The sequence below is a fragment of the Scyliorhinus canicula genome, chromosome 3 (assembly GCF_902713615.1).
Source record: "Scyliorhinus canicula chromosome 3, sScyCan1.1, whole genome shotgun sequence".
Taxonomy (NCBI): Eukaryota; Metazoa; Chordata; class Chondrichthyes; order Carcharhiniformes; family Scyliorhinidae; genus Scyliorhinus; species Scyliorhinus canicula.
Genome location: NC_052148.1, coordinates 66,444,218 through 66,588,396, shown reverse-complemented (window position 1 = coordinate 66,588,396; position 144,179 = coordinate 66,444,218).

The window sequence follows — 144,179 nt, the reverse complement described above, 5'->3', positions numbered from 1 at the left end:
CATGAATGAGAAACACAGGACGTTGATGCAATGCCCTTCAGAGTCACACTTGACTTGTAACGGCAATCTTGACAAAGCATCAACATTTGCATGTTTCTCTGTGTTACGATATTGGATATCAAATATCAAAGGCCATCTTAATAACCTGCTAGCTGCTAAAGGAGGAATATCTTTATACGGCCCAAAGATTGCTGTCAAGGATCAGTGGTCTGTCAATAGAGTAAAATGATGTCAAGAAAGATATTGGTGGAACTTTCTTTCCCTAAAAATAATAATAATCTTTATAATAATCTTCATTAGTGTCACAAGCAGGCTTTTACTGCAATGTGAAATCCCTTAGGCACCATACTCCGGAGCCTGTTCGAGTACACTGAGAGAATTCAGAATGTCCAATTCACCTAACAGCACGTCTTTTGGGACTTGTGGGAGGAAACCCACGCAGACACAGGGAGAACATACAGACTCCGCACAGGCAGTGACCCAAGTTAGGAATCGAACCCGGGCCCATAGCGCTGTGAAGCAATGGTGCTAACCACTGTGCAAATGATGCTCAAAGCTTCTTTTTCTAGCTCAACATAATTTGTTTCAGCAATAGTAACAGTGCGTGAACCAAATGCTATCGGTCGTCCTCTCCTGAAAGCCTTATGTGCGAGACAGCTGCACCAACCTGTTGGGTGACGCATCGCAAGCAAGTTGTAACTTCAGCTTGTGATTGTAGTGAACTAGTAAGTCGTCTTGAGTGGTCTTGAACTTCATCTACGAATTTATAGACACAACTAATCTGTCTGAATATGTTTTCCCTTTTGCACATCCTTGGTGTCAGTAATGGTTTCTAAGTCCAACATGTCTTGGCCCTTTTTGTTACAGTTCTTAGACTTATTTTCACTGTCCAGCATTCCCCAGCTGAGTGTCCAACCTTTCTGCATCAGTGGCAAGTTTGTCCCTTTGCAGCCTTGTTTCTTTTGTTACCCATTTTGTGGATCTTCACTCCAGCCCCTATCTTTGAAGCCTTTTTCGGTGCTCGCTCCATAGATTTAGCAACTGCCTCAGTAGTTTTGAGAGTTATGTTGCTTACAGTCGGCAGCTTCCTCTGAATAGCTTCACTGTGATGTCTGCATACCAGCCTGTCATGAAGCGTGTCATCAGATGTTGCACCAAACATGCAGTACTTTGCTAACTTTCTTAAAGTCGCTACGAATTGTAAAATGCCCTCACCTTCTTCCTGACTACAGCAGTGGAACCAAAACCTTTCTGCAATTAATAATGGTCTTGGAGCGAAATGCCCTTCTCAAATCTTCATTAGATCAATGTAGGACTTATCTCCCTGTTTTGCTGGATGCACTAAGTTTTGCAGCAGATTAAAGTTTTACACCCTATTGAACTGAGAAACGTTGTGACTTTTAGGTCCTTCAGTGTTTGATTCACTGTGAGATGCAATTGGAATCTTTCATCACGAGTTCCAAATCTCACAGTTTCATTAAAAGTATCCATGGCATTTGTTTTTCCCACCAATTCAGATCCCAAATCCTAGGGTCTATACTTCAACCAACTTCCTCCCTTCTAATTATTTTGCACGTATGGCATGAGTGATCCTCTTATCCATATTGTAGGCTGGAAATATTTTCCTTTATGTCTTACTGTGGTTTGACCTTTTCCTGATTAGTGGCCTGTATAGAGTTAGATGAGTTCTGAATCCCCCTTCCTGCAGCCCATTCAGCTTTGTCACATACACGGTCTCTGCAACCTAGATTCTGCTCCTTCAACAGCAAGCAAGTTTTTAAACCATCGTTCTCCTGCACTCATGGTTGGCAGCTGGCTTTGGCCAATGCGTGTGTGAGCGTCTTGTCATTTTTTTCTCCACTCTTGATGCTATCTCCACCGGTTTTGTCTACTTTCTTTTGTTGTTTAGCAATTCTATTTTCTTGCCTTAATCCTCATTACAAGTCTTCTCTTTTGTTATATCTTGATTTCACAGCAGAGAGTAAATGTATGGAGGTGCCCTCACTCTGGATGCTTACAAACATGAGGAGACGTTTTATTAGGAATGTTGCTCATTTAATCAAAGATGGAAAACTGAAGCCCGTGCAAACACTCTGCTGAAATCACTTCAAATTACGTGTCACTTCACCAGCAGGGATATAGTCTCTGAAACATAACAATCAGCAGAAGGTTCTTGACACTGGGCTGGAGCTGACATGTACTTACAATGATTTGATGTTGTGGGCGGAGGAACTAGAAAGACCCAAAATAGCAAGGAGAGTAATATGGACTCGAAACATTAACTCTGTTTCTCTCTCCACAGATGCTGCCAGTCATGTTGAGTTTTTACAGCATTTTCTGCTTTTAAACCAATTAGTAACCTTTTCTCATGCATTATAAATGTGATATTCTTGTGTCTGTCCAGATGAGTGCAAGATGAAAAACTTCAACAGCATGGCTCATTGTTCATCAACGCTCAAGATCTGTACCACCAAGCAAACATTTCTGTAAATATTGGTATTGGGTAGAAAACTGCTTCTTTGCCTGTTTAATAAACAGAGTACTTGCACTATAAATAAAGCAATTTGGAATCATTAATTTGGCATAAGAGATTGAATGCTCACTTTAAGAGGTTTGTCTTCTTATCTCTGAAAACCTGCTATAATGCTAAAGTAGGCACCAACCTCTCTGATGGGTTTACATCCCAGTCCTCTAGACCAAGAAAAAACGTATTGGTTGTTTCTATTGCCATGGAGGAGATGTATGATATTGTACAAGTATGCAAAATGTCTCACATTGAAACACAGGAGCAAGAGTAGGCCAGTTAGCATCCCCAGTCTGTTCCACCGATCAATCAGATACTGGCTGATCAGTGACCTAACTACGTAACCCAACCTTTCATCATGGTTTGGATTCTCCAATGCCCCAGCCGCGTGTTTCTTGGCTGCCCGCCATTCACTAGCGGCGGGATCTATCCTACCATTGAAGCTATCCAACGGCAGGAAACCCACGGGCGGGGGTGAGCTGCCAACTGTAAAAGTGAATTCCGATGATCAGAGAATTCCGGCCCATAGTCTTTAATTACTTTAGCTGGCAAAAATGTGTCAATCTCAAATTTAAACTGAACAATTGACCTCGTATCAATTGCTGTTTGCAGAAGAGACTTCGAAACTCCGACAACCTTTTGCACAAATAATTCTTCCCCAATTTCGCTTTTGGAATGTCTGGCTTTAATGTTTTGATATTGTCTCCTCTGCTAGCTTCTCCCATTAGTGGAAAACGTCTTTCCCAATCCACCTTAGCTGCTCTTTTTAGTATTTTGAAAACTTTAATCAATTCACTCTTTAACCTTCTAAATTCCAAGGAATACAATACTAAATTGTTTCATCGCTCTCGTAGCTTGACCCCTGGGGTCCAGGTATGATTTCAGTAAATCTATGCTGCCCTTCCTCCCTCCAAGGCCAATATATTCTTCCAAAGGTGTGGTATCCAGAACTGCTCACAGTACTCGAGGCATGTTTTAACCAGGCCTAGACTTTCTTTCCCTTTTGTATTCTATTTCTCTATCCTATTCCTAACCCTTCCTAGGTTATAGGAAGATATTGATGGAATGATGAAATGGGCAGATAAGTGGTAGATGGAATTTAACCCTGAAAGGTGTGAGGTGATACACTTTGGAAGGAGCAATTTGACAAGGAAGTATTCAATGAATGGCATGACACTGGGCAGTTCCGAGGAACAAAGGGACCTTGGCATGTTTGTCCTAGATCACTGAAGGTGGGAGGGCAGGTTTATAGGGTGGTGAAAATGGCATATGTGCCTTTATCATTCGAGGCATAGATTACAAAAGCAGAGAGGTCATGTTGGAGTTGTATAGCACTTTAGTGAGGCCACAGCTGGAGAACTGTATGAAATTCTGGTTGCCACATTAGAAGGAAAGATTCGATTGCACTGGAGTGGGTGCAGAGGAGATTCACCAGGATGGATCATTTAAGTTATGAAGAAAGTTTGTGTACTGATATCATGGTTGTGTTGTAATACACCGACTGACCACAAGGAGTCTCATTAGTATATAAGTGAATGTTTGAGTCAGGTAACCGTACACTGACTGGGGAGCTGGGAGGGAGGTTGCTTGTGCACGTTCATACTGTTATTTATTTGCTGTTTTGTATGTATTTGATCCACAGTTAATGTTACCAAATCGTTTATAGCTTTAGCTGCAAGTGTTCTTGTAATATAAATCAGGCCATCAGACAAGAACATTACAGTTTGGATAGGATTGGGTTGTTTTCATTGGAGCATAGAAGACTGAGGGGCGATCTGATTGAGGTGTGCAAGATTATGAGGGGCATGGGCAGGGTAGATAGGGAGCAGCTGATCGCCTTAGTTCAAGGGTCTCCACGAGGGTACACAAATTCTAGGTGAGGGGCAGGAGGTTTACAAGGCATGTGAGGAAGAATCTAATTACCCAGAGGGTGGTGACGGTCTAAAACACACTGCCTGGGAGGGTGGTAGAGGCAGGTTGCCTCACATCCCTTAAAAAGTAACTGGATGAGCACTTGGCAAGTCATAACATTGAAGGCTCGGGCCAAGTGCTGGAAAATGGGATTAGATAGGTCGGTCAAGTGTTTTTCATGTGTTGGTGCAGACTTGATGGGCCGAAGGGCCCCTTATGCATTGTGTGATTCTGCGATTCAATGATATAAAAGACAGAATTTCATTAACGCTTCTGGATATTTACTATGTCTGTTGAGAACTTTTCAATGACCTCTATAATTGGACCCATTTGGCCTCCACTGTTTCCAACTTTTCAACATTTAATTCTATCCTTCTCATGTCCTATGATGTTCCGCTGATCCCATAGCCCCCAGATTGTGGATAGCCATATTTGCGGCAGCTACATCTGTTGCTCATATCCCACTGAACAACTCAAGGACAGATCTCTGTCTGTGGTAATATGGTGCAGATCACTTTAACTCCCTCTGACTGTGAGCAGCCTCTGGCTGCATAGCTGAAGGCTATTGTCAATAGGGAATTAGCATTGTTAGTTATGTGAGCATTTCTGCAACTAAGTTCTGGAATGATAACACATTCTCAAATTATCCTCCTTTTCTGTTGAGGAACCTGCAAGGGGTGATACCGTGTGTTTTTTGTGAAAACAAGTGGATATAGCATTACATTGGTTCCAAAATAGAACGGTGATATTTCCTTGTTGTTTAATGGTCAGTATGATATGTGGAATGTTTCATAGTTTCATAGGATATCCCCTCAACCAGAGGATGAGTGCGTGGACCAGGAGAGGGTACCTGAACATGGTCCCCCGAATGTTTCTGGCAGGGGTCCATGGGTTAGGAGTCCGGGGTCGAGGGACCCCTGCATTTCCTGGGGGTGCGTGTGCAGGGTGGAGTCTCCCAGGTCAACCGGCTGGTTATATGGCACTCTGAGAAAAGGCAGGACACGTGAGAGTGTGCGAGGCTTGGGGGCTCCAAGGGTCCCGGGGTGGAAGCCATAACTTATTATCGATCTCTCATCATCTCCAATTCCTTACAGATATCACTATATAGATGGTATTGTAGACTCCACTGACAACCCCTCCTAAAAGTCATGGCACTGGGAGAACCTTGTTCAGAGGCTCGGCATCTGAGTGGGACTCCACCCAATGTGCATCAGCAACTGTGTGGCGCTCAACAGATTATGCCCCAGAAGCCTGTTGACTAATGTCGCCTACCGAGGTGTGTGTCGCTGCGCTGGTGTAAAGTGGGGTGACAGCCATGACGTGTCGATGATGGCATCCTTGGAGCTCTCCTTCGAGGTGTTCCCCTGAAAGGCGGTGGTGGGGAGGGGAGGAAGGTGGGGTGGAACCCCTGCATGGCCTGCCTGACCCCCATAGAGGGTGAGAACTCTGATGTCCCACTACCTGCCGCCTGTTTGGGCCCTTTTCCACCTATTACGTGCCAACATTTCATGCTGAGACAAAGAGAGGGCATTGTGAGCCACATACCTTATTCATCGGTGGGGCATTTTGGAAGGTCTAATAAAGGTAGGGAATATACAGTGACTGGTAGAACCCTCAAGAGTATTGACAGTCAGAGAGATCGAAGTGTGCAGGTCCACAGGTCACTAAAAGTGGCAAGACAGGTGGAGAAGGTAGTCAAGAAGGCATACAGCATGCTTGCCTTCATTGGCCGGGGCATTGAATATAAAACTTGGCAAGTCATGTTGCAGCTGTATAGATTCTTAGTTAGGCCACACTTGGAGTGTAGTGTTCAATTCTGGTCGCCACACTACCAGAAGGATGTGGAGGCTTTGGAGAGACTGCCGAAGAGCCTTACCAGGATGTTGCCTGGTAACATTAGCTTGGATGTAGAGGGCATTAGCTATGAGGAGCGGTTGAATAAACTCGGTTTGTTCTCACAGGAACGACGAAGGTTGAGGGGTGACCTGATAGACGTCTACAAAATTATGAGGGGCATAGACAGAGTGGATAGTCAGAGGCTTTTTCCCAGGGTAGAGGGGTCAATTACTAGGGGGCATAGGTTTAAGGTGCGAGGGGCAAGGTTTAGGGGAGATGTTCGGGACATGTTTTTTATACAGAGGGGAGTGGGTGCCTGGAATACGCTGCTGGAGGTGATGGTGGAAACAGGAACGATAGTGACATTTAAGGGGCATCTTGACAAATACATGAATAGGATGGGAATAGAGGGATACAGACCCCGGACGTGTAGAGGATTTTAGTTTAGGCGGGCAGCATGGTCGGCCAGGCTTGGAGGGCCGAAGGGCCTGTTCCTGTGCTGTACTTTTCTTTGTTCTTTGTCCCTGCAGTGGACTGAGGTCCTCCTGGTCGCACTGCCTGAAATGACATCAGCTGCTACTGTCTCCCAGGCGACACGGGCAGCCCTTTATCTGGTCCTCTGACCAAACGGGGGAACAGGGTGTCCCATCTTGCCTCCATGGGCCTGGCCAGGTCTGCATCCCTGAGGCGTAGAGCAGGTCTCAGTGGTGGCATGGCTGCTATTGTCCGGAGTGTGTTCCCAGGGAGCGGTTTATGTGTGGCTGCCCTTGTTAGCAGGGAGCTGCCGGGCGGAGTCCAAGCGAATCAGCTGATGAGATAGCCATTTCCACCGTGCAGCCCATGGAGGATCATTTCCAGCCTCAATTGACATCGGCTGTCGGGAAGCACCCAGGAATTTGCGCATGCTACCGCACTTAATGCTTCTCCCGTTGGATCGCTCCATTTGTTTACTTAAGGGTCGACAGCCTCTGAGAAGAAGAATTGCGTTTCCTTGAGTTCCTAGTGTTTCCATGAGGAGCACAAGGGGGAATCATTTCATCTATTTTTGTCATATTGTTTGCTAAAATTGAAAATGGAGACTCTTATAAGCAAGTAAAGACCACCAAGCTAGCAGAAATGAGTAGAGGCGCTGCCCTCAGGCAGTTGACTGCTGTTACTCTGCTTGCAACATTGGCTTTCCTTGTGTTATTGGCAACATTTATATCCCATCACCTATGGTGTGAAACAACGCTCTTTATTGTTGTGATCAATACACATATCCTTGTGGGACACCACTAGTCGTAACCTGCCATTCTGTGAACTTAACCATTGTTGTATTTTTATATTATAATGATATAAAGGCACCAATCACCCATTAGGGATTGGGTTTTGGGTTCATTTATTTAGGCTCAGCACATGAGAACATACGTACTCACGGATAGAAAGATTGAAGATGAGCGGAAGAGATATGTTAGCTGTGTTCTGCTCACAGGCCAAGTGAAACTGAGGCTGAATCACGTAGCCTCGTGATGGAATGCTGCTATCCCCTCAAGGCATATTACAACATCCTCTATCCCTGTTACCTCTCTCCTGCTGTTCAGCCAATTTCCCAATGAGGTCAATAATTTGTCTTGAATTCCTGGAGCTTCAACTTTATTTAATGGTGCTTTGTGAGAAACTTTGCCAAATACCTTCAAGGCCTTTGTATAAATAACAACTATACACATTCCCCCGTTCATTATTTCAGTCAAATTTTCAAAAACATTTGGGCAGATTTCACAAGCATGGCCTACCCTTTACAAATCCATGTTGGCTCTCTCAGATCAGATGAAAATCTGCAACGTATTCAGTCACCCTATCCTTAATTATAGACCGTAGCAACTTCCTGACAACAGAGGTAATCCTTATTTAACATTGAAATAAAATGTGACCGCAACTCTTGAAATATCTCAGCTAGAAAGGAAGAACTAGCGTGTGCATGGCACCTTCCACCTCACAATGTCCCAAAGTGCTGGAGAACCTATTAAGTACATTTGAAGTACATTTTTGTAATGTAGGGAAACACATTAGAAGTCCCTTAAGGCCTTCTGTTCTCTGCTGTCATTTCATTTCTTTAATATAGAAAGACAGCTCGGCCAAAATGATAGAGCTATTTTGACTGTTAAGCATTAACTAAAAATAACACACACATTTCTCCAAGTGTGCTGACATTACATATGAAGATTGGCCAGATAGATTTTGGTCACCAGCAATAAACTTTTAAGATAACATAAAACATTTCAATCTTGGGTGCGTTTTCATGATTATTTCATCACAGACTTTGATGTATTTTTTGAATTATGAGTCATAGATTAACTATAACAGAAGTTTGTGAATGCTTTGTATTTAAAATGCTTTAATTGGCAATGTGCAAGAGTCTTCAAATCAATATTCCTTTGCATATCTCCACTCGTTTTTGAAATTTTGCTTCTACAGTGAATATTAAAACATCCCACAGTAAATTGATTTGCCAAATGAGTTGAACTTAGGAGCATGGTAAGCTGAATAAAGGTATGCAGGTGAAATGACAGGTTCATTATAGGTTAATGACTTTATCTATTCATCTTAATTCAACCTTCTAGCCATGATAAGACTTCGCACCTCCTCACAACCTCTTTGCCATCAGCACTTACTGTTTCAGAATCTATGCAACAGAATTAAAAAGGTGGAAAAAGTGTTAAAGTTCATTTGAATCTTTTTGCACTTTTAAGATTTAAAACACACTGATAGTAAAAATCGTCAATGTTCCTTTTCCACCTTCACAAAATACTCATGGATTTCATGATGTTAGGGGTGGCACGGTGGAGCAGTTGTAAGCACTGCTGCCCCATGGCATTGAGGACCCAGGTTCGATCCCAGCCCTAGGTCACTGCCCCTGTGGAGTTTGTACATTCTCGCTCTGTTTGCGTGAGTCTCACCCCCACAAAACAAAGATGTGCAGGGTAGGTGGATTGGCCATGCTAAACTGCCCCTTAATTGGGAAAAAAAATTGGATACTCTCAAGTTATTTTAAAAAATAGATTTCATAATTTTGTTCACAGTGGTGGATTTTGACTTCATGCGATCGCGTAATGTGGATGATAGACAATCAAAAGCCCATGTTACAGCACGAACAGCATAATTGTTTAGATCAATGCCATGTGCATATAGGTATAATTACACATATAGATAACAATGACTGTTTTCTATTCTGTGTGAAGCACTTTGGGATTAGATATGAGAGAAAAAGACAAAAGGGTAGCAACTCCTCACGAGCGGTAGCAGAAAATGGAAGATATCTTCCATCAAATATACCTAACTTGTGATACTTAGCTGCATCACAAGTGGGCAGCACGATAGCACAGTGGTTAGCACTGTTGCTTCACTGCGCCAGGGTCCCAGATTCGACTCCTGGCTGGGTCACTGTCCATAGGGGATGCTTTCTAGTCAAGGAACACTTCAGCAGTCAAGGGCTTTCAGCCTCTGATCTTCGGGTAAGGGTTCTCCAAGGCGGCCTCCAGGACGTGCGACAACGCAGAATCGCTGAGCAGAAACTTATAGCCAAGATCCGCACACATGAGTACGGCCTCAACCGGGACCTTGGATTCATGTCGCATTACATTCACCCCCCACCATCTGGCCTGGGCTTGCAAAATCCTACCAATTGTCGTGGCTTAAGACAATTAATACCTCTTTAACCTGTGATTATCCCTCTCTCCAGTTGCTCCATCTGGACCGGTAATGGCTTAATTACCTGCAAAGACTTGCATTCAAAGTATCGTATTGCATCTTTGACTTTGTCTATATATATGTTTCTGGAACCCACTTTTTCATTCACCTGAGGAAGGGAGCAGTGCTCCGAAAGCTAGTGATTCGAAACAAACCTGTTGGACATTAATCTGGTGTTGTAAGACTTTTTACTGTGCTCACCCCAGTCCAACGCTAGCATCTCCACATCATGCCTGGTTAATGACAGCTCGTTTGCTTTCAATAATCAAGGACATACCATGGCAATGCATTGGGGAAAGTTTAACTTCTCTTAGTCCTATGGCATCTTTCGTAAATTGTTTCCTTGGGGAACACAGTGTTCCCAAAGACTGAAGCTGATGGGATATCAGATGCACAAGAAAGGCTCATAGGGAACACATGGAAAATGACAAAACTCTGTGATGCCAGTCCAGAGCATTCCATCAGACATAATTGCCATTGAGATACAGACATGACTAATGCGTTCAGTCATTATGAAGGTACACCATCAATATGTGCACAAGGCTGAAAAAAGCACAGGGAGGAAGCCCTGGACAGATCACCCTGTTTTTATCTTGTACAAGAATCACCCTTTCACTTCAGAATGACGGGAATACTCCTCATCACAACAACTAAGAAGATGAAATTAGTGGGAGTTTATTTACAGAAGTGAATGTTTCATACAAGTGATTAACACACGTGCCCATGCTGTGCAACTATAACTTTTAACCTTCCTTCCCCTACCGCTACATCTTGCGGTATCCCCAACATCCATAGCGGAGGTGAAGGCAGCCTGCTGACTGCTATACTTTATTGTCTCGGATAACCTTGGAGGACATCCCAGGAGGGCCCGGCCTGCTTTCAGAGTCCTGGTGTGTGGCAGTATCATCCTCCTCAGCCTGTGAAAATAGAGCAGATGCAGTCACAGGAGGAGAGGATTCGGATGGAGGAGACACTCCTGGAGTCTCCTGATGGATGGCCCCGGGGCATTTACTCACTGATCCTTCTCCCCATGGATGCCGAAGGGCTCCTGTCTATCTCCTTTAGAGAGAAGGGTAGCTGGAGTGAGCTCGAGCAGCCCTGTCTCCCAGCAAGTTCCCTGCAATGGAGGGCATGTCCTGCAGCAGTGCATGACAGAAGTCTTGCACCCAAGTCGCTTCTGCAGTCGCCAACCTACCAGTGTTGACCTCAGTGCCCGTCAGTGCAGACTTCTCCATGCAGCCTTTCAATGCGAGGCGTGCATCAAACATTCTTTCCTGATTTTACCAACTTCGTCTTTAAATCTCCAGCAAATGAGACACGACTGAGTCCAGAAGCTTGTAATCTGACTGGGACTCAGCAGATTCTTGGCCTCCAGCAATCTCCTGAATTCTGGCATTTGGGAACCTCCCTGCCTCCACTTGCTATGGATCTGAAAGTGTAATGTGTTCACCAGATTGTGACCCCGAGGCTACTGTAAAAGTAGGTCAGACCGAGGTGTGTGTCTCTGCACTGGTGGAGGGTATGTGATCGCTGTGACAGGTCTTCATTGGCAGGGTCTGTGAATTCATGGTCTGTGCTGTTCTCATGGTTGGAATTGATGACCTGGCTCATGGACCCCCTTGGATGCTTTCCAGTTGTGCATTCAAAAGAAAGAGAAGGTCATCAGAGTATGTCAGAGGCCTGACAAATAGGAGACGTTGCTCACAGCATGCTGGCCTAATAGATGCTGCAGTGCTGGTTCCTCACTTGCTTGAACGCCACCGACACCACTATCAGCACAAGAAAAGTTCATGTCCTCTCTAGCCAGCTGAAGCATTTTGGCCTCAAAGTGTGTCAGAACATTGAGTTCAGCCATTCCTGCACCAGTCTGGGATCTCTCCCAATTGTTGTGAGCCAGCCGGCCTGGCAGGATGACAGGTGGACAGAGTGTAAGCAGGTCACCTGCAGGCCAGGTGAAAAGGGTGGGTGGTGAGTGGGGCCTGGACAGGATGAGGACATGAAGGACAGGATGAGGACATGAACCACAGGGGAGATGAAGGCTTGTGTGATGTCCCTTGAGTTGCCAGTGAGTGAAATCCCTCTAGGTGTGTGAGTATGCGAGTTGAGAGTGATGAGTAGAGTTAATGACCCTGTTGGAAGGAGGAGATCATTCATTCTCTTTTGGCACTGGATGGCTGTCCTCTTCTGCAGGGCATTGGCACTGGCCATCATGCTGCATTGGTCACCTTGGATGCAGATCTTTGCCTGTAATGTGGGTATAGGCCATTGTGGCGGGCCTCCACTGCGTCCAGCAGAAGCTCGACGTAGGTGTCGGTGAAATTCAGGACAGTATGTTTCTCCGCATTGTCAGCCATGATTTACCAACAGCTTCCTTGCACTTGAAGTGTAGTTGCTGTGTGCAGGGGTAGCCTTTAAATATGGCGCCTGCATGATTGATTTATGAAAGTGATGGCTGGGTGGGAGAGTGGAGTGGGGGGGGGGATGAGTCAGATACTGCCGAACAGCAATATGGTGTGGGAGCCGTGGCTGAAAATTTTCTTGATCAAGTGCCACTCAATGTAAAGGAAAAAGCTGCAGTTTCCATTGGTGAGTTAAATGCTGCTTTCCCCATCCAAAATCAGACTTTGCCAATTTCCGGATTCCGGATGATTCACTGAGACTGAGTGTGAGGTCTCAGTCCCCTTACAGTTTACTATGTGCAGACAGGAGTTTTATTCAATGCTTTGAAATGTCTGTTCCACAAGCTCAAAGCTTATTTCAGTTTCCCATTCTCTCCAACCACACCCACAGGCTTAACTAATGGCACATAGCATAAACACTCAACCAATACACATAATCAAACATCCAACAAGTGAACACAACATGTTTTCCCCATTTTAGATCAAAGGGCTTTATTTTAAATTAAACAATCATAAAGTACAAACATATGTGCATTGCCATTTCTTAAAGGTCAGATTGCCCGCTTTTTCTAAATACAGAAATAATCTTTGAGATATGAATGTTGCTGACGAGGGCACTGATATCTGTGAATTTGTGGTTGTGATGATCAACATCACAGTGACTCATTGGAAAGGAAATGTATTCTCTCAATCATGCCCCTCAAAATATCCTGGTCTGCTCACTATCAAACATCTCGGACAGGATTTTCTGCCCGTCGCACCTGTTATCTGCTGCAGCCCCCCCCCCCCAGCTGGCAGCGGCATCCTCCATCCCGGCAGTGAATCAATGGGGTTTCCCATTATGGACAACCCCACGCCATCAGGAAATTCGCGGGCGTGTGTGTGCTGCCAGAGAAATGGAGAATTCTGCCGACACAGAATCCAGCCCCTCATGTTCCACTTTGTGTTGCTACCCAATAGTCGATGCTGAACAGTCATTTTGTCTGTTTTAGTCTGGATAGAGATGGTGGGAGCTTGTGGTCACAATTTGGCACTTTGATAAAAATCCAATCTCCAATTTCAACTCATGGCTTCCATGGCTTCCGGTTCGCTCATCAAAGTACATTGTGCTATCTAATGCGGTGAATGGTAGTAATAGGTTGAAGCAGGTCAGCTTGTAAGTTGTGTGAACATGATAATGATAATAATCATGTCAGAAGTGTCACAAGTTGGCTTACATTAACACTGCAATGAAGTTACTGTGAAAGCCCCTAGTCGCCACACTCCGGCACCTGATCGGGTAAACGGAGAGAGAATTCAGAATGTCCAAATTACCCAACAGCATGTCTTTCGGGACTAGTGGGAGGAAACCGGAGCACCCGTAGGAAACCCACACAGACATGAGGAGAACGTGCAGACTCAGCACAGACAGTGACCCAAACAGGAATCGAACCTGGGACCCTGGAGCTGTGAAGCAACAGTGCTAACGACTGTGCTACCAAGCGACCCCTGTGCTACCATGCGACCACTGTGTTATTGTGCTCAAACACTCAGTATCTCAGCTATATTGATGAAGATGATCTGTATGCATAGAGATCAATGTCCAAATCATGTTGACAGCGTATTCAGCGTTTAGGCATCAATGCATTAGTGAACCTTTTACCATAGAGATACATGTGAAAATGCTCACAAGCATAGATGTAGGCTAGTGCTTCCCACTCTTCAATTGAGTATCTACATTCAATTTCCGACAACAGGCTTGACATGTACGGAACTTGGATTGGATTTGTTTATTGTCACGTGTACTGAGGTACAGTGAAAAATATTTTTCTGCATGCAGCTAAAACAGATCACTTAGCACATGAAAAGAAAATAATAGGGCAACACCAGGTCCACAATGTAAATACCTAGACACGGGTACCGGGTGGAGCATACAGGAGTGTAGTATCAATCAGATCAGTACATAAGAGGGTCGTTTATGAGTCTGGTAACAGCGGGGAAGAAGCTGTTTTTGAATCTGTTCGTATGTATTCCCAGACTTCTGTATCTCCTGCCCGATGGAAGAAGTTGGAAGAATAAGCTGGGTGGGAGGGAACTTTGATTAGGCTGCCTACTTTCCCAAAGCAGCAGGAGGCGAAGATAGAGTCAATGGATAGGCGGAGGGTTTGTGTGATGGACTGGGCGGTATTCATGACTCTCTGAAGTTTTTTGCGGTCATGGGCTGAACAGTTGCCGTACCAGGCTGTGATGCAGCCAGATAGGATGCTTTCTGTGGTGCACGTGTAAAAGTTGGTAAGAGTCTGTGTGGACATGCCGAATTTACTTTGGGTCTGTTGTGCTTTCTTGGTGGTAGCGCCGACATTGGTGGACCAGGACAGATTTTTGATGATGTGCAATGACCAGCTATTTAGGTTTGCTGGCATTGAGGGAGAGATTGTTGTCATTACAGCACTCCACTACGTTCTCTATCTCCCTTCTGTATTCTGATTCATCGTTGTTCAAGATCTGAACCACTATGATTGTGTCATCAGCAAACTTGTAGATGGAGTTGGAACCAAATTTTTCCACACAGCTGTGTGTATATAGGGAGTACAGTAGGGGGCTGAGTACGCAGCCTTGCCTGGCCCCGGTATTGCGGACTATCATGGAGGAGGTGTTGTTTATTCTTACTGATTGTGTTGTATGGGTCAAGAAAGTCGAGGATCCTGTCGACTGGTTTTTAGTTTCCTTCAATGGACTGCGGGGGTACAGATCTAATCGTATTTCCAGTCACATCTGTTGGGACATATGTTTTCGTCTGGAAGTTGAAATGCACATGCTGACGGAGATACTATTCTCCTGTCACTTGTCAAATGGTATTTGCTGTGCTTGAAATTTGCATGCCATGCATTTCTTATCAGAACAACAACAACACCCATTTAGTGTCAGTTTTCACTCTTTCACCAATATCATCCCTTAACAGTCTTGGCCCCTGGTGCTTTCTGAATTACTTCCACTTGAATGTACACATTAGATTTCATTGATTGGAACTTACTGACTGTGAAATATAACTGGAGTGTTGAGTTCTTGATTGATTACTTATCTGAAATCAGATAAGATTCCAGTACAGGAAGGCGGCTGATAAAGTTAAGGTGTGGATGCTATTAAAGGGAATGTGTCAGCTGGGGTAGAGAGTAATTGTAAGTCAAGGTTTTTCAGACTGGAGGTCATGGCCTAATTCTCTGCTGTAACATTTTCTGGCTTAGAACTAAGTTTACATTTTGCACCAAAGAATCCAATATCCGGGTGGCATAGAAGATCTCACACTGTGCTGGAAGTGCGTCATCCACCATAATGAATCACGTTTCTTGGTTTGTAACTAGAGGCCACACTGAGTGTTAACACGTCTCATTAAAATGCTTCAGGTACTTCCAGAAATACCTGTCCTGCCTTCATGGTGCTGAAGATGTGTCACATATTTTTGCTTGATCACGGGCTCGTCTCTGAGCTTTTCTGATTTTCTGCAGCTATATCTCAAAACTCAAATCAGAATATGGCCAGCACCGCCTGCAACTACAGGGGAGGCAGTGACTGAATGGTATGGTCACTGGACTAGTAATGCAGAAACCACGAGTGATGCTGTGGGGACCTGGGTTCGAATCCCACCAGGGCAGTTGGTGTAATTTGTTTTGTTTGTTGTGAGAGCACCTCACACTCCTAAACTCTCAAATACTTCCTCGAGAGCATACCTGCCATGTCTCAGGGTGATTACTGCATAGCATGTCAAGCAAATGTGATGCCTGAACAGTGTGCCTGTATTCTAGGAGCACCACCAGCATAAAGGCAGCTTCCAACTGTGATGATATGCATCAATAATCATGTGTATAATGATGTACATGATCTCTGACCAGCAGATGGCAGTGTAAATCTCCCATATGACGCGAGGATTTGGGAGTTAGTTGCGTTAGTGGACCGTCATACATTATCCTAGAGCAAGTATCAGTATTAGTAGTTTGTATTATATTTCTTCTCATTATCTTTACCATGCATTTGTTTTATAATAAAATACTTGAACTAGTCAAGAACTAGACGTTCTCTTGTGCATCGTTCTGACCGGCCATAGCACAAGTACATGACATGGTACCAGGATTGATGATCGCCTAAGAAAACATTATTTGAATATCCGAACAATTAAAGATGGCTCTGAAGAAGAAGAAGAAGGTACAAAAAGAAACTAAAATTTTCTATTAACCTCATGAACTGCTGGCAACTAATACTCAACATGCTGTCAGAGTTCGAAGTCCAGGATGAAAGGTCTGAAGGCATCTCACCAGCTTTGTGTCCGGTAATGTAGATGAGAATTGGCATGCATTTAAACAGCAATTTAAACTCTATGTTGCAGCCCTTGGTCTGCAGGCACACCCTGACGAGAGGCATATCCTGTAGCTGCTCAGTGTAACAGGTCCACAAGCAATAGAAATATTTAACACGTTAGTTTTCGATAGTGAGGTGGATAGCAAGAACTTTGAGGAAGTTGTAAGGCAATTTGATCGACATTGCTCTCCAAAAAAACATGCGCAAATTGAAAATTAATGGTCCTACTAAATCCCATGAGTAGGTTTATGGTCCTCCAACATTTGTAGTGAAAACTGACCACAGACCACTGGTCGCAATTGTTTAAAGAAATCTGAACAAGATGTCCCCTAGGATACAGTGCATAATGATGAAGCAAGAAACATATGACGTCAAGCTGATCTACACACCAGGCAAGCATGTCATTGTTGCTGATACATTACCTTGAGCCACGGGCATAGAAGAGATACACCAGGTGCATGCAGATGCGCAAGTCCATATGAATCTTGTCACTGAGTCTCTTCCTGTTTCTGATAACAAATAAAAATTAATAAAGGAAGGAACAACCAAAGACACAGTATTACAAAAGGTGATAACACATCTCCTCAAGGGATGGCCTAAAGGTTCCTGCTCCAGCTATTATAATGTTAAGGCAGAGTGAAGTGATGCCAATGGGTTTTTGCTTTCACAACAAAGGATTGTAATTCCACAATCATTAAGGTCAATGATTCTTAAAAAACTCCATGAAGGGCCCTTGGGAATAGAAAAGTTCAGGCTTAGGGCCAGGGATAGAGTTTATTGGCCAGGTATAAACCACGATATTGAAGTAATGGTCGATAACTGTGAAACCTGTCAAAAGTTTCAATGCAAACAAAGTAACGAACCGATGCAGATGGATGAGATTGTCACAATTCCGTGACAGAAGGTTGGCATGGATCTCTTTTACCTGAATGGAATGGAATACCTTTTTAAAAAAAATTTAGAGTATCCAATTATTTTTTTCCAATTAAAGGGCAATTTAGTGTGGCCAATCCACCTAACCTGCACATCTTTGGGTTGTGGGGGTGAAACTCACACAGACACGGGGAGAATGTGCAAACTCCACACGGACAGTGACCCAGGGCCGAGATCGAATCCGGGTCCTCAGTGCCGTAGGCAGCAATGCTAACCATTGTGCCACCGTGCTGCCCGGAAAGGAATACCTTTTAGTCATTGGCTACTTTTCCAATTATTCAGAAATCCCACAACTAGCGAACTCCACTGCTAGATGTGTAATAAAGCATGTAAAAGAGGTTTCCGCGTGCCATGGGATATCGAACATCATCATGAGTGACAATGGTTTCTGTTTCAACAATTACGAGTGGACAAAATTTGCACGTCAGTACAATTTCAAACATGTGACCTCGAGTCCTCTGTATCCTCAGTCTAACGGAAAGGCGGAGAAGGGTGTTCATACAGTGAAACAGTTGCTAAGAAAAGACAAAGATAGCCAAGAAGATACTGATCCCGCGCTCCTGAGTTATTGTGCAGCACCATTAATCAATGGGCTTTCACCAGCTCATGCTGATGAATAGGCAACTAAGGACGACCTTGCCCTATATTCAAAAGAACCAGCTAATCGAAGATTAGAGAAGAAACTGATCTCTCAAAAAAGGAGACAAAAGAGGTTTTACGACAAGCTACAAGAAGACTCCAGCCATTGCAACCAGATTACACAGTCAGACTGGAATATCCAAATGGGAACGAATGGTTAAAGTATGCAAAGGTACTATAACAAACAGGCCTACATTTGCATCTAATCATCATTGATGATGGAACAGTTTTAAGGAGAAACTGAAAGTTCAGCAAACTTTTGTAATGCGACCACAAGAAGAAATTGTGAGCAATTCTTAGACAGTTGAAAAAGATACAGTTCAGCATACGTAGCCGGAACAAAGTAAAAATGCACAAATGCGATAAGAACAACAGGAAACATCTGCAACAACAAATGAAGATGAAACATGGTCGCAAATTCAACCACTGCTCAGAAGATCAACAAGGCAAAGACACAAACCTGATAGACTGAATTTGTGCTGGACTGTAAATAGTTAAATATTCTGAAGAATTATGCATATCATATTGTATTGTAAACAAAGTCATGAATGTAAATAATTACATTTCCAAAGTAAAGGAGATGTGATGATATGCATAAGCAATCATGTATGTAATGATGTACATGACCTCCAACCAACAGGTGACAGTATAAATCTACCATGTGACTCTGTACCTCGAGGAGTTGGGAGTTAGTCGTGTTAATGGACAGTCATAGTTGCAGTAGCTCTAGGTTAATTTATCAGTATTAGTAGTTTGTAATATATTTATTCTAGTTATCTTTACCACCCATTTGTTTGATAATAAAATACCTTAACAAGTCAAGAACTAGATATTCTGTTGTGCATTGTTCCTACCGGCCATAGCTCAGGAACATGACACCAACAATCAAACACTGAAGAGTAGGTCTTCTCAGGAAGAAAGGATAGTGTGTGGATCAGGGGAGGGCATCTGAGCATAGCCTCTCTAATGTTCCCGGCAGAGGTCTGGGGTCGAGGGGCTACTGATGTGGCTCGGGGTGAATGTGTAGAGCATTGTTTGCCAACACAAATGGCTCATTGGATGGCACTCAGAGCATGTGGGATACGTAAGTGTGGAGAAGCTTGTGGGATTTGAGGGTTCCCGGGATGGAAGCCCGAAGTGATTGTTGGACACTCTCCATCTCCAATTCCTTCCAGATCAAAAAATGTTTGCTGGTGTTGATCCCTCAGAGGCTGCCCTCACGTTGCTGGTGGCAGGTGATGTAGGCAGACGCCTGAGAAGGCAGCAGCAGCGATGCAGGCTGGAGACGGCACCGCATGTGCAGGGGTCTGCCGCACATCCTGATGGTCTGGCTGCCCATCAGGCTGAGGAGGGACCTAGAAGGGGAGGCCAGAGACAGCCCAAGGTGTACAAGTGTTGTTGGTCTTTCAATGAGCTAACGGGTACCATGTGCCGTACAAGATTGCATCTCAGCAGAAAGACAGTGCGGCACCTGTGCCACATTCTCACAGCCTTGGCACCCCATGGAGGAGGAGGACACCCGCTCCTGGTGCCCATGAAGGTCACCGCAGCCCTCAACATTTATGCCACTGATTCATTCCAGGACTCAAATGGGGACCTGTGTGACATTTCACAATCGACAGCCCACAGGTGCGTCTGGGAGGTGATGGATGCCCTGTATGCCCAGAAATCCAACTATATCACCTTCCAGCTGGACTAGGCCCACCAAGTGTACCTGGCTGCAGGATTTGCTGCCAGTGCCGGGATGCCTCAGGTCCAGGGGACGATCGATGGCACACGTTGCCCTGGGAGCACTGGAGCATCAGCAAGTGCCTTATATTAACCGGAAGGTTGTTTCACTCCCTGAATGTACAGCTTCTGTGCGACCGCCACCTCCGTATCATGCACCTGTGTGCCTGCTACCCAGGGAGTGTGCATGACAGCTACATCCTGGGACACTCGGAGATCCGGAGTCTTCAAGGACCACCCCAGGATGACGGGTTAGCTTGTGAGACAAAGGATACCCGCTGAGTTCATGAATGATTACACCGGTGTGGAAGTATGAGACTGAGGCAGAGACTCGAAATAATGAGGCCCATGTTGTCCCCCATGCTGTCATTGAGTAGTTCATCAGGCTGCTGAAAATGCAGTTCTGATGCCTCGACCATTCTGGCGGTGCACTGGAGTATACCCCCAGAGGGTCTCCCGCTCTATGGTGCCTTCCAAAACCTGGCACAGCAGCGAGCAACATGCTGGAGGAGGAGAACGTGGAACAGGAGGGGCTGGACAATGAGCCTGAGGAGGACCCAGAGGATGTAGGACAGGCAGAGGCAAGGGTCCGATATGCCACGAGGACCAGGGAGGCCCTCGTCATCTCAAGATTCCTACAGGACGAGGCTGCATCCATCAGCTCAACACCCCCAATCCCCTACCCCCACCCCCAATCCTCCCCTCCCCAATTTCATCTTCCCCCCAGAATCCTCCTTCTGCCTCATGCCCCCACCCCCATTTACCCCCTCCTCCCAATCCCCCTTTCCTTACCCCCAATCCCCCCTCCCCCATCAATCCACCCCCTCCCTGACCACCATGTTCCACCCTGCAAGGGTGTTTGTAACATCACTCCAGAGTGATGGGCCTGTGTCAGTGGGTCACTCTGCAAGGCAGGAGAGTGATGATAACTCACTGTGAGGAAAGGTCTGGTGCTCCTTAGTCTCTGCTAAAGTCCGACTCCTGTCTTTTTGCTGACAATGTGTTCACTCCCATCCTCAGAATGGGGCCTGCATCAGGGGCTTTTGGTCTTGGACCATTGCGCCCGGGGGAGGGGGGTGGGGGGGGGGGTTGCGGGAGCAGGGGTTGGGGAGTGGAGGGTGACAGGGGATGCGGGTGCGGACAGGCCCATTGTGAAGATTAACATGACGGAGGCTTCACCTGTATCTGACATTATATGTTTTAATAGTGAACATTTTACATTTTCATTCCTCCTGGCTACGGATAGTAAATCCTCCAGTGCCCACTCAGTGCTCCTCACACTTCATGAGCTTTTGTGGTCCACTGTGATGTTTAGGTGTGTCCCCAGGATGCATATTGGAGGTGGAGACAGCCTGCTGCTTTAAGCGTCCTATGGCCTTTGATGTCTTTGATGGACATCCTCTGGAGGGCCTGGAGTCAGAGGGTCCCGGCCGACTTACCGGTGCTAGGGTCACAGATCTGCCCGCTGCCCTTGAGAAGCACTGGTGTCACGATTGGGAAATTCAAAATAACTCAAAACTGCAATTTCTCCTTGGTGGCAGGCCCTGGGTTGGTCTGAAGCAATCCTGCTCCCTAACGATGTCCGTAGGACCCTGGGGGACTGCATAGAATGGAGGGGCAGCAAGAGTGACATCCAGGGGCTTCTGACTCATCTGGCACTGCCAGTCCTGGTGGCTCCCCATTGTCTGCACCATGGTATCGATGCCCTCAGCGATGATTCTCAGTGACTGGACTATATTCTGGAGTGCTTTGACAATGTCCACCTGCATCTGGGACATATCCCTCATCAACTGTGACATGACGTTGAGGCCTTCAGCCATGGTCGTCATGGACTGATACCTTGGGCATCAGCACTCAAAGCACACACGCTGTGCTCCAAGTTTTCCACTGCGGATGCCACACTTACAGTGTTGGCCTCGGTGCCATGCATTGTCGGCAACATCTCTGGTGCCTGAACCCTTTGGGACTCCTTCAATCGACTTTCTAGTTGTGACGCTTTTACTGTGGTCCCCTCAGAGCTCTCCTCCACGGTGGTCTCTTGTGTGGCGGGGGGGGGGGGGGGGGGGGGGGGGGGGGGGGGTGGCGGGGTGGTGGGCGGGGTGGGGATGGACAGATCCTGATAGCCTGGCCCCATCAGATGGAGATCCTGTGTGACGATGACCATGTGGTCAGTGAGAGGGAAGGATCATTTTATCTGACATGAATAACTCACTTGAGACAGGTCATCTGGTTAAAGGGCAGAGGATCCTCACTCCTCTGGTACAGGTCAACCTCGCTGTCGGTGACTGCTCTCTCAGTGGACAACCCCACAATCTCCACGGTGCTTCTTCATCGTGGGTGAGGACTCAAATCTCTGGTACTCCGTCACCCCCCTCTTGGCCCTTTCTTGCTTATTATGGGCTATCTTCTTCTGTGGAGACAAAGAGAGAGCAATGTGAGGTGCATGCATGATGTGTCGGGAGGGTCTCTAGCAGGTGACATGTGTGGGCAGTACATCTGGACAGGAAGGGGTTCTGCTGGTGGGCGCCAGGGGCTACTATGTAACAAGCATGAAGATCAATATGCGCTGGGTGTGAGGTGTCAACCATTGATTTGGGGTAAAAAGAGGGGTTGCAAACTTGAAGGATGGCAGGCAGAGCTGATGCCTGGAGAGGTGGTAACCTACCCTTGAAAAATGGTGGACATGGTTGGTCTTCTTCTGACATAGGACGTCGGTCCTCCTTCTCATGTTGCCCATATTGACAGCTGATACCACCACCTCCCAGGTGACATTGCTGACCCTGTTGATGGTCCTCTGACCCTCTCGGGGGAACAAGATGGCCCAGCAGGTCCATGCCTCCCAGTTTCTATCACTAAGCTAGTCCCACTTGACCGCATTTCACCCTATCCATCTGTACCCACCATGCCCATGTAACTGTCTAACTGTTTTTTAAGGAAAAAAATTGTACCCGTCTCCACCACTGCCTCTGGCAGCTCATTTCAGATGTTCGCCACCCTCTGTGAAAAAATTCCCCTCTGGTCTCTTTTGTATCTCTCCCCTCTCACCTTAAAACTATGCCCCCTAGTTCTAGAATCCTGTACCTTTGGGAAAGGATGTTGATTATCGACGTTATCTATACTCCTCATTATTTTATAGACCTCAATAACTTCACCCCAAAGTCTCCTATGCTCCAGAGAAAAATATCCCAGTCTATCCCGCCTCTCCTTATAACTCAGACCATCAAGTCCTCGTAAATCTCATCTGCAGTCTTTCTAGTTTAACAATAGCCTTCCTACAATAGGGTGACCAGAACTGAACACAGTATTCCATGTGTGGTCTTACCTAGGTCTTGTACAACTTCAACAAGACGTCCCAACTCCTGTATTCAATATTCTGACCAATAAAACCTAGCATGCTGAATGCCTTCTTCACCACCCTGTCCACCTGCAACTCCACCTTCAAGGTGCTATGAAACTGTACCCCTAGATCTCTTTGTTCTGTAACTCTCCCCAACTCTTACCATTAACTGAGTAGGTCCTGCCTTGATTTGATCTACTAAAATGCATCACTTCACATTTATCCAAATTAAGCTCCATCGGCCATTCATCGTCCCACTGGCCCAATTGGTCAAGATTCTGTTGCAATCTTGTACAACCCTTCTTCATTATCCACTATGCCACCAATTTTGGTGTCATCTGCAAACTTACTAACCATGGCAGTCTCATCCATATCATTAATATATATAACAAGTAACAGTGGACCCAGCACCGATCCCTGAGGCACACCGCTGGTCACAGGTCTCCAGTTTGAAGAACAACCCTCTTCAACTATACTTTGTCTTCTATTGCCAAGCCAATTTTGTATCTAATTGGCTACCTCACCATGGATTTCGTGAAATATAACCTTTTGCAGCAACCGACCATGCATGCTGCCATGCATTTATATGGACATGGGTGAGTGGTGAGGAAACATTTAACGGCAGCTCCCTCTTGTTCGCTGTGAGAAGCTGAGGCGCAATTCAAACGAATCAGATGGCAAGGTAGCCATTACTGGCAAGAGTATTGTGGGGGGGCTCATTTTTGGCACTAAGTGCCGTTGAATGTGGGTCGTGATCTTGCCAATGCAGCCGCCGATAAACACCTCTCAAATGTACCCAAAATGACACTTGAAATTTTTCTGTTAAATTGCGCCCAATATAACCGTTCCTTCACTGTCACTGGATCAAAATCCTGGAATGGCCAGCCTAACAGCACTGTGTAGGTGTATTGACAACACATGCACTGCAGCGCTTCATAAAAAGTGACACTGAGCACCACTTTCTCAAAGGCAGTTAGGGATAGGCAAATAATGCTCGTCTCGCCAGTGATGGCGGCCTGCTGTGAAAGAATCAAAAAAAAGGAAATATTAGTGACCAAACGCTTGCTCAGATGTGCCAATTTTAATGAGTATTTTAAAGTAATAGGCAGGAATTGGGAGCGGCACAGTGGTACAGTGTTTGGCACTGCTGCCTGATAGTGCCAGGGACCCGGGTTCGAATCCAACCTCAGGTGACTGTATGGAATTTTTACTGTCTCCCTGTGTCTGCATGGGTATCCTCCGGGTGCTCCAGTTTCTTTTACTTTGTCACATCTGTTCTCAGAATGCGAACTTCTGGACTAGAAGTTCTGAATTCCTTTCTTATCATGGTTGATAATACCCTCGACTGTGTTCATCCCACTTGTTGCACTTTTACTCTCACTCCGTGGTCTCCCTCCAAGAACCATGATAGAATCCCCTTGTCATTACCTGTCATCACCTTCTATAATCAACAGTCTATCCTCTGTCATTTCTTTCACCTCTGTCTTGACACCATGGCCAAGGACATCTTCCCAACTCTCTCCTTTCAGCATTCCAAAGCGGTTATTCCCTCCATCACACCCCTGGTCCACACCTCAACAACTCCCATCATCCACTCCGCCTCCCATTACAACTTTCCAAGCAAACCCAGAAGATGTAACACCAACTCTTTAACCTATATAATATAGAAACAGATAGTAAAGGTTTTGACAAATATGTAAAACAAAAAAAAAGTAGCAAAGGTAAATATTGGTCCTTTAGAGGATGAGAAGGGGAATTTAATAATGGGAGATGCGGAAATGGCTGAGGAACTGAACAGGTTTTTTGGGTCGGTCTTCACAGAGGAAGACACAAATAACATGCCAGTAACTGATAGAAATGAGGCTATGACAGGTTAGGACCTTAAGATGATTGTTATTACTAAGGAGGTAGTGATGGGCAAGCTAATGAGGCTAAAGGTAGACAAGTCTCCTGGCCCTGATGGAATGCATCCAGGTGTACGAAAAAAGATGGCTAGGGAAATTGCAGATGCACCAGTGATAATTTACCGAAATTCACTAGACTCTGGGGTGGTCCCGGTGGATTGGAAATTAGCAAACATGACACCACTGTTTAAAAAAGGAGGTAGGCAGAAAGTTGGTAATTGTAGGCCAGTGAGCTTAACTTTGTTAGTCGGGAAGATGCTGGAATCTATTATCAAGGAAGAAATAGCGAGGCACCTGGATGGAACTTTTCCCATTGGACAGATGCAGCATGGGTTCATAAAGGGCAGGTCATGCCTAACTAATGTAATGGAATTTTTTGAAGACATTACCAGTGCGGTAGACATCAGGGAGCCAATGGATGTGGTAAATCTGAATTTCCAGAAAGATTTTGACAAGCTGCCAACACAAAAGATTGCTGCTTAAGATAATGATGTTAAGGGTAAAGTAGTAGCATGGAGAGAGGATTAGCTAATTAATAGAAAGGAAATATGGGGATTAATGGGTGTTTCTCTGGTTGGCAATCAGTAGCTAGTGGTGTCCCTCAGGGATCCGTGTTGGGCCCACAATTGTTCACAATTTACAGAGATGATTTAGAGTTGGGGACCAAGTGCAATGTGTCCAAGTTTGCAGACAACACTAAGACGAGTGGTAAAGCAAAAAGTGCAGAGGATACTGGAAGTCTACAGTGGGATTTGGATAGTTTAAGTGAATGGGCTAGGGTCTGGCAGATGGAATACAATATTGGCAAATGTGAGGTTATCCATTTGGTATGAATAACAGCAAAAGGGATTATTATTTAACTGATAAAATATTAAAACATGCTGCAGTGCAGAGGGACCTGGGTGTACCTGTGAGTCACAAACGTTGGTTTACAGGTGCAACAAGTGATTAAAAAGGCAAATGGAATTTTATCCTTCATTGCTAGAGGGATGGAGTTTAAGACTAGGGAGGTTAGGCTGCAACTGTATAAGGTGTTAGTGAGGCCACACCTGGAGTATTGTGTTCAGCTTTGGCCTCCTCTCCTGAGAAAGGACATACAGGCGCTGGAGGGTGTGCAGAGGAGATTCACGAGGTTAATTCCAGAGCTGAAGGGGTTGGATTATGTAGCCACCTAAGATGGACACTGGGCTACCAAAATGGAGAACTGCTAAGGCTGTAGGGAAAAAACAGTTTTAGCCAGGACAAGCAGTTTGCAAAATGCTAATTAGCATTCTGCACGTATCGAAACCAGTTTATGGCCAGGTGCAAGATCTCAACCAAAGGTGTAAATAGCAAAACGCTTTGCATAGTAATGAGGCGATCCAGATCTGGGCCCACACAATAGAAACATTTGAGTTTGAATGGATACTTTGAGTGGACGCCCAGACGAAACGGCACCAGAAGTATCCATCACAAAAGACCCTAGAGACCGCCCCACCCATCGAGAAGAGACCCTCAGATTGGGGGATTTGTAAGATATCGATTGGGAAATGGCCCAATCGATACATGGCAGGTAAAGGCCCGCCCCGAAGAGGCACGGACATTGGGGGACCTATAAAGGTGTTCTGTCTGTTTTTGTGCTCCGGCTTGGACTGCTGTTCTGACTCCGACTCCAGCCTCCAGATCCTGTCTTTCATCACCGGCCGTTGAGCACAAGCCATCGTTCAGTAAGTGCCAAACGACGCTCGCTACGTGACTCCGGCATTACCTATACTCTAGCCGACTATTAGAGAACAGAAGGTGCAGTCCGGAAAGGAACAAAGGCCTTGTCCCCTGACCTTGCTGGTTCCTACTTAGATAAGTATTTAGTCGTTTAAATAGTAGAAATAAGTATTAGTCTTTAGCGTATGCATGCGTATTTATTATATTTGTATAATAAATATCAATCGTTTGAACTTACTAATCGGTGTATAGTTTTATTACTTTGAACCTGACCTTGAAATACTTGTGAGGTGTCTAAATACGGCACCTGGCGACTCCGAGCTGAAAATACATACACAGAGCTGTAGTAGTGTTAAGCACATGGCCTTTAAATGGAGGCGTGTTAATACATTCCAATAAACGCGTAATACACTCAAGTAAAACGTGCAACAATTACGAGGAGAGGTTGAGTAGACTGGGACTGTACTCGTTGGAATTTAGAAGGATGAGGGGGGATCTTATAGAAACATATAAAATTATGAAGGGAATAGATAGGATAGATGTGGGAAGGTTGTTTCCACTGGTGGGTGAAAGCAGAACTAGGGGGCATAGCCTCAAAATAAGGGGAAGTAGATTTAGGACTGAATTTAGGAGGAACTTGTTCACCAAAGGGTTGTGAATCCATGGAATTCCCTGCCCAGTGAAGCAGTTGAGGCTCTTTCATTAAATGTTTTTAAGATAAAGATAGATCATTTTTTAAAGAATAAAGGAATAAAGGGTTATGGTGTTTGGGCGGGAAAGTGGAGCTGAGTCCACAAAGGATCAGCCAGAATCTCATTGAATAACGGAGCAGGCTCGAAGGGTCAGATGACTCCTCCTGCTCCTAGTTCTTATGTTCTTATGTCCTATTTCTCACCATACAAGACCCCAAACACTCCTTACAGGTAAAATGGCGACTTATATGTACTTCTTTCAATTTAGTACACCGTATTTGCTGCTGACCATGTAGTCTCGATGTTGGGGAGGCCAAATGAGATTGGGAGCCACCTTGCAGCGCACCTAATTTTAGTCTGCATGGCTGACCTTGGTTTCCAATCACCTGTATTTTTAATTTGCCCCCTTGCTCCCACTCTGAGAATTCTACAGTATTGTTCGAATAAAAGTCAGTGTAAGCTCCAGAAACAGTTCCTCATCTATCAACTGAGCATTTTGCAGTTTTCTGCACTCAACATTGAGTTCAAAAATTTCAAATTATCTCTCCACCCATTTTGTTTTTCTTATGCTGGTTTTGCTCTTCTCGCTTGTTTCTCTCTTTTATTTCCTTTATTTTGCTTTCAACTGGCAGATATTCATCATTCTCCCATTCACGCCTCCTTTGAACTCAATGTTTTTCATCTCTGTTTGTCCTACCATCACTTCCTTTGGTTTTTCACCATGAACCCATTTAATCTCTCATACCATCCACCAAATCAGAGATTTTATTGTTATTTTTTTCCTTCCTTCCCCTTTGTATTTGCTTAAAGCTCATTATGTTTGTAACTTTTGCTCATTCTCAAGAAAGGTAATCAAGCGGAAATGTTGGGCTGGATTTAATGGACCCCATCAGAGCTGGCATGGTCACAGGATTGGCCAGGAGAAGTTGGTGGGAGTACCCTCAACAGATTCCCGATGTTGGGAAAACTATTCCAAATTTAAATGGTAATGGGAATGGTCCAGCGCGAGTAGTGGGATGTCAATTAGTCTCATTAATTAGCCGCTGAAAGTCCTTGAGCCCACCAGAATTTAGCAGTGGCTCTCGGATGTGACTTGTACAGGTTTCCCGTGCCTCCCCAAGGCAACCCAGTAGGTTTGCCTGCAGCCTCATGGAGGGCACAGATAGTGGTCCTTCATTGACAGGTACTCCTGACCGAGGACGCTGGCATCAGGAAGGGAGGGGTGGCACTGAAAGCCACCACCTACACTTATCTCTAACTTCCCTCTCCCAGCAACCCCCAGCCCACTCTCACTGATGACCTGGTGCCCTGGTGCCCAACATCGATCCTGGTCTATCACTGGCAGCAGCCACCACTCTTGGTGGGCACTGCCAGCAAAGGCAATGAACAGCTGCCGGACTCTGATTGACCATGCCGCCCTCCAGAGTCATAAATTGCGTGGCAGGCCTAGCACTAGCCAGTTGAGTGTCTAATCGCGTCCAGCCTTCCCACGGAAGCGACGCAACATTCCTGTCCGTCTCGAACTGGTGGCCGAAACCTCCATTGCTGGAACAAAAACACAACGGTTAACTGCGTTTCTCGCTCCACAAATGCTGCCGAGTATTCCAGCATTTGTAGCTTATTGCAGATTTCCAGGAACAGCGTTTTGCTTTTTTGAACAGTTTTAATCTACTGCTTTTATTAAAATAACCATGTTGACTTTCCACTGGATTTCACCCGTCTGTTGCCATAAGTCATAAGGATGATTGATAGGAAGCCCTGCGAAATTGTGGAGACAGGCACTTTCAAAATCTTCATGGGGTTCTCACCAATCTACCGTCACTATTACAGGAGGAGATAGGGAAAGTTGCCTTTCACAGAAATAGACTCCAAAATGGAAATAAACAGCAAATTGAATATCAAATCATGGAGAGAGAAAGCGATTGGGAGTGACATCTCAAAGCCTGCTGATAAAAATGATTAGAAGGATTTTAAAGGAGAAAAGAGAAATGAAGGACAACATTATAACAGCTAACATGAGAAGGAAGACCCTGAAGCAAGTTACACTCAATTATAGAAAACAATTCCAGGCATAATATCCTTGCATATGATTTAATCTATACATGTAACAAATCAAATGAAGATATTTTTTAGAGGTGTTGAACATAACTCACAACTCACACATGAAGACTCAAATGTGCAGAAACAAAGACAGGATCAATGTATTTATAAAATCCTCAGATTAACATGTCATCCTGGGAGGCCATGACGTTCAAGGAACATATTTTAAAATTTAAGCAATGATTTGAATGGAAATTAACCCTGTGCAAGCAGAGGAAAAACAGTATTAGTAGTTTTTAAGAGAAAATGGTAATGAATTTATAGCATTAATAAATAATGTGAATTGTTGCATTAACAGAATACATCTTTAAGGCAAAATAAAATGCAGTCCAGGATCGTAAATTAACATTACCTGACATTGCAGAATTGTGAGGGGATTGAAGCAGACTTAACAGCTGTGAAGGCTACAAGCTGCAATAGCGCACTTGCAAATAAGAGTTTTAACTAGGGCAAAAAGTGCATAATACTCAGTGACAAAGAGTTATGCATAACTCAAATTCAAGGATTCAGGACACATTAGAACAACTGATTGAAATAACACTGAATACATGAAAAATTGACTTAAGAATAATGCACAGTAGTGTAGCTTTATTAGATAATTTAGGTAACTATGACTGCAGTTTTAAATATTTTAAACCCCTATTGGTGTGTTACAGTTAATTGCAGGTGTGCTTGGAATGAGGTTGAGGGAGCTGCACATACAGGATTCTGTGATGTCCGAGATCATGAAAAGCGATATATAAATGCACGTCCTTTCATTAAGTTTCATGCTAAAATAATTGTCATGCTTGGGAAATCTTTCCTCCCAGCAAGGCAATGGAAAGAGCAGACACTATTGGATTGATGAACAGCTGCACAGCAGCGCAGCATTATTGTCTGGTTGCCACTTTTCTGTAGGTTCTGCAAAGTTTGGCTGAAAAATCTATTGTTCAGATCCTTTACTGAATATAAAATGGCAATCTTTGAATCTGCGAGGATCTGGTAAAATATGCCAGAAATTCTAATAGTACTGCTAACTCCGTAATGAAGAGCTAATTACTGCACCTCAGCCATGATACATCGCAGCCAAGGAATCCTCCACAGACACATTATTTGATATTGAGATTTTGCTTAATACTTTCAAATATCGGTCCCTGTTCACCACTGTGACATTAATTTGCCATTGCCTGCAGTAGCTCAGTGGTAAAATAAACAAGTCGAACCTGATTCCTTTTTGAGGAGTAAAGGGATTTGGAATAATATTAGTAGCCACAGCTGTGAGCTGATTAGGCCAAGCAGCAATATAACAAAATATGAAATCTGGATTAAATCCAAATGCTCTCAGGGTGAAAACTTTAGATGGTTCCGAATCTACTCCAGAGAGGATTTTCTCAGGAATTTGAGCAAATATGTCACAATGTTGGTCTCCTAACAGCTTTTTAAGTCTGTGAAAGATGCAAAAAATTATTCTGTCCTTAATATGCTACTAACAGTTTATGAATTGCTGATTCAGTTTCAGCTGTCTTGATAAATATCTGATAGTAATGGTTATTGACCCTTCTGAATTATCTTCCATTTAACAGAAATAAATTAGTCACTTGCATCAATTTAGACGAACTGCATCCGTTTTGTGACTACATTGGTACGTTGTAGCTATAGTCTGAAAATATGAAAAAATGTGGCGTTTGGAAAATATTTATCCATAAAGTATTTGCATTTGCAACACATGTTAAAAAAATAAAATTGTGCAAACGATATGAGAAGGTCTTCAAAGAAATAACCAGATAAACAGTTAAAAGCATATAAGTATCCCATCCAAAACATCTGATGTTAAGTGTCCTGTATACTGTGGAAATGAGACTGATATGCCAATATTCTATGTTAATATAGCTGTGCTTTCAGTTTTGGTACCAGCCAGTTCTCTAACTGGCTTCAAAACATACATGTGACTGCGAGTGAGGGCCAGGCCCAGCTGGAATTCCACTGCAAAATCAAATAGTCTGACAACAATCATCTTACAGATTCGCAAAAGAAAATCAAATCGGGTGAGGCAGTAGAGGGTGCAAATATTTCTTGATATTCATTTGCAATAGCATTAGGGGAGGTGGTGGTGTAATGGTGTTGTCGTGGTATTGTCACTGGACTAGTAATCCAAACCCAGGGTAATGATCTGGGAAACTGAGTTCGAATCCCACTATTGCAGGTGGTGGAATTTAAAAATTCAATAAAATATCTGGAATTAAAAACAAGTCTATTGTTAAAAACAAGTCTATTGTTCACCATGAAACCATTGTTGAGTGTTGTAAAAACACATCTGGTTCACTAATGTCCTTCAGGGCAGGAAATCTGCCATCCTTACCTGGTCTGGCTTACATGTGACTCCAGACCCACAGCAATGTAGTTGACTCTTAAGTGCCTTCTGAAATGCCTAGTAAGCCACACGGTTGTTCTCAACCACTACAAAAACAGGAAAAAGGAATGAAACCAGACGGACCACGCGGTATTGACCCAGGAACTGGGAATGACAATGGCAAACCCAGCCCTGTAGACCCTGCAACGTCCTCCTCACTAACATCTGGGGGCTTGTGCCAAAGTTGGGAGAGCTGTCTCACAGACCAGTTAAGAAACAACCTGACATAGTCATATTCACAGAATCATACCTTACAGACAATGTCCCAGACACCACTATCACCGTTCTTGGGGATGCCTGTCTCACTGGCAAGACAGACCCAGCAGAGGTGGCAGCACATGGTATACACTCGGAAGGAAGTTGACCTGGGAGTCCTCAACATCGACTCTGGATCCCATGAAGTCTCATGGCTTTAGGTCAAACATGGGCAAGGAAACCTCCTGCTAATTACAATATACCGGCCAACATCAGCTGAAGAATCAGTACCTCTCTATGTCGAACACCATTTGCAGGAACCACCGAGGATGGCAATGGCGCAGAATATGCTCTGGGTGGGGGACTTCAATGTCCATCACCAAGAGTGCCTTGGTAGTACCATCACATCCGAGTTGGCCGGGTCCTCAAGGACATAGCTGCCAGACTGGAACTGCTGCAGCTGGTGAGGGAACCAACAAGAGGGAAGACATCCTTGACCTCATCCTCACCAATCTGCCTGCTGCAGATGCATCTGTCCATATATCGATAGAAGTGACCACTGCACAGTCAATATGGAGACAAAGTCCCATCTTCGCATTGACGATACCCTCCATCATGTTGTGTGACACTACAACCGTGCTAAATGGGATAGACTTCGAACAGATCTTGCAACTTGAGACTGGGTATCCTTGATGTGCACAAACACAATCTGTAAACTCATGGCCCAGTGTATTTCCCACTTGACCATAGCCACCAAGCCAGAGGATCAACCCTGATTCAATGAAGGGTGCAGTAGAGCATGCCAGGAGCAACACCAAGCGTACCTAAAAATGAACTGCTGAAACTACAACACAGTACTGCCTGAGTGCTAAACAGCATAAGCAGCAAGTAATAGAGCTAAGCGATTCCACAATGAATGCACCAAATCTAAGATCTGCAGTCCTGCCACATCCAGCCATGAAGGGTGGACAATTTAACAACTCACTGCAGGAGGAAGCTCGACAAATATCCCCATCCTCAATGATGAAGGAACCCAGTACCCAGTATAGCTGTGCAAAAGCCAAGGCTGAAGCATTCACAACAATCCACAACCAGAAGTGCCTGGTGGATGATCAAACTCGGTCTCCTCCAAAGGTCCCCAGCATCACAGATATCAGTTTTCAGCCAATACAATTGACTCCATGTGATATCAAGAAATGGCTGAAGCAGTGGATATTGCAAAGCCTATGGGCCCTTACAAAATTCCGGCATTTGTACTGAAGACTTGTACTCCAGAACCTTCCCCCAGGGGTTACCCTATGGGTGAGCCAAGCTGTTCCAGTACAGCTGCAACACTGATATCTACCCAGCAATGTGGTAAATTGCCCAGATGTGTCCTGTACACAAGAAACAGGACAAATCCAATCCAGCCAATTACTGCCCTATCAGTCTAGTCTCCATCATCAGCAAAGTGATGGAAGGAGTCATCAACAGTGCTTTCAAGCGACACTTGCTCAGCAATAATCTGCCAACAGATGCTCAGTTGGGGTTCCACCAGGGTTACTGTGCTTCTGATCTCATTGCTGCCTTGGTTCAAACATAAGAGCTGAATGCCAGAAGTGAGGCGAGAGTGACTGCCCTTGACCTCAAAGCAGCATTTGACCGAGTATGGCATCAAGGAATCCTAGCTAATCTGTAGTCAGTGGGAATCAGGGGAAAGCTATTTGCTGGTTGGAGTCATACCTGGCACAAAGGAAGATGGTTGTGGTGTTTGGAGGTCAATAATCTCGGCTCCAGGACAAAACTGTAGGAGTTCCTCAGGAGAGTGTTCTAGACGCAACCATCTTCAGCTGTTTCATCAATGACCTCTTTTTCATCATAAGGACAGAAGTGGGGATGTTTGCGGATGACTGCATCTGCAATGTTCAGCACCATTCGCGACTCCTCAGATGATGAAGCAGTCCATCTACAAATACATCAAGACTTGGACAACTGGCAGGCAATGACCATCTCCTACAAGAGAGGATCTAACTACAGCCCCTTGACATTCAACGGCATTATTGTCGCTGAATCCCCCACAATCGGGACCCGGTCATTCTCCAGCCGTTTTTGGGGGGTTTTGCTCGCCGACGCTAGCCCCTCACTGGTACTGGAATCGGTGAGGGGTTCGTACTGATTTTGTAAGCGCAGACCTCCCGTGGATTCTCCGTTCAAGCTGGCACTTAGCCGCAGGAAAGGAGAATCCCACCCATGGTTTAACCTTCAATACAATTTGAACCAAGGCAAGCAGCTTATATGGGTTCTTTCCAGGAAGACGTCATATGAGGTCACATACCCCTCCCCACTACTCAATTCTACCTTGAATTAAAGGAGACAGTTTCAATCATAACTACCTTACTATCTCCATAATTATGGTAATTATGATAGTCATGATTTATCTACAGCAATATCAGAATAAAACATTGTAAAAATTCCAGCAAGTAACCTACTGCATTCAGTATAGGCAATATGTTTCACTCTTTTGTTACATTTTACGATTAAACATTCCATCTGGGCAACATTTTAATGCTTAACCCAGAACCACACTGCATGTGGCAGTTAGGATTTGAAATCCAGATTGTATGTGTTCATAGAGTTCTAACTCTTGCGAAAGAGACTGCACATTACCGAGTGGCCTTGTTATCCATCACTCAGCACAAATCATCTGCGTTCTCATTCTTCCTAGTTTTTACTGATTTTCTCTGCCCTTGTATAAAATTATATCTTTCATTTTTTCTGATCAACTTTGTCAAGAACAACATTGTTACCAAGATATTGATCTTCCAAGACAGCCTTTGAAGCACTGTTCTGGTTTTAACTTCCTCCAATTTCTAATCTATTCAATTTCTGCAGGTTTCTTAATGTCTCAATCTGCCAATGATCTGAATTGTCCTCATCCCCTTTAAATTTTGGATCACTTTTATCCTTCAGCTTGTTTTCATGATTCAATTCATCTGCATTCTTTTCCAGGTGATGCAGATTTAACATTGCCTCTTTTTGTGCAAACAATTAGATTGTATGTAAATTAATACCTTCTTTAACTGCTTTAAGTCCATTGTTAAGGTTTTTTACGGCTATGTCAGTAATAAGATGTAACATCTTGACACTGCTTCCTAATCATCCACTGCACCTAACCTCCCCCATTTAGCAAGTATCCTTTTTGGTCCTATATGGATAACCTCGCAATTGCTCACATTGAATTTCATCTGCCACAATGTTTCCCATTCGCCGAATCTGTCAATATCTCTTTGCAATTTTATGCTATCACCTCGACTGCCTAAAATGCCACCTTACTGTGTATCACCAGCAAATCTGGATGTATGACTTTCTGATATGATATGAGGGGTGCAAGAGTGCGTGGCAATGTCTGTTGAAGTGAATGTGTGGTGGGCTTTTGGTGTGTGAGTTGAGAGTGATGTGACTGTTGGCAGAACAGGGAAGATTGTCCATCCTACTTCCTGCACAGGGTTGCTGCCCACATCTGCAGGGCTTTTGTAGTGACCACCACTGAAGCTGTCTCCCAAGCATGATTTGCCACTTTGGTCTAAATTTTCACCTTGTTTGTTTAAACTCTAGAAAATTCCAATGTACTCGTTTCCCACCTTCTGGACTGTATCTGTTATAATCCGCACAAGACGTACAAGGACAAACCAATTAGCCTCCCCGTGAGCCTCGTAGAACACAAGCTTCCCCGCTGAGGGGCAGGAGCACATCAGCAGAGTAATGAACCAAACAGGAGTCGTCCTGGCTGGGACTAGGAGTGTACTGTGTCTATATTTATCTGTGCAACAAAATAAGTTTCTTTACGTCTCTTGATTTGAACTCCACTGTGGCCACTAAATTGGAGCCAAAGGTAAAAATGAAGCTACAGTCGATATTGCTAACTGTTGGAAGAATGGTTATCTCCAATGGCACTACCAGAATAAGGTTTGCACTGATTTCAAAATGCCATTTGTTTGGGAGACTTGATGTGTTTGATGCTAGTGTTGGAAGATTGGACACAGCATGCAAAGTGTATTCACTACGTTTTCAGGGCTAGCTGATGCTATAAGTAGTGATGAACGACAGACAGTAATACACTTGACTTCCTGCGGAATACCCACATTCAGAGTGAAAAAAAGACTGATGCCCCGCAGACCCAGACGCCAAGAGCTGGTCGCACTAGTGGCAAACCATTATGACCCCAAACCATCAGTCACCGTGCAATGATTCTGGTTTAGTACAGCTAGAAGTCAGTTGCCAAGCTCTTATTGCATTTGAGGAAACAAACTGAATTTTGTGATTATGGGCCTTCCCTTCCCGAGATAGAATTGACTGTGCAGAAGGAGGCCATTCAGCCCATCGAGTTTGCCCCAGCCCTTGGAATGATCAACCTACTTAAGCCCTCGCATCCACCCTATCCCCGTAAATCAGGTTTGTGTTGCCAGACCTACTCAAAATGTATTGTATTTAGAACAGTGGTAGGGTCACACAATACATTGAAGCATATTCTGAATGTGAAGATAGAACTTTTCCTCTGCAAGGACTGTGTGGTGGTCATGCCCAAGAATAATCTCATGGACAGAAGCATCTGTGACAGGTAGATTGATGAGGACAAGGTCAAGTGGGTTCTTCCCAATGGCCCTTGCTGCTGAACCCCCTTCCAACCAGCCCACACCTGCACTCCATGATTCTCTCCCCCCCCCCCCATCACTCACCTGTGCCTGGGTACATCTGTAATCCTTGTGCTCATATGGGTGTAGTACCAGCAACATTCACCACCTCCCCAGTCGCACCGGCAAACACTCAAGAACTGCCAACCTTTGATTTAGGTCCATGCAGACAATCAACTCAGATAATATTCCTCTTCCGTTTGCATTGTTAATCTATATCCTCAACCAAACTTTCTGTTGAATTAGACATTTTCCCATATATTTGTTTTTAATTATCTGTTGCAACCACACAGAGGGTTGGTCCATTCAATAAATTAGCTAAATTGCCCAAAGTAGCTATTTATTAGTTGTATTTAAATGAGATTCCCTTAGCTTATAATCAGACTTCATAATTATGATTTGCATCTCCCTATCACTTCCTTGGGGGTTCTGATTGTTCACAGCATTTTGACCAATAAACATAATTGGTCTGCTTCAGCATGTTTTTTGTCATTAAACTAACTAATTCAAACCAAATAACTCAATGCAGCAGAAAACCCACAACCAGATCTGAGTAAAAGATTGCAGAAAATAGCTTCAGCAAAATTCTAACCTTGCTGCTGTGATTAGAATCATATCATTAAAATCCACTTACCTAGAAGGTACCACTCAGCAGTAAACACACCAGTTGTTCTTTCCCATGGTTAATAACCAGCCTTGTTTTAATTGCCGTATTTCTCTGGTAACGGTGGCGACGAGATGACAGTGATGTCATTAACTCAGATATCATGTGACTGAAGAATAAAGGGATTTAGGGATTAAGGGTTATGGTGTTCGGGCCGGAAAGTGGAGCTGAGTCCACAAAAGATCAGCCATGATCTAATTGAATGGCGGAGCAGGCTCGAGGGGCCAGATGGCCTACTCATGCTCCTAGTTCTTATGTTCTTATGTTCTTATGACTGAGAATCCAGAACTGATTGGTTTCTTCTTTGTCCTGCACATCAGCATCATCAAATGGCTGCAGCTAGCACTCTTCTCCTGTACATTGTGTTGGTTATTCTTCAATTGTAAGCCTGAAAATAATGGACTATTTGAATGGGATACCACGCCATCTGAGCCCAGCTCTGTCTTTGTATATATGCTCACTCTGACTATGAAGCCTAGGGATCTGAGAACTATGGTAATGAAGGCAATGTTGAACCAGGTCAAGACCAGCCAATTTGGCAAAGGTTCCCACCCGCTGACCACCCCTTGGAAATTTGCCTGGTGGCAGGAAGGCATTGGTAGCAGACCTAATAGTTTCTCCTGCTATTTCCCTCCAACTCATACCTTCAAGCTTGTCTGCAGGGCTTTGTGAAAATTCAGCCCAATATTTTAGGTTGATGATCCATCATCAGTACATTGTAATAAAAGGACAAGAACCTGAAATGACAGTCTGAGTTTTGCCTGGACGCGAACACCTGATGTCTGGGCAAAAGTGGATCTTGAACCCTCCACTTGTTGGCAGATGAACTCACTTGGCAATTCAAAGGTGGCCTCCTAGTTAGCTGTCTCCAGGTCCATTGTCTAAGGACAGCGAGCAGGCCCATATTGCTGCCCCCTCAAATCAGAGCACTGCAATCTCAGCAATGCCACCAGGAGAGATGCTGAAGCAGGCAGGAGACCCCAGCATTTTTACTGGGTACGTTAAAGGAAAATTAAAAATTCAGTATTCGGAGGGAAAACCACTCCAGGAAAATCATTGGGTGTGTGGAGTGTAGGGCTGCCTTCCCTACTGCTGCACCCTCGGTGGGCCATGGAGCGTCTGTCACTGACATCTGCACCTGCCCAGCCCACTCACCCCCATCCCAAGCACAACCCAGGTTGTTACAGGGAGGTACCTCCATTAAGCTATCAGTTTCTCATGCAGCAGGGGATCCCCCCCCCCCACCCCCACACCACTGTCAAAACAATGTGAGCAACCCCATAAAATGGCCCTTAAAATTGGGGGCGGGATTCTCCATCAATCAACGGTGTAAATGTGAAATGCGATTGGGCAGAGAACTGGTTCCGACGCTGAAATAGTGGCGGGCGGCGATTGCACACCAAATCGCAATTTTCTGTTGCCTCGACAGCGGCGTCAATGCGTTCCAGAATGCATGTGCAGAAAGCACCATTTGCATATCATTAGCGGGCCCGGCTCGGCATTCTCCAGAGCCTCCACTTCTCTGACTCTGATGGGCCAAATTCCTGACGGTGGGTTTCACGTGTGTTTTTAAAAATCGTGAAACCGGCGTCGTAGCTGCTGAGGGAGAGAGAGGAAAGTGTCCAACATCACTATAGTTTGCTGACACTTGTGCCGAAGGCCGGGGGGGCTTCTGCCAGGGACAGGAGGGTAGCAGGATTGGCCAGGAGATAGGCTATGGGGTCAGGTTGTGCGGGCATGGAGCACCATTGTCATGGCCTGCCAGGCAGTCATGCATCTGTGCACATCGCTGGCTGCCCACTGTGAACTTAGGCCCAAGGTTGTATGGGTTTCCCTCCAGGGCAATCTCCTAGGTACCCTCTGGCCCCAGCCAACCCATCAGTGGGTGACACCTTGTTGGCTAGGATGAGTGTTTGTGGGGATTGTAATGTGTATATGCAGCTGCAGCTTGTCAGCCTCCTGAGTGTCAATCATGGACCCGGCGCATCCTGCACCCTTTTTTATTAGAATTGATTGTGTTACACATGGCATCGGTGCTAGCCCCTCCACAGTCGAATTGATCCAGGTTCTGCGCCAGTTTTTCTGCCGTGGAAGTCAACAAATCCTGCCCCAGCGTCAACACTTAGTCTCAAGAATAGAGAATCCAGCCCTGGGTCTTCAGCTATGATACTTGGCTGCCTCCTTCCTCTGTGACCTCGTGGTATAGATCACTGTGAACTGATAAATCACAGAACAAGAGTTTCCTCTGAGGTTCCTGGCTCAAATCCTACCGTGGTTGATGGTAAATTGTCCTGTGACAGACATGGGTGAGCTGAAAGATTTCTATTCCGATCAATTGGGTGCCAGTAAACTTTGGGATGTTAACTCAGTTTTTGTCTCCACAGAGGTTGCCAGATGTGCTGAGCATTTCCACTGCTTTCTCCTTTCATTTCAGATTTCCAGCATCTGCATATTTTGTTCTTGTAAAAATTATTGATTTGGTGTAATTAAAAAAAATATTGAAATAAAAGTGCATTTTTGTGTCTCCAGAAGTACAATAACTTGGAGCCTTCAGGTGACAATGGCAACCACTGGCAGTGTTGTTTGCGACTGAGATTTTCAATATCTGACACAACTGTGCTGCTGCCCTATAACTGAACTCAGCTTTGGAAAATCAACTCTCCTCTGACTTTTACAGGTAGCTGATGCTGATCCAGTAGAGACGGATAATATTACATATATTATACAAAATAAAGGGCATAAATAGTACAATTCTGTTGTATTTACTCTCTGTAGGTATGTGAACCTGCATCTCCCATGTTACATTCTAATTCCATAGTCTGATGTGAATCTGTCCGGTAGGGTAAAATGGTCAAGGCTCACAGTGTTGTAAAACTCAGGATTTTTGTGCCATGAATAACATACAAATGTCAGTGCATTGCTCCCTTCAGTTTTAATCAATATCCACATGTGCTTTCCCTTTAACTCTCCTTAGTTTCAAACAGCTTCCAGCCGAATGATTACTTGGGAAAGTATGTCCTAACTGTGCAGGCAATTACTCCCACCCGTGATTGTCCTTGCATTATCCTCTATCCTGAAATGCACACTTCTTATAGTAACGAATCACACCCATTACAATCCTTAACACAACCCATTTCATTGTAACATCTCCAATCCTGCATCAATTCCACATGCTGTGTCCGTGAATAGTCCATTCACATACAAAGGTGTTTTGAAGGTGAACGATTTTTGGTTTAGGATCATCATCAGGCCAGTGAATGAATTTCTTCTCCTGTATCAGTGGTGCGATCATCTATTCTCACGAGACGATTAGCAGAAGTGAACATTGGTTTTGATAAGCTAGATCTGTGCCTGCCTGCGACTGATCTGTACTGAGTGCCGCCTACAGGCTGCCGCTTTATATACCATCCCCAAGGGGGTAGAGCCACAGGCAGAGCCCACAGGGGCATCAACATAATACAGTATAATGCAGTGGTGAATTGCAGGAGCAAAATGTTCACCATATTGCCCCCTGTTAAAAATAAGTCCAGCAGGGGTGAAGTGGACTCACATATCCAGTCTGTCCGGAGCCTTAATTGTTCTCTGTGATCCCCTCAGCTCTGGCTTTGCTGCGGGCACAGGTGTTGGACTCGTTGACTACGGGAGATTGTCGTTTGGAGTTTGATCACGGTGTGTCGGCAATCGGGGAAGGGGGGTGTAGGCCGTGTAGTGGTGGGGGAGGGGTTTAGAATTCCCAGGGGGGCAGCTGGTAGCCCGCTGTTGAGGATTTGGTTGGTGGTGATAGGCGGTGTGCGGGGGGCACGTTGGGGATGGTCGCTGGGGAACCGGCGGGTGCCAGATCCCGGAGGGAGACTGTATCCTGTCATCCGTCTCGGTGCACCACGTAGGCATACTGAGGGTTGGCATGTAGGAGCTGGACCCTCTTGACCAGGGGGTCGGACTTATGGCTCATCACGTGCTTCCAGAGGAGGACAGGCCCCGGTGTTGTCAGCCAGGACGGAAGCGAGACCCCGGAGATGAACTTCCTGGGGAAGACAAATAGACGGTTGTGAGGGGTCTCATTCGTGGCTGTACAGAGGAGCGACCGAATGGAGTGGAGCGCGTCAGGGAGGACCTCCTGCCAGCAGGAAACCGGGAGACTTCTAGACCGTAGGGCTAGAAGAACGGCCTTCCATAACGTCACTTTCTCCCTCTTCACCTGTTTGTTTCCCCGAGGATTGTAGCTGGTAGTCCTGCTCGAGGCAATGCCCTTACCGAGCAGGTACTGATGCAGCTCATCGCTCATAAAAGAGGAGCCCCGGTCACTGTGGACATATGCAGGGAAACCGAACAGGGTGAAGATGCTGTGCAGGGCCTTAATGACATTGGCCGCGGTCATGTCAGAACATGGGACAGCGAAGGGGAAACGGGAGTACTCATCAACGACGTTGAGAAAGTACACGTTGTGGTCAGTGGAGGGAAGGGGCCCTTTGAAATCGACACTGAGGCGCTCAAAGGGGCAGGAAGCCTTCACCAGGTGGGCTTTGTCTGGCTGACAGACTTGGCAGTACCTGGTCATGGCCCTGACTTCCTGGGTGGAGTAGGACAGGTTGCGGGCTTTGCTGAAGTGGGGAAGCCGGGTGACCCCCGGGTGACAGAGGTCATTGTGGATGGCCCGAAGTCGGTCATCTTGCGCGCTGGCGCATGTGCCGCGGGACAGGGCATCTGGAAGCTCATTGAGCTTCCCAGGACAATATCGTAATTATAGGTGGAGAGTTCGATTCTCCCGCTCAAGATTTTATCATTCTTGATCTTGCCCCGCTGTGTGTTTTTGAACATAAAGGCTACTGACCGTTGGTCGGTGATGAGGGTGAACCTCCTACCGGCCAGGTAGTGCCTCCAATGTCGCACAGCTTCCACAATGGCTTGAGCTTCTTTTTCGACAGAGGAGTGTCGAATCTCGGAGGCGTTGAGGGTACGGGAAAAGAAGGTCACGGGCCTGCCTGCCTGGTTAAGGGTAGCGGCCAGGGCGACATCTGACGCATCGCTCTCCACCTGGAAGGGGATGGACTCATCCACAGCATGCATCGCGGCCTTGGTAATGTCTGCCTTGATGTGGCTGAAGGTCAGGCACACCTCAGTCGTCAGGGGAAAGATGGTGACTTTGATAAGTGGGCAGGCTTTGTCCGCATAGTTGGGGACCCACTGGGCATAATATGAGAAGAACCGCAGACATCTTTTCAGGGCCTTGGGGCAGTAGGGAAGGGGGAGTTGCAGGAGGGGGCGCATGCGGTTGGGGTCAGGCCCTAGGACTCTGTTTTCCACTACGTAGTCGAGGATGGCTAGTCGGGTTGAGCGGAAAATACATTTCTCCTTGTTGTAGGTGAGATTATGGGATTGGGCGGTTTGGAGGAACTTCTGAAGGTTAGCGTCGTGGTCCTGCTGATCATGGCCGCAGATGGTGATGTTATCCAAGTACGGGATCATGGCCCTCAGCCCATGTTGGTCAACCATTCGGTCCATCATTCTTTGGAAGACCGAGACCCCATTGGTGACGCCGATGGGGACCCTGAGGAAGTGGAAGAGGCGGCCGTCTGCCTCAAAGGCAGTGTCGTGGCAGTCTTCTGGGCGGATTCGAAGCTGGTGGTATGCGGACGTCAAATCTATTGTGGAGAAAACCCAGTAGTGTTCAATCTGATTAACCATATCCGCTATGCAGGGAAGCGGGTACGCATCGAGTTGCTTGTACTGATTTATGGTCTGTCTGTAGTCTACAACCAACCGGTTCTTTTCCCCGGTCATGGCGACGACCACTTGGGCTCTCCATGGGCTATTACTGGCCTCGATGATTAAATTCCTCAAGAGCTGCTGGATCTCCAACTTGATAAAAGTGATGTCCTGGGCACTGTACCGCCTGCTCCTGGTGGCGAAGGGTTTACAGTCGGAGATGAAGTTCGCGAAGAGCGAGGGAGGAGCGAACTTAAGGTTCACGAGGCTACATACGGTCCACCGAACTTCAGGGTCAGGCTTCTGAGGTTGCACTGGAAATCCAGTCGTAACAAGAGAGGAGCACAGACATGGGGAAGGACATAGAGTTTAAAATTGGCGTACTCGATGCCGTGTATCACGAGGTTTGCGACACAGTACCTCCGGATCTGCACTCAATGTGATCCGGAAGCAAGGGAGATTCTTTAGAACGCGGGGGAAATCTGGAGGGAGCAGCGCCTTACCATGTCCGGATGGATGCAGCTCTCCGTACTCCCATAGTCAGACAGACAGGGCGTTTTGTGCCCATTGACCCGGACGGTGATCATGGAGTTTTTGAGGTGCTTGGGCCGTGACTGTTCAAGAGTGACCACGCGGAGCTGCAGGTAGTCGGCGTGGTTGGTGGTAGCGAGGTGGTCCCAAGACGGCGGCCAAGATGGCGACCCCCGTCGGTCGCACATGTTGGGCGGCATTGAAGATGGTGGCCAAGATGGCAACCCCCATGAGTCGCACATGGCAGGCTGGGTTGAAGATGGCAGCCAAGATGGCAGCCCCCATGAGTCGCACGTGTCGGGCGGAGTTAAAGATGGTGGCTCCCACAGATAGCACGAGGAGAATGACGCATCAGAAGGGGGTGGTACCGGCAGGCACGCAACCACGCTGCAGGGTCTGCGGTCCTGTGAGTCTGAGTCGGGCCTGCAATTTTGGAACTTTGGGTCGGGCCAAGCGGGCTTTGGTAAAATGTCCTTTCTTGCCACAGTCGCTGCAGGTCGCGTTCCGAGCTGGGCAACGCTGCCTGGGGTGCTGGTTCAGTTGGGCGAGCAGTCGCGCAGCACAGGCCTGGGACACCCTCGGGTCGGGTGATGGCTCTCAGAGATGTCTCCCAGTTATGACTGTCAACTTCTGCCATCTTCATGTCTCGCTTGCAAATGTCCTTGTGACGGAATAATGGATGCCCAGAGGTACAGAGGAACACACTGTCAGACCATAAGACCATAAGACATGGAAGCAAAATTAGGCCACTCGGCCCATCAGGTCTGCTCCACCATTCAATCATGGCTGATACTTTTCTCATCCCCATTTTTCTGCCTTCTCCCCATAACTCCTGATGCCCTTATTAATAAAGAACCTATCTATCTCTGTCTTAAAGACACTCAGTGACTTGGCCTCCACAGCGTTCTGCGGCAAAGTGTTCCACAGATTCACCACCCTCTGGCTGAAGAAATTCCTCCTCATCTCTGTTTTAAAGGATTGTCCCTTTAGTCTGAGATTGTGTGCTTTGGTTCTAGTTTTCCTGCAAATGGAAACATCCTCTCCACATCCACTCTATCCAGGCCTTGCAGTATCCTGTAAGTTTCAATAAGATCCCCCCTCATTCTTCTAAACTCCAACGAGTACAGACCCAGAGTCCTCAACCGTTCCTCATACGACAAGCTGCTCATTCCAGGGATGATTTTTGTGAACCTCCTCTGGACTCTTTCCAAGGCCAGCACATCCTTCCTTAGATACGGGGCCCAATACTGCTCACAATACTTCAAATGGGGTCTGACCAGAGCCTTGTATAGCCTCAGAAGTACATCCCTTGTCTTGTATTCTAGCCCTCTTGACATGAATGCTACCATTGCATTTGCCTTCCTAACTGCCAACTGAACCTGCACGTTAACCTGAAGAGAATCATGAACAAGGACTCCCAAGTCCCTTTGTACTCCTAAGCATTTCCCCATTTAGAAAATAGGCTATGCCTAAATTCCTCCTTCCAATGTGCATAACCTCAGACTTTTCCATATTGTATTTCATCTGCCACTTCATTGCCCAGTCTCCGAGCCTTCCAAATCCTTCTGCAGCCCCCTTGCTTCCTCAATCCTACCTGTCCCTCTACAGATCTTTTTGTCATCTGCAAACTTCACAACAGTGCCTTCAGTTCCTTCTTCCAATCATTAATGTGTATTGCGAAAAGTTGTGATCCCAGCACAGACCCCTGAGGCACACCACTAGACACCGGCTGCCATCCTGTAGAAGTCAAAAGTCTGTCTAACTCAGCCTTGTATATATTCAATGCCTCAGCTTCTATTGCTTTGTGGGGTAGAGAATTTCAAAGATTAATGACCCTATGAGAGAAGAAATTCGACCTCAACCTCATCTTAAAGGGCCACTCCTTATTCTCAAATTACGGGCGAGATCTTCTGGCTGTTCACGCCGATCTTCTGGCCCTACTGACAGTGCAACCCCCGCCACAGGTTTCCAGGTGATGCAGGATGGATTCAACTGGAAATTCCATTGACAGTGGTAGGACCAGAAGATACCTCCCCCAGCCAACAGTGGACTGTCTAACATCGGCAAAAAACAGGCGGCAGGGAGGCCGGCGAATCTCGTACTCTGTTGCTGAGTTCTAGATTTCCCAGCTATGGGAAACATCCTCTCAGCATCTACCCAGTCAAGCCCCCTCAGAATTATGTTTCACGAAGGTCACCTTTCATTCTTTTAAACTCCAATCAATAGAGGACCAAACTGAACAATGATTTCTCATAAGAGAACCCTTTCATTCCAGGAATCAACCAAGTAAACCATCTTTGAACAACCTTAAAATAAAACCTTCCTTAAATAAGGAGATGAAAACTACATGCAGTAAATAACAGTCTCCAGAGTCCCAGATGACCATAGGCTGCTTTCCCCTTTGAGGGGGAGAGCTCACTGGTGGTGATTTAACCTAAGGATCCTCAAACCTCAGACGAGGGGCAAGGTTGAGAAAGTGTCCCTTCATGAATTATATCAGCTGGTACGGGATTTGAACCCGTCCCGTTGGCATCACAAGCCTCCAATCAGCCAACTGAGCTAAACCAGCCTCTAAATGTGGGGTGCGAATTACCCAAATTGGGGGACAGAGTCCCATAGCGACATTAGCCGAGGGTTTCTCGACGTTCAGGGCACCGAGAAACACCCCGCTATGTAATGCCCATCTGAGTAGATCGGGGGCCTCAGTGAGGAACTCCCCACAACAACGCACCTATCCCCATTTTCTGCACTGAGGACCTCCGTTAGCCAGAACTCCTCAGTGCAGCGAGAGATTGGGATGCCATTTAAAAATAGTGCCCTGATCTCTCGAGCTCCCACGTAACCCCCAAACTCCCACAAACTCCTCACTATGAGGGGATCCCCAGGCACCCCCCCCCCCCCCCAGTATCTCCATTCACCCCCCCCCCACACTCACGCACACCCTTCCCCAGCCCAATCACTGCTGCACAAAAAATACCAGCTTGACATGCCAGCCTGGCACCCTGGCAGTGTCCCTTCCAGCTGGCAGTGCCACAGGGGTACCTTTGCAGAGTCAGGCTGGCACCCAGATGGCAATGTCAGGGTGGCCAGGTGGCTCCGGCAGTGCCAGGGTGCCAGCCTGCCGAGAGGGAATTCACCTGGGGGCTTCCAAACCCCTGGGAGACCCCCACAAGTGCCATTTTGCCTGATCCCCGGTTGTGGAGATTATTACTGATGGGCGCATGCCCTAGATATCCAAAATGAGAGGGTTAGATCCCAGGCCTTGATTAGATCTGTCTTACTCTAATATGCAGATTTGCCAAAATTTGAGTTCGTCCACAATGGACAGGATTCACATCGTGACAGAGATCTCGTGAGGCACGGTGAGCCAGGTAGATTCTGGAAGTGGAATCTCCTGGTTGTGTTGCGCCATGTCACGCTGGTTTTCACGCACATCGCAACCGATAGTTCCCGTCCTTGGTCTCCCAATGCTCTCTACAGTTGTAGTAAGCATTTCCTACTTATTGTACATTGTCACACTTTCAATGAAGGTTAAAATTCAATTTGCCTTGTTGTACCTAAATGCAAACTGTGTAATTCATGTAAGAGGTCACTGAAAATCCTCTGCATTGTAAAATTCTGTAGTCTCACTCCATTTTAATAATATTCAGATTTTCTATTAGTCCTGCCAAAGTGCAAAAACGCAGATTTTTCCACATTCCATTTTCCAATTTGTTCCCTCTCACTGAACCTATCTAAATCCCTTCACAAGGTCTTTGTATTCTCTTCAAAGCTTGCTTTCCTACCTTAAAGTACACTCTTTTGCTTCAAGAAAGTAATTCGTATAGATCATTATTCGTTGAGGCCCCAGGACTGAGCCCTGAGACAACCCCATTAGTTACAATTCCCAACATGAAAATTAACTATTTACCCTTACTTTTGGCTTCCTCGTAGTAGCGAATCCTCTAACCATGCTATCCCAATGCCATGAGTCCTTATCTTGTGAAGTAATCTTTTATGTGACACCTTTTTGAAAGTTTTTTCAAAATCCAAATACACTACATCTACTGGTTCCCCCTTATTCACCCTGCTCTTTACATTCTCAAAGAACTCTAATGAATTTGTTGAACATAGTTTACCTTTCGTAAGGCCATGTTGACTCTGCCTGACTGTATCATGAGTTTCTAAACATCCAGATATTACTTTCTTAATGATGGCTTCCACTAATTTCAGAATGACAGATTACAGATGCGATTCTCTGGCCTCACTCATGCAGGTGGAAATCACATTATAGTTAGAAACTCTCGCGAGAGGGCCATAACACAATTTGCGCTGGCGAGAACTCATTTTGAGATTTTCCCCACCCCAGCCGGCAACGTAATCTGGTTCACGCCCTCACTGGGTATGAACCAGATTTGCATATTTAAATTCCAATTGAAATGTGTGGAATCGTCTTTAAGCCGTATTCACCTGGCTTCTTGAAGAGGGAGTTTGAAGGGGGTGTCTGAGGGGCATCTGAAGGGGCCTTTGGTGACCTCCATAGTGGGGTTTTGCTCAATTGGGAGGCAGTGGGGCTGATAATTGTGATTGAGGGGGACTTTGTTGGCAATTGGGGTTGTGGTGGGGGGTTCTGTCGGGTTGTCTTAAGATCAGGACACCCTTTAAAAATGGCACCTCAATCTCTGAGGAGCCAGAGCTGCAGGCAACTTTAGGTCCCGCACACCTCTTTCACAATGCAAATCATCCCAACCTCCAAAAGAAGTGTGGATGGATTGCAATCTGGTTTGCTCCGGTCTACCCAGCAGGATTCTCCCAACGCGTACCATAATATCTTGTAATATTCCAGAGATATTTTTGCCTTTGTAGTTCTGCTGTTCAATTAAGTTCCTAGCTGCTCGTAGTCCCTCAGCAAAACCATTTTCTTTGTCTTATCTATATCATTGGTACCTATGTGAACCACAGAAACTGGACACTTCCTGTCCTACTGCAAGTTCTACACCAGCTCAGAGGAGCTGTCCTAAACTTTAATCCGAGCAGCCACCACACTTCAGGACACACACAGCTATTGTGCTCCAATTTTTCTTACTCCCCATAATTGAATAACCCATAGACCTGTGGTCAGTTTGCTCATCCTCCCTGAGGCTCCTGCTCTTACCTACACAAGCTGTAAGAATATGCCTGTTTGACAAGTGCAAGGACGAGTGCTATCTTCCGGATCCACATGCCTGCCTCACTTGGAGTCACACCCTCCTGTTCGTCTGTCCATAACCACAGACCAAATTTGAAGTGTTTAACCTAAGAGGTGTAATTGTCTCCTAAAACAAAGTGTCCAGGTACTTTCTCCCTCCCTTGAAGTATCAGTGTCCAAAACACAAGCTCCATCGGATCCTCAAACTGCATATTCTTACTGCAGATGTGGGTACTGTGGATCACACTGACCTTCACCAGCTCCCACATACTGCAGCTGCAACATACTGCAATCTGCAGCTGCCCTGTTAGCACTATTGTATTTTGTTTAATGAATTAGAGTTTCATGTTTTGAAATATCACTCAATGATTATGTGCAGTTATATCTGGTAGTTTAATTTGTTAATTTATACATTTAATACAGAGCCTATATCTTCCCACTCTGGTTTAAACAACTCCCCCATAATAATAATCTAATTATTATGATTAGATGTTCATCATTAGATGTGCATCAGGAACTTTTGATCTCTCAAGTAGGTGATTATGACCTTCTTTTCCACAGGTCTAACTATGGAATCATGGAATGTTTACAGCACAGAAGGGGACCATTCAGCCATTTGAATCCATTCCAGTTCTCTGTAACAGGCGTTTAGCCAGTTCCACTTCCCTGCTCTTTCGCGATAGCCCTGCATTGTTTTTCTACGCATGTATTTATTCCCTAATTCCCCTTTGAATGCTGTGATTGAATCTACCGCCAACATCCTCTTAAGCAGTGCACTCTAGATCTTAACTGGACTCTCACATAACAAGGAACGCCGACACAAAATCAAATCCTTGATTTTTGATGCTAAGATATTGGGGGGATTTCATTAGCTGCCCAAATTCTAGAACATGTTTTATGTCAGCTGATCCATTTTCACCAGCTGGAATTTAAATTACCTTCAGCAAGATAAAACTTAGAGATTGATTTTGCTTTTTTTTTTTGGTTGCCTTCATACAACTCACATTCAAATAGCCCAGACTGCAATGAGCATCAGAAAGCGAGACCTGCTCGGGTGGAATTTACGGAAATAGTGCTCACATCAAAACTTCTGGATTACATTTTCTCTAAGTGCTTCAACCAAACTTCCAAGAAGCGATTAATTCCTGCTGTAATGGCCCAAAATGGAAATGGAATCATGTTATGCGCAAAGAAAGCCCATCTGGAACGTAACATTCAACCTCTAGAGCCCTCTTTAGTCTATTGCTGACACAGTTGAAGTGCCTACTTTTTCATTTTAAAATAAATTAGATGCTATTAAATTCTGCTTCGAGGTACTATTCTGAAGTATGGTTCCAAGAGCTGTAAAATTACATGCTATCTCAGACTCATTATGGTCAAAACAAGAAAAGGCAACTTTCTGAGCAACGTTTAAACAAATTTACTCAGTGAAGAAAAAAGATGTAGGGGGCTGATAATGTGATGGCACAAATCCAAAGCCTACACTGTGGCAGAGATATTCAGTACATCTTAATGCAAATGGTAAATCAAGATGGAGCCTCAAACCAGTACGTAGATTTACACAAGACGGAAACAGGCCATTGAGCCCAATCAGCCATGTTGGTGTTTACTGTGTAGAATGAAAATAAGTTTAATAATTTACCCACTCTGTTCTAATTACAATTCATCCCAATGTATACACTGGGATAACAAAGCCTCTAACTTTTACCTAATTTAGGCAGACTCCCCCCACAATAAAGCGAAACAACACCTGAGCCAGATAACGCACATTTGTAACAAGTACTGAAAGAGAGCTCAATTTAAAGGTTTCTGTTTGAATTTGGGCACTTTCACCATTTTCCCCCTGATAGCTCTGGGCGCCTTCCCTCAATGTTCTGTACACCCCAAGTCCCTCCATGCCTCTTATCACTTACACCCAGCCACATCTCCATTACAGGTGCTCCTCTCTCATCCTCTATCCGCCTCAATAAATTAAAATGACCATATGCACCTCTTAATGAGTCAGTGAAATGGATAGCCAACTGATGCCTTGAACAGCAGCTATGCACTCATCAGCACTGTGAAATTAGTTTTAGTAAATTACATACCTGCGTGTTCGCATGGATTTCCTCCTAGTGCTCCAGTTTCCTCCAACAGTCTGAAGGTGTGCTCGTTAGGTGGATTGGCCAGGCTAAGTTGCCTCCTAGTGCCCATAGGTTAGATGAGGTTACGGAATTACAGGGATAGGGTGCGAGAGTGGGTCTAGGTTAGGGTGCTCTTTTGGAGGGCCACTGCAGATTCGATGGGTTTGAACTGAGCTCGTTCTGCACTGTATGGATTCTGTGATTCTATGATATAGAGGTGGCATTTACCAAATGTGCAAGCAGTTGTTACAGAGGACTTTCCTTGAAGCCTCTTTTACTGAAACAAGTTTACTTTGGAAAGACAATGGCACCTGATAATATATTGTTGATTCAAAATAAAGTTTTGTATTAGAATGATCCGTGATCATGGGCGGCCTCTCCAGATGCGCGTGCATTGCTTGTTTAGTACGTGTTTGTCTGGTATACTCCAGCTATCAAACATTCAGTGTTACAATTTAAATACGTTGCCTTTGAAATGCAAAAATGCAGCACACTTGCACATAGCTTTTTCAAGTTTCAGGTATGTAAAAATAATGCTTACTGAACAAGTAGAAAAGGTATCAGTTGCCAAGTAGCAGCCACAAGATATTGAGCTAATAAAACGAAGAATCACAAATGGAAAGCTTGCAATAGCTGTGAATAAACAAGGAGAAAAAATATCAACCAGAATACTCAAAGCATTAAGGCAAACGAACATGCCTTTTAGGTTCTCCTAATCCACAGGACTATTGTATAGAAAAAGATTAGTTCTCAGGATGTTGCGGGACATACTTTTGCTTAGCAAGCTCTGTCAATTCCACCTAACGATAAACATAATTTTAATCAGCAAAATGATTTAAAATGTCCGTGTTCTGTCTCACAACACATTTAGCACTGAAGGTATTTCCACCAAGTTGCTGTTGTGGTTGGCAAGCCATCAGTTCATTGGCACAATTTAAAATGAAAGTGTTAACTAAATAGCCAGTGTGACGAACAAACACCAACAACATAAACCATTGTTAGTATTAACAGCTAGAAACTCCCAACACTCAGGAAAAGTGCCAGTGGGCAGAACAACGTCCTTGGAAAATTGCAATCCACAGTGAAAAATCACCTGTCACAGGCTGCAGCAAATCATTTGGTTGGAGAATAATGATGGATTCTGGTCTGGATCTTCTACTCTCATCTCGTGACTTTTCAGTTGTGGGTCCAGCCATTTCCATCAGTCTGAAAGTGTGTTGACATTCACCCAATGTATTCAGATAGGGACAGGTACAAAGTAACAATTATGGAAAGGAAAGAAAAGTCAGGGAAAGTAATTCTTGATATTGTGGATAACCATTGATTACTGTCATCCAACACTGTTACAGACAGCAAAGGGATCATTTCGATATTCAGGCCAAAGTCTATGGCCGTAATTTCATGCTGAAAAACAGTGTCCCGATTTGAGCACGTAGAGTGGGGCATTTCTCTGAGAATGGCCCCACTATCAAGTGGGACTCTGTTGTTTTTTTCTAGCCTCAGTCAGGAAAACCCCGCCAAGGCCACACTTACCGCAATTCCGACACTGACGAGCTCAGCTCACCAGTGCAGAAAGAGATTGGGCAACATTTTTCAATGCTGCCCCCAACTCCCGACCCCCCTTGGCATCCCTAGTGCAACCTCCGCATCCCCCCACTTCTCCAAATTACCTCTTAGGAGGTCTTCAAGCCCACCCTCACCCCACCGCATAAGGGCATGGCACCCTTAGGCATCCCAAGGCCCAATCCCTGGCATGGAAAACCTGCCATGCTGACAGTGCCCCAGGTGGCAGTGCCAAGGTTTCACTATCCGGAGCCCGACCAACTGAGGGCCTCCAGTGGTCTGGGAAACCTCCCCAGGTGCTGTTTCACTTGGACCACATATGTGTGGACCAGTGCTAAATGCCACCATGATGAGGCCTCCCAGGAGTGGATGTTCGTTCCCGGGCTGCGGGAGAATCGGGTGGCGACATATTTAAAACAGCCTAATGGCCTAAATATGTTAATCTGGATCTTGCCCTGTGAGGGCGAGATCCAGATCACAATGCCTCGTGAGACCACATTAGATTTAATGGCCTTGTCGCGTTGATTTGGATGCAATAAGGCTGTTCTTTCGTACCGTATGCATTTAATTGCAGAATGGTTGATAGCATAAGCCTCTGGTAAAGCTAAGTGATCTTCCACACCTGTGAGTCCCGAACAGGCACACTTACAGCAAATTACATTAGGAGCTGTCCAAAGAGACTCAGAACTTTTAAAATAAATTTCAATTCCCGAACAAATCACACAACAACATTTTGAGTTTTACAGCTTTTACTGCAACAAACTAATGTGCAACGCTGATGAACAATATTATTTTTTTATAAATTTAGAGTACCCAATTGTCATGTGAATGTCGCTTTAAGAAATGTTTGGCTGCTCATATTACTGCAGTGATGTCAGAGTGTGGGTGGAGCTGAGCTGACTGTCAGCGTTTTACTTTCGTTTTAGGCTGTTTGCTGCAGGGTGTGTTTTAGTTTTGTTTTCAGTGGTGGAACTGAAGCCAGACAGAGCAGGTGTACTGTTGATCTCTCTGTCATGAAAAGACTCTCTCTTGATCATTTGGTGAATTCAGAATTATAAATGTTTTCAGTAGTGAATGTAAACCTGATATGCTTCTGTTAAAAGGTGTTTATTTTGTCTTCTGGATGTTGTTTGGGAAGTTATTAAGGATTACTTAGTGTCGTATTCTTTGGGGGTTGTATTTGAATTGATGGTTGCTGAGATGTTCACTGTATGTTTCAAAAAGGTTAACTTGAGTTCATAGAATAAACATTGTTTTTCTTTTAAAATTACTTTTCTATTTCTGCTGTACCACACCTGTAGAGTGGGCCATGTGTTCCCCACACCACAATCTATTAAAAGTTGTGGGTCAGGTGATCTTCATGATACACTTTGGGGTTCTCTAAACCCTGGCCCATAACACAATTCATTTTTTACAATTAAGAGCCAATTTAGCGTGGCCAATCCACCTTACCTGCGCATCTTTTGGGTTGTGGGGGTGAAATCCAAACACCACACGGACAGCGACCTAGAGTCGGGATTGAACCTGGGACCTCGGCGCCGTGAGGCAGCAGTGTTAACGACTGCGCCACCGTGCTGCCCCAACAGTATATTTGAGGACACCTTAAACGGGAAACTACAGAACATAACTTGCCCTTTTTAACCTGTAAAATGGCCCAATGATTTCCATCGCCCTTGACATTCAACAGCATTACTGTTACTGAAACACCCACTATCAGGAAACCTGTGACTGGTAACTCACCTCCTGATTACCCAAAACCTGTCCACCATCTACAAAGCACAAATTGGGAGAGTGATGCAATACTGTCCCCTTGCCTGGATGAGTGCAACTCCAAAAACACTCAAGAAGCTTGACACCATCCAGGACAGAGCAACCTGCTTAATTGGCATCCCTTCCACAAACATTCACTCTCTCCATCACCAATATGATGTAGCAGTAGAGTGTACCATCTACATTGTGCATTACAAGAACTCACTAAGGCTCCTAAGGCCGCACCTTCCAAGTCCATGATCACAAACATCTAGAAGAGCAACAGATACAGGGGAATTTCACCACTTAGAAATGCACCTCGAAGCCACACACCATCCTGACTTGGAAATATGTTGCCATTCCTTCACTGCCACTGGATCAAAATCCTGGAACTCCCTTCCTAACAGCACTGTGGGTGTACCTACAGCACATAGGCCGTAGTGGTTTAAGAAGGCAGTAGTTCTGGGGCAGGGTCATATGGACTTGACATGTTAGAACCATAGAAGGATAGAAAAAGTACAGCACAGAAGGAGACCATTTTACCCATCTTGTCCATGCCAGGCTGAGGACACCCAGGTGACCTTACGGATCCCACCTCCAGCACACGGTCCGTCACCACATAGCTTTTAGTACTTAAAGTGCAGATCCAGGTACTTTTTAAAAGAGCTTTGGGTCTCTGCCTCCACCACCAACTCCATCACCAATATGATGTAGCAGTAGAGTGTACCATCTACAGTGTGCATTACAAGAACTCACTAAGGCTCCTGAAACCGCACCTTCCAAGTCCATGATCACTACCATCTAGAAGAGCAACAGATACATGGGAATATCACCATTTAGAAATGCACCTTGAAGCCACACACCATCCTGACTTGGAAATATGTTGCCATTCCTTCACAGACACCCACTACCAACCGCGCAAAAAAGGTCTTCCTCATGTCACCTTCTGCCACTTCTCTTGGATCTTTGTTCCCGGCTCTAGAATTCTCCACCAAGCGAAACAATTTATTTTTAGAAAGTAAGAGTGACCATATCAGGTGACCTCATCAAAGGCCATGCTAAGGTCCATGTGCACAACATCCACTGCACTATCTTCATCAACTCTTCTTGTCACTTCCTCAAAGAAGTCAATCAAATTTGTGAGGCAAAACCTTCCTTTAACAAATCCATGCTGATTATCCCTGACTAGTCCATTCCTTTCTATGTGACAGTTAATCTTCTCCCTCAGGTCTAATTCTATGTATTTGCTCACCACCAGCATAAGATTAATTGGTCTATAATTGTTTGGCATTTCCTTCAATCACTTTTTAAACAATGGAACCACGTTTGCATTTCTCCAGTCCTCCGGTAGCTCCCCTGTATCTAGTGAGGATTGGAAAATCATCTTCAGAGCATCTGTTTTCTCCTCCCTGACCTCCTTCAGAAGCCTCAGAAACAATCCATCTGGCTCTGGTGACTTATCACTTTCAAGGATTCCAAATCTTTGAGTACTTCCTCTCACTTTATGATTATCCTGTCCAATATCTTACAGTATTCCTCCTGTACCACTAGATCTGTATCATCCATTTCCTTTATAAACAGGGAGACAAAATATTATTTTTATTCGGCAGGGTAGCCCAAGCTGCTGGCACTGTGGCTTCACAGCATCAGGGTCCCAGGTTCAATTCCCCACTGGGTTACTGAGGCGGAGTCTGCACGTTCTCCCTGTGTCTGCATGGGTTTCCTCCTGGTGCTCCGGTTTCCTCCTACAGTCCAAACATGTGCAGATTAGGTGGATTGGCCATACCAAATTCCCCTTAGTGTCCAAAAAGGTTAGGAGGGGTTATTGGGCTACGGGGATAGGATGGAAGTGAGGGCTTAAGTGGGTCGGTGTAGACTCGATGGGCCGAATGGCCTGCTTCTGCACTGTATGTTCTACGTTCTATTTTCCAAAACCCTTCCCACAGCCTCTGCATCTACACATCTTGGAAAGGTCCCACTATTTCCTTAAATAACCTTTTACCATTAATATATTGGTAAAATATCTTTGAGTTTTCTTTAACTTGTTCATCTTTTTTCATGCTGCCTCTTTTATTTCCTTATTTCCTTTTTCACTTTTTCCCTGCACTTCCTATACTCGTCTGGGCCATCTGCAGTGCTTAGTTCTTTGTGACTATTGTACACTTTATTTCCCTGTTTGATCTTCCCCTGTATTCCTCTAGACAATCAGGAAGGTCTATATTTGGCAGTACCACTCTTATTTTTGGTGGGTCATGTCTACTTTGTACATTTAGGACCTCACCTTTAAGTGCTTCCCGCTGGTTTTCCATGATTTATCCTCAAACAGTGCAGTCCAGCCCACCTTGGCCAAGTCCCATTTCCTGCAAAATTTTCCTTACCCATTTCAAAATTTTTACTTCTGCTTTATCGCTGTTCTTTTCTATAGTAATACTAAATCAAATTTAATTGTGATCACTGTCCCCGCCTGATATGGTCACCAACTGTCACTTCATCCACTTTTCCTTCTCCATTCCCCAAGACGATGTCTAGAATTGCATCTCATCTCGTTGGGTTTGTTACATTAACTCTGTTCTCCCTGCAGATGCACTTATCCAGCGCTTTCTGTTTTTGTTTCCGATTTCCAGAGTCTACAGTATTTTGCTTTTATCATGTCTCTTTTCCTGTACACTTCCACCAAAAAGGCCTCTGGTGATGCATCCATGAACTTGCAATCCTCTCTCTGCCCTTGTTCCATGTTTACAAGTAGAGCCTCCTGCAATTTGATTCAGCTTTCTTTTAAGAAGTGCAGACTGCCTTTAATAGCACAAGGCTGACTACATTAAATGCTGTTTGGTTTCCTGTTGAGCAGAAAGGCATCCAGTCGAGTGGCAGACCCTCATCTTTATGCTGGAAGGTTATTCTTAGTAACTATGACAGTGAAACTACTGAATTGTGAGACAATCCATTTTATTTCACTAATGTCTAATGAGGAGTCCAGACAGACTTGATAGGGAAAATTGTCCTCATTACTGGAAGGTTTGAGAACAAGAGGGTACAGATTAAAGGTGATTGGTGATAGAAGTAATGACAACTTGTGGAAAACCTTTTTATACTTAGGATCCAGAATGCACTGTCTGAAAACGTGGTGGAGGCTCGTTCAATCAAGACATTTAAGGGGAAATTTGATTCTTATCTCAAAAGGAAGAATGTTCAGGGCTATGGGGAGAATGTGGGGAAGTGGCACTCGGTGAATTGCTCTGATGGAGTGTCTGCACAGACCCGATGGGCTAAATGTCCTCCTTCTGTGCTGTAACAATTCTGCAATTCTACAGTGTCTCGAAGGGAAGAAAATCTGCCATCCTTCCATAGTTTAGCCTACATGTGACTCCAAGACCATAGCAATGTCGCTGACTCTGAACAACTGCCTGAAACAGTTCAGCAAAGTATTCAGATGGTTTTCAAGAATGTTGCTCGCTAACACCTTCTCAAGGACAGTTACGAACTGGCGATAAATGCTGGCCATGAAAGCAATATCCATATCGCATGAATGAAGAGAAAAAGTTAATTTGCCAGGACCTGAATCTCATGTTTAGCCCTCAAGTTCTGATTGGATGTGATTTTCTTGTAGTTGCATATTCCTTGCAGGAAAGATGTTGAGTACACTGGCTTGCACAATGTAACATGCTACAGGATGGTACAGCAAGTCAACGAGAGGATATGTAGGTTCTTGCATTCGGCTCTGTTTTGATGCAGAAGATTACGGTAAGTCCGGACATCCTATAACTACAGGGAGTGTGTAAGCTGCCACTGTGCCCTTCTGTCCCTCTTGTCCCTCTCTCCCATTGCAGAAAGTGCTGCTCTTTCAGACCTCATGTCATTTTCTCATGCTTGTACAGCAAGTTTCAAATGATCCCGATGCTCTTGACAGATTCTCCCTCAGGACAGAGGAACTAGGGGCAGAAGCAGGCAATTCAGCCCTTCTTGCCTGCTCTGCCATTCAATCAGATCATGGCTGATCTCTTCCTGGTCTCAAATTCATCGCACTACCTGTTCTCCATATCCCTTTAATCTGTTTTCTTTTTTATCCAAAATATATCTATCTGCTTCTTGAAACTATTTAATGACTCAGACTCCACTGCACTATGGGGCAGCAAGTTCCACAAATTCACCACCTTCTGTGAGAAGTAGTCATCTTAGTTTTAAATCTACCACCTCTCAACCTATATCTGTGACCTCCCGTTCTAGGTTGCCTTACAAGGGGGAACATTTGATCTACGTTGCCTTTATCAATCTCTTTTAGTATTTTATATACCTCAATCAGATCCCCTCTTATCCTTCTAAATTACAGTGAGTATAAATCCAAACTATTTAATCTCTCCTCACACGTTAGCCCTTTTGTCCCCAGAGTCAATCTGGTGAACCTCCTCTGAACTGTCTCCATTGCCACCACATCCTTCCTCAATTAAGGACACCAAAACTGGACACAATACTCGAGATGTGGTCTCACCAACACCCTATACAATTGCAACAACGCTTCCCCACTTTTATACTCCAATCCTTTTGCAATAAACACGAACATTCCATTTGCCTTTTTAATTACTTGATGTACCTGCATACTGACTTTCTGCGATTCATGAACAAAGACACCCGGACCCTTCTACCTAGGCACATTTTGAATCTTTCCATTTAGATAATAATTTGCTTTTCTATTTTATCGGCCAAAATGGATAACCTCACAAATATCTGCATTAAATTCTCTCTGCCAAACTTTGGCCCAATCTCCTAGCCTATTTATATCTGTCTGTAAAATCTTTATCTCCTCTTCACTGCCTGCTTTCCCACCTATTTTAGTATCATCTGAAAGTTTTGCTATGTTACACTCTGTCCCTGCTTGCTGGCAATTTATATGGATTGTGAATGGGGCGGATTTCTCCGACTTCCTGCAGGATCGGGGAATCGCCCGGGGCCGGCGTAAATGCCGCCCCCGCCGTGGCCGGAATTCTCCTCCACCCGGGGATCGGCGGGGGCGGGAATCGCGCCCCACCGGTCGGCGGTCCCCTCGCGGCGATTCTCCGGCCCACGATGGGCCGAAGTCCAGCCGCTGTCAGGCCTCTCCCGCCAACGTGGTTTAAACCACCTCTGTGCCGGCGGGAGCAGGCGGCGGGAGCGGGCCCCGGGATCCTGGGGGGGGGGGGGCGAGGGCCGATCGGACCCCGGGGGGGTGCCTCCTCGGTGGCCTGGCCCACGATCGGGGCCCACCGATCAGCGGACGGGCCTGTGCCGTGTGCGCACTCTTTTTCTTCCACCGCCGCCATGGCCTCCACCACGGCGGAGGCGGAAACGACCCCCTCCACCGCGCATGCGCCGGTGGTGACGTCAGCGGCCGCTCATGCTCCGGCGCATGCGCGGACTCACGCCGACCGGCGAAGGTCTTTCGGCCAGCCCCGATGCCGGGCGGCGTGGCGCCAAAGGCCCTTGGTGCCAGTTGGCGGAGCGGGAGCCACTCCGGCGCGGGCCTAGCTCCTAAACGTGCGGAGAATTCCGCGCCTCTGGGGAGGCCCGATGCCGGAGTGGTTGGCGCCACTCTGCTACGCCGGAACCTCCCGCCCTGCCGGGTAGGGGAGAATTTCGCCCCAGTTGAGGTCCAAGGACTGACTTCTGTGGCACCCCACTAGTTACAGTTCCCTTCCTCTTGCTGACTCCTATAAGGTAGATTCCTGATGCTCTCAGAGAATTTGCAGAATAAAGTTTGCTTTTAAGTTTGAAGAAGTCTTTACAGTGTGTCCCAGTAAGTCTGCTGATTCGCTTCAGAGGTTGGTTCCACAGCTCCATTAGCAATGACCACGAAAATGTGAGTATCCCTTTAAGTAATGCTTGAAATGAACAACAATGTTGCTAACAGCTGGTGGGTATTGGTGTAAGGACAAGCATTCATCACCAAAATGGTTTGAAGTGTACTGAATGTGCACTATCAGGCATTTTAAGTATCAACCAGTCTCTTAATACATCTCAGCTTTGAGTGAGGTGTCACCTTGTGCGAAATGCAAGCTAATCCGACATTCCAGCTCAACTTCCAGCTGCACGTCTCCTAAGTTTTTTTTGTCATTCATCAGTTCCACAGTGGGCTTGGTACTGTTAGCTTGATCTTTGCAGTCCTTCAAGAATGTGCTGTGAGTAAGCACGCTTATTAAACCTGAAAGGCGTGTCATACATGTGTGATCTATGGTTAATTATCACTATGCCAATGATGCTGATTGCAGCAATGAATTAATAATTCTCCAACTTTCAAACCTGTTATGGAGATTAAGGAGAAAAAACTTATTGAATGTTGGTCAATGGAATTGTGCACCTAATGACATTCTCTCCTCACCACATGGCAGATGCAATGATGTAAAGTCAAGGCCCATGATGCTGACACTAAAACTTTCAAACCCAAGTGGAAGAGAATATTTTTTATTGTTACATTTATTTTGCCAATGTTCAGCATTGGCCACACCAAGTTCAGATTCCTCCAATGGCTCAATCGACTCACAACAACAACAATTACACAAACATAAGTACAAATATATGAATTAGAAGCAGGAGTAGGCCACTCAGCCCATTGAGCCTGCTCTATCATTCAATGAGATCATGGTTCATCTGGTTGTAAACTCAGCTCCACATTCCTGTCTACACCTGATGACCTTTCACTCTTTGTTAATCAAAAATCTATCTCCCTCTACCTTAAAAATATTCATAGACTCTGCTTTCACTCCTTTTGAGGAAGAGAGCTCTAGTGACTCACAACTCTCTAAGAGACAAAATTATTCCTCATCTCTGTCTGAAATAAACAATCCTTTATTTTTCAAGCAGTCACCCTTGTTCCAGATTCTCCGACAAGAGTAAACATCCTCTCCACATCCACCTTCTGAATACCCCTCAAGATGCGATACGTTTCAATCAAGTCACCTCTTATCTTCTAAACTCCAGCAGATATAAGACTGGTCTATTCAACTCTACCTCATAAGACAACCTTCCCATTACAAGTATTAGTCTGGTAAACCTTCGCTGAACTGCTTCCAATGTTTTTGCATTTTTCTTTAAATAAAGATTCCAGTGCTATACACAGCACTCCAGGTGTAGTCTCACCAATGCTCTGTATAACGGAAGCATATATACTCTCATTTTATACGCAATTCATCTCACAAAAGAAATACCATTCTGTTAGCTTTTCTAATTACTTTCCTTTTGCAATTCATGCACTAGGCAACCAGATCCTCCTGTATCTCAGAGCTTTACAATATCTCACCATTTAGATAATATGCATTGCCATTCTTCCTGTTAAAATGAACAATTTTGCATTAGCCCACATCATACTCCATTTGCCAGATCTCTGCCCATTCGCTTAACCTATCTATATCCTTTAGTAGTCTCTTTATGTGCTCCTCACAACAATTTGCCCAGGAACATTTGGCTAACTCCCCGACTTCCCAACCACCATGGTAACCTATCAAATGAGAAAAAGTTTCGAGATTTCCTTAATGAGATTCTCCCTTTTAGTGTCTTGATGATCAGAGGCATTTGGCACCATTAACATGCTTTCTGAACTCTTATAATTACAGCTTTTTGGTCAACTTATTGGGCATATCACGCGTTAAGAATGCAATTCTGTTTAAGTGTTTGACTGTGCAGGTGAATTGGCCATTACTATTTTTCAATCAGTTAAACCTTGTGTTCCCACAAAATCAAGCTAGCAAACACAACAGTTGTCAATCTAACTGAATCCCAATGCTTCTTCTATACATTCTCACAATATAACAAGGATAACTATAGTCATATTTTGCAGCCAGTTACACCATCAAATCAAGCTTTTTGTTTCATAATATATTAGGGCATAAAAGGTAGAGGTGAGGGTGCAGTTGAGTAGATTAGTAGCTGAAAACCAGTTCCCAGTCAGTGCTGAGTTCGCTGACCTGACTCGGTTAGCTAAAGGGACAATATAACTTTTTCTTTTATAATTTTAGAGTACCCAATTATTTATTTTATTTCTTTTCCAATTAAGGGGCAATTTAGCCAATCCACCGAACCTGCACATCTTTGGGTTGTGGGGGTGAAACCCACGCAGACACGGGGAGAATGTGCAAACTCCACACGGACAGTGATCCAGGACCGGGGTTTGAACCCGGGTCCTCAGCGCCATAGTCCCAGTGCACCACATGCCGCCCCAAGGGACAATAAAACTTGCCTGAATGTTCCCGGGGTCATGTAGGAGAAATTGCTGAGGATTCCCCCTCCTCGTCACTGTCCAGCAACCCTGTAAAGTGGTGTAGCCACCTAAGATGGACACTGGGCTAACAAAATGGAGAACTGCTAAGACTGTAGGGAGAAGACAGTTTAGCCAGGACAAGCAGTCTGCAAAGACTAATTAGCATTCTGCACGTAGCAAAACTGGTTTATGGCCAGGTGGAAGATCTCAACCAAAGGTGTAAATAGCAAAACGCTTTGCATAGTAATGAGGCGATCCAGATCTGGGCCCACACAATAGAAACATTTGGTTTTGAATGGATACTTTGAGTGGACACCCAGACGAAACGGCACCAGAAGTATCCATCACAAAAGACCCTAGAGACCGCCCCACCCATCGAGAAGAGACCCTCAGATTGGGGGATTTGTAAGACATCGATTGGGAAATGATCCAATCGATACATGGCAGGTAAAGGCCCGCCCCGAAAAGGCACGGACATTGGGGGCCCTATAAAGATAGACCCCGCACATGGTTCTGTCTGTTGTGCTCCGGCTCCGTTGCTGTTTTGCTCCGGCTCCACTGTTGACTCCGGCTTGGACTGCTGTTTTGACTTCGACCCAGATCTGCTGTTGTATCCTGACTCCGACTCCAGCCGTTGATCCTGTCTTCCATCACCAGCCGTTGAGCACCAGCCATCGTTCAGTAAGTGCCAAAACGACGCTCGCTACGTGAACCCAGCCTTGCCTATACATTAACCGACTAGTAACGAACAGAAGGTGCAGCCCAGAAAGGAACAAAGGCCTTGTCCCCTGACCTTGCTGGTTCCTACTTAGATAAGTATTTAGTCGTTTAATAGTAGAAATAGGTATTAGTCTTTAGCGTGTGCATGCGTATTTATTATATTTGTATAATAAATATTGATCGTTGGAACTTACTAATCGGTGTATAGTTTTATTACTTTGAACCTGACCTTGAAATACTTGTGAGGTGTCTATATACGGCACCTGGTGACTCCGAGCTGAAATTACACACACAGAGCTGTAGCAGTGTTAAGCACACGGCCTTTAAACGGAGGCGTGTTAATACACTCCAATAAACGCGTAATACACTCAAGTAAAACATGCAACAGTGGGTACAGTCATTTACAGAATTGGCTCTATAACATTTGCTATCAAGGTAAATATATGAATAATGGCTACCTGAACAAGAACCAGTATTACGCAAAGAGTTCCGTACATGTCGGCAGCCAACCTTTTCAGAATTTGAATAGGAGACACTTGGTAAAACAAAACATTGCTATAGATTCAGCAACTTTTTGCGTGTTTTTTCATGGGCCCCAGTCCTGGTGATAAGTGGGACTTTGTTTACTGGAGACAAATTCCTTTGTGTGTATATAGTGGGACCATTGCTAATTATGTCAGGAATCCTCAAACCTTTTGAGGGTTTATTTTTTCTTTACCTTTGCCTTCTTAAGTTCTCTTTTACTGTTCTGTTCCACCATCACTTCGGTTTTTTCCAGAGCCCTCCAGCTTCTCTTTGCTTCCTCCTCTCTCTTTTGCTTGCTCCACACTCTCCATCTTTTATTTTCCTGTCGTACTGCCTTTGCCAGATCACATGGCTATGGGGGATAGGTGGAAGAAAGGGAGGAATTGAAGGCACTGGGTAACATTGAGAAGAAGGATAGTCAGTGTTACTAATGGATGTAATGAGGGTAAGCTTGGGAGGAATATAACAACTGACTGTAAACGTTTCTATAGATTTGTAACGAGAAGAAAATTGGTGAAGACAAATGTAGGTCCCTTACATTCAGGAACAGGGGAATTTATAATGGGGAACAAATAAATGGATGACCAATTAAATATATACTTAGATTCTGTTTCACAAAGGAGGACATAAATAACATACCAGAAATACTGAGGAACACAGAGTTTAGTGAGAGGGATAAATTGAAGGAAGTAAGTATTAGTAGGGAAATGATGTTGGGGAAATTGATGGGATTGCAAGCTGATAAATCCCCAGGGCCTGGTAATTTACATCCACAAATACTTAAAGAAGTGGCCCTAGAAATAGGGGAAGTGTTAGTGGTCATTTTCTCAGATTCTATGGAGTCTGGAACAGTTCTTATGGGTTTGAGGGAAGGAAATGTAACCCCACTATTTAAAAAGGGAAGTAGAGAGAAAACGGAATTATAGACCAGTCAGCCTGACATCAGAAACAGGGAAAATGCTAGAGTCCATTATAAAAGATTTAATAGCAGAGCATTTAGAAGACAGTGGCAGGATCGGACAAAGTCGGCATGGATTTACAAAAGGGAAATCATGCTTGCCAAATCTACTAGAATTCTTTGAAGATGTAACTGACAGAATTGATTAAGAAGAGAAACTGAATGAGGTTTATTTGGATTTTCAGAAAGCTTTCGACAATGTCCCACATCAGAGATTAACATGTAAAATTAAAGTGCATAGGATTGAGGGTAGTGTATTGAGAGGGATAGAAAACTGGTTGGCAGATGGGAAAGAAAGAGTCAAAATAAATGGGTCATTTTCTAAATGGCAGGCAGTGACTATTGGGGTACCGCAGTGCTAGGACCCCAGCTATTTACAATGCATGCTAAAGAATTCGATGTAATATCTCCAAATTCGCAGATGACACAAAGCTGGGTGGGGAGGGGTAGGGGTGAGCTGTGAGGAAGAGGCAGAGATGCTTCAGCGTGATTTGGACAAGTTGAGTGAGTGAGCAAATGCATGGCAGATGCAGTATAATGTGGATAAATGTGATGTTATACGCTCTGGTAGCAAAAACAGGAAGGCAGATGATTATCTGAATGGCTTTAGAGTGAGGGAGGGGAATGTGCAATGAGTCACTGAAAGTAACTATGCAGGTGTCGCAGGTGGTGAAGCAGGCAAATGGTATGTTGACCTTCATTGCGCCAGGAGATGAGGATATTTGTTCTTTTATCACAATGCATATTAATGAATTAGATGTAATATCTCCAAATTTGCAGATGGCACAAAGCCTCTTAAGGATCAACAAGGTCATCTATGCGCAGATCCACAAGGGATGGGAGAGGTCCTAAATGAATATTTCTCATCAGTATTTACTGTTGAGAAAGGCACGAATGTTAGGGAAATTGGGGAAATAAAAGGTGATGTCTTGAGGAGTGTATATATTTCAGAGAAGGAGGTGCTGGAGGTATTAAAGCACATCAAGATAAATAAATCCCCGGGACCTGATGAAATGTATTAAAGGACGTTGTGGGAGGCGAGGGAAGAATTTACCGCCCCCTAGCTGAGATATTTGAATCATCGACAGCCATAGGAGAGGTGCCTGAAGATTGGAGGGTAACAAATGATGTGCCCTTGTTTAAGAAGTCTGTAAGGATAAGACTGGGAACTACAGACCGGCTAGCCTTCCTTCTGCAGTGGGTAAATTGTTAGAAGGTATTCTGAGGGACAGGATCTACAGACATTTAGACAGGCAAAGGCTAATTAGAGAAAGTCAGCATGGCTTTGTAAGGGGAAAGTCATGTCTCACCAATTTGATTGAGTTTTTTGAAGGGGTAACCAAGAAGGTAGATGAGGGCAGTGCAGTTGATGTTGTCTACATGGACTTTAGCATGGTAGGTTGTTGCAAAAGGTTAAATCTCATGGAATCCAGGGTGAGGGTAGCCAATTGGATACAAAATTGTCTTGGCAACCAAAACCAAAGAGTGGTTGTGGAGGGTTGCTTTTCAAACTGGAGGCCTGTGACCAGCGGTGTGCCTCAGGGATCGGTGCTGGCTCCACTTTTGTTTGTTATATAAATTGATTTGGATGAGAATGTAGGAGGCATGGTTAGTAAGTTTGCAGATGACACCAGTGGGCCGATGACTGGCAGATGGAATTTAATTTGGATAAATGTGAGGTGATGCATTTTGGTAGATCAAATCAGGGCAGGACCTACTCAGTTAATGGTAGGGAGTTCAGGAGAGTTACAGAACAAAGAGATCTAGGGATACAGGTTCATAGCTCCTTGAAGGTGGAGTCGCAGGTGGACAGGGTGATGAAGAAGACATTCAGCATGCTAGGTTTCATTGGTCAGAATATTGAATACAGGAGTTGGGACGTCTTGTTGAAGTTGCACAAGATATTAGTAAGGCCACACATGGAATGCTGTGTTCAGTTCTGGTCACCCTATTATAGGAAGGATATTGTTAAACTAGAAAGCGTGCAAAAGAGTTTTACGAGGATGCTACCAGAACTTGATAGTCTGAGCCATAAGGAGAGGCTGGATAGGCTGTGACTATTTTCCCTGGCACGTAGGAGGCTTCGGGGTGAACTTATAGAGGTCTATAAAATAATGAGTTGTATAGATAAGGTAGATAGTCAACATGTTTTCCCAAAGAAAGAAGAGTCTAGAACTAGAGGGCATAGGTTTAAGGTGAGAGAGGAGAGGTACAAAAGAGACCAGAGGGAAAATTTCTTCACACAGGGTGGTTAATATCTGGAATGAGCTGCCAGAGGCAGTGGTAAAAGCGGGTACAATTTTTTCCTTTACAAAACAGTTTGACAGTTACATGGGCAGGGTGGGTATAGAGGAATATGGGCCAAATGTGGGCAAGTGGGACTAGCTTAGTGAGAGAAACTGGGAGGCATGGACAAGCTGAGCCAAAGGGCCTGTTTCCATGCTATAAACATCTGTAACTCGATGGCTCTATCAGAAGGACATGAGTCTTTGGAACTCTCTTTGCTATAAAACAATAAAGGATATTGAATAATAAACTGGAAGTAATAAACATAGAGAAGATAGAGGGTATATAAAAAGGAAGAGAGAGTCCTAAGTGAACATAAGCCCCTTAAAGAATTAGACTGGGCAAATATTAATGGGGGAATGAGAAAATGGCAGAAGAGTTCAATAAATACTTTGCAGCAGTCGTCACAGTAGAAGATACTAATAACATTCCAAAATTATGAAATAATCAAGTCGATAACAGACCATGGTGTTGGGACTATTATATAAGCATGCTTAGAGAATTGGCTACCGAATCGAAGACAGAGGATTGGAATAAGAGAGACATTTCAGGATGGCAACATGTGAGTGGAGTGCCACAGGAATCAGTGCTGGTGCCACAATTATTTACAATATATATCAATGACTTGGACAAGAGAAGTGATTGTGCTGTTGCCAAGTTTGCGGATGGCACAAAAATAGCCATGATGTGGACATGCCGGCGTTGGACTGGGGTGAGCACAGTAAGAAGTCTTACAACACCAGGTTAAAGTCCAACAGGTTTGTTTCAAACACGAGCTTTCGGAACACTGCTCCTTCCTCAGGTGAAGGAAGGAGGAAGGAGCTGCGCTCCAAAAGCTCATGTTTGAAACAAACCTGTTGGACTTTAACCTGGTGTTGTAAGACTTCTTACAAAAATAGTAGGAAAGCTAAGTAGTTAATATGACACAAAGTGACTACAGAGGGGTAGAGACAGGTTAACTGTGTGGGAAAAAATTCAGCAGATGAATATCATGTAGGAAAATGCAAACTTATGCACTTTGATGGGAAGAATAAAGGACCTCAATATTATTTCAATGGAGAAAGCAGCAGCACAGAGGGAGTTGGGGGCCCTCGTGTGCTAATCAAAAAAAGCTAGCATGAAATGTTGTCATGTAATAGGGATTGCACATAGAATGTTGACCTTTATTTCAAGGGAATAGAGTATACAAATAGGGAAGTCCTGCTAAAACTATACAAGGCACTGGTCAGGCCACACCGGGAATACTGTGAACAGTTTTGTTCCCCCATCTAAGGAAAGATAAACCGACATTGGAGGCAGTCCAGAGAAGGTTCACTAGGTTGATCCAGGTACGGAAAGATTTTCCTATGAGGAGAAGTTGAGAAGGTTGGACCTGTACTCATTGGAGTTTAGAAGAATGAGAGGTGACCTTATTGAAACATATAGGGATTCTCAGCGGGCCTGACATGGTAGATGCTGAGAGGTTGTTTCCCCTTGTGGGAGAGTCCAGGACCAGAGGGCATAACCTCAGAGTAAGGGGTCACCCATTTAAGACAGAGATTTGGAGGAATTTTGCCTCTCTAGGGTAGTGAGTCTGTGGCATTATTTACCGCAGAGAGCTGTAGAGGTTGGGTCATTAAATATGTTCAATGCTGAGATAAACAGATTTTTATTCAGTAAGAAAATAAAGGGTTATGAGATAAGGCAGGAAAGTGGAGTTGAGGAGATCTCTCACAATCTCATTGAATGGTGGAGCAGATTTGATGGGTTGAATTGCCTACTTCTGCTCCTCCGTCTTATGATGGTCTTATGGTCTAATTGAATAGTTTTAAGGAAGTGGTAGATAGATTCTTGATTACCAAGGGACTCAATGGTTATTGAGGGGTCAGCAGACTGTGAAGTTGAGGTTACAATCAGGTCAGCCATGATCTTATTGAATGGCAGAGCAGGTTCGAAGGGATGTCAGTTTGTATGTATCCATTGTGGCTTATCGTATCCCAGACACTATTATGTAAAGTAGGATTGACGAATCAATGGTATTTTCCGACATGTCCTTTTTTTTGCTCTTCCCCTGTTTGTCTGTATAATAATAATTCAATTAAATCACATTTAATCACTTCTGATATACGCCTATTGTCATTTAAAGTTCTTTCGAGTAAGCAGATAGATATTTCTGACGTGAAGGCATAAGATCCTGCTATTGGGTCTAAATGTCCTTGGGCGCGATTCAACGGGAAAATTTCAAAATCGGATTTTTGATGCGTGTGGCAGGGCTTTTCGCGATGACTTTATTGGTGAGCTTGCGGCCTGCAGAACTTAGTGCCAAAAATGAGCTCCCATGAGACTCTCGTAGTCTGGTTCACCCGATTCTCACCTCAGCGTCTTGCCGCTAACAAAGGGGAGCTGCTTTTAAACGCTCCTTCACCACTCACCCCCAGTCAACACATAAGCATGTCAGGGCGCAGCCCGCACCTCGCTTTGGGGATGGCGACCTCACATGACTGCTAAACTCTGTGGATGGGAGGCAGGCCTTCCTATTCCTTCGAGGGGGTTGGAGGACCAGCAGGAGGGTCAGCAATGCTGTTTGGCAGGCGATGGCAGTGGCTGTCAGTGAGGGCAGCATTACCAGGGGGATTGCCATCCAATTTCGGAAGAAGAGAAATGACATCCATCAAGCTGCATGGGCAAGTTACCACCTTTCTCCAGGCATCAGTTCTGCCTGCCACCCCTCAAGTTCACAGCGTCGCCACCCCATCCTCCCGCCACAAATCACTGCCTGACTCCTTGCACTCTCTCCACATCCGATGTTCATGTTTGTTCCTCAGAACCCACTGGCACCCACCAGCAGAACCCCTTAACATGCAGGTGCCCACACTTATCATTTACTATAGATCCCCCCCCCCGACCCATCAAGCGTGCGGCTCACAATGCCCTCTCGTGGTCCCCGCAGGAGAAGATAGCCCATAATAAATGGAAAAGTGCCAAGTTAGGGGGCATGGAATCCCAGAGATTCAAATCCTCACTCCCTATGAGCAACGAGCCCTGGAAATTGTGGGGTTGACCTGGGTTGGTCCAAGATCAAATGTCCCTGATGCAGACCCGGTTCAGAGGAAGTGTGTGAACATGCTGTCAGTAGAAAGACAGGAGTCAGACTTTAGCAAAAACTGAGGAGCACCAGAGATTCCTCACCAGTTATCATAATTTTCCTGCCTTGTATAACCCGCTGACAGTGTCCACACAGGCCCTGGAGTGATGTTACACAGGCACTTATAGGGGGAAACAGGGTGATCGGGGAGGAGACAGTGTGATGGGGGTTGAGCAGGGTCTGGGGGAGGGGGGATTGGAGTGGAGGAGAATTGAGGGAAGGGAGGGAAAAGGGGGGATTAGGGGAAGGGAGGGAAAACAGGGAGGGGGTGTTGGGAGGAGAGACGGAAATGGAAAGTGTGGGGGAGTTTGGAGGTGAGGCGAATGGGGGGAGGGAGGGAAATGGAGTGGGATTGATGTGATGGACACAGACCTATCCTAGGAGAATCAGGGGATGATGAGGGCCTCCCTGGTTCTCCTGGCATGTCTGACCCTTGCCATCACCTGCACCCCATCCTCCAGCTGCTCCTCGTGCTCGCCCTCCAGCTCCTCTTGGATCGCCTCCTCCTCAGAGCCTCAGAGGAGGCTGCATGTCCCTCCACCTCCTCCTATTACTCCTCCTCCAGCATGACACTCGACTGCTGTTGCCAAGTTGTGAAGGGCAAAGCAGACCATCACAAAGCAGGAGACCCTCTGTCAGTGCACAGCAAGGCATGGCCAGAGTGGTCAAGGCATCAAAACAACCAGATTTTCAACGGCCCGATGAAATGCTCAGTGACAGCATGGGTGGCAATGTGGGCTTCATTGTAGCAGGTCTCCGCCTCAGTCACAGGTTTCTGCACCCGTGTCATCAGCCATGTCCTCCCCCTACCATACCCCCTACCAGCAAACCCATCATCCTGGGATGGTCCTCGAAGACACCAGGGATTTCAAAGTACCCCAGGATGTAGCTGTCATGCACGTTCCTAGGGTAGTGGGCACACACGTTCATAATTGATTGCACACAAACTGATATATCAGGGAGTGGAATGCCTTCCTGTTAATATAGGGCAACTCCAGATACCCTGGTGCCCACAGGGTGATATGCATGGCATCGAGCGCTCCCTGGACATGGGATATCCTGGTGATGGCAGAATATCTGACAGCCCAGGCATCTTGGTGGGGCTGGTCCAGCTGGATGGTGACATATTAGATGCCTGGATATACAGCGCAGCCGTCATCTCCCGGATGCACCTGTGGGCGGAAGATTGTGATATGCCGCAAAGGTCCACGCATGAGCTCTGGAATGTCCCAGTGGCATAAAATGTAAGGCCTGCAGTGACCTTCACGGCCACCGGGAGAGAGTGTCCTCGTCCTCTACAGGGTGCCATGTCCGTGAGGATGTGGCACAGGTGCCGCACTGTCTGTCTTTGTGATGGAATCTTCTGCCACACATGTAGCCGTCATTTCATTGAATGACCAATGATTCCTGTATAGCTTGGGCCATCGTTAGCCTCCCCTTCTGGGTCTTCCCTCAGCCTGATGCGGGACTGGGTCTTCATGGTGTGCAGTGGCCCCCTGCATATATGGTGCTGCCTCCAACCTGTGTTGGCCTTGCCATACACTTACCCTTTGGTCGAGAGAAGATCCATAGTGGTGAAGCCCTGGTCCTAAGTGTTTGATTGTTGGCAGCTGCCTGTATGGTGCTGATGTTCCGAGATGTGGAGATGCCAGCGTTGGACTGGGGTGAGCACATTAAGAAGTCTTACAACACCAGGTTAAAGACCAACATGTTTGCCTCAAACACTAGCTTTCGGAGCACTGTTCCTTCCTTAAGTGAATGAAGAGGTATGTTCCAGAAGCATATATATCGACAAATTCAAAGATGCCAGATAATGCTTAGAATGCGAGCATTTGCACGCAATTGAATCTTTACCGGTGCAGAGAAAGGGGTAACCCCAGGTTAAAGAGGTGTGAATTGTCTCAAGCCAGGACAGCTGGTAGGATTTTGCAAGCCCAGGCCAGATGGTGGGGGATGAATGTAATGTGACATAAATCCCAGGTCCCGGTTGAGGCCGTACTCATGTGTGCGGAACTTGGCGATAAGTTTCTGCTCGGCGATTCTGCGTTGTCGCGCGTCCTGAAGGCCGCCCTGGAGAATGCTTACCCGGAGATCAGAGGCTGAATGCCCTTGACTGCTGAAGTGTTCACCGATTGGAAGGGAACATTCCTGCCTGGTGATTGTCGCGCGATGTCCGTTCGTTCGTTGTCGCAGCGTCTGCATGGTCTCGCCGTTGCGGAGAATTTCGCCCCGTGAGTATCAAAAAGTTAAAGCATGGTGAGACAAATACAACACTATTTAAATGATGCATTGGCTTACAAGGGGTAAAGTTCTTGCTTTCTTGAAAAAGAGAGAGCTTGCAATATAATGGCAAAAAATGGAAAAGGAAAATAATTTGGCTGTGATTGCTGATCATTCAATGAACATTACCAGTCAATGTTCAATATTTATCAACAAAGCCACTAAACACAGTGTAGCATCTTGAGATAATTTGCCCAAGCTCAGAATAAATCAGACTACATTTATTCAGATCGCTGGTAAGGTCAAAGGCATGTTAATAATTTTCACAGGTTTGAAAATAGTGAGGTTATCTTTTAGGTTATAATAATAATAATCTTTATTAGTGTCACAGGTAGGCTTACATTAACACAGCAATGAATTTACTGTGAAAAGCCCCTACTCACCATATTACGGCGGTTTTTCGGGTACACTGAGGGAGAATTCAGAATGTCCAAATTACCTAACAAGCACGTCTTTCAGGACTTGTGGGAAGAAACTGGAGCACCGGGCGGAAACCCACACAGACATGGGTAGAACGAGCAGACTTGGCACTGACAGTGACCTAAGCTGGGAATAGAATAGAATAGACCACAGCCTGGCGCCCCCTCCCGGGACCCAATTCTGCTCCCCGGTCGGGCCTAGCAGCGGGGCCCCGTGAACCTCGGCATCGCAGGCTTAGCGGATTCCACGGCTCCAATCCACGCATGCGCGGATGACGTCATCACGCATATGCGTGAAACCCGCACATGCGCGGGCCGTTATGCCCCTCAGCCGCCCCACGGACTGATCCAGCGGGGCGGCGGAGTAACAAAGAGTGCGCGGGGTTCGGACCCGCTGCCCGCGATTGGTGGGCACCGATCGCGGGCCCATGCCACCCTTGGAACGGCCTTGGTGCGGCCGTGCCAATCGGTGGCATGGTTCTCCAGAACGGCACTTTGCGGCCGTTTTCACGAACTGTGAGAGCAGGTGTGTTGGAGTTCGTGAAAACGGCCGTAAAGGCCTGGGAAAACGGCGAGCAGCGATTTGTGTCGTGGGGCGGCCATGGGGGAGGGAGAATAGCGGGAGGTCGAGAAAAATGTCGGGAAGGCCCTCCCGCTATTCTCCGACCCGTCGTGGGGGGCGGAGAATCGCGCCCCTTATTTTTAAACTATGCCCCCAATTCTAAATTTCCCCACAAGGGGACAGATCCTTCCAGCATGCCCGTGTTAAAGCTCCCTCAGAATCTTACTTGTTTCACAGAAAAAATAGGAGCAGGACTAGGCCATTCAGCCCTTCGAGACCAGTTCGTAATTTTTGAATTACACCAGCTGCCTTGGTGGAATTTGAATCCGTGTCCCCAGAACATTGACCTGGGCATGTGGATTGCTAGTCCAGTGACATTACCACTATGCCACCATTGCAATAAGACCATGGGCGGGATTCTCCCGTACCCGGCGGGGCGGGGGTTCCCAGCAGTACGGTGTGGCGTGAACCACTCCAGAGTCGGCCCGCCACAAAGGTGTGGAATCCTCCGCACCTTCAGGGGCTAGTCCAGCGCCGTAGTGATTTACGCCCCGCCGGCTGGCGTAGAAGGCCTTTGGCTCCACGCCAGCCAGGGCCGGAGGGTCTCCACCGGCCGGCGCGATTCCGCGCATGCACGGGAGCGTCAGCGGCTGCTGACATCATCCCCGAGCATGCGCAGGGGGGGGGTTCACCTATGCGTCGGCCATCGTGGAGGCTGACACGGCTGATGCGTAGGAAAAGAGTGCCCCCACGGCACAGATCCACCCGCGGATCAGTGGGTCCCGATCGCGGGCCAGGCCACCGTGGGGCCATCCTCCGGAGCCCAGGCGGGGAGGGTCAGAGAATTCCACCCCACATCTCATTCTTCTCAACTCAAATAAATATGGAACCAACCTGCTCAACCTTTCCTCATAGGGCAACCCCTTGATCCCAGGAATCAGCCTATTGAACTTTATCTGAACTGGCTCCAATGCAACTATATCCTTCCTCAAGTAAGGTGACCAAAACTGTACACAGAATTCACTAAGGCCCTGCAACTGCAGCAACACTTCTCTACTTCATTTCCTTTGCAAGAAAGTTCAACATTCCATTTGCCTTCCAAATTATTTGCTATGCCTGCATCTTAGCTTCTTGTGATTCATGTACCAGCTAGAATCCCGTTTTGGTACTCAGCCCCAATTTGATTGGTCATCGGGAATCATGCTTGGGACTCACAGCCTGTATGTTTTCAAGGAGTCTTGGGGCTAAAGGGATCAAAGTATATAGAGGGGGGGAGGGGAGGGGGGGGGGGGGGGGGGCAAATAGGATCAGGTTATTGAGTTGGATGAGCATCCATTTTCATAATGAATGGCAGAACAGGTTTGAAGGGCCGGATAGTCTATTCCTGCTCTGATTTTCTATGTTTCCATGTTTATTTACCGCAAAAACAATTTTTGTGGCATCTGCAAAGTTACTGATCAAACCCCAACATTCACGTCCAGATCATTGATGTATGCTATGAACAGCAAGTGACCCACAACTGATGCCTGCAGTACACCACTGGACACAGGCTTCCATTCACAAAAACAACCTTCGGCCATCTCACTCTGCTCCCTGCCATGAAGCCAATTTTGGATCTAATTTGCAAAAGTACACTGGAGGATCGCATGGTCTCTTACCTTCTTGATGTCTCCCATGTGGGACATGGCAAAAGCCTTACTGAAGTCCATGAAGACTACATCAACTGCACTTCCCTCACCTACACACCAAGTTATCGCTTGAAAAAATTCAATCAAATTTGTTGGACATGATCTCCCACTGACAAAACCATACTGACTATCCTTGATTAATCCTTAGCTATCCAAGTGGAGATTAATTCTGTCCTTCATAATTTTTTCTAATAATTTTCCTACCACTGATGTGAGACTTACTGGCCTGTAATTATTTGTTTTTCCCAAACTTCCCTTCTTGAATAATGGAACAACATTAGCTGACTTTGAGTCCTCTTGCACTTCTCCTGTGGCCAGAGGAGATTTGAAAATTAGCTTCAGGACCCCTGCATTTACCTCCCTTGCCTCACACAGCAGCTTAGGATACATCCCATATTGAGCTGGAAATGTATCCACTTTTAAGACCACAAATGCCTCCAACACCTCCTCCCTCTCAATGCTAATCTGTTCAATTACACCATAGTCCCCCTCTTTCCTTTCCATACCTCCATTGTCCTTCTTCAAAGTGAACACAGATGCAAAATACTCATTTAATACCTCACCTACGCCTTCTGGCTTCACACACAAATTGGCACTCCGGTCCCTAATTGGCCTTACTCTTTTCCTGGTTACCCTCCTGCCCTTAATATACTAATAAAATCCCTTGGGATTTTTCTTTATTTTGCCCACGAGTGTGGGAAATTTCTTTTTTAAACACTCCTGCACTTTTACTCTTCTACGGCTTCCATTGTTTTCAGCCCCCTGTATCTGCCATAAGTCTCCCTTTTTTTCTTTATCCAATCCTGTATGTCCCTTGACATCGAAGGTTATCTTGGGTATTTGGTCCCACCTTTTACCTTAATGGGCAGACATTGGCCCTGTAATCTCTCTATTTCCTTTTTGAGTGACTCCCACTGTTTTGATGTGGATTTTCCTACAAGTAGCTGCTTCCCGTCCACTTTGGCCAGATCCTGTCTTACCATATTTAAATCAGCTTTCTCCCAAGTCAGAACTTTTATTTCATTTCATCTTTGTTCTTTTCCATAACTCCTTTAAATCTGACCAAGTTATGGTCACTATCACCGTAATGCTCCCCCACTGACACTTCCACCACCACCATTGGGAATGTCTGATCCAGGAAGTCAATGGACATTTGGTTCCACCTCAAGGGGAGCAAAAAATTTTGACCAATGGCTTCAGTTTTCCCAATGGTGAACTTGAGAAAGTTATGGCTCATTCTCAACATAATGTTATTGTGTTCGTAGTAAATTAGGTGGTTTATGTTCTCTCATGACAGGAGAATTATACAGTTAATCACAAAAGATTGCAGAAAAATATTTGTTTTCCCTGTTATTAATAATAATCGCTTATTGTCACAAGTAGGCTTCAATGAAGTTACTGTGAAAAGCCCCTAGTCGCCACATTCTGGCGGCTGTTCGGGTGGCCGGTATGGGAATTGAACCCGCGCTGCTGGCCTTGTCCTGCATTACAAGCCAGCTGTCTAGCCCACTGTGCTAAACCAATCCCTATTAAGGCATGGGGTTGTGCTATGTAACTTGCCCATTTCAGTTTTACGAAACATTTTCCAATTCAGCGGCAATTTAAAGTGACCAATCCACCTACCCTGCACATCTTTGGGTTGTGGGGGTGAAACCCACGCAGACACAGGGAAAATGTGCAAACTCCACATGGACAGTGACCCGGGGCCGGGATCAAACCCGGGTCCTCAGTGCCGTGAGTCAGCAGTGCTAACCACTGTGCCACTGTGCTGCTCTCCCATTTCAGTTTTGTTGGTGATGGGCAGCATGTAAATATGGTGTTCATATTTCATTCCTGCAATTTTAACATAAGGCTGAGTGATTTTCTCATTGCTGGCTGCATCTGGACTGAACAGCATTATGCTCAGAGCATATGGTTGCTCTTCTTGAAAGTAGTGGAAGTACCCTTCCTTTTAATTCCCTTATTTCCCTTTTCTTTTATTTTGTCAGTATCATTTTTGATGTTTAAGTCGTGCAGAAGAAGTGAGGAAATCTAAAGTTTCAAAATAGTACACTGTGCTATGAAGATTTAGCTTGTAAAGAGCAGAGCTTAGAATTTATGGCACCCGAGAGATAGGAGGGATTTGATTTGGTTGGTTGGTTGTTGGCCAATGGATTGGTTATATTCTGCCCGGCAACAGACCATATTTGGGTTGTGCCAGGTGGGGGTTTTCAGAGATTCCAGGAAAAAGTTCCTGGATGCTGAGAGGATGTGTGTTGCTCTCTCTCTCTTTTTCAAATACCTTCTGTTTTTGAGTCTGTAGAGAAGTCTTGAAACCCTGATGAATCTACAGTGAAAACAAATACAGAGAGAGGAAAGCCCTCATCCAACTGGAGGCCTCGACTGAAAGAATCTAATGGGAAACATTTGAAACAGAGACTTTTATCCTTTTACTTTTTGTATTATTTATACACTCCTTTTTCCCCTCTGTGTTCGTCTGTCTTGTGTGTGTGTAGAGGTTGGGGCGAGTTAAGGAAGGCATGGTGGAATTAGAAATTACATGATATTTTACTTGTGACTTGTACTTGCTACCAATTTAATTATAGTTGTTATTTTTTAAATATAAATTTAGAGTACCCAATTAATTTTTTCTAATTAAGGGGCAATTTAGCGTGGCCAATCCACCTACCCTGCACATCTTTGGGTTGTGGGGGCGAAACCCACGCAAACACGGGGAGAACGTGCAAACTCCACACGGACAGTGACCCAGGGCCGGGATTCGAACCTGGGACCTTGGCGCGTAAGACTGCAGTGCTACCACTGCGCCACCATGCTGCCCTCTATAGTTATTATTATTAATAAAAGTTAGTTTTGTTTAAATTTACAAACCTGGTGACTAGTTACTGGGCAACCAATGACTTGGGGCCGTATTCTCCGATCCCCCAGCCATGTGTTTCTTGGCATCGCGCCGATCGCTGGTGGTGAGATTCAGTCTTGCCACCATTTGTCAATGGGATTTCCCATTGAAGCCACCACACGTGACCAAGTAACCCGGGTGTGGGGGTGCGAAACTGGTGGGAATGGAGAATCTCAAGAGCCAGAGAATTCCAGCCCAACTATTTTTTAAATGAAGAGTTAATTTTACCTCGGGGCAAGTGAGGCTGGAATTGACCGCAGACGAGTCCATGGTAACCAAAGCCTTTTCCTGTTGAAATAAATTTGCACACGTAATGTTGGAATTTAAACAATTTGAAAGTAGACAGAGAAGGGGTTCCAGACTGAATGATGTGAAACTGCAGGAATTTATGGTGTAGCTCCGCAGGATGGGAGGTGTCATGGTTCCGCTGGGGAAGGAGAGTGGGAGAAAGAGCAGTTGGCCAGGAAATTCTAATCCTGGAGTCTGATTCACTGAAAACAGTGCCACAAGAAGTCTCATAATCTCATATAAGTATTAAAGTTCCATGAATGCATCTTCAACACGGAATATGTTACCCATCGTGTCACCAACCTCTTATGCTGCTCAATGCACCCCACCCACAATCACTCATCTGCAAACATTACCTGATGTTCAGGCCTTACATCCATATGCTCCACCACACCCTCACCCACCAGCAATGGCTGCCTGCCTCACACCCACCTCTTGATGCCTTTACATACACCCGGTTAATTCAACGATGGCAGGAACATTACCCAAAAGGTACACTGTATAATCACTGACAGTCTGCCCTCTCTCTCGTGCCGGAAGCTGGCAGACAATGGAAGGGGCCAAAGCAAAACTAGCTGGGGACAAGGATGTTTGAAGTCCTGGCATCTGCACTGCTGAGGATGTGGGCATGTCCCTGCTGTATGTCCCTTCTGAATTTCCAGGACTGCTCTTCCTTCCATCCAGTGTATTGGGAAAGCTAATGATGATGTCAACATAGGCCTCTTGCTTCCCACCACCCTCATCCTAGCCTTCCTTTCTGCTTTTGAGATCCAACCACAGACTGCTGCCTGTCCAACCACAGCAGCCCCAGGTGGAGGAGAGAACGCAAAAGCACAGCACTGATAAAGAGGACGCATCACTTGCCCTAACATAGCCACTAGTTGATATATTCATGTTGCATCTATCTTAAAGGTTAGTATAGGTTATTATGGAGTTGGATCTGTTTGTATGTATCAGATTCTTGGAATGTTTAGAGCACAAAAGAAGATGTGGCTTGTCTGTGCTGCCTCTCTGAAGGAGCAATTTACTAAATGCTACTCCCCTGCCTTTTCCCTGTAGTCCTGCTCATTCCTCTTTTGCAGATAATTACCTAATTCCCCTTCAAACGCCTCGATTGAACCTGTTTCCACCACACTCTCAGGTAGAGCATTCCAGATCCTAACCATTTGCTGCGGAAAAAGGTTTTCCCTCATGTCGCCAATTACCTTAAATCTGTGCCCTCTGGTTCTTGATCCTTTCATCGGTGGGAACTGCTTCTCTCTATCTATCCTGTTCAGACCCCTCATGATTTCTAATACCTCCATCAAACCTCCTCCCCCTTCTTCAAAGAGAACAGCCCAACCTTTCCAATCTATCAACGTCTGGATCTTCTCTCCCCCAGCTCTCTAATGCCTTCAGATCCGTTCTGACATGTGGTGCACAGATTGGATGGAATACTGCAGTTGAGGCAGAAACAATGTTTTACAGGTTAATATAACCACCTTGCTCTGGTACACTAGGCCCCTATTGATAAAGCCCAGAATGCTGTACGTTTTATCAACAGCTCTCTCAACCTATTCTGTCACCTTCAATGATTTACGCATGCATATACCTAGGGCCCTCTGCTCCAGCACCCCCTTTAGAATTGGACTCTTTATTTTATGTTCTCTTTTGTGTTCTTTCTTCCAAAATGAATCACCTCAACAAATCCCATCCTTTGATTTCTGAGATTAATGGCTTATGCTTGGAACAATTCTTCCAAAGAAATCTATGATTCTACACTTTCCCATCATGGTCCACTTCTCTCGTTAGTGAACTCAGGCAGGTTTTGATTTTTAAAGTACCTTCACTCTGCTGTACTTAATCTCACCAGTGACAAGAAATTTATTTCCTTATGGAACTGTGTAATGTCTTGGGATTTCTTTTCTCTGTCAAAAGTGCTCTGTATCTCTGCAGGTCATTGTCCTTGTTGTTGTCGACTTCACCCAAAATGATGAATATCTACACTGAGTCAGGTAATGGAAAAAAAATTATTTTGGATAGAAACACAATAATGCATGCCTACCTTAAAAGAGTTTTCGTGCCCTCCTCACACATCAATAAAACATTCAAACTCCTCCCCACCCTCTCTATTTTCTGTTGTGGGAATATGTGTGCATGATATGAAAACAACGGTAACCTCTCAGCTCCACAGAGTCGGATTGAGGGAGGTATCACAAGGTCGGGGTTGGCAGGGGATTAAGTGGGGGTTGGACTTTGGGAGGTGGGGGGGGTTAGACCTTGGTGGACAGTAGAGGGGTAGGGTTGCTGGTCCTCTGGGGGCTGGGGTGTTCAGACCTAAGGGGAGTTCTGGTCGGTTCAGGAGGGTATCGGGTCTGCAGAGTGGGGGGAAATGGTGGGAGGAAGGGTCGGGCCTGCATAGGGAGTGTCCAGTCAGATCAGGCCATTGCAGGGCGATGTGGCAGGGGGTGTATGCCGGGCCTGCGGCGGCGGCGTCTAGTCAAGTTGCGGGAGGGTGCAGTTTGGGCCTGCAAGGTGGAGTCTGGTCAGGTTGGGGAAAGTACAGATTGGGCCGACAGGTTGGGATCTGTTTGGGTCGGGAGTGGGGGTGGAGCGGTGGGGGAGTCCGATTGGGTCAGGCCTGTGATGTGGGGTGGGGGTGGGGGGTTAATTTAATTCTTCTTGCTTTTTCCATTTAACTATTTGTCTAACACAACCAGAACCATCAGAAGTTTGTGATTTAACTCACATTTTTGGATGGTTCCCAGCGCAGGAAAATTGCTCAAAGGAAGTTTGCACTTCTGGGCAATTGTGGTACAAATCTTCACCAGGGAACTTCAGAAGGGGATTCCCCAGCACATATCTGGGGTACCCGCAAATCCAATGCTGGTGAGCCAGGAAGCTAAAGCCAACAATCTTCAGGAGACAAAACAAAGGGAAATTGGTAAAGGAAATATTTAATGTTACAAAACAAATTGCTCAGAACAACATCTCATAAAAGAATAAATGACCTATTAGAACTTGGTTTAACTGCAGTTAGCATGAACCAGTGGGTTACATTGTGCTTTGTATGCACCAGGGGAAATGTATGTACTACTTTCTGCTGTTTTTTTAAACAATTTTTTATGCACCTTGGCTTTCAGAACATTATAAATGCTAAGGCCAGAACGGCTGAATGTGAAACATGAAAAGGCTAAATTTACGTTGTAAGGCAGATTATCAATCATTTAAATTCAAAATCTTCAACAATGTAAAATTTTAGCTGGTCAAATACAATCATCACCTCTGTCAATTTTCCTGTCTTAGAAAGCTGTTTGGTGACAGTCAGGAAGGGGACAGTGGTCCTGTGGTAATGTCACTGGGCTAGTAATCCCGTCCCGAGAAAGCAGTGGAGGTTGGGTCATTGAATTTATTCAAGGCTGAGTATGATTTTTGATAGATAAGGGGGTCAAAGGATATGGATGGCAGACAGGAAAATGGAGCTGAGAGTACAACCAGATCAACCAGAATTTTATTGAATAGTGAAGAAGGCAGAAGGGGCCAAATGACCGCCTGCTGCTCCTGTGTCCTCTGTTCCTGCGAAACTGAGGAACAGGGGGTGGGATTCTCCCGTACCCGGCGGGGCGGGGGATCCTGGCGGGGCTTAGTGGCGTGAACCACTCCACCGTCGGGCCGCCCCAAAGGTCCGGAATCCTCCACACCTTCAGGGGCTAGTCCAGCCCCGGAGTTGGCGCGCGCCCCGCCAGCTGGCGGGATAGGGGCATGGCGCCACGCCAACCGGTGCCGAAGGGCCTCCGCCGGCCAGCGCATGCATGGGAGTGCCAGCGCGTGTTGCCGTCATCCCCGCGCATGCGCACAGGGATTCACTTCCGCATCGGCCATCGCGGAGGACCACAATGGCCGATGCGGAAGGAATAGAGTGCCCCCACGGCACAGTCCCGCCTGCGGATCGGTGGGCCCCGACTGTGGGCCAGGCCACCGTTTGGGCACCTCCCAGGGCAAGATCCCCCCCGTGACCCCCAGGAACCCCAGAGCCCGCCCTCACCATCAGGTCCCGCCAATAAGGGACCTACTCTAATTTACGCCGGCGGGACCGGCTGCAGGCGGGCGGGATTGTGGCCCTTTGCGGGCCGGTGAACACGGGCGGCCCTGGTGCCCATTGAATCGCGCCGGACCCCGCCATTCTCCGAGGCAGGTGGCGTGACTCACGCCGGGCCGGTGTTTGGGGGGCGGGAGAATTCGGAGGACGGCAGGGGCAGGATTCAGGCCGATCCCCGGCGATTCTCCCACTCGGCAGGGGCTCGGAGAATCCCGCCCAGGATAGCTACAATGCAGGATGAACCAACCTGCTGAAGAAAATGCTGTGATATCTGGTGTGGAAGGTGTTTTACAGGGAGGGGAGACAGCAGCCAGAGAAGCATCAGATGTATTGGACCCAAAAGAAGTTCAGTGAAATTTCAGCTGGAATCCATTGAGAACATGTTGAAGCTGGAGGCAGAGAGGAAATGTGGCTGTTTAAAATGGGTTGGTAAAAATATAGTCACAAACAAGAAGGATAATGTGCAAAGAAGATAAGCAAAAATTATGATGAAAGGAGTACCAGAACTTTTTCAGCGTTGAGATAATTAGAAGGAAACTGGCAGTGAATCAAAGAACAGAGATGAAAAGAGGAAAATGCAAATTCTGGATATCTTAAAAACAGAGACTGCACCAAACAAATCATCGGTCCACTGACATCTGAAAAGATGAGAGAGAGCTTAACATTTTAGATAGATATGCTTTGTCAGAGCACCCCTGATATTCATACTTTTTTTGGCTGGAAATTCATACATACGAATGCAGCAGTCTCGGCCTAACAACAGTGGCACATGTGACAGTACAGCTGACAGAATTATGTACTCTGCGCCGTTATTTCTTTAACATCTGAGGTAAATCGGAGAAATCTAGAATAAAAATAGAAAATAGCCAATTTAACAAATTTATTAACAGTTCAAATGAGAAAAGACAGTATAATGTGTTTGGGGCAGCACGGTGACATCGTGGTGAGCATTGCTGCATCACAGCTTCAGGGACCCGGGTTTGATTCATGCCTTGGATGACTGTCTGTGTGGAGTTTGTACATTCTTCCCGTGTCTGCATGGGTTTCCACCACTTGCTCTGGTTTCCTCCTACAGTCGAAAAATGTGCAGATTAGGTGGATTGGCAATGCTAAAATTGCCCTTTAGTGTCCAGGAATGTGCAGGTTAGATGGGGTTACGGGATAGGGCACGGTGGGCGGAGGGTTGGACCTGGGTACAGTGCTCTTTTGGAGAGTCGGTGCAGGCTTGATCAGCTGAATGGCCTCCTTCTGCACTATAGGAATTCTATGATTTTGTGATTCTCTGAATGTTTTAGGAAATATCATTGCCAGAACTGAAAAGAGTACAAAATCACCCTACAGGTGTAGACAAATCTACGGCTGCATTGGACCCTCAGGAATTGAGGATTCATCTCCTAGAAGTTGCTATGAGCAACCCTGGATATATATCACAGCAATATTTAAAAAGTTTCTTTTGTATTTTCTTAGAAAATATTTATTCTTAGTTATAAAAATACTGGAGATGAAGAGAAGGAAAAGCTGTTTGAGTTCGGCAGTTAGATGCGGGAGTTTGTGTAATTAAACCTCTAAGAATATTTACGACCATTAAACACAGATGAAGATGTCATTGGAATACCAGCAAATGGCCGGATACATCGGCCAGAATTCTCTGGCCATTGGGATTCTCTGTTTCCGCCAACAGCACAACCCCACTCTTTTCTCTACACCTTGCCTTAACTGTAACATATTCTGCAGTCTCTCCTTCCTTCCCTATGTACGGTATGCATTGTTTGTACAGCATGCAAGAAACAATACTTTTCACTGTATACCAATACATGTGACAATAATAAATCAAATCAAATGTCTTCAATGGGAAATCCCATTGACAAGCGGCGAGTGGAGGATGCCAACGCCAGCAAACGGCTCACTGCTGAGAAACACGCAGCTGGGGGAACGGGGAGTCCTGCCCATATATTCTACAAGGCCAGCTGTTTTTTTAATCTCTCTGACTTTAGCTGAGTATTAAAAGTTTATCCTGACCTATTCCAATTCCAATTTTCTTCCCGCCCCTAGTGATGCACGAAGGCAGACTTTTGTTTGTTTCCATAGCTAGTTATTCCTGGTACAGATCATCAGTCTGTCGCCAGAGGCTTATAGCTTGGGGGGCACCATTCCATATCAAGCGGGGCTGATCAGGAGTCTCTCACATTCTTAAAGCCAGCCATTGGTCTGTTGGACGGATTTGCAGGTTGACACTCAACCTGTTTGGCCGGGTTATGAACATATCTTCCTTGTTCATCACGTCCTGTGGAGGACTTGACTCCGGAGCTTCTGGCTCAGAGACAGAGATGCCCCTGTGGGTGTTCTTTGTGTTGCTCATTTTAGGATGGTTGACGTAGTGTTAATAAAGAATAGCTTTTAACTTAAACAAACTATAATTTTATTGACACTACTAAACTTGGATTCCACACTTAGTCCTTAAGAATGTACAACTGATCAGTAACATCTAACTACACTCATCTACTGCTAATCTCACCACTGGTATAAACTATAATCTAACCTTATTCACACTATCTGCTCTGATCACCCTCATTAGCTATCTCCTGCATACACTCCTCCCCTAAGGTCCAGCATCACTGCCTTATATAGTTGTATCTGCAGCTATCTCTAGTGGCTACTCTTGATACTACATTAACCCTTGTAACACTGATAGTTCTGATAACACAGTACCCACTGCGCCCCAAGTTGATACCCCCAATGAACACTACATATCCTAATGTGAGTTAGCCTTACAGGTACAAAAAGTGCACAAAAAGTCTAATGAGAATTGAATAAATACAAATGCCTGTTACATATAAATAACTGAGTATTCAATCCATTCTCTTTATTATTATTTTTTTATTTTTATAAATTTAGAGTACCCAATTCTTTTTTTTCCAATTAAGGGACAATTTAGCGTGACCAATCCACCTATCCTGCACATCTTTGGGTTGTGGGGGTGAGACCCACACAGACACGGGGCGAGTGTGCGAACTCCACACGGAGAGTGAATCCATTCTCTTTATATTCTGCATCCAGCATCACCCCAAAGTGTCACCACACTGGCCCTAAAGAATTATATCCAGTCAAGAATTGTATTTCATTCACTCCCCATCATATGATTTGCTGTGACAGCAGAGTGATTTGCAACAGGATTCAAAGTTGTTCCAGATTTCGGTACCTCCATTAAATTGACATCTAAAGACAATCCTGTCTGAAAGAAGAACAATGTCATTCTGCTGAGTAACTTAACCAATTAGTTGCAGCCTAATAAATTATCTGCACAACTCTCTCCGCACATTATATTATTTTTGTGATAAACAACACAGGTGTGGCCATAAATTAGAATGGAAGAAATTGGAGCAAAGTTGTACTCATCCAAGAATGCAAACGTAGACCTGACATAAATATTTTTTGAAATCTTCACTGAAATTATCATACATGCTCAACAATTGATCCACCCGTTGATTTGTCTCACTTTTACAATGGAAAACATATTTATTTTTTGAAAGAATTAGTTAAAATTTAATTTGAATAGATTTAATGAAATCGGAATTCTCAAAACCTAAGTGGAGGACAATTTGAATGGGAGAAATTGGTTACAATTGGCCAATTCATCATTGGTCTATGAATTTGTTGCTCTGGAAATGTTAAGTTTGAATAGTGATGAAGAGCTAAATGAAAATCTTCCTCTTATAATTTCCAGGAGGGCACCATAAATAAGAACATTGAAAAACTGAGGGCAGAATTCTCCGCTCCCCACGCCGGGTGGGAGAATCGCGGGAGGGCCGGGCGATTCTCCCCCCCGCTTGGAAGAATTGCTGCTCGCCGTTTTTCACGGCGACCGGTGATTCTCCGACCCAGATGGGCCAAGTAGCCTGCCGTTCCCGACCGGTTCACGACGGCGGCAACCACACCAGGTCGCTGCTGTCATGAACATGGGCACCAAAGGTAAGTTTGGGGCTTGTGGGGGGCGGAGAGGGGAGTGAGCACTATGGCCGTGCTCGGGAGGGTACTGGCCCGCGATCGGTGCCCACCGATCATTGGGCCGGCATCTCAAAGTGACGCACTCTTACCCCTCCGCCGCCCCGCAAGATCAATCCACCACGTCTTGCGGGGCAGCGGAGGGGAAGACGGCAACCGCGCATGCGTGGGTTTGAGCCGTCAGCAGTCGTGACGTCAGCCGCGCTTGCGCGGGTTGGAGCCGGCCAACCTGCGCATGCGCGGCTGACGTCACATAGGTGCCGCCGTCGCGTCATTCTCGGCGCGCCACCTTGACGCAAGCGTCAAGGCCTGGCGGCCGAGAGTTACGGAGCGCCGCTCCTAGCCCCCCAGGTGGGGTTGAATTAGGTGCGAGGAGCGGCCTCCGAGGCCGTCGTGAAACTCGGCCGAGTTCACGACGGCCTTCCCGATTTATCACGGGAGCGGAGAATTTCGTCCTGAGTTTGTGGAAACTATCAAAGGTCTTCCAACTAAGGTCAGCTGAGTCTATCGACACAATACAATTAATTATTTTTAAATTCCTACTTGATAGTTGCCCACATTTTCTTCCTTTTTTCAAAGAAACACAATGTAATCATTTGTTAATAATGTAATGAAAAATTGCACCATTGGGTGCCTATAAATAGCCAAGTGGATTGCACAGATCTAAAGCAATGCTGTGAGGTAAAATATAAGAGAACTTGTTAAATAACTAAGATTATTTGCTGCAGGGATCAGAATTACCACAGTGATAAAAGGAACAAATCTCAAACTGTTTGTGAAATGATGATGTACAACAATAGGCAGAGAGTGCAAAAACATCTGTGTTGAACAATAACAATCTGGTACTGTAATTCTGAAAACAAATGACTGCTTGTCAGCCGACAGTTTTAATCAAAAACAGTATTCTATTTGCCATGGTGAAAATAAAGTTTGAAAATCATCTATCCGATAAAGCATGCAAGGCAGTAAAGTCTAGCTTTCTCCCTTGGTCAAGGCTAAGTCAGCTGATCCACAGCAGAAGTGTTCGACTGGCCAGGAAAAATGGGTTTGCACCAGATTTCCAGCAACTTTCACAAAGAGGGTTAAAAATATCTACACTGCAAGAGAGTAGGATCGCACACAGCTTTGATGGCTTTCATATGTCGAGCCACCTGACACTTAGTGCCATTTTTATTGATGCCTTTTAAAAGAATTATTTCACAGGATGCAGGCATCATTGGTTAGGCCTGCATTTCGGCCACATCACTTTGTTGCTAGGGAGGGAGTTTCAGGATTTTGACCCAGCAACAGTAAGGAAGTGCGATATAGTTCCAAGTCAGAATCGTGTGATGCTTGGAGGAAAACTTGCATGTGATGGTGTCTTCATGTATCTGCTTCCCTTGCCCTTCTAGGTAATGTAGGTCGTGAGTTTGGAAGGTGCTGTTGGGAGAGCCTTGGTGAGTTGCTGCAGCGTATCTTGTAGATGGTACACACTACCATTGTACCTCGATGGTGGGTGTAATGACTGTTGAAGGTGGTAGATGGGGTGCCAATCAAGTGCACTCTTTTCCTTGATGGTGTCAAGCTTCTTGAGTTTTGTTGGAGCTGCACTCATCCAGGAAAATGGAGAGTATTCCAACACAATCCTCGCCTTTTTTTATTCTTTAATGGGGTATGGGATTTACTGGAAGGCCAGTATTTGTTTCCAACCTAATTGCCCTTGATTTGAGTGGCTTGCTAGGCCACTTCAAAGAGAATGTTAAAGTCAACCACATAGCTGAGAGTCTGAAGTCACATGTAGGCCAGACCAGGTAAGGGTGGCACCTTCTGTGAAGTACATTAGTGAATCAGATCTTTTTTTTTTACAACAATTTACAACAGTTTCATAGTGAGATGAGCTTTCAATTCCAGATTTCTGAATTGAATTTAAATTCATCAGTTGTCATGGTGGGATTTGAACCCATGTTCCCAGAGCATTAACCCAGGTCTCTGGATCACTAGGCCTGTGACATCACCACAACTTCACTATATCCCTAAAACACCCACCCCAGGTGGGCAGGTTTAAGATCGGGCTTAAAGCCAGAAGTAATGATTTGGACAGGTGAAGCCAAGGTCAATATTTCTGAGTTAAACACATATAAATGTTTGTTATTTGGAATAGAGTATAATTCTAGTTACCGTATTATAGTGGGAATAGCAATTTTTCAAACAGTCAGGAGAAATGATCGGGCCTACGACGCAAGACTAAGGGTGTAGTCTAAATCTGGAGTCAATGTTCACCTGATTTCAAAATGAGATGGTGTAACAGTCAGAAGTGGAATATATCTCGCATTACTGGGTTTGACGCCATCCACAATGTTAATCCAATTTGGGGGAAAAAGTGACTCATGGGTACAATCTCCCTGAGTTTAATTTAAATGTTTAGAGGCGGAAGGGATGATTTTCATGTTCTTGTGCCAAGGAGTTTCAAATGATGTGGATTTGGTTTCATGTTCCATGCAGGATACCATCTTGGTGAAGGACTTGAAGCCTACACGAGGAACAGCTACCAGGAAGCTCAATAAGCAGCTAATTGCCAATTATGTGTTAACGCTCTTTAAATAGGCTGCACCGCACTTTGGTCCCTAGCCCTTATCCTAGCACCATCTTCTAATAGAGAGCAACTGTTTGGAAGTAAACCCTTCACTGTTAATTATAGGCATAGCCACCACTTCATGTGCACGTTTTGCTGGAGCTGTCAATATCTGAACCACATTGGCGACTGCTATGCGACATTTAGTTCCTCCTAACTCAGTCCTAATCTACTTCCCCTTATTTTGAGGGCTATGTCCCCTAGTTCTGCTGTCACCCCGCGCAGTGGGAAACAACCTGCCCGCATCTATCCTATCTAGTCCTTCATAATTTTAATGTTTCTATAAGATCCCCCCGCATCCTTCTAATTCCAAGGAGGTACGTTCCCAGTCTACTAAACCTCTCCTCATAATCCACCCTTCAGCTCTGGGATTAACCTAGTGAATCTCCTCTGCACACCCTCCAGTGCCAGTACGTCATTTCTCAAGAAAGAAGACCAAAACTGAACACAATACTCCAGGTGTGGCCGCATAAACACCTTATACAAATTGCAACAATAACATCCTAGTCTTAACTCCATCCCTCTAGCATGAAGGACAAAATTCCATTTGCCTTCTATCACCTGTTGCACTTGCAAACCAACCTTCTGTGACTCATGCACTAGCACATCCAGGCTCTCTGAACAGTGGCATGCTTTAATATTTTATCGTTTAAATAATAATCCCGTTTGCTGTTATTCCTACCAAATGGATAACCTCACATTTGTCAACATTTCCATCTGCCAGACCCTAGCCCATTCACTTAATCTATCCAAATCCCTCTGCAGACTTCCAGTATCCTCTGCACTTTTCGCTTTACCACTCATCTTAGTGTCATCTGCAAACTTGGACACATTGCCCTTGGTCCCCAACTCCAAATCATCTATGTAAATTGTGAACAATTGTGGGCCCAACACGGATCCCTGAGGGACACCACTAGATACTGATTGCCAACCAGAGAAACATCCATTTATCCCAACTCTTTGCTTTCTATTAATTAACCAATCCTCTATCCATGCTACTACTTTACCCTTAATGCCATGCATCTTATCTTATGCAGCAATCTTTTGTGTGGCACCTTGTCAAAGGCTTTGGAAATCCAGATATACCACATCCATCGGCTCCCCGTTATCTACTGCACTGGTAATGTCCTCAAAAACTTCCACTAAATTAGTTAGGCATGACCTGCCCTTTACAAACCCATGCTGCGTCTGCCCAATGGGACAATTTCTATCCAGATGCCTCGCAATTTCTTCCTTGATGATAGATTCCAGCATCTTCCCTACTACCGAAGTTAAGCTCACTGGCCTATAATTTCCTGCTTTCTGCCTACCTCCTTTTTTAAACAGTGGCGTCACGTTTGCTAATTTCCAATCCACCGGGACCACCCCAGAGTCTAGTGAATTTCGGTAAATTATCACTGTGCATCTGCAATTTCCCTAGCCATCTTTTTCGTACTCCTGGATGCATTCCATCAGGGCCAGGAGACTTGTCTACCTTTAGCCTCATTAGCTTGCCCATCACTACCTCCTTAGTAATAACAATCATCTTAAGGTCCTAACCTGTCATAGCCTCATTTCTATCAGTTACTGGCATGTTATTTGTGTCTTCCTCTGTGAAGACCGACCCAAAAAACCTGTTCAGTTCCTCAGCCATTTCCTCATCTCCCATTATTAAACTCCCTTCTCATCCTCTAAAGGACCAATATTTACCTTAGCCACTCTTTTTTGTCTTATATATTTGTAAAAACTTTTACTGTCTGTTGTTATATTCTGAGCAAGTTTACTCTCATACTCTATCTTACTCTTCTTTATAGCTTTTTTAGTAGCTTTCTGTTGCCCCCTAAAGATTTCCCAGTCCTCTAATCTCCCAGCAATCTTTGCCATTTTATATGCTTTTTCCTTCAATTTGATACTCCCTTATTCCTTAGATATCCACGGTAGATTTTCCCTCTTTCTTCCGTCCTTCCTTTTTGTTGGTATAAACCTTTGCTGAGCACTGTGAAAAATTGCTTGGCAGGTTCTCCACTGTTCCTCAACTGTTCCACCATAAAATATTAGCTCCCAGTCTACCTTAGCTAGTTCTTCTCTCATCCCCTTGTAATCTCCTTTGTTTAAACACAAAACACTAGTATTTGATTTTACTTTCTCATCCTCCATCTGTATTTTAAATTCCACCATATGTGATCGCTCCTTCCGAGAGGATCCCTAACTATGAGATCATGAATCAATCCTGTCTCATTACACAGGACAAGATCTAGGACCGCTTGTTCCCTCGTAGGTTCCATTACATACTGTTCTAGGAAACTACCGCGGATACATTCTATAAACTCCTCCTCAAGGTTGCCTTGACCGACCTGGTTAAACCAATCGACATGTAGATTAAAATCCCCCATGATAACTGCTGTACCATTTCTGCATGCATCAGTTTTTTCTTTGTTTATTGCCTGCCCCACCATATCGTTACTATTTGGTGGCCGATAGACTACTCCTATCAGTGACTTTTTCGCCTTACTATTCCTGATTTCCACCACAAATGGATTCAACCTTATCCTCCATAGCACCGATGTCATCCCTTACTATTGCCCGGATCATCATTAAATAACAGAGCAACACCCCCTTACCATCCACTCTGTCCTTCCGAATAGTTGATACCCTCGGATATTTAACTCCCAGTCGTGACCATCCTTTAACCATGTTTCAGTAATGGCCACTAAATCATAGTAATTTACGATGATTTGTGCCATCAACTCATTTAATTTATTCCGAATACTACAAGCATTCAGGTAAGTACACTTATGTTGGTTTTTTTTTACCTCTGTTTTGAATCTTAACATCTCCAGTTTTTATCCTTTTGTTATTACTGGGCCTATTCACTGAGCTCCCCTCAGTCACTGTACCTTGTACTGTCGCCCTTTTAGATTTTTGACTATGTCTTCTCGCCTTGCACTTTTCCCCTTACTTCCTTTTGCTTCTGTCCCTGTTTTACTACATTCCAACTTCCTGCATCGGTTCCCATCCCCCTGCCACATTAGTTTAAACCCTCCCCAACAGCTCTAGAAAACACCCCCCCAGGACATCGGTTCCAGTCCTGCCCAGGTGCAGACCGTCCGGTTTGTACTGGTCCCACCCCCCCAGAACCGGTCCCAATGCCTCAGGAATTTCCTCCCTCTGGCTTGCACCATCTCTCGAGCCACGCATTCATCCTATCTATCTGACATTCCTACTGACTAGCTCGTCGCACTGGTAGCAATCCTGAGGTTACTACCTTGAGGTCCTACTTTTTACCTTAACTCCTAACTCCCTGAATTCCGCTTGTAGGACCTCATCCCGTTTTTTACCTATATCGTTGGTGCCTATGTGCACCACGACAGCTGGCTGTTCACCCTCCCCCCCCCCCCCCCCCCAGAATGTCCTGCCCGCTCCGAGACATCCTTGACTTGCACCAGGGAGGCAACATACCATCCTGGAGTCTCGATTGCGTCCACAGAACCGCCTGTCTATTCCGCTTACGATTGAGTCCCCTATCACTATAGACCTGCCATTTTTCTTCCTGCCCTGCTGTGCAGCAGAGCCAGCCACGGTGCCTTGAACCTGGCTGCTGCTGCCTTCCCCTGGTGAGCCATCTCCTCAACAGTATCCAAAGCGGTATATCTGTTTTGCAGGGAGATGACCGCAGGGGACACCTGCACTGCCTTCCTACTCTTGCTCTTTCTTTTGGTCACCCATTTTCTATCTCCCTCAGTAACCTTCACCTGCGGTGTGACCAACTCGCTAAACGTGCTATCCACGACCTCCTCAGCATCGCGGATGCTCCAAAGTGCCACACATTCTCTGAGAACTTCACCTAAAGCACTACTTCATCATATTTGACATTTTATATGGGCAGTTCACAGCTCAGGGTCTGAGGTTCAATTCCCGGCTTGGGTCACTGTGTGTGGAGTCTGCATGTTCTCCCCATGTGTGCGTGGGTTCCTCCGGGTGCCCGGTTTCCTCCCACAGACCAAAGATTTGCAGGTTAGGTGGATTGGCCATGATAAATTGCACTTAGTGTCCAAAAGGTGAGGTGCGGTTACGGGGATGGGGTGGAGGTGTGGGCTTAAGTAGAGTGCTCTTTCCAAGAGTTGTGCAGACTTGATGGCTGAATGGCCTCCTTCTGCACTTGAATAGGCTTCGGCAACACTCAAGAACATTTATGCCACACATTCTCTGAGAACTTCACCTAAAGCACTACTTCATCATATTTGACATTTTATATGGGCAGTGATTAGCACTGTTGCTTCACAGCTCCAGGGTCTGAGGTTCAATTCCCGGCTTGGGTCACTGTGTGTGGAGTCTGCACGTTCTCCCCCTGTGTGCGTGGGTTTCCTCCAGGTGCTCCGGTTTCCTCCCACAGTCCAAAGATGTGCAGGTTAGGTGGATTGGCCATGATAAATTGCACTTAGTGTCCAAAAAGGTGAGGTGCGGTTACGGGGATGGGATGGAGGTGTGGGCTTAAGTAGAGTGCTCTTTCCAAGAGTTGGTGCAGACTTGATGGGCTGAATGGCCTCCTTCTGCACTGTAAATTTTATGATTGTATGATAGCAGAAATTATAATACCGAGAGTGCTCAGTCATGTCCATCTTGCTAGGGGTTTCCCTTGGTCTGGATCAGGGTGGGGGGGGGGGGAGAAAGAGTCAGGCAGCTCAACACCAGCTGCTGCAGGAGAGAGAGGAACAAGAAGGCAGTTGGACATTTTCTATCCCTGGAGCTGAAGGATATAAGGAAATTACAAATAGGAACAAGAGTAGACCAGCGTTATGCCACCACCAAACACATCTTCCCTTCACTCCCCCTGTCAGCATTCCACAGAGACCGTTCCGTCCGAGACAATCTAGTCCACTCCTCCAACATACCCAGTACCTCTCCCATCACCCATGGCACCTTCCCATGCAATAGCAGAAGGTGTAGCCCCTTTACCTCTTCCATGCTTAACATCCCTGGCCCAAAACACTCATTCCAGGTTAAGCAGCGTTTCACTTGCACCTGTCAATTTGGTCTACTGCATTTGCTGCTCCCAATGTGGTCTCCTCGATATCGGAGAGATCAAACGCAGACTGGGTGATCACTTTGCTGAGCACCTTCAGTTTGTGCGTATTCAGGATCCTGGCCTTCCTGTTGCCTGCCATTTTAACAAAAGACCCTGCTCCCATGCCCACAGGTCTGTTCTTGGCCTGCTGCAATGTTCCAGTGAAGCGCAACGCAAACTGGAGGAACAACACCTCATCTTCCGGTTAGGCACGCTACAGCCTTCCGGCCTGAACATCGAATTCAACAACTTCAGATGATCAGCCCCACCTCGACCCATTTGTTTTCATTTTAACTGTCTTTTACCATTTCTTTCTTTCTTAATATACATTTAATTCCCCCTCCCCCCCCCCAATCTTATCCACCTTTCCTGCACCTTTCTCCTCTTTGCTTTCCCCTTCTCCTCCCCCCAGACCGACAGTTCATCATCTGATGTTAGTTTGACCTTTCACATCTTTTGTCCTCTCTGGGGACTACCATTAGCACTCTTTCCCCTTGGTATCTGTGCCCATTAGCACCCGGTTTCCCTGGGTTTCTGTGGCTATGACTCATCTTGGACTGGATTGGATTGGATTGGATTTGTTTATTGTCACATGTACCAAGGTACAGTGAAAAGTATTTTTGTGCAAGCAGCTCAACAGATCATTCAGTACATGGAAGAAAAGGGAATTAAACAAAATTCAAGAAAATACTAGAAAATACATGAGAATACATAATAGGGCAACACAAGATATACAATGTAACTACATAAGCATTGGCATCGGTTGAAGACTACAGGGTGTAGTGTTAATGAGGTCAGTCAATAAGAGGGTAATTTAGGAGTCTGGTGACAGTGGGGAAGAAGCTGTTTTTGAGTCTGTTCATGCGTGTTTTCAGACTTCTGTATCTCCTGCCCGATGGAAGAAGTTGGAAAAGTGAGTAAGCCAGGCGGGAGGGATCCTTGATTATGCTGCCCGCTTTCCCCCGGCAGAGGGAGGTGTAGATGGAGTCCATGGATGGGAGGCAGGTTCGTGTGATGGACTGGGCGGTATTCATGACTCTCTGAAGTTCCTTGGGGTCCTGGGCCGAGCAGTTGCCAAACCAGGCTGTGATGCAGCCCGATAGGATGCTTTCTATAGTGCATCTGTAAAAGTTGGTAAGGGTTAATGTGGACATGCCGAATTTCCTTAGTTTCCTGAGGAAGTATAGGCGCTGTTGTGCTTTCTTGGTGATAGCGTCGACGTGAGTGGACCAGGACAGATTTTTGGTGATGTGCACCCCAAGGAATTTGAAACTGCTAACCATCTCCACCTCGGCTCCGTTGATGCTGACAGGGGTGTGTACAGTACTTTGCTTCCTGAAGTCGATGACCAACTCTTTAGTTTTGCTGGCATTGAGGGAGAGATTGTTGTTGTTACACCACTCCACTAGGTTCTCTATCTCCCTCCTGTATTCGGACTCGTCGTTATTCGAGATCCGGCCCACTATGGTCGTATCGTCAGCAAACTTGTAGATGGAGTTGGAACCAAGTTTTGCCACGCAGTCGTGTGCATACAGGGAGTAGAGTAGGGGGCTAAGTACGCAGCCTTGTGGGGCACCGGTATTGAGGACTATTGTGGAGGAGGTGTTGGTGTTCATTCTTACTGTAAGAAGTCTTACAACACCAGGTTAAAGTCCAACAGGTTTGTTTCAAACACGAGCTTTCGGAGCACGGCTCCTTCTTCAGGTGAATGGAAAGGCTTGTTCCAGAAATGTTTATATAGACACAGTCAGAGATGCCCCGGAATGCGAGCACCTGCAGGCAATCAAATCATCAAAGATGCAGAGAGAGAGGTAACTCCAGGTTAAAGAGGTGTGAATTGTCCCAAGCCAGTTCAGTCGGTAGGCCTCTGCAAGTCCAGGCTTGTTGGTGGGGGCCGAATGTAATGCGACATGAATCCCAGATCCCGGTTGAGTCCGCATTCATGCGTGCGGAACTTAGCTATAAGTTTTTGCTCAGCAATTTTGCGTTGTCGCGTCTCCTGAAGGCCTCCTTGTAGAATGCTGACCCGGAGATCAGAGGCTGAATGTCCTTGACTGCTGAAGTGTTCCCCAACTGGAAGGGAACAGTCCTGCCTGTTGATAGTCGCACGATGCCCGTTTATTCGTTGTCGCAGTGTCTGCATGGTCTCGCCAATGTACCACGCTTCGGGACATCCTTTCCTGCAGCGTATGAGGTGGACTACATTGGTCGAGTCGCACGAGTATGCGCCGCGTACCTGGTGGGTGGTGTTTCCACGTGTAATGGTGGTGTCCATGTCGATGATCTGGCATGTCTTGCAGAGATTACCCTGGCAGGGTTTTGTGGTGTTGTGGTTGCTGTTCTGAAGGCTGGGTAATTTGCTGCAAACAATGGTTTGTTTGAGGTTGCGCGGTTGTTTGAAGGCCAGTAGTGGGGGTGTGGGGATGACCTTGGCAAGATGTCCATCCTCGCTGATGATGTGTTGGAGGCTGCGAAGAAGATGTCGTAGTTTCTCCGCCCCAGGAAAGTACTGGACGACGAAGGGTACTCTGTCAGTGGTGTCCCGTGTTTGTCTTCTGAGGAGGTCGGTGCGGTTTTTTGCTGTGGCGCGGTGGAACTGTCGATCAATGAGTCGAGCGCCATATCCCGTTCGTACGAGGGCATCTTTCAGCATCTGTAGGTGTCTGTTGCGCTCCTCCTTGTCTGAGCAGATCCTGTGTATACGGAGGGCTTGTCCATAGGGGATGGCTTCTTTAATGTGTTTCGGGTGAAAGCTGGAGAAGTGGAGCATCGTGAGATTATCTGTGGGCTTGCGGTAAAGCGAGGTGCTGAGGTGACCGTCCTTGATGGAGACGAGTGTGTCCAAGAATGGAACTGAATTTGGAGAATAGTCCATGGTGAGTTTGATGGTGGGATGGGACTTATTGATGTCATCGTGTAGTCGTTTCAGTGATGTCTCGCCGTGGGTCCAAAGGAAAAAAATGTCATCGATGTATCTGGTGTATAGCATCGGTTGAAAGTCCTGTGTGGTGAGGAAGTCCTGTTCAAACTTGTGCATGAAGATGTTGGCATATTGAGGTGCAAATTTGGTCCCCATGGCTGTTCCGTGCGTCTGGATGAAGAATTTGTTGTCGAAGGTGAAGACGTTGTGGTCTAGAATGAAACGGATGAGTTGCAGAATTGCGTCTGGAGATTGGCAGTTGTCGGTGTTGAGGACTGAGGCTGTTGCAGCAATGCCGTCGTCATGGGGGATGCTGGTGTAGAGTGCCGAGACATCCATTGTGACGAGGAATGTTCCTGGTTCAACTGGTCCATGGGTGCTGAGTTTCTGTAGGAAGTCCGTCGTGTCGCGACAGAAGCTGGGTGTACCTTGTACGATGGGTTTCAAGATGCCCTCGATGTGGCCAGAGAGGTTCTCACACAGGGTCCCATTGCCTGAAACGATAGGACGGCCTGGTGTGTTGGCCTTGTGTATTTTCGGGAGGCAGTAGAGATCTCCAATGCGGGGATTACGTGGGATGAGAGCACGTAGGGTGTTTTGAAGGTCTGGATCTAAGGTCTTGATCAGTCTGCTGAGTTGGCGGATGTGTTCCTTGGTTGGATCTGCGGGTAACTGCCTGTAGTGTTCCTGGTTGTCGAGTTGTCGGTATACTTCTTTGCAGTAGTCTGTTCTGTTCAGTATGACGGTGGCCCCTCCTTTGTCTGCTGGTTTGATGACGATGTTGCGGTTGGTCTTGAGAGTGCGGATGGCGTTGCGTTGTGCTTGGGTGACGTTTGAGGCTGCCTTGTGATTGCGAGTGATGAATCTGGCATTGACACGACTTCTGACGGCTTGAGCATACATGTCGAGTCTAGGGCAGCGGCCTTCCGGAGGGGTCCAATTTGACTCTTTCCTTTTCGGTTGCTGCACTGCAGATCTCGCGGTCTGCTGTTCCGGTTCATTGGTCGTGTCCCTGGGTTCGCTGTCGGCCTCTTGGGGTCTGTGGAAGAATTCCCGGAGCCTCATTCGCCTGATGAATTCCTCCGTATCTGCCGCGAGACTGATGGGGTCCATTTTGGTGGTGGTGCAGAAATTGAGCCCTCTGCTGAGGACTTCGATTTCGTCTGGTTGAAGGGTGTAGTCTGACAAGTTGACAATGGATTTCCCTGTATTGTTTTCGACTGTTGTACCGGGAGAAGCTTGATTGCTGCTGGTGGTGATGCCAAGTTTCTCAAGCTTCCTGTTCTTGGTGTGCATGTAGGTGGCATAGTATTGCTGTCTCATCTGTTTGGCGGTGTTCCGCAGCTGGTCTGCTGTGTCCTGAGCGCAAGTTGAGAATATGGCCTCTCTCTTGGTTTCCAGGTTGCGTCGACTGCTGTAGAGTTGGTGTACGAGGTGTTTGAGGAGTGTGACAGAGGTGCGGTGGCAGAGTCTTTCAGCGTAGTCTGTGTTGTAAGTCGACTTGAGTGGGTTTTTGATCTGTAGTCCTTTCGGGATCTTGTCTGCTTTTTTGCATCTTTGTAGAAACTGAATGTCAGTGTCTATATGCGCGATCTTCCTGGAGATCCTCTCCACTTTGAGCCGGCAGTTTGCGGTGTCAATGGTAGCCATGATGTGGAGATGCCGGCGTTGGACTGGGGTGAGCACAGTAAGAAGTCTTACAACACCAGGTTAAAGTCCAACAGGTTTGTTTCAAACACGAGCTTTCGGAGCACGGCTCCTTCTTCAGGTGAATGGAAAGGCTTGTTCCAGAAATGTTTATATAGACACAGTCAGAAATGTTTATATAGACACTGCGACAACGAATAAACGGGCATCGTGCGACTATCAACAGGCAGGACTGTTCCCTTCCAGTTGGGGAACACTTCAGCAGTCAAGGACATTCAGCCTCTGATCTCCGGGTCAGCATTCTACAAGGAGGCCTTCAGGAGACGCGACAACGCAAAATTGCTGAGCAAAAACTTATAGCTAAGTTCCGCACGCATGAATGCGGACTCAACCGGGATCTGGGATTCATGTCGCATTACATTCGGCCCCCACCAACAAGCCTGGACTTGCAGAGGCCTACCGACTGAACTGGCTTGGGACGATTCACACCTCTTTAACCTGGAGTTACCTCTCTCTCTGCATCTTTGATGATTTGATTGCCTGCAGGTGCTCGCATTCCGGGGCATCTCTGACTGTGTCTATATAAACATTTCTGGAACAAGCCTTTCCATTCACCTGAAGAAGGAGCCGTGCTCCGAAAGCTCGTGTTTGAAACAAACCTGTTGGACTTTAACCTGGTGTTGTAAGACTTCTTACTGTGCTCACCCCAGTCCAACGCCGGCATCTCCACTTCATTCTTACTGATTGTGGTCTGTTGGTCAAAAAGTCAAGGATCCAGTTGCAGAGTGAAGAGCCAAGTCCTAGCTTTTGGAGCTTTGATATGAACTTGGCTGGGATTATGGTGTTGAAGGCGGAGCTGTAGTTAATAAATAGGAGTCTGATGTAGGAGTCCTTGTTTTCAAGATGCTCGAGGGATGAGTGTAGGGCCAGGGAAATGGCGTCTGATGTGGACCGGTTGTGACGGTATGCGAATTGAAGTGGGTCAAGGCGTTCCGGGAGTATGGAGGTGATGCGCTTCATGATCAGCCTCTCAAAGCACTTCGTTACAACTGATGTCAAGGCCACCGGACGGTAGTTATTGAGGCATGTTGCCTGGTTCTTTTTGGTACCGGTATGATGGTGGTCTTCTTGAAGCAGGTGGGGACCTCGGAGTGGAGTAGGGATAGGTTAAAGATGTCTGTGAATACCTCTGCCAGCTGGTATGCGCAGGCTCTGAGTGCACGACCAGGGATCCCGTCCAGGCCCATCGCCTTCCGTGGGTTCACTTTCAGGAAGGCCGATCTGACTTTGGAAACTGTGATGGTGGGTATGGATGAATTATGGGCTTCTGGGGCACTCTACAGCGGATTGTTGGTTACCTGCTCAAACCGAGCATAGAATGCATTAAGTTCATCAGGGAGTGGTGCGCTGCTGCCAGAGATACTGCTCGGCTTCGCTTTGTAGCCCGTTAAGTTATTTAGTCCTTGCCACAACCGCCGAGAGTCTGTCTGTGACTCTAGCTTAGTTTGATATTCTCTCTTGGCATCTCGGATGGCTTTGCGGCGGTTGTACTTGGATTTCTTGTATAGGACAGGGTTGTCTTACTTGAACGTCTCAGATCTGTCCTTCAGTAGGGAATCAATCTCATGGTTGAGCCATGGTTTCTGATTGGGGAACGTACGTACTGCTTTCTTTGGCACGCAGTCGTCCACACATTTGCTGATGAAGTCTGTGATGGTGGTGGCATACTCATTTAAGTTAGTCGCTGAGTTCTTAAATATGGACCAGTCCACTGTCTCTAAGCAGTTACGTAAGAGCTCTTCTGTCTCCTCGGACCAGCACTGCACAACCTTCTTAGCTGGATTCTCCCGCTTGAGTTTCTGCTTGTAAGCCGGGAGAAGGAGCACAGTCTTATGGTCTGATTTCCCAAAATGCGGTTGGGGGATGGAACGGTAGGCGCCATTGATTTTTGAGTAGCAATGGTCAAGATTGTTGTCGCCCCTGGTCGGACAGGAGATGTGCTGGTGGAATTTTGGCAGTACACTCTTGAGGTTGGCTTTGTTGAAGTCTTCGGCCACAATGGACAAGGCCTCCGGGTGTTCTGTTTCATAGTTGTTTATGACTGTACAGTTCATCCAGTGCCTTCCTCACTTCTGCCTGGGGTGGGATGTGGACCGCTGTGATAATGGCTGAAGTGAACTCACGTGGAAGATAGTATGGGCAGCACTTTACGGTCAAGTATTCCAAGTCTGGGGAGCAGTAGGTCGCCACATCCAAGCACCAGGAGGAGTTGATGAGGAGGCAAACCCCTCCACCCTTCGCTTTGCCTGAAGATGCCGTGCGGTCCGCCCGGTGAATAGAGAAGCCTTCAGGTTGTATGGCACAGTCCGGTGAGGCGGGGTTGAGCCATGTCTCTGTGAAACAGAGCATACAGCAGTCTCTTACTTCCCTCTGAGAGGTAAGTCTGGCGTTAAGTTCATCCAGCTTGTTTTCAATCGCTTGGACGTTTGCCAGGAGTATGCTGGGAGAGGGGTCTTGAAACCGTGTTGCTTCAGTCTTACCTGCAGACCGCTGCATTTCCCTCGCTTCCTCGGTCGGCGGCTGCTGCTGGATGATCCTGGGATCCGATGGGAGACGTCAGCCCTTGTGGAAGGTAGGTGGTTGCGTCTGGCGGGGTCCAGGGTGCTAGCGGGGTCCAGGGCGCTGTTTACATTTCCGGAATCATGTCTGGCAGGGTCCCGGGCACTGGTTGAGGTAGAGGGGTTGCTGGAGGGGCGAGTTTGGGATCCGGATGGGTCCCGGCGTTCTGCGGGCGCGGGAATACTTTGCAGCGTGTTCGGGTCCTCGCGAGCGGTCTCCGCCGTTTCTGGAGTCCTGGGTAGTGGGCGGGGGCTGCCTGGGGCAGGTTGGGCTAGGTCCCATGGTCTGTTCCCTTCCTGGGTGCTCCTGGGGTCGGATCTTGAAGTCGGCACGATAGGGCCTCCATGTGGATTATTCTTTCTTCCATCACCAGGTTGGTCGGGTTGCTGGGCGGGCCTCTCCGGGTCGGGTCGCTGGGCAGGTCTCTCGGGGTCGCGTTGGGCCGGGTCTTGCCGTCGGGGGTCAGGTCGGGAGCTCCGGGGACTAGGCCGGGCGATCCGGGGGCTGGCGTCGGTAGTTAGGCCGGGTCAGGGTGGTGAGTGGTTTAAAGGAGAACTTCTAGGTTGCAGTTTTTCCATGTATCTGCTGCCCTACTCCATTTATTTGGTAATGGTTGTGGTTTTGAAAGGTGCTGCCGAAGGAGCCTTGGTGAGTTCCTGCAGTGCATCTTGTAGATGGTGCACATGGCTGCCACTGTGCCTTATGGTGGAAGGAGTGAATGTTTGTGGAAGGGGGAGCAATCAAGCGGCTGCTTTGACCTGGATGGTGTCAAGCTTCTGGAGTATTGTTGGAGCTGCACTCGTCCAGGCAAGTGGGGAGTATTCCATTGCACTCCTCACTTGTGCCTTGAAGATTGTGGACAGGCTTCGGAGAGTCAGGAGGTGAGTTACTCACCGCAGGATTCCTAGCCACTGACCTGCTCTTGTCGCCACAGTGTTTATATGGTTAATCAAATTTAATTTCTGGTCAATGTAATGATTGACCTAATTGATTGTACGCTTACAGCTCGGTCAGAGAATAATGAGTTCACATCCATGTCAGAAATTGAACTCATAATTTAAGCGCAAAGTTGATATTCCGCAATAGTGCATGTTGTTGGAAATGTTGTCTATCTGGTGGCTCAGGTGAATATCACTTGCAACTGTTTGAAGAAGGAAAGAATAAGACATTTTGTCTGTGATTTTTCTGATCGTCTTTCTTTCACCAAAAACCTATCAATTGATAAATCAGTTCACTATTTGTGGAATCTTGCTGTGCAGAAATAGCAGTCAGGCTTGCCAACATAATGAAGTCTCATGTTCAGTGTTTATAGATGTTTCTAAGAGATTTACAATTGTTACATAAAAGCAAATGTTTCCTTTCGTGGACATTCCTTGAATTTTATTTGTAAAAAAATTAATAATTTCAAGCATTTTAATATTATTTCCTTGAATAAATCCTTGCCAGAGGGCACAAATAAATCAGGAACTTAGGGAAACCAGTTAAGCATACTTAACTATCTTGAAAAACAAATGAGAAAGCAGGCCTCTTTTCGGATTTTAAAATTATGCTTAAGGAAAGATTATTAAAGGTAACTTTGACTATTGAAACAAGGATTTTTATGAAGTACACGATTAATTCAAAGGAAATGAAAGAAAATATTCTTTTCTGCCCGTTTCTATTCTTAAAACAGTCCCTGCAGGCAACATTTTTTTTGTTCCGCCTTTCCTGCACATTATTGTGAAGAAATGGTAAGTCGCACATTCTATGATTACAGCATTTCACACATTGAATAGAACAAAATAAATGTAATATTCACTTTTTAACAGGGTTAATTAGAAATAGAAAGTCATTTTCAACTTTTCCAAAAACTTGCAGTTGTCAATTTGGCTTTCTCAAAACGAAATGGTGAAATAAACTAGAGTGGTGTGACAACAAATGCTTTTGCTCTTTGGGCAAATTGTTTGAAAAATACTTTAATATTATATTTATGAACCATCTACTTCAATAAATCTTAAAATATTTTAACATATCACATATTAAAGACTAATGAATTATGAAATGAGCACTTAAAACACCATAGCATACAAGGCTACAGATAGGTTGGAAAATGTGATTAGAATAGATAACTGCTTGGTGGCCAGTGCAAACACGATGGGCTGAAGGGCCTCTTTTTTGCCTGTAAAACTCTACAACTAACATGCTCCATGGGAAGAAATGGAAAGCTCTGATTCAAGCTTAACAATGTAGATGGTTCCCACAGCTAGGCCTTAATCAAAGACTGGTCATGAGGATGAAGTGTATGGGATAGGTCTTGGCCTGCACCTTTTCTGATTATCCGACTGGTGTGTGGACCACAAGGCCCAAGCAACACTGGAAATCATATTTCAGGCTCCCTCAGCCTATTCAACTGAGTGAAGGCAACAGTGTTAAGCTCTCTGGCTCTCTGGCAATAACATTTTGATAGGTGCTGGAAGCTGATAGGGAGTTTAAAAACTCCCATGGAGTTGAAGGAGTAGTGTTCTTCTTCTTGTCTCCATATGAGGGATTTTTGCAAATAAATTGTTTTATGAACCTTATTTTAAAGGGTATGGCTGTAGAGAAATTATTAATATCAGAAGCATACATGAGAGAGGACACTTTTAGGAAAATCTGTGACAGAACAGTAGGACGCATTCAAGAAGGAAATTGGGAGAGTACAGGGCCAACATGTTCCAATCAAGAAAAAGGGTGGGACGAGCAAATCCAATGAACCCTGGATGTTAAGGAAATTACAGCATTTGCCAAAGAGAAAAAGGAAGGCTTAAGGCAGATATCGAGGGCTCAATACAGCAGAAGCCCGAAAGGCTGATAGAATGTGCAAGAGGGAACTCAAAAAAGAAATTAGGAGAGCAAAAAGGAAATGAAAATAAAGGAAAATGCTAAGTTGTTTTACAAGTACATTAAGGGTAAAACAATAGCCTGGGAAAGTGTAGGGCCATTAAGGAGCACAGTTGTAATTTGTGTGTGGAGCAAGAGTATGTAGGTAGGGTTCTAAATGAATACTTTGTGCCAATATTCACTTGTGAGAGGGACAGTGTGGGTATAGAAATCAGGGAGAAAGACTTTAATAAAATGAAAGAGACTAACATAGATAGAGAGGCGGTCCTGAGTGGTCTGGCAGGCTTAAAGGCAGGCAAATCTCCATGGCCAGATTAAATGTATCCCAGGCTGCTGATTGAGACAAGGGAGAAAATAACAGGGGTTCCGGGAATAATTTTCAATTCCTCTCTGTCCACAAGCGAGGTGCTGGAGGATTGGAGGATAGCCAATGTGGTATCATTATTCAAGAAGAGAGGAAGGGATACACCAGGAAACTGCAGACCAGTCAGTCTCACCTCAGTCGTGGGGAAACTATTGGAAGCAATTTCAAGAGTCAGAATGAGAGTATTTGGAGAGGTAGGGATTAATCAAGGGCAGTCAGCAAGGTGTTGTTAAGGAGAGGCCATGGCTGACCAACTTGATTGAATTTTTCAGAGATAACCAGGTGTGTAGATGAGGGCAATGCATTTGACGTAGCCTATTTGGACTTCAGCAAGGAGTTTGATCAGACCCCACATGGCAGACTGATAGTGAAAGTAAGAGTCCATGGGATCCAAGGAAATTTGGCAAATTGGATCCAAAATTGGCTGAGTGGCAAGAAGCAGAGGATGATGGCCTAAGGGTGTTTTTCTGACTGGAAACCCGTGTCCTGTGGGGTTCCACAGGGCTCAGTGTTGGGCCCTTGCTGTTTGTGCTTTATATAAATGATTTAGATATGAATGTAGGAGGGTTGATCAGTAAGTTTGCGGATGATACAAAAATTGGTGGGGTAGTAATTAGGGAAGAGGATAGCCTTAGGTTACAGATTATATAGGCAGGCTGGTGAGATGTGCTGATCCAGATTGGAATTCAATCGGATAAGTGTGAGGTGATGCGCTTGGGCAGGACAAACAAGGCAACGGATTACATGATAAACGGCAGGACTCTGGGAAGCACCGAGGATCAGAGGGACCTTGGTGTACATATACATTGGTCCCTTAAGGTAGAAGGGCAGTTACATATATTGGTTAAGAAGGCATATGGTGTACTTGCCTTTATTAGCCGAGGCATAGAGTTTAAGAGCAGGGAGATTATGCTAGACCTGTACAAAACATTGGTTGGGCCACAAATAGACTTTTGTGTGCAGTTCTGGGATTCACACTACAGGAGGGATGGGAAGGGTGCAAGGGAGATTGATCAGGATGTTGCCTGGGCTGGAGAGTGCAAGTTAAGAAGAGAGATTGGATAGACTTGGATTTTTTTTCCTTGGAGCAGAGGAGACTGAGGGGGGGGGGGGGGGGGGGGGGGCAATGATTACGATGGTTTAGCTCACTGGGCTAAATCGCTGGCTTTTAAAGCAGACCAAGCAGGCCAGCAGCACGGTTTGATTCCCGTACCGGCCTCCCCGGATAGGGGACGGAATGTGGCGACTAGGGGCTTTTCACAGTAACTTCATTGAAGCCTACTCGTGACAATAAGCGATTTTCATTTTTTCATTATGAGGGGCATTGATAGAGTAGACAGGAACAAACATTCCGCCCTTGGTGAAAGGGTCAGTGACCAGGGACATAGATTTAAGGTAGCAGGCAGGAGGTTTCGATGGGATGTGAGGAAACATTTTTTACACAGAGGATGGTGGGAGTTTGGAATTTGCTGCCTGAAAGGGAGATGGAGGCGGAGACCCTCATAACATTTAAGAAGTATTTAGATGTGTACTTGCAATCTCAGGGCATACAAGGCCATGGGCCAAGTGCTGGAAAATGGGATTAGACTAGTTGCGTGCAGCACAAGTGCGATGGGCCAAAGGGCCTTTTCTGTGCTGTATGATTTGCTGACTCTTTTGTGCTAATGTAACAATGATGTCAAGGGCAGCAAGGTAGCATAGTGGTTAGCACAAATGCTTCACAGCTCCAGGGTCCCAGGTTTGAATCCCGGCTTGGGTCACTGTCTGTGTGGAGTCTGCACGTTCTCCCCGTGTGTGCGTGGGTTTCCTCCGGGTGCTCCGGTTTCCTCCCACAGTCCAAAGGTGTGCAGGTTAGGTGAATTGGCCAGGCTAAATTGCCCTCAGGGTCCAAATTGCCCTTAGTGTTAGGTGGGGTTACTGGGTTATGGGGATAGGGTGGAGGTATGGGCTTGGGTAGGGTGCTCTTTCCAAGAGCCGGTGCAGACTCGATAGGCCGAATGGCCTCCTTCTGCACTATGAAATCTATGAAATTAGAACATAGAACATAGAACATTACAGCGCAGTACGGGCCCTTCGGCCCTCGATGTTGCGCCGACCTGTGAAACCATCTGAAGCCTATCTGACCTACACTATTCCATTTTCATCCATATGTCTATCCAGTGACCACTTAAATGCCCTTAATGTTGGTGAGTCTACTACTGTTGCAGGCAGGGCGTTCCACACCCCTACTACTCTCTGAGTAAAGAAACTGCCTCTGACATCTGTCCTATATCTACCACCCCTCAATTTAAAGCTATGTCCCCTCGTGTTGGTCATCACCATCCGAGGAAAGAGACTCTCACTGTTCACCCTATCTAACCCTCTGACTATCTTATATGTCTCTATTAAGTCACCTCTCAGCCTTCTCCTCTCTAACAAAAACAACCTGAAGTCCCTGAGCCTTTCCTCGTAAGACCTTCCCTCCATACCAGGCAACATCCTAGTAAATCTCCTCTGAACCCTTTCCAAAGCTTCCACATCCTTCCTATAATGTGGTGACCAGAACTGCCGCACCAGAGTTATGTACAGCTGCAGCATGACCTTGTGGCTCCGAAACTCAATCCCCCTACTGATAAAGGCTAGCACACCATATGCCTTCTTAACAGCCCTATTAACCTGGGTGGCAACTTTCAGGGATTTATGTACCTGGATGCCGAGATCACTCTGTTCATCTACACTACCAAGAATCTTGCCATTAGCCCAGTACTCTGCATTCCTGTTACTCCTTCCAAAGTGAACCACCTCACACTTTTCCACATTAAACTCCATCTGCCACCTCTCAGCCCAGCTCTGCAGCTTATCTATGTCCCTCTGTATCCTATAACATCCTTCAGCACTATCCACAACTCCACCGACCTTCGTGTCATCTGCAAATTTACTAACCCATCCTTCTACACCCTCTTCCAGGTCATTTATAAAAATGACAAACAGCAGTGGCCCCAAAACAGATCCTTGCGGTACACCACTAGTAACTGAACTCCAGGATGAACATTTGCCATCAACCACCACCCTCTGTCTTCTTTCAGCTAGCCAATTACTGATCCAAACCGCTAAATCACCTTCAATCCCATACTTCCTTATTTTCTGCAATAGCCTACCGTGGGGAACCTTATCAAACGCCTTACTGAAATCCATATTCACCACATCAACCACTTTACCCTCATCCACCTGTTTGGTCACCTTCTCAAAAAACTCAATAAGGTTTGTGAGGCATGACCTACCCTTCACAAAACCGTGTTGACTATCGCTAATCAACTTGTTCTTTTCAAGATGATTATAAACCCTATCTCTTATAACCTTTTCCAACATTTTACCCACAACCGAAGTAAGGCTCATAGGTCTATAATTACCAGGGTTGTCTCTACTCCCCTTCTTGAACAAGGGGACAACATTTGCTATCCTCCAATCTTCCGTCACTATTCCTGTAAACAAAGACGACATAAAGGTCAAGGACAAAGGCTCTGCAATCTCCTCCCTGGCTTCCCAGAGAATCCTAGGATAAATCCCATCTCGCCCAGGGGACTTATCTATTTTTAAATTTTCCAAAATTCCATCTAGCCTGGTCGACTGAACCCGAGTATTCTCCTCGACAACATTGTCTTTCTCCAGTGTAAACACTGACGAAAAATATCCATTTAACGCTTCCCCTATCTCCTCTGGTTCCACACACAACTTTCCACTACTATCCTTGATTGGCCCTAATCTTACTCTAGTCATTCTTTTGTTCCTGATATACCTATAGAAAGCCTTAGGGTTTTCCTTGATCCTATCCGCCAACGACTTTTCGTGTCTTCTCCTCGCTCTTCTTAACTCTCCCTTTAGGTCCTTCCTGGCTAACTTGTAACACTCAAGTGCCCTAACTGAGCCTTCATGTCTCATCCTAACATAAGCCTTCTTCTTCCTCTTGACAAGTGCTTCAACTTCCTTAGTAAACCACGGTTCCCTTGCTCGACAACTTCCTCCCTGCCTGGCAGGTACATACTTATCAAGGACACGCAGTAGCTGTTCCTTGAAAAAGCTCCACATTCCGATTGTACCCATCCCCTGCAGTTTCCTTCCCCATCCTATACATCCTAAATCTTGCCAAATAGCATCATAATTGCCTTTCCCCCAGCTATAATTCTTGCCTTGCAGTAAACATAACCGAATTGTGATCACTATCACCAAAGTGCTCACCTACATCTAAATCTAACACCTGGCCAGGTTCATTACCCAGTACCAAATCCAATGTAGCCTCGCCCCTTGTTGGCCTAGAACAGTACAGCACAGAACAGGCCCTTCGGCCCTCAATGTTGTGCCGAGCCATGATCACCCTACTCAAACCCACGTATCCACCCTATACCCGTAACCCAACAAACCCCCCTTAACCTTACTTTTTAGGACACTACGGGCAATTTAGCATGGCCAATCCACCTAACCCTGTCTACATACTGTGTCAGAAAACCCTCCTGCACACACTGCACAAAAACTGACCCATCTATAGTACTCGAACTATAGTATTTCCAGTCAATATATGGAAAGTTAAAGTCCCCCATAACAACTACCCTGTTACTCTCGCTCCTGTCGAGAATCATCTTTGCAATCCTTTCCTCCACATCTCTGGAACTATTCGGAGGTCTATAGACAACTTCCAACAGGGTGACCTAACCTGTTCCTAACATCGGCCCATACTACCTCAGTAGACGAGTCCTCAAACGTCCTTTCTACCGCCGTAAAACTTTCCTTGATTAACAATGCCACACACACCCCTCTTTTACCATCTTCTCTGTTCTTACAGAAACATCTAAATCCTGGAACCTGCAACAACCATTCCTGTCCCTGCTCTACCCATGTCTCCGAAATCACCACAACGTCGAGATCCCAGGTACCAACCCATGCTGCAAGCTCACCCACCTTATTCCGGATGCTCCTGGCGTTGAAGTAGACACACTTCAAACCAGCGTCTTGCTTGCCGGTGCCTTCTTTTGAACTTTTACCCCTATCCCTGACCTCACTACTCTCAACATCCTGTACACTGGGACTACAATTTAGGTTCCCATCCCCCTGCTGAATTAGTTTAAACCCCCCCGAAGAGCACTAGCAAATCTCCCCCCCAGGATATTAGTACCCCTCTGGTTCAGGTGAAGACCATCCTGTTTGTAAAGGTCCCACCTACCCCAGAATGAGCCCCAATTATCCAGGAAACCAAAACCCTCCCTCCTGCACCATTCCTGTAGCCACGTGTTCAACTCCTCTCTCTCCTTATTTCTCACTTCGCTAGCACGTGGCACGGGTAACAACCCAGAGATAACAACTCTGTTTGTTCTAGCTCTCAGCTTCCACCCTAGCTCCCTGAATTTCTGTCTCAAATCCCCATCTCTCTTCCTACCTATGTCGTTGGTACCAATGTGGACCACGACTTGGGGCTGCTCCCCCTCCCCCTTAAGGATCCCAAAAACACGATCAGAGACATCATGAACCCTGGCACCTGGAAGGCAACACACCAACCGTGAGTCTCTTTCGTTCCCACAGAACCTCCTGTCTGTTCCTCTAACTATGGAGTCCCCAATGACAAATTACTTGAATGAGAAGCAATAGGAATCTGGCAGAAGGAGAAGCTCCAACTTGGTGCTTAGGTCGAAATGTGTAAATACTTGCAGTAAATAAAGAGTATTGTTTTTGAGAAACTCCAGAAGCAGCAGACATTGGGAGAACAGACAATCCCTAAAAACCCCATTTTGACACCAATCATACAACGAAACATGACGATAACAAGTAAAATATCCAGTGAACCTTAAGCTGATGATGCAAACCTACCAAGAAAAATGATCCTCCAAGTAAGGACAAAAGAAAAAATATAAAACTCACCAAGAAGTCAGAGTATCGCTGGAGTGACAGATACAAGCTGAGACAAGCAGACATTCAACACCAATTAACATGGACCCAAAGATGAAAGCATTATCACAGAAGCTGGAGAGATTCCAGGGCTCAGCAGAAGCATCGAATCCGCATGACAACTCACAGGACAATTTCAGAGTTCAGAAGTCTCATACAGACCTAAAACTGGGATAACTGGAAAAAAATGTTCACAAGATACAGAGCTACTTCAGCATTACATGTAAAAGATCAAACGTACCAGGTCAATACACTATGTACTTTTTACAATAGGATCTATCACTGATGATGTTATCACAAGGCAGGAGTTAATGAGGTATCAACTTCTTATGAACTTCTTTCTTCATAAAATAAAAGCTTTCGACTTTTATTTCAGCATCTGTTGGAATTTGATAACAGAGATGGCTAAATTTAATAAACAACCAGGCGAAAACATGGCTTCATTCATCAACATTCTCCCTAGGCAGCAGGGAACTGCTGATTATGGAATCTTAAAGGATGAGAGCAGCGTAGTCACGGTCATAGATTAGCCACCATCATGTTTCTTACAGAGAAGAGAAGATTTAACACTAGTGAAAGCAGTACAGGTTGTGGGGCAAATGGAACTCTGGAAACAGAATCAGGCATCTGTTCATGGCGAAGGAGGTGTCCAGTGGAGAAAATTGAGTGAGGCCATTATGTTTGTTGGTCATAAAAGAGAACGCACATGAAAATCTAAGAATGCCTCAATGGAAAAGCACGCCAACCATCATTTTGAAATGTCTTTGGTGTGTCGGAAACAAATCGCATCGGCAAAAATAATGTTCAATTAGAGGGACAGAGTGCCACAACTGTTGAAAAATAGGCCATTTCAAAACTGTTTCTCATTCAAAAATGCTGATACCGCTTAAAAAACGGGAGAGAATTTTAAAGCGGATCCACATCCAAGAAGTGGAAAAATCACAAGCAAAAGACCTTATCTTTCTGGGGAAAATAAATTAGACTGAAACAAGTATTGAGTATTAAACTTGAATTGGTAGGACACCTCACAGAGTTTAAAGAAGATCAACTAGGCACAGGAGCAGGGATTTCTGTTTTGTCAGATTAAGAAGTCTTACAACACCAGGTTAAAGTCCAACATGTTTGTTTCAAACACTAGCTTTCGGAGCACTGCTCCTTCCTTAGGTGAATCCGCAGTGCTCCGAAAGCTAGTGTTTGAAACAAACCTGTTGGACTTTAACCTGGTGTTGTAAGACTTCTTACTGTGCTCACTCCAGTCCAACGCCGGCATCTCCACATCTTGTCAGATTAAGTCAAATGGCTCAAACAGATTCCATTGTAACCCTCACATACCAGTTGGGATAACTTTAATAAATCAATGGCCAACTCTTGGAAAATAGAGACAGAAAAATCCACAAACCTCTGTATGCCATTAAAAATTAAGAGTGCTCTCTATTCAGTGGAAATACATGGCGAAAATGGAAATTAATCTATAAAGTGGATGAGGTTGCTGATGAGAACAACAGAAGGACATTTCGACTTGAAGTTCCAAAATTGTTTACAGGCTTAGGGTCGATAAAGAAATGAAATGAAAATCGCTTATTGTCACGAGTAGGCTTCAATGAAGTTACTGTGAAAACCCCTAGTCGCCACATTCTGGCACCTGTTCGGGGAGGCTGGTACGGGAATTGAACCGTGCTGCTGGCCTGCCTTGGTCTGCTTTAAAAGCCAGCGATTTAGTCGAGTGTTTCCCTGTGAGCCGATGCTTAACCAATTTTCCTTTTTTGCACAGAGAAAAGATCCTTGTCCATCTTGGACAAAGGCAAGGGTGAAATTCAAAAGATGCAGCAGTAAGGCATTAACTCACCAGTCACCTTGCCAACAAAATAGTGTTCAGGAATGGTTGCAGTCGCAAGGCCAAACAGGTCTGTGAAAATCTACACGGATTGAACTCACCTATATTAATCAGTGAAACATACGGGGTGCAATTCTCCACTCCCCAGGCCGGGTGGGAGAATCGCGGGAGGGCCGCTCTGGCACCCCCTGCGATTCTCCCACCACCCCCCCCTAAAATGGCGTGTTGCGTTTTGCGACACGCCGCTTGGAGAATCGCGGGTCGCCGTGAAAAACGGCGACCCGCGATTCTCTGGCCCGGATGGGCCGAGAGGCCTGCCGTTCCCGATCTGTTCACGCCGGCGGCAACCACACCTGGTCGCTGCCGGCGTGAAAATAGCGCGAAAGGTGAGTTTGGGGCCTATGGGGGGCAGAGAGGGGATTGAGCACCACGGCCATGCTCGGGAGGGGACTGGCCCGTGATCAGTGCCCACCGATCTTTGGGCCGGCGTCTCCAAGAGACACACTCTTTCCCCTCCGCCGCCCCGAAAGATCAAGCCGCCACGTCTTGCGGGGCAGCAGAGGGGAAGATGGCAACCGCGCATGCGCGGGTTGGAGCCAGCCAACCTACGCATGCGCGGCTGACGTCACTAAGGCGCCGCTTCTCGCCCCCCGGGGGAGGGAGAATAGGGGGCGAGGATCGACCTCCGACACCGTCGTGAAACACTCCGGGTTTCACGACGGTGTCGGCCGTTGCGGAGAATTCTGCCTATGATCCGCCGGATGGCCTTGATGGTGCCAAACTGGCCAAGAGTACTCTATTCACCAAATTTGATGCAAACAGTGAATTTGGGCACTTGACTCTGGAGAAGGAATTCAGATTGCTGGACACATATATAATGTCATTCTTTCATCATTGTTCCAATAGATTTCCATTCGGCATAGTGCCCACTCCAGACATTTTCCAGAGCTCAGTGTCGAACACTCTACAAGGCATTGAAGGAGCAATATGCCTTCTGGGATGAGCATTTCTGAGACTCTTGCATGATGCAGGTCGAGCACTGAATGAAAAACCTGAGTTCACCAAACCAAAGGTCAATTTTCCAGGTCATATTGTACAAGCCACAGGCATGATCTCCAATTAACCAAAGTAATCAGAGAATTTTCACAACCCAACAACATAACTAAAGATTCTTTTGGATGGCCAACTCCAAATCGGCAAGTTCCTACTAAAGTTAGCAGTGGAGATGTCAAACAGCCATTGAGATAGCTGTTGAGAGGGTCAACAATGGTGCTTGAACGTGGACCAAAAAACGCTTTCAAAAGGATGAAAGAAATTTTTATCTTTTCTGAAATCTTGGCACATTACGAATCAGAATTTTCGATCATAGCAGCAGCAGAATCATTGTCTACAGATCTGAGGGAAGTTTTATTTCAAGTGCAGTGAGATGACAAGTGTAGACCAGTGTACAGTGCCTCTAGGCCAGGTGCATTCCCTCGAGGTAGGGTGGTATCCTGGTACTGCTGGTGCCACTCATGCACCTTGTCACTGCCATGAGGCACCTGGCAGTGCCACCTGGGTGCCAGCCTGACACTGCCAATGTGCACAGGTGTCACTGCCAGCTGTCAGGACCACTAACAGGGTGTCAGTTTGGCACTGCCAAGGTGCCAAGCGGCCATTTGTTGTGCAGTGGTGATCAGGCAGGGGGTGCCCTGCGCTATGGGACTCTATCCCCATTTGGGTAGATCACGCCCTATGTTTTGAGATTGCCTTTAAATTTCAAAACAGACCATAATCCACTAATCACCCTCTGATCATGAAACAATCGTAAAGATGTCACCCAGAATCCCAAAATTCAGATTAAGATTAGTGAGATTTGACTCAATCATAGAGTATGTTTAGGGAAATATCAAACTTCAACAGACATGAATACGATCAGAAGGAACCAAACAAGAGGTTGGTGAAACCGTGCAACTCATTGCCACAGAGGGCTATGGAGGCCAGGCCATTGAGTGTCTTGAAGATAGAGATAGATAGGTGCTTGATAAATAAGTGGATTTGGGGTCATGGGGAGAAGGCAGGGGGATGGGATGAGAAACATATCAGCCCTGATTGAATGGCAGAGCAGACTCAATGGAATGCAAGGCCTAATTCTGCTCCTATATCTTATGGTCTAATAGGCTAAGATAATTTACACTTCCTGAAGTATAAACATCCTTAATTGCTCCGCACTTACCAACTACTGAAAAATATTTCATAAGATAGTCTAAGCTTGATGAAGAATGTCTACAATTCTGAATATATTCATCCAGAAGGATGGCCAGACTTTTATCCCCACTAATCCAGTGGTGTCCTGAACAGCGCAAACATATCACAATCAGTGACTTACCAGCCTTTAATAGAGAAAAGTCATATCAAGAATTCTTTGGCTTCATATTCTTCAAAGACTTTATCAAGATCATCTAAGAATAATAAAATATTGTACGAAAGCACAGCAATCAGCCTGATGACCAAGCATTACTTGCTCTATGGAATCAGATAATTTCTAACTGTCTTACTTGTGCCATAAACAGCCTAGAACATAAACAATCACTTTCACTTCTACTTTTCTATCAAGGCTTTGGGATGCTTAGAAATTGACTTCCTTGAAGTTGAGCGCAAAAGTTTCCATATGTCACTGATTACGACTTACAATTGATTGAAACAACGAGATTTTTAAAACTTATTTTCAGGGGATCTGGGCATCGCTAGCTGGGCCAGCAGTTTTATTGCCCATCCCTAACTGGCCTTGAAAAGGTTCTGGTGAGCCACCTTATTGAACCACGGCAGTCCATATTATATCTGAGCACCCACAGTGCTGTTAGGGAGGGAGATCAGAATTTTGACTCAACGACAGTGAAGGAACAGCAACATATTTCCAAGTCATAATGATGAGTGACTTGGTGTGGAAATTACCCATGGTCCCATGTATCTGCTGCCCTAGACCTTCTAGGTGGTCGAGATCATAGGTTTGGAAGGTGCTGCCAAAGAAGATGATGAGCTCCTGCAGTGCATCTTGTAATTGGTACAGACTGCTGCTACTTTGCATTGGTGATGGACAGAGTAACTGTTGATGGTGGTAGATGAACTAGATAGAGGTTTTGTGAATTGTCTAGTCTCTCAAAGTTTGCTGTTCGAGTCTGTGGTTTCTCAACACCACTACCTTTGACTTACAATGAGTATTTACATATTTCCACCTCTACACAAGATTAGAGCTTCTCCTCTTTCTAGATCTCCCTTACTTCTTAGTCATGTACTCCAACATCATTATTATATCAGCATTATATATAATTCTGTGATTAACCCTTTACTCTACATCACCCCCCAAGTCTTTGTTTCGATTATATTTACATCTTCCTAGCGATCGGTTTAGCTCACTTGTCTGGACAGCTGGTTTGTGGTACATAGCAAGTCCAGCAGCACAGATTAACATTTCTGTACCGGCTGAGGTTATTCATAAAGGTCCCTCTTCTCAACCTTGCCCCTCGCCTGAGGTGTGGTGGCCCTCAGGTTAAATCAACTCGCCCCCTCAAAGGAAAGCAACCTATAGTTATCTGGGACTATGGCAACTTTACCTTACTTTTACCTATTTACATCCTCCAACATCTGAGGTGCCTTGACCAATCTCCCTACTCTAGTTCTGATATTCTGTGGAGGCTGAAAATACTGCGCACTGGCCCTTCTTTCTGTGTGGGTGATCTTCTTCTGGGTGGCTGCAGAGCTTGTCATAAGAACTGACCACACAACAAAACAACAGGCATCATTGAAGAATTTTGAGCAGGACAGGTCTGCTGATACTTATTGTTAACGAATTTCAATACGCTCTTCAATAACTACTAGGACATCTCTGATGCCTAAAACAGGACCCATTGATTTTCGCAGTTTGATTATAGGTTATTCCACTGTCACATTAGTCTACCCTATATTCATTTCAGACCAACAAGATGCGCCAATTTACATCTCCCTTTTGCTTTCAGGGCTTGGAGTGCATGATTTCTGTGGACAGGAGGCATTATTTCCCAACAAGCTTATGCCTGCAATTTAGGCAGTAGGGTAATTGGAACCAACTTACATTGGAATCCTTGTTCAGAATTGATTGCAAGCAAACAACAAAGTTTCAAGATAAGCGAATAGGTTTAAAGAATTGTAGATATGTTTCGAAAGGTGTCAGAATTGGTCATTGTTCAGCCCATTTTCCAGAAGGAAACGGCAGAAAATATGATTAATTTTGCGAGGCCATGCCTGTGCCTCAAACATGTCTTAAAAATGTCCAATTAGCATCTTTGGCTCCACAACACTTCTGCTTGCCGCAATCAAACTCCCTTCTGTTGTCCTGTACCCTAGTAATCAATTGAGGGTTCTGTCGCCAAGGCAAACAGCATAAAATGCAATCCTCTTGATAGATGAGTTGCCACCATGCTCAGAATATTTAGATGTTATTGTGGAGGCTGCAGTTGGCCTGATAATTAAAATGACATGCATAGCCTTGTGGCATCGTCGGGACATGATTTTGCTATTTAAATTAGTCCTTGCGCCACTCCTCTTTGTTTTTCAAATACATTTTTGCCACAAGGCCAAATATTTTTCAACACTGTTTTCTTTAAGTGAGGGAGGGGGCTTTCCCTAAAACATTCCATTCTCAATAATTGTGGTGGGAAATACCATAATAGTCCAAAGATGTGCGGGTTAGGTGGATTGGCCATGCTAAAATTGCCCGTAGTGTAAGGTTAATGGGGGGATTGTTGGGTTACGGGTATACGGGTTACATGGGTTTAAAGTAGGGTGATCATTGTTCGGCACAACATTGAGGGCCGAAGGGCCTGTTCTGTGCTGTACTGTTCTATGTAATATAACAGGAAGTGTAAAAGGAGCGATGGAGTCATTTCAAATTTTAAAGACACAAAAATATTCTTATCTTAGCATTTTACCACAGTTCTCTTTGTCTAGTATAAGATGTAGCCTATTCACCTGGTGGCATGTGGGCTGTAATTTCTGATTAGCTTCTGTTAGTTATGAAATCTGTTCTTAGTTTCCTTCCTTTTATTCCCTTTCTTTTGCTCCATTTCCAAATGCTCTCTACTCTCTCCTTCCCCTCCATCCTTGCCCTATAATCCCATACATCTGGGAAGATGCCTTCCTCCCTTCCAACTCTGCTTGATAGTGCTTGGGCCCCACTGAACCATATCCAATGATTTTACACACCCCACTAATGCCCCCCTCCTCCCCCACTGCACGACCCACACCACCTGACCACTAGTTCCTGTGAGAGGACTAAGATGTTTACCCTTAACTCTTTTTCTCTCTCTCAAACCATGCAGTACCACTGTACAAAGGTTCCAGACAAGTGTTGGGAATATCAGATTGTAAACAGTTGTGCTATAAACTGTCCATTTATTTCCAAGATAAAAGAAAATTTGAGTCTCAAGAATAGGTAATTAGCATCTCTGCCTGGATACAAGGCCCTTGTGGTTTCCTTTGCCATGGTGATGCACTTTGAGATGGGAAGAGTACATAGGAAATTTTTGCAATATTAGGTTATAGGCTTTTCTAATGTATCACTGAATATTAGACACTATTTAATCTGCTGGAGTCAGGGAGATAGATAGAGGAAGGCCAAAAGTCCCTATGGTTCACTGTGCGGAAATGTGGGTGGGAGCTCAAGCTTGGACTGGAAAGACCATTGGCTGGATTTTGTGGGTTTCCTCCAGGTGGTCTAGTTTCCTCCCACAAGTCCCGATAGATGTGCTGTTAGGTGAATGGACATTCTGAATTCTGTTCGGTGTACCCGAACAGGCGCCGGAATGTAGCAACTTGGGGATTTTCACAGTAACTTCATTGCAGTGTTAATGTAAGCCTACTTGTGACAACAATAAAGATTATTATTAGATGGTATTAAAATTGCATAGTAACCCACGCTCATGGTTCTGTGAGAAGAAACCAAGTATTTTGAAGTTTGGAAGATCAGCGTGAACCTGACACCCAAGACATTAATTTCCTCGTAAGTCGCTGGATAATGATCAGGTTTTGAGGCGAACTGTAGCATCCTACTACCTGACACAGCTGAGATCATCGAAGTCAGCGCAGATGATGGAACGAACTTGAAACCTTCCATATCTGTAAGAGGCAGCACCATACATTCGACCCCGACAGCTCATTTTTAATGAGACCCAGTATTAGCTGTCAATATTTAAAAGTTTACCATTGGGTTGCAAATTTATTTTAAGTGGTTTATAAATGTCACTTTATGAGGCGAAAGATAAAAGTATACTTAAGGGCAATGAACACTGTGAAGTTAGTTCATTTACATAACCAATCTATGTGGAAATTAGGTGTTGGAGAGAATATTTTTCCAGGTACGGTGTGAAATAGCCCAGGAGAAGATTGATCTCTATGCCAGTATCTGCTTTATCAATTAAATATAAAATATTTGCTACTCTGTGCCTTAGAGTTATTCTCTGCTGTAGTAATTTTTCTAAGTAGTTTACAGTTATTATAGGTAACAGCCCAGAAATACTGAGTCTGTGAATGATAGAGAGGCAACTCCTGATTTGTAGCATTGCAAGAACCATTACAATAGAAACAGTGGCATCACCAGAACCTAAATCATTTCTTCTCTTTTTTCAACTGTAGAAAAGCTTGCTGAAAAGCCATTCCATGGTTCATTCCCTTTGGCAATACCTTGACCAATCATAGTTGTTCTGCCTGGTTTGAATTTAAACAGAAGCTTGGCTGTTAACTATTCTCTGGTGCATTCTCCATGGCAACGACTCTACTAATCATAGCCTTCTTGCCAACCAATCAGCACTGTCTTCTCGTGCAGCATTAATTACTGTTCTCTTTCAACGTGGTATACTTGCAAAGCTGTCCTGATGAATGCACGATGAACAAGCTTCAACAGCATGTCTCTTTTTTCACCAATACTAAAGGAAAGAACAGATGAGACAGTGATGAATAGCAGGCACCTTCGAAGACAAGCCTAAAGGGAGAATTTTAAATGTCTGTAATAGGGCAGCTGGGTCGTGACCTCATAACATAAGAATAGGAACAGGAGTAAGCCTTTTGGTACCTCAAGTCTACTCTGTCATTCAATAGCATCAAATCTGATCTGATTGTCGTCTTAACTTCACATTCCTGACTGTCCTTCTGTAACCCTTCACTCTCTTATCAATCAAAATCTGTCTAACTCGGATTTGAATATATTTAATGATCCAGCCTCCACTGCTCAATGGGGGAGAGAATTCCAAACACTAATGGCCCTCTGAAAAAAAAAGATTCCCCTGCATCACCATCCTAAATGAAAGACCCCTAATTTTGAAACTGGATCTCTGGTCAGGCCTCCTCACACTCTTACGTGGCATAAGAATATCATCTCTCATTCGTCTGTACTCCAATTAATATAGGCACAATATTTTGACCTTTCCTCAAAATACAACCCCTTCAACCCAGGAATCAATCTAATGATCTTTCTCTGATCTGCTTCTAATGCAAATATGTCCCACCTTAAGTAAGGTAACCAAAACTGTGCCCAGTACTCGAGGGACAGGGTTATACTTTTTTTTACACAGCTTGGCAGCAGTCGGAAAAGCGGCGTTGAAGCAACCAGCACCAACAGTAGCTATCTCCGCTGTACTGCTGGGAACTTAGTGCATCAAAGGTTAAGGGGTGGGTCCCATTATGTCTCACTGGAGCCCGCCCAACAAGCAACTTTGTTTTTTTAAAGATTGGGGTGTCCTTTTTAAAGGCTGCTCCAATCCACAAACATTTAAGTGAGGAGCTTCTTGAGTGTCGTTGGAGCTGCAAGGACCCAGGCAAGTGGAGAGTATTCCATCACACTCTGGGCTTGCTTGCACCTTGGAAATGGTGAGCAGGTTTTGAGGGCTTGGAGGTGAGTTGCACACTGCAGAATTTTGAGCTTCAGACCTGGTTTTGTGGTCATAACATATATATGGTTTAGTTCAGTTAAGATTTTGGTCAATGATAACCCTGGGGTGTTGATAGCGAGTGATTCAGCAATGGTAATGCCACTGATGTCAGGGGATATTGTTAGATCCTGCTTTTTTGGAGATGGCCATTGTCTGGCACTACTTGCCATGCCCAAGCTTGAATGGTGTCCAGTTTGCAGCAAAAGAGCACAGACTGCTTCAGTGTCTGAGGAGCCATTATCTGATACTGAACATTCTGTAATCATCAGCGAGAATTCCTATTTGTGATCTCAAATGGAGGGAAGATTATTGATGAAGCAGCTGAAGATTGTTGGGCCTAGAACTCCACCCTCAGGAACTACTGCAGTAATGTCCTGAGGTAGGAGTCATTGATCTCCATCAACTAAAACCATCTTCCTTTGTGATGGGTATGATTCCAGCCAATGGAGAGTTTATGCAAATTCCTTCTTGACTTCAGCTTTGTTGAGGTTTATTAATGCCATTCTTGATCAAATGCTGCCTTAATGTCAAGCACAGACACCCTTCCCCAAACTCTTGAATTCAGCTTTTTAGTGTGTTTGGACCAAGGCTGAAATGAGGGGCTGAATTTCACATGGATACAGATAACGGTGGCCTCACCCTCCTGACATAATTGCAAGTCCACCTATGCTAGGCCAGCTCACCCTGCAGCCATTTTGGCATGAGGTTGCCCCATCAGGGAGCAAGTAATGTCTCCGAAAGCATTGGCCAAACAAATGATCGGCAGATGTTTAATCCCAGTCATGCAACTCAGAGCGGTAGCCAGTGCTGGTACTTCATGCAATCTCTGAAGACGAGCAGCGTGGTTCAGACTTACTTGGAAGTCCAGGGGGCAGCCAAGGCCAGGGTAGCAGGCTCTATTGAATGGCTTGTGGGCTGGGATTGACAACTGGGGCGGGGGGCGGGGGGGGGGGGGGGGGGGGGGGGGTGGTGGTGAGTGTGGCAAATGTGCAATGTGGGTAGGAGAAATATATTATATAATTTTTTTTTTTTTTAATAGAATTTACAGTGCAGAAGGAGGCCATTTGGCCCATCGAGTCTGCACCGGCTCTTGGAAAGAGCACCCTACCGAAGGTCAACACCTCCGCCCTATCCCCATAACCCCATAACCCAGGAACCCCACCCAACACTAAGGGCAATTTTGGACACTAAGGGCAATTTCTCATGGCCAATCCACCTAACCTGCACATCTTTGGACTGTGGGAGGAAACCAGAGCACCCGGAGAAAACCCACGCACACACGGGGAGGATGTGCAGACTCCGCACAGACAGTGACCCAAGCCGGAATCGAACCTGGGAATCGAAGCTGTGAAGCGATTGTGCTATCCACAATGCTATTGCCGGGAGAGGGGTAGGGGTTGGCCTCTGTAGGGCACAAGATGCCCAATAAATAGGCACCCTACTAGCCTGACTAAGATGCTGCAAGATACTTTGCACTAGCGTTCATCACTGCATAAAAAATTCCAGAAGTGGGACAAGTGTCCTTAAGTGCTGATTGGCCATTCAAGGCCTCAAATGGCTCATGAGCAAAAAGGCCGCACAACTCCTCACTCATCACATATAAAGTACCAAAGGAAGTGGTAAGCAAAGGCTAGTGCCAGTGGCATGGTGCCCAATTTTCTGCACCACCCCACTTATCAACCTGACGCTTGGAGATTCTGGCATGTGAATGGAATATGAAAGGTATTTTGTTTGGAATTTTTAAAGCGTAGGCACTATTTTTCTTTCCACTTTAAAAAAAAATAATTGCACCAAACTTTCATTTTCACATAAACCTGGCACCACAGGACAATATATTGCACCAAAGAGGGTTTATTATTTTTAATCTGCCTACAGACATTAAATAAATGTATAATCTTCAGAAAATCACTCAGATCAATTGGTGCTTTTAATAACTTTTTCTGTGTGAGACAATTAATGTTTCCTTCAAGCTGAGTCAAGAATTTTAGAATCCACTGAAATATTACAGAAATAATTTAGAACGATATGTTTTTTTTCTGGCATTTAAATTGTTCTTTTATGACATTTTACAGGATAGTTTTGTTCATCTGAAAATAATCGTTATTGGTTTTTACTTTTGAAAATCATTGGATCTGCGCCAAAACAGATGCTCCCTTAAATTGGGAATGCAGTTTTAATAAAGTGGTTTGGGTAAATTCCCAGGGATTCTAGCAGGGATCCTTGTCGACTGAAAGGACATGCGCAACACCTTTGTGCCACACAAGTGAAGCCTGTCATACAGTCCGCCCAATGTTTATCTCCATTCACTGTAGAATTTAGAATTTAGAACAGTACAGGCCCTTCGGCCCTCGATGTTGTGCCGATCAATGATCACCCTACTCAAACTCACGTATCCACCCTATACCCATAACCCAACAACTCCCCCTTAACCTTACTTTTTTTTTTAGAACACTACGGACAATTTAGCATGGCCAATCCACCTAACCCGCACATCTTTGGGCTGTGGAAGGAAACCGGAGCACCCGGAGGAAACCCACGCACACACGGGGAGGACGTGCAGACTCCGCACAGACAGTGACCCAGCCGGGAACCGAACCTGGGACCCTGGAGCTGTGAAGCATTGATGTTAACCACTATGCTACCATGCTGCCCTAATCAAATGAAAAATCAAGCTGTGAGTAGGACAAGAACCTGATTTACTATCATCCATTTCACATACGCCTCCAAGACAAATTGATCTCTCTACCCACCCCCCCCTCCCCCCCCTCCCCCCCCCCCTATACCCCCCCCCCCCCCCCCCCCACCCCGCCCCACTTTACAAAAGTGTCTTTGGAAAGATTAAAACTTGTAAAATCGGGGGCACCGTGAAACACAAACGTTAACACCTGGCCGGACAGATACTCAATACATTTTAGGATAGAAAATCCAGTCTTGGAAAAAAAAATCTGAAATCATGCTTTTGGAAGGGATGGTAGGTCACAGTCTGATTAGGAATAGGAATATATGTCACCTGAAAAATAAAGTTTGTGCCATTAGGGGCTCTCTATTTTTAACCTGCCTATAGACAGTAAATTAATACATATTCTTCAGAAAATCACTCAAATCAATGGGAGTTCCTGATAACTCTTCCTAAATAGGATAATTAATGCTTCCTTCAGGGTGAACCAAAGGTTTTGGAATGCATTGAAATATTACAGAACTGCAGTGCCTGCAGGAAGGAATAGATAAAATTGTTAGTTATCATCAATTTCAGCTCTGCAGTTCACCAGTTGATATTCAAGGCAGTAATTAAATGTATTAAATATATATTAAAACTTAGGGGATTATAGTATGCAAAGTAAGCTATACGTTTCTCTTCTCAAATTACTTACTGGATTTACTTCAAGTTTTAAAGTATGAAATTTGCAAATGAATTTCATATTGCAATCTTTGATTAGTCTATTGTTAAAATGCTTCCATTTCATACCCAGTTAATGCTATGAATATTGGATAGCTCTTGTACATTTCTCTTTTTTCTATTTTTGCAAGACAAAATGAACTAATGAACCTCATTTGGAAAAAATGACACATGATTGACCAATTTTTAATCCATGATTGGATTAAAGGGTTTCACAGCATAAGTGTCTCATGGGTTAAATCACTTTGTAGAAGCTGAAAAACTAAAACTTATGAATTTGCTTTTGGCCCCAAGGGGTCATGGTTTGGAACCTGTCTGGGCCCGTGTTGATCGAGATGAGGACCACTCAATAACCTGCTCACTATTGCTCAGTTTGGGTTATGTTCAGGCCATTCAGCTCCTGACCTCATTACAGCCTTGCTTAAAACATGGACAAAAGAGCTGAAATCCAGAGGTGAGGTGAGAGTGACTTCCCTTGACATCAATGCAGCACTTCACTGTGTGTGGCATCAAAGGACCCCATCAAAATTGGGAAACCTTTCCGATGGTTGGAGTCATACCGAGCACGAAGGAAGATGGTTGTGGTTGTTAGGGATCACTCATCTCAGATCAAGGACATCGCTGCCGGTGTTTTTCATGGTTGTGTCCTAGGGCCAACCATCATCAGCTGAGATGACTAATATCCCATTTGGGACTTGCGAGGTGAGGATGATTGTCTTCCCCGTGGTTCTCGCGGAGTATGAACTCCCCCGCTGCGGGCGGGGAACTCCATTTAACATTGTATAAAAGGTCGGCCAGTAAGGCACTGACCAAGAAGAGACCCAGTAGGGGTCTACTGGGAGTTATGTGTAATGGAAATAAACCAAAGTTCTTTATTTTACTAGGTTGGACTCCCCGTGTCTTTATTAAAACCTGCTTCATCAATGACATTCCCTCTATCATAACGCCAGAAGTGCGGATGTTCGCAGATGATTGTACAATGTTCAGCACGATTCACGTCTCCGCAGATACTGAAGCAGCCTGTGCCCAGATGCAGCAAAACCTTGACGGCATTCAGCATTTGGGTAGATGAGTGGCGAGTGACATCCATGCCACACATGTGCAAGGCAATGACCATCTCCAACAAGACAGAATCCGTCAATCTCCCATTTACATTCAATGGCATTACCATTGCTGAATAGCTCCGTTATCAACATCCTGGGGGTTACCATTGACCAGACACTTAACTGGACTGATCAAATAAATACTGTGGCTGCAAAGATACTGGGAACTCTGTGGCAGGTATCTCAACTTCTGATTCCCCAAATCCGCCGACCATCTACAGGGTATATGTCAAGAGTGTGACGGAATACTCTCCACTTGAGTGAAAGTCAGTCAAACAACTCAAGAAGTTTGACACCATCCAGGACAAAGCATCCCGGATGATTGAAACTCCATCCATCACCTTCAATGTCCATTCCCCCCCACACCTCCTCACTACCACCGCCACCGATGCACAGTGACAACTGTGTCTACCATCTATACTATTTACTGCAGCAATTCACCAGGTCTCTTTTGACAGCACCTTCCAAATCCATAACTTCTACCACTGTGGTAGTGTGCCCCTTTATGGGGGTGGATTTTTGGAGAGTCATTTGACCTGGAGGATCAATCGGACCAGAGCATGCAAATCATAAGGCGGAGCATTACTTTTCCTGTTAGTTAGGAGTTTGGAGTCGTGGAATATGGTAGCATTTATCTCACTCTTTGTAAATAATTATTTGCCTTAATACACTATTTATTTGTTAACCTACTTGGTGGTCTGGTGGTCACCAGTATTTCAAGATACCACAACCACCTAAAAGGACAGGTGAAGCAGATACATGGTAAGACCACCACCTGAAGTTCTCCCCCAAGCCACACACCATCCTGACTTAGAAATATATTAAAAATATATATAGTTCCTTCACTGTTGCTGGGCCTAATTTCTGGAACTCCCTTCGTAACATGCTGTGGGGGTTCCTATAATACATGGACTGCTGGGGTTCAAGAAGCCAACACACGGGGGGGGGGGGGGGGGGGGGGGGGGGGGGGTCTGAGAATCCCACCCCTGTTTTTAGGTGGAAATGTTGAGCTTCAATGCAACCACAAAATCAAGATATGCAATGAGCAATACAAAATGGCTGTGCCCACTTGGGAACAGGTTCTCAGCCACCAGAGGGCGTAACCTAGAGTGCTGCTGTTGGTGGGAGTTTGTTGAGTGCAATTGAGCTGCTGTGTTTCTTACATTACAACAGCGATTACAGTTCAAAAAGTACATCATGGCCGTCAAACGCTTTGAGACATCCGGTGGTCCTGAAAAGCGCGATTAAAAATCCAAGTCGTTCTTTTTTTTTAGTGTAATCTGCTGGAAAAACACACATTTGTGGACACTGTGGAGGACAGGATTGAACCTAACCATGTCGCAAAATCAAAATATTACAGATGCTGGAAATCGGAAATGGAAACAGAGAACACTGGAACTGCTCAGCAGGTCTGGCAGCATCTTTGGAGGTAGAAACGGAGTTAACATTTCAGGTCTCTGACTTCTGTTGCTTCCACTTCTTTAATGCAGCTGGGGTCAAGGAGCCTTTCCTCTTGAAGCCAAAAGCCCCGTTCTTCATGATAAATGCTCAGTCAGAAAATCCAGGTCATTATGACTAAACACATAAACTAATAGCCAAAATTTGAACATCCTTGATAATGTAGAAAAATAAATCAACACAACTGTGAATATTGCAAAACAGCATATCACAGTCAGACGGGTACGATATCAGGAGATGAGATACCTGCCAGATGAATGTCCTTCAGATAAGCTATAACCTTCCATCCACATTTGAAAAAAAAGCCATTAATGCTGTTAATATTAAATATACGCAGGTATGCTGTTATGCTTTTGATTTTTGCATTCACCAAAACAAAATAAGATCATAGCGACAGAGGAATAGCTTTACCTCCCTATCACTGACATTTCATTGCACTGCAAAAGACTGGCTCATCAAAGACCACAGCCTGCCTATTCTAAGAGAGAATTTTGATGGAAATCAAGTCACTGAAGTATGAAATTATTAGTCCTTTGTTGAGTATGAATGTTGCAATCCTTGGAATTTAATCTGCAGTAAAAAGGTAGAAAATAGGCTCCTGAAGGTCAGGGGCAGCAGTCGGGATCAGGAGGAAGGAATAAGTGCCTTGATTGAATATTTGGTGATGAGGGACAATTGAATGTCTGTGGAAAATAGATGACTTAGATCATTCAAGTTAGTGGAAAAAGCTTGAAAGTTTTCAGAATATCTGAAGACTCGTCATACATATGCTCCAATGGCTTTTATATAGGGAGGACTCTGAGAGGTGCTGCAGTAGAGTACTTACTCGCCAGAAATGAAATTAAGTTCACAGGCTACTTGTCTCAGGAGTGACAGATTCTACTAAATCACTGAAGCATTTGATTAAGGCACTGGAGATGAGAAAACAGGCTCTGGAGGCTGCAGCTTCGACTCACCTCTGAGTTGCTGCCTATTATGGGCGATTATTGGGTTGGTACATGAAGGTAAATGTATTCTTAAAGGATAGTGCCTCAGACCTACCACACAAAAGCTGGACTAAAATCCTGATCCCCTCAAATAAATCACCACTTTCTCCAAGGCCCACCATTCTGCTATATATAAATGAGGTCAAGGGGGTGCAGCTCACACATCTGGACCATTCCACCTATTTTGCCTCAACTGCATCCCCTTCATCTTCCAAAATAACTGCTGCCACTATATCAGTCGTGGTAACGTTACATGATTTTTCATCTACAGTAAAGTCGCCATAGTTCCAGATGACCATAGGCTGCTTTCCCCTTTGAGGGCAAGAGTTGAGTGGTGGTGATTTAATCTGAGGATCACCACACCTCAGGCGAGGCACAAGGATCAAAAGGCAGTGCCTTCATAAATAATCTCAGCCTGTACAGGGCCTCACTCTGCATCACAAACCAGCTGTCCAGCCAACTATCCCATTCCACAAGTACTTATTTTAAATAGTGCTACTGAACGGCAGGAATTTGATTGCCGCGTGGGTGAGATGATGCTTCTGGAGCCTTGGAAATCTGAGGTAAAGTTGCTAGAATGAAGTTGATTGGATTGTTTCTCCAATGTCTAATGACAAAAAAAATGTTTTAGCAATGTTGTTTGAGGGAAGAACTCCTCTGGGCCTTTCTGCAATTTAGTAGAAGGGATCTTTTACACCCACTTTGGAGGGCAGCTGGGGCTTCAGTTTCAATTCATATACAAAAGACAGGATTCTGAATTCCATACTGTGCGCACAGGTTTCCAGGCCTTCTTGAAACTCATCAGGGCAAAGAAAGCTAATGGGATTTGCCATGGTTCGGCTACGGCAATGCTTTAAGTACAGAGATCTGACACCTGGGGCGGAATAGAACATAGAACATAGAACATAGAACGATACAGCGCAGTACAGGCCCTTCGGCCCACGATGTTGCACCGACATGGGAAGTCAAAAACTAAAGGCCATCTAACCTACACTATGCCATTATCATCCATATGCTTATCCAATAAACTTTTAAATGCCCTCAATGTTGGCGAGTTCACTACTGTTGCAGGTAGGGCATTCCACGGCCTCACCACTCTTTGCGTAAAAAACCTACCTCTGACGTCTGTCCTATATCTATTACCCCTCAATTTAAGGCTATGTCCCCTCGTGCTAGCCACCTCCATCCGTGGGAGAAGGCTCTCACTGTCCACCCTATCTAACCCTCTGATCATTTTGTATGCCTCTATTAAGTCACCTCTTAACCTTCTTCTCTCTAACGAAAACAACCTCAAGTCCATCAGCCTTTCCTCATAAGATTTTCCCTCCATACCAGGCAACATCCTGGTAATCTCCTCTGCACCAGTTCCAAAGCTTCCACGTCCTTCCTGTAATGAGGCGAACAGAACTGTACACAATACTCCAAATGCGGCCGTACCAGAGTTTTGTACAGGTGCAACATGACCTCATGGCTCCAGAACTCAATCCCTCTACCAATAAAGGCCAACACACCATAGGCCTTCTTCACAACCCTATCAACCTGGGTGGCAACTTTCAGGGATCTATGTACATGGACACCGAGATCCCTCTGCTCATCCACACTGTCAAGAATTTTACCATTAGCCAAATATTCCGCATTCCTGTTTTTCTTTCCAAAGTGAATCACCTCACACTTCTCTACATTAAACTCCATTTGCCACCTCTCAGCCCAGCTCTGCAGCTTATCTGTCCCTCTGTAACCTGCAACATCCTTCCACACTGTCTACAACTCCACCGACTTTAGTGTCGTCTGCAAATTTACTCACCCAACCTTCTGTGCCCTCCTCGAGGTCATTTATAAAAATGACAAACAGCAACGGCCCCAGAACAGATCCTTGTGGTACGCCACTCGTAACTGAACTCCATTCTGAATATTTGCCATCAACCACCACCCTCTGTCTTCTTTCAACTAGCCAATTTCTGATCCACATCTCTAAATCACCCTCAATCCCCAGCCTCCGTATTTTCTGCAATAGCCGACCGTGGGGAACCTTATCAAATGCTTTACTGAAATCCATATACACCACATCAACCGCTCTACCCTCGTTTACCTGTTCAGTCACCTTCTCAAAGAACTCGATAAGGTTTGTGAGGCATGATCTACCCTTCACAAAACCATGCTGACTATCCCTAATCATATTATTCCTATCTAGATGATTATAAATCGTATCTCTTATAATCCTCTCCAAGACTTTACCCACAACAGACGTGAGGCTCACCGGCCTATAGTTACCGGGGTTATCTCTACTCCCCTTCTTGAACAAAGGGACCACATTTGCTATCCTCCAGTCCTCTGGCACTATTCCTGTAGCCAATGATGACATAAAAATCAAAGCCAAAGGCTCAGCAATCTCTTCCCTGGCTTCCCAGAGAATCCTAGGATAAATCCCATCAGGCCCCGGGGACTTATCTATTTTCACCTTGTCCAGAATTGCCAACACTTCTTCCCTACGCACCTCAATGCCATCCATTCTAATAGCCTGGGTCTCAGCATTCTCCTCCACAACATTATCTTTTTCCTGAGTGAATACTGACGAAAAGTATCCATTTAGTATCTCGCTTATCTCCTCAGCCTCCACACACAACTTCCCACCACTGTCCTTGACTGGCCCTACTCTTACCCTAGTCATTCTTTTATTACTGACATACCTATAGAAAGCTTTTGGGTTTTCCTTGATCCTACCTGCCAAAGACTTCTCATGTCCCCTCCTTGCTCGTCTTAGCTCTCTCTTTAGATCCTTCCTCGCTTCCTTGTAACTATCAAGCGCCCCAACTGAAACTTCACGCCTCATCTTCACATAGGCCTCCTTCTTCCTCTTAACAAGAGATTCCACTTCTTTGGCAAACCACGGTTCCCTCACTCTACCCCTTCCTCCCTGCCTGACTGGTACATACTTATCAAGAACACGCAATAGCTGTTCCTTGAACAAGCTCCACATATCCAGTGTGCCCAACCCTTGCAGCCTACTTCTCCAACCTACACATCCTAAGTCATGTCTAATGGCATCATAATTGCCCTTCCCCCAGCTATAATTCTTGCCCTGCGGGGTATACTTATCCCTTTCCATCACTAACGTAAAGGTCACCAAATTTTGGTCACTGTTTCCAAAGTGCTCACCTACCTCCAGATCTAACACCTGGCCTGGTTCATTACCCAAAACCAAATCCAATGTGGCCTCGCCTCTTGTTGGCCTGTCAACATATTGTGTCAGGAAACCCTCCTGCACACATTGTACAAAGAACGACCCATCTAATGTACTCGAACTATATATTTTCCAGTCAATATTTGGAAAATTAAAGTCTCCCATAACAACTACCCTGTTACTTTCGCTCTTTTCCAGAATCATCTTCGCCATCCTTTCCTCTGCATCCCTAGAACTATTAGGTGGCCTATAGAAAACTCCCAACAGGGTGACCTCTCCTTTCCTGTTTCTAACCTCAGCCCATACTACCTCAGAAGAAGAGTCTCCATCTAGCATTCTTTCCGCCACCGTAATACTGTCCTTGACTAGCAGCGCCACACCTCCCCCTCTTTTGCCCCCTTCTCTGACCTTACTAAAACACCTAAACCCCGGAACCTGCAACAACCATTCCTGTCCCTGCTCTATCCATGTCTCTGAAATGGCCACAACATCGAAGTCCCAGGTACCAACCCATGCTGCCAGTTCGCCTACCTTATTTCGTATACTCCTGGCATTGAAGTAGACAGACTTCAAACCACCTACCTGAACACTGGCAGCCTCCTGCGAAGTCAAATCTGTGCTCCTGACCTCTATACTCTCAATCTCTCGCACCCCAAAACTACAATCCAGGTTCCCATGCCCCTGCTGAATTAGTTTAAACCCCCCCAAAGAATACTCCGACCCTCCGCAGGGTCGGGGAATCGCCCGGGGCCGGCGTAAATACCGCCCCCGCCGTGGCCGGCATTCTCCGCCACCCGGGAATCGGGGGGAGCGGGAATCACGCCCCGCCGATCGGCGTGCCCCCCGCAGCAATTTTCCGGCCCGCGATGGGCCGAAGTCCCGCCGCTGTCAGGCCTTTCCCGCCGACGTCGTTTAAACCACCTCTGTGCCGGCGGGATTGGCGGCACGAGCGGGCCCCCTGGAGGGGGCGCGGGGCGATCGGACCCTGGGGGGGTGCCCCCATGGTGGCCTGGCCTGCGATCGGGGCCCACCGATCGGCAGGCGTACCAGTGCCATGGAGGCACTCTTTTTCTTCCGCCTCCGCCACTGCCTCTACCATGGCAGAAGCGGAAGAGACCCCCTCCACCGCACATGCGCCGGCGGTGACGTCAGCGGCTGCTGATGCTCCGGCGCATGCGCGGACTCACGCTGACCGGTGAAGACCTTTCGGCCAGCCCCGATGCCAATCGACGTAATGCCAAAGGCCGTTGGCGCCAGCTGTGGCGCCAGTCGGCGGAGCGGGAGCCACTCCGGCGCGGGCCTAGCCCCTAAAGGTGTGGAGAAATCCGTACCTTTGGGGAGGCCCGACGCCGGAGTGGTTGGCGCACTCCGCTATGCCGGGACCCCCCGCCCCGCCGGGTAGGGGAGAATTTCGCCCCTGCTTCCTTGCCTAAATGAAAGAGACCTTTTTTTCAACATCTTCACTTCTCAACTGTCAACCTTTATAGCAACAAGGGGGCCATTATCTTAGACCTCAAATGAGGAACAAGATAAACAGCAGCAGCAACATCAACTGCAGCAGGAACAGGAACCGTCTTCTCGTCAACAATTTGCCACTCCACAGGATGACGAGGATAAGTGTGAAACAGCTTGCAGGAGATGGTTCCATCAAAAGTGGGTATACAGACAGAGGATAAGCTTCTTGGATATGCAAAACAGCCTTTTATTTAGGAAAGGAAGCAGAGGTCACATCTCTAAATTTGAATCATATGCCTGGTTCTCCTCCTGCAAACAATGCTGGGCCCTTCGTTAAATCATGTTTAACATCCTGGTTTCATGGTAATGTAGAGTAGGGGATATGCTGGGCCACTAGATTATACATTGTACTTGTATACAATTCTGCTACTGCTGATGCCCCACAGCACCTTATGGATGCCCAGTTGTGAGTTGCTAGATCTGTTTGAAATCTATCCCACTTAGCATGGTTGGTACTGTCACATAACACGATGCAAGATGTCTCCAATGTGAAGACAGGACATCATCTCCAAAAGGCTGGTGTGCTGGTTATCCCTATCAATACTAACATGAAAATATATATCTGTGACAGGTTCATTGGTGCGGATGAAGTCAAGAAGGTTTATCCTAGGGCAGCATGGTGGCGCAGTAGTGGCACTGCAGTCTCACAGCGCCGAGGTCCCAGGTTCGATCCCGGCTCTGGGTCATTGTCCATGTGGAGTTTGCACATTCTCCCCATGTTTGCGTGGGTTTTGCCCCCACAACCCAAAGATGTGCAGGGTAGGTGGATTGAAGATGCTAAATTGCCCCTTAATTGGAAAAAAATAATTGGGTACTCTAAATTTATTTTTAAAAAGAAGGTATTTCCCTCGTTAGCTCTTGCACCACCTGCTGCAGACTCAATGTAGCAACTATGTCCTTTTGGACCTCACCAGCTCAGTGGTGGTGTTTCCGAGTCACTCCTAGTGATGGACATTGAAATCCACCGCCCAGAAAATAATCTGTGCCCTTTCCCCCTGGAGTGCTTCCACTAATTAGTGTTCAATGTGGAGGAGTACTGAATCACATTCTGTCACTCCTTTCTGGGCCCCACCTCTTCATTACGTCGTTCCACTCGTGTACCACCTATTCCCTAACATCAATCCGTTAAGATACCGCCTATTCACTCCATCACCCAGCTGAGGTACCGCCTCTTTCATGACGCCCCTCTACACTGTCGCTATGTCATCTTCACCTGGTTGGACTTTGTCGCGAGAGACCATGACCCTTATGTCACCAACCGCCCCTCCCCATCGCACGTGACCTCAATCTAACGGCCATTTTGAAGGTTTCTGGTTTCTGTGCTATTTGTGGCTGATATTTTGTGTTTCTGTGCTCTTTAATGCGGTTAAATTGGGATCTTTATCGCATTCTCCACTGGCCTTTGGATGAAATGCAACAAGTGCGGACCATTGTGGATCCACCAGCTGGAACCTCTGGGCGCTGGACTCCCCAATGCTGCAACAGGCATGAGAAAAGGGATTGGAGCAAATGGCCTCCCCTCTGGGTCTGCCGCAGCCATCAACACACCACAGTTCACATCAGGCAATCACAGTGCAACACATTGACTGACACTCTCCCTTGCAGAACAATGTTGGACACAAGAGAAGGAAGCCTGAGTCCTAAGGGTTGTGGAGGAGAAAACTCAGCTCCAAGTGGGCCATGACAACATTATTACTGAGACTGACAGCATATACCTGCCACAAAGGCAGGGGGTGCTGTATGCCTCGGCTGGTCTGGCGGCATCTGTGGAGGGACGGGGGAGCTAAAATTTCAAGTTTGCCAAAGCTTTAACAAAGCGTCATCCAGACATTGGGTATTGGCTCCCTTTTCTCTCTGTGGATGCTGTCAGACCAGCTCGGGTTGTCCAGTATTTTCTGTTTTTCTTTCGTATTCCAGCATCCACAATAATTCTCTTTTGTCAGCATGTTCCTGCCTTCTGTCCCATCTCAACTCACCGCTCAATCGCATCCTCTTCCCTGGCCTGATGTTCAAGCTACAGATGATGCACCCACAGATTGCTTTCCCACCCATTCCACTCACCTCATACCAATGGATGGCATGGCAGCACAGTGGTTAGCACTGTTGCTTCACAGCACCAGGGCCCCGGGTTCGATTCCCAGCTTGGGTCACTGCGGATTCTGCACATTCTCCCCGTGTCTGCGTGGGTTTCCTCCGGGTGTTCCGGTTTCCTCCCACAAGTTCCGAAAGACGTGCTTGTTAGGTAACTTGGACATTCTGAATTCTCTCTCCGTGTACCCGAACGGGCACTGGATTGTGGCGACTAGGGGCTTTTCACAGTAACTTCATCTCTCCTTCATCTGTGATCCTTGCAATGTCCCTTTTAAATAGTTGAGCTGAAAGAAACTCAGGCAGGTAATGCATCATGCCCTTTCACTCTAACTCGTTGAAAGCCTGGAGGTCAGATGTGAATGTGGTGACTGGGCTAAAAGCCCATTGACAAACATACTGCTGAAACCTCTAGGTTCCCCTCCCACTGCTGACATCCTCTGCTGCAAGCGGCGTCGGAGAGTTAAAATTCAACCCTGCCGATAAAAGAATTGCAGCAGCTGCCTGAGTAGCTTGCACAGGCCAGCATGATGTTGTTCCTATGGTCAGGCACTCGCTGTACATTAATAGAGTGCTATTCTTTTTGTTGATGAATGTTGCTGGCTCACGTTCTGATGCCCCGCTGGCCGCGTATGTTCAGTCGTTCACTCTCTGCATGTAAGGGAAGCCAGCCACTATTCCAAAGAAATGCGTTCTCTCCTGTTGATGGCTGAAGTCAGTGGGGAAGATGATGTGCTGCTTTTCCGCACAAGTAAAGCATTGATCGCCTGCTTAAGGCAGCTGTGAACTGCCTGGGAAATGTGGATAATAGTCCCTGTTGTCGGGGAGGTGATGGCGTTGTGGTAATTTCACTGGATTAATAATCCAGGGTCCAGGTTCATGCTCTGTGAACATGGCTTCAATTCCCACCATGGCAGCAGGTGAAATTTAAAATCAAATAGTAAAACTGGGATTTTAAACAACAAACTAGCCCTTGAAACCTTTGATTCTTCTTGTAAAATCCAATCTGCTTCATTAATGCCCATTCCGATATGTAATACCAGATGCAAAGAATTTGGGTGCCTCTTAACTGCCCTCTGACATGGCCCAGGATGCGACTCAGATGTATCAAGCTGCTACAGAAAAGTCCATAAGGAATGAAACCGGTCAGACAATGGAACCAACAGTACTACACTCAACCCAGCCCTGCAAAGTCCGTCTCACTAAAAGCTGGAGACTTTGAAATTTAGAGTACCCAATTAATTTTTTCCAATTAAGGGACAATTTAGCTTGGCCAATCCACCTAGCCTGCACATCTTTTGGGTTGTGGGGGCGAAACCTAAGCAAACACGGGGAGAACGTGCAAACTCCACACAGACAGTACCCACAGCCGGGATCGAACCTGGGACCTCGGCGCCGTGAGGCAGCAGGGCTAACCCACTGCGCCACTATGCTGCCCAAACCTAGAGACTTAATTGGAGCCAAACTTAAAAGAGCTGTCTCACAAATTAGTCATACTTACCGAATCATAACATCACCCTTGACATCCAACAGCTGAATCTCTTCAATCAATATCCTGGGGCTTACCAGTGACCAAAAACTGAACCGGACAAACCATATAAAAATTGCAGAAACCAAAGCAGGTCAGAGGTGAGGAGTTCCCCTGGTGAGGAATTCCACGGGGAGTAATCACCTCCTGGCTCCTCCAAAGCCTATCCACTATCTACAAGGCACCGGCCAGGAGTGTAATACTCTCCATTTGACTGGATGAGCAAAGCTCCAACAACATTGAAGAAGCTCGACACCATCCAGGACAAAGCAGCCCATTTGATTGCTACCCCTCCCATGAACACTCAATCCCTCCTCCACCGATGATAAGTGGCAGCCGTGTGTACCATCTACAAGATGCATTGTAGGAACTCACCAAGGTTCATTAGGCAGCACCTATCAACCCCCAACCAGTACAATCTAGAAGGGCAAGAGCAGCATAGGAACACCACGACCTAGAGATTCTCCTTTAAGTCACCCACCAATTTGATCGGCACTGCTCCCCTAAAAATAAATGAGACCTTGGAGCGCTATATATTCCGTATGCGCATCCAGAACACAGGAGAGGCATTCGATAGCTTCCTCACTGACTTGCGATTGAAGGCTCGGTCGTGCAACTTCAACACACTCCAGTCACCAACGATACGTGATCAGATAGTTTTTGGGATCTTGAATGATAAAGTGCAAAATCAGTTTTTGCGGGAAACAGACCTGCAACTAGAAAGTGTGATTCAAATATGTCAATCTAGTGAGCTGGCTGCTGAACAGATCAGCATACTAAATCGCCGGCATTTTGGTGTGAAAATAGAAGAGACGGCAGACGCCATTAATCTGCTGATGTAGCCGAATAAGAAATGTGCTCCGAGTGTGGGCAGCCATTTTGAGCAGCTGACCCGATCCTCCACTTTATGATCGCCATGTGGCAAATGGCATTTGCCATGGCAACGCCCTGCTTATGGAAAAACATGTGTCAACTGTAATGGAAGAAATAATTTTGCAACCCAATGTTATTCCAGGAGAAGGCCTGATCAAACAAAGATTATCAGCGCGATTGACGAGGTATGCCTAGAGGACACATTCTTTGTAGACTTGACCTCCAGTGAGGACAAGGAGGCTCAAGTCAGACTAAATAACAATGCTTTTGTACCAATCTGCAGCAATAGTGAGTTGAAGGCAGATGATCATCAGGACAAATGGAAAGTGCCATAAAAGTTAAATGGCACAGTGATAACAGTCAAGCTTGACACTGGAGCAAGGGCCAACCTCATCAACCTGTCAGATGTATAAAAGCTGCGAATTGAACCAAAAATAGTCAACAGAACTGTAATATGAAGAGCCTACAATTGTAATGAAATCTTGTCATTAGCAGCGTGTGAGCTTAATGTCGATTTAAAAAATAAAATTCATAAGTTGAAACTTTCTGTGGTGCGCAAGTCTTTAATTGGAGTTGAGGTATGTGAGGAGCAGCAGCTAGTCCGACGATTATATAGTGCTGACAGTGCTGTAACAGGCTCTAATCCCTCAGGAGACTCCATACTGAATGATTTCTCTGAAATTTTCCAAGGTTTTGGTACATTACCATACGCGTGCAAGGTTCAGCTAAAAGAAGATGTGAAGCCTGTGATTCATGCACCGAGATAAGGGATAAACTAAAGACAGAGCTAGAGAATGACTGCCCTGGGCATCATTAAGCATATTGAAGTCATCACAGACTGGGTTAATTCCATGGTCTGTGTAAAGAAGCACAATGCAGACTTAGAATATGCATGGATCCGAAGAACTTGAATCTCAATATTAAACAGGAACACCACCCGATACCAAAGAGGGAAGACATAATGTGTGAAATTGCAGGAGCAACCTGTTTCAGCAAATTGGATGAGTCACAAGGCTACTGGCAACTGAAACCGGTTAAAGAAAGCAATAAATTGTGCATGTTTAGGGGCAGCAGGGTAGCATGGTGGTTAGCATAAATGCTTCACAGCTCCAGGGTCCCAGGTTCGATTCCCGGCTGGGTCACTGTCTGTGTGGAGTCTGCACGTCCTCCCCCTGTGTGCGTGGGTTTCCTCCGGGTGCTCCGGTTTCCTCCCACAGTCCAAAGATGTGTGGGTTAGGTGGATTGGCCATGCTAAATTGCCCGTAGTGTCCTAATAAAAGTAAGGTTAAGGGGGGGGTTGTTGGGTTACGGGTATAGGGTGGATACGTGGGTTGAGTAGGGTGATCATGGCTCGGCACAACATTGAGGGCCGAAGGGCCTGTTCTGTGCTGTACTGTTCTATGTTCTATGTTCTATGTTCAATGAACCCTTTGGGAAATATTGGGCTGGATTCTCCCATCGCCGATGCCGAAATTGCATTCGGCGACCGGCCGGAGAATCCTTGTTTGTGACGAAATCGGGGGAGGAGCCTCTTTCACGATGGTCCGCTCACTTCAAAGCACCATACACCGAGAGTACATATTGACGGCCTCAGGATGTTGCCTGAGGCCTGCCCCCCGATGCTCAGCCTCCGACTGAGTTCCAGACAGCGTGAGACATATAAGGTCTCACCCTTCGAGAAATCGGCGTGGCGACTGCGGACTCAGTCCAGCGCCGCTGAAGGGCTGATCCGCATGCAGGGTGGGACATTATTCGGGATTCGGGGTGTCTTGTTATGCTCTTGGCGTAGCATAAGCGGCTTCCTTGATGTGCACTCTGACAAAGGAAGGTTCAGACGTGGAGATAACTTCAACACATTTATTGAACTATTTACAATTCTTCTACTCAGATTTGTCACTGCTGTTAATCCTTCTATAGCTACTCAGCCTAACAAACCAGTCTGCTACAATCCACGTGGTGGGTGTGATATTGAATCAACGCTGTGTCTGTGTTCACTGAGTGTCTCCACTGGAAAGAGGAAGATCATGTGTGCTGTGACCTTTATATATGGATTGGTGTAATGCCCCCCTATGGTAGTGTCACCTCTGTGTGTATCGTGAATGCCCATTGGTCGTGTCCTATCTTACTGACCTATTGGTTGAGTGTCTGTGTGTCATGTCTCTGGTGCTCCTTCTAGTGTCTAGCTAGTCTACATGTATTTACATTAACCCCTTGTGTATCTACAGTGATACATATCACCACATCCCCCCTTTTTTCATGTTACATATTTTCTGTACACTTAAAGAAAATTGAACAAGAAAAACAGGTAGATAAGTGATGCTCTGTACAACTCACAAGAACAGTCATTAAACAATAAGTCCAAATCATATGTGTGAGTCCAAAACCCATCAATTATCATTGTCGATTGTCTTTCTTGTTGGGTTGGTGAGTTGGTGATTTTGATGGTGGCATGTTCTTGTGAACGCCATCGGTGTCCCTGTGCATAAGGAACCAAGAAGTGGTCAGATCACTTTGTTGTCTGATTTGGAGTCTTTTTTTTCTTCCGATGCTTGTGAAAGGGATGTTGGATGGCATCTGTCCTGAAAGACAGGTTACCTGTTGATAGTGCAGCACACGTGAAGTGGGAAGATGCATCGTCCAGCCATGGTATGTTATTGTACTGAGCTGAGCAGTAAAAGTGTCCCTCCTGGGCAGAGTCGTACCATGTCGTATCAGTCGCAGTTCCATTGGTGTAGTCTTTGTTGTTAGTATGCGTCGTATCATTGTCTTTGAGATGGTGTTCATAGGTTGTGATTTTGTGTTGGAGGGTCCTGTTTTTGTGTTCGCTGTGCTCAAGGACCACACGCTGTGGATAATACGAGTCCTTCACACAGTTACTCGTAATACCTGAGGAAGGAGCAGTGCTCCGAAAGCTCGTGTTTGAAACAAACCTGTTGGAGTTTAACCTGGTGTTGTAAGACTTCTTACTGTGCTCACCCCAGTCCAACGCCGGCATTTCCACGTCACAGTTACTCGTGTCAGTGTGCGTTGTTCCATCTGCTGTCACCTTGAGCGTGCTATCACTGAGGTTGAGGCCCTCCCTGTCTGGAGTCAAATCCAGTTTACTTGAATCAGCTTTGGTGTTTGGTTGCTCCCCATCTGGAGTCTGGTCTGTTACACCTCAGTCAGTGTTGGCTTTTCGATGCACCCCGTCTGGAGTCTGGTCTGTTTCACCTGAGTCAGTGTTGGTTTGTCGATGCTCCCCGTCTGGAGTCATAGCAGATTCACTGGCATCGGCTAAGATTTCTTGATGCTCCATGTCGGGAGTCAAAACATTCAGGAATGCACTTACTTATGGCGAGGCTCGAGCGAATGAGGTTTGAAGTAACGTGGTGTCATCGGAGTCACCATAGTCTCACTGTGATTGTCGAGTGCCTCTGTACATTCTAGCTGAGGTCTGTCGCATTGCACATCTTGTATGGGAAGTGGAATGTCATCGTCACTTGTCTCACATACAGTGGATAGAGCCTCAGTAGCTCCTTGTTGTTCACTTGGGCTGGGTAGACTATCAGAGTCTTCTTCTGGTGGCTCAAACAATGTGGATGGACTGTCATAGTCACTTTGTTGTTAAACTGGAGCGTGATAGATTGTCATAGTCTTCTTGCTGTGCACTTGAGCATGGCAGACTGTCATAGTCTTTCTGTTTCACTTGAGCATGGCAGACTGTCATCGTCTGCTGCTGGTTGCTCAGAGGAGGTTGCGAGACCCTCATGGTCATGTTCAGGCAAGGACTGCGCTTTGGAGTCTTGCGTTGCTTCTATCGTGGACGCTGTCCACAAGCTCGCTGTGGAGGCTTACATCACTTGAGTCACTTCTTGTTCATGCAAGGACTGCAGTGTGGAGTCTTGCTATCTATCATGGAGTCTGTCCACGAGCTCGCTGTTGAAGCTTGTGACACTGGAGTCACTTCTTGTGTGGAGACGTGCAGTTGTCTCGCTGTTGTTTCTTTCATCGCTTCCTGTGTGGAGGCTCGGACCCTTTGTGGTGGGTGGACCACTCTCTGTGTGGCATCAGGCACCCATAGCGGTGCGTGGACCACTCTCTGTGTGGCAGCAGGCCGCTCCCTGTGGGCTTGTACCGCTCTCTGTCTCTCGGTTTCAGGCCGCAGCATAATCCTGCACTCACGAGTCGGGATGTCATATGTGCTGGGCTGAAGGTCCTCAAATTCAAAGAACTCGTCATCGGGGTCTTGAATGTACAATACGTCTAGTTGTGATTCGGATTTGGTACTGGGGTAGCCTCCCAAGGTGAAAGGTTTGTGTGAGTTGTAGTCTTCTAGGGCCATATCATCACTGTTTGTGTCGGAGTTGATATTATGTCCAGAGAAGAAATAAAGGTCAGTGTCGTAATATTCAAGGACTGAATCATCTCTTTGGGTGGTGCTAACTGCTTGTTGCAGGGCTCTGCGGTGGTTACTTTCAGCTACTGGTTGAATTTCAGGCTTTATGCTGTCATTCCAGGTGAAAGAATCTTGTTTTACGGCTTTAAGAAATTTATTTCGAGTTTTGGGACATTTCCTCTTTCAGTGGGCATGGTCTGGGCCCTCTGATGTCACGAAGCGTGTGACGTCAGTCGTATGAAGTGTATGCGCATGCGCAAACGGAGCTTCCCGTTCTGTGCACTTCTCGCGCAACTGCGCATGTGCAGTACCTCTACACATATGCCCGCCAATCAAAATTGTTCTCTGCTCCGGGATCTCAGCCTCGTGGTAAGTACTGCTGCCTCTCTTACTGTTTTCTGTTGGTTTGATTGTGTTTTCCTCGCAGTATTTACCGAATTTATCCAGGACTGCCTGGAAGTCACTTCTGTTTTGCCCTTTGGAGAGCTTGAATGTTTTAAAGAGTACTTCTGCTCTGGCACCGGCGATGGTGAGCAGAAACTCTGTCTTTTCAGCATCGGCCACGTCTTGTAGGTTGGCTGCTACCAGGAAGATCTCAAACCTTTGCCGGAATGCCCGCCAGTTTTCACGGAGATTGCCGTGGTACTTGAGCCGCTGTGGAACCGAAATCTCGCCTGGGTGTTGTTGCTGGTTGTCACTGTTTGCTGAGTCGTAACTACATGGATTGAAACAGTTCACTCACTGGTACCATGTCTTGTTATGCTCTTGGCATAGCATAAGCGGCTTCCTTGATGTGCACTCTGACAAAGGAAGGTTCAGACATGGAGATAACTCCAACACGTTTATTGACTATTCACAATTCTTCTTCTCGGGTTTGCCACTACTGTTAATCCTTCTATAGCTACTCAGACTGACAAACGAGTCTGCTACAATCCACGTGGTGGGTGTGATATTGAATCAACCCTGTGTCTGTGTTCACTGAGTGTCTCCACTGGAAAGAGGAAGATCATGTGTGCTGTGTCGGTTGGGTTGGTGTAATGCCCTCCTGTGATGGTGTCACCTCTGTGTGTATCGTGAATGCCTATTGGTCATGTCCTATCTTACTGACCTATTGGTTGAGTGTCTGTGTGTCATGTCTCTGGTGCTCCCTTTAGTGTCTAGCTAGTCTACATGTATTTACATTTACATTAACCTCTTGTGTATCTACAGTGATGCATATCACCACAGGGGGCACTGTGGGGGGGGGGGTGATCCGGGGCACGCAAACTGGCCGAAGGGGGGACCATTTTGCAGGCTGGGCCCGCGAGGGGCCACCGCCATGTAGCCACATTGTTATCATAAACTGGAAACTGCTCAGAATGGCTGCCCAAATTGGGAGCACATTTCTTATTCGGCCAAATCATCAGATTTTTTTAGGGAAACAATGCTGATCGAATTGTCTAAACTCTTCTTTGAAGCTTTTGCTGTGAGCCTTGTTCTCAAAAACAAAAGTGTTGAAAATGTCAATTGTTTGGAGTCCTGCTACAGCAACACAATTTGTCTCTCTTCGGGCTGCGCCGGCAAACTAAGGGCTGTAACATAGAATTTAAACTGTTGCTTAAACAGCCTCCAATTCATGTCTACGTTACCGGTAATCAAAAGCTGTTGAGGAGCCTTGATGCCTTCCATTTCGGGCTTCGAAGTTTTACTGCGCATTGAGCACCAGATGCCCGTAGCTAACAAGGTTAGTGGCAAAAAAAATTATTTTCTCTTTTTCTTCAAAGTTATCTTTAGTGGCTCGGAATCTTAGCGTGCAAAATCTTTTAATTCTCAGTAGATCATCACGCCTAGTACAATGTCATGTTCTGTAGACTGGCCGAAGTAAATGATGAACTGCAGAACATCTAGTTTAAATAATTTATTATTAAACAACTACTTGATAATAATAACTAGAATAAATAAAGTAATAAACTACTAAAACTAATTAGCTATTGTAGAGCTACTGCAAAATACATCTATCCGTCAGTACGACCTACTCCCAACCCCCGTGCCACATGGTCTTGTGATGTGTTTAGAATGCCACCTAGTGGTCGGAGGTCAGTGATATGTACAGAACTGCTTTATGCATATCATCACACCCCCTACTGGATATGAAGAGCGACTAAAATCTCCATGCAACTTGGCAGGACCGTTACATCATTCCCTACCCGTAGGGGTCATAAAATCCTGGCCAATTTCACAGAACCACCATCACTATCCTTGGCTATGTCCTGTTTCACCAGCAGGACTGAGCTGCCAGTGGTGCAACAGTGGTATACAGTCAGAATTGGATTGGATTGTTCACTGGCATGTGTACCGAGGTACAGTGAAATGTATTTTTCTGTAAGCAGCTCAAATAGATCATTTAGTGCATGAAACTAAAATACAAAATAGGACAACATAAGGTACATAATGTAAATACATAGACACTGACATTGGGTGAAGCATACAGGAGTGTAGTATTAGTCTGTCCATAAGAGGGCCATTCAGGAGTCTGGTAACAGCGGGGATGAAGCTGTTTTTGAATCTGTTTGTGCGTGTTCTCAGGCTTTTGTATCTCCTGCCTGATGGAAGATGTTGGAAGAGTGAGTAAGCCGGGTGGGAGGGGTCTTTGATTATGCTGCCCGCTTTCACCAGGCAGCGGGAGTAGATGGAGTCAATGGATGGGAGGTAGGTTTGTGTGATGGACTGGGCTGTGTTAACAACTCTCTGAAGTTTCTTGCAGTCTTGGGGTGAGCGGTTGACGTACCAGGCTGTGATACAGCCAGAGAGGATGCTTTGTATGGTGCACCTGTAAAGGCTGGTAAGAGTCAGTGTGGACATGCCGAATTTCCTTAGTTTCCTGAGGAAGAAGAGGCCAGTTTGTGCTTTCTTGGTGTTAGCATCGACGTGCGTGGACCAGGACAGATTTTTGGTGATTTGCACACCTGGGAGTTTGAAGCTGTCAACTATCTCCCGCTCAACCCAGTTAATGCAGGCAAGGGTGTTTACAGTACTTTGCTTCCTGAAGTCAATGACCAGCTCTTTAGTTTTGCTGGCATTGAGGGGTAGATTGTTGTCGTTACACCACTCCACTAGGATCTCTGTCTCCCTCCTGTATTCCGACTCAACATTGCTCGAGATCCGACCCACTGTGGTTGTGTCATCAGCAAACTTGTAGTTGGAGTTGTAACCAAATTTTTCCACGCAATCGTGTGTGCATAGGGAGTATAGTAGGGGGCTAAGTACGCAGCATTATGGGGCCCTGGTATTGAGGACTATCGTGGAGGTGTTGTTGTTTATTTTTATTGATTGTGGTCTGTAGGTCAGAAAGTCGAGGATCCAGTTGCAGAGT